General features: G+C 34.9%; 10 protein-coding genes, 1 long non-coding RNA gene and 4 pseudogenes across 19 annotated transcripts; 9 read left to right on the top strand and 6 right to left on the bottom strand.

Annotated features, from left to right (window-relative positions):
- Nucleotides 1-14,495: 14,495 nt before the first annotated feature.
- LOC109018823 (L-type lectin-domain containing receptor kinase IX.1-like) lies at nt 14,496-16,792 on the top strand. Its single transcript, XM_019001009.2, has one exon. The coding sequence runs from the start codon at nt 14,636-14,638 to the stop codon at nt 16,676-16,678; it is 2,043 nt and encodes a 680-aa protein (XP_018856554.2). The 5' UTR covers nt 14,496-14,635; the 3' UTR covers nt 16,679-16,792.
- A 1,979-nt stretch (nt 16,793-18,771) lies between these two features.
- Nucleotides 18,772-19,257, bottom strand: LOC108996767 (pollen receptor-like kinase 5). Its single transcript, XM_018972782.1, has one exon. The coding sequence runs from the start codon at nt 19,255-19,257 to the stop codon at nt 18,772-18,774; it is 486 nt and encodes a 161-aa protein (XP_018828327.1).
- Nucleotides 19,258-27,357: 8,100 nt separating this feature from the next.
- LOC108981104 lies at nt 27,358-29,429 on the top strand (annotated as a pseudogene).
- A 10,038-nt stretch (nt 29,430-39,467) lies between these two features.
- LOC108983024 (MADS-box transcription factor ANR1-like) lies at nt 39,468-47,399 on the top strand. 4 transcript variants are annotated; one of them, XM_018954535.2, is made up of 9 exons: nt 39,468-39,580; nt 39,790-40,026; nt 43,910-43,988; nt 44,621-44,682; nt 45,634-45,733; nt 45,835-45,876; nt 45,969-46,049; nt 46,251-46,405; nt 46,502-47,399. In XM_018954535.2, exons 2-9 carry the CDS (start codon nt 39,845-39,847, stop codon nt 46,515-46,517), a joined length of 717 nt encoding a protein of 238 aa, XP_018810080.1. In that variant the 5' UTR covers nt 39,468-39,580; nt 39,790-39,844; the 3' UTR covers nt 46,518-47,399. The 4 variants fall into 4 exon arrangements, with proteins under 4 accessions (XP_018810080.1, XP_018810079.1, XP_018810081.1 ...); XM_018954534.2 differs by having other exon boundaries at nt 46,251-47,399; XM_018954536.2 differs by lacking the exons at nt 46,251-46,405; nt 46,502-47,399 and having other exon boundaries at nt 45,835-46,048.
- An 8,260-nt stretch (nt 47,400-55,659) lies between these two features.
- Nucleotides 55,660-56,685, bottom strand: LOC108983027. Its single transcript, XR_004798004.1, has 2 exons — nt 56,481-56,685; nt 55,660-56,176 (listed from the first exon to the last, which is right to left on the bottom strand). It is a non-coding gene; the product is annotated as an uncharacterized LOC108983027 (long non-coding RNA).
- An 8,522-nt stretch (nt 56,686-65,207) lies between these two features.
- LOC108983026 lies at nt 65,208-71,226 on the top strand (annotated as a pseudogene).
- A 12,938-nt stretch (nt 71,227-84,164) lies between these two features.
- LOC108983023 lies at nt 84,165-90,609 on the top strand (annotated as a pseudogene).
- On the bottom strand, nt 88,796-97,240 carry LOC108983021 (oligopeptide transporter 4-like). Its single transcript, XM_018954533.2, has 6 exons — nt 96,635-97,240; nt 94,388-94,485; nt 91,271-91,849; nt 90,495-90,747; nt 89,910-90,092; nt 88,796-89,598 (listed from the first exon to the last, which is right to left on the bottom strand). The coding sequence occupies exons 1-6, from the start codon at nt 97,166-97,168 to the stop codon at nt 88,984-88,986; spliced, it is 2,262 nt and encodes a 753-aa protein (XP_018810078.2). The 5' UTR covers nt 97,169-97,240; the 3' UTR covers nt 88,796-88,983.
- A 3,588-nt stretch (nt 97,241-100,828) lies between these two features.
- LOC109019154 lies at nt 100,829-102,274 on the top strand (annotated as a pseudogene).
- A 2,103-nt stretch (nt 102,275-104,377) lies between these two features.
- LOC109019156 lies at nt 104,378-110,417 on the top strand. Of its 5 annotated transcripts, none has more exons than XR_002000711.2 (10): nt 104,379-104,730; nt 105,256-105,357; nt 105,526-105,685; nt 105,796-105,975; nt 106,813-106,947; nt 107,179-107,261; nt 107,642-107,735; nt 107,851-107,949; nt 109,007-109,052; nt 110,022-110,417. XR_002000711.2 is itself a non-coding variant. In XM_019001390.2 (9 exons), the coding sequence occupies exons 1-8, from the start codon at nt 104,486-104,488 to the stop codon at nt 107,926-107,928; spliced, it is 1,077 nt and encodes a 358-aa protein (XP_018856935.1). In that variant the 5' UTR covers nt 104,380-104,485; the 3' UTR covers nt 107,929-107,949; nt 110,019-110,417. The 5 variants fall into 5 exon arrangements, 2 of the variants coding, with proteins under 2 accessions (XP_018856935.1, XP_018856934.1); XR_002000710.2 differs by having other exon boundaries at nt 110,019-110,417; XM_019001390.2 differs by lacking the exon at nt 109,007-109,052 and having other exon boundaries at nt 104,380-104,730; nt 110,019-110,417.
- An 805-nt stretch (nt 110,418-111,222) lies between these two features.
- Nucleotides 111,223-117,864, bottom strand: LOC109010033 (oligopeptide transporter 4-like). Its single transcript, XM_035684516.1, has 6 exons — nt 117,225-117,864; nt 116,603-116,700; nt 113,704-114,267; nt 112,929-113,181; nt 112,346-112,528; nt 111,223-112,034 (listed from the first exon to the last, which is right to left on the bottom strand). The coding sequence occupies exons 1-6, from the start codon at nt 117,756-117,758 to the stop codon at nt 111,420-111,422; spliced, it is 2,247 nt and encodes a 748-aa protein (XP_035540409.1). The 5' UTR covers nt 117,759-117,864; the 3' UTR covers nt 111,223-111,419.
- A 7,093-nt stretch (nt 117,865-124,957) lies between these two features.
- Nucleotides 124,958-129,480, top strand: LOC109010034 (zinc transport protein ZntB-like). 2 transcript variants are annotated; one of them, XM_018990737.2, is made up of 5 exons: nt 124,958-125,244; nt 125,683-126,526; nt 128,074-128,153; nt 128,623-128,887; nt 129,006-129,480. In XM_018990737.2, exons 2-5 carry the CDS (start codon nt 125,773-125,775, stop codon nt 129,272-129,274), a joined length of 1,368 nt encoding a protein of 455 aa, XP_018846282.1. In that variant the 5' UTR covers nt 124,958-125,244; nt 125,683-125,772; the 3' UTR covers nt 129,275-129,480. The 2 variants fall into 2 exon arrangements, with proteins under 2 accessions (XP_018846282.1, XP_035540408.1); XM_035684515.1 differs by having other exon boundaries at nt 124,958-126,526.
- Nucleotides 129,481-130,032: 552 nt separating this feature from the next.
- LOC109010035 (heat shock 70 kDa protein, mitochondrial-like) lies at nt 130,033-134,338 on the top strand. Its single transcript, XM_018990738.2, has 6 exons — nt 130,033-130,255; nt 131,014-131,090; nt 131,182-131,260; nt 131,395-131,961; nt 132,056-132,676; nt 133,365-134,338. Exons 1-6 carry the CDS (start codon nt 130,178-130,180, stop codon nt 133,989-133,991), a joined length of 2,049 nt encoding a protein of 682 aa, XP_018846283.1. The 5' UTR covers nt 130,033-130,177; the 3' UTR covers nt 133,992-134,338.
- Nucleotides 134,339-135,471: 1,133 nt separating this feature from the next.
- On the bottom strand, nt 135,472-138,076 carry LOC109010036 (transcription factor GTE2-like). Its single transcript, XM_018990740.2, has 4 exons — nt 136,464-138,076; nt 136,140-136,356; nt 135,878-136,055; nt 135,472-135,794 (listed from the first exon to the last, which is right to left on the bottom strand). The coding sequence occupies exons 1-3, from the start codon at nt 137,850-137,852 to the stop codon at nt 135,997-135,999; spliced, it is 1,665 nt and encodes a 554-aa protein (XP_018846285.1). The 5' UTR covers nt 137,853-138,076; the 3' UTR covers nt 135,472-135,794; nt 135,878-135,996.
- Nucleotides 138,077-142,948: 4,872 nt separating this feature from the next.
- Nucleotides 142,949-143,741, bottom strand: LOC109010038 (cysteine-rich and transmembrane domain-containing protein WIH1-like). Its single transcript, XM_018990743.2, has 3 exons — nt 143,577-143,741; nt 143,353-143,443; nt 142,949-143,241 (listed from the first exon to the last, which is right to left on the bottom strand). Exons 1-3 carry the CDS (start codon nt 143,695-143,697, stop codon nt 143,169-143,171), a joined length of 285 nt encoding a protein of 94 aa, XP_018846288.1. The 5' UTR covers nt 143,698-143,741; the 3' UTR covers nt 142,949-143,168.
- Nucleotides 143,742-144,179: the final 438 nt, after the last annotated feature.

The following is a 144,179-nucleotide window of genomic DNA, read 5'->3' as shown; positions in this document are numbered from 1 at the left end:
CAGTTTCAACTGAGCCCAGCCTTCAGCAGGTCCTTGAGTACCTTGCTCGCCTTGAAGCTCGGTTTGATAGCCTTGATACTAAAGTTGAGAGCCTGCAGCAGCTTGTGACTCAACGCTTCAACGATATAAAAGAGCGTCTCGATGAAGATGATGATGGTGGTAGTCAGAGTGATGTCGATACTTGAGACCCTTGGCTTGTCGTGACAAAAATGGAGAGTAGTATATATTTAGGGGGAGTGGCATAGATGTAGGGGGAGTAGCAAGAAAGCTGTAGGGGCAACTTTTATTAGTAACACATTGTTTTTGTAGGGGAGCAGCTTTTGTTTTTGTATCACATGCTGCTCGTGTTGCTATTGTTTGTCTTATTTGAACTCAATGTCTAACTAATTTCTTAATAAAAAATATATTATGAAAACTGTGCTACAAACATTTTTTTCTATCCTTATGAGATGATTTCTTACATATGTTTGTTGGTACGTTTAACCGTTTGCTAAGTGTTTGCAAATATATCTCAACGTGTTCAAGATTATACCTGAATCATGGGAATCCTAATTGGGGTGTGTTAGGATTAGGTCATTTGTATAGGTCAGAGGTTTTGTCACAGAAATGCCAAAAGGGGAGATTATTGAGGGAAAATTTAGTTGATTGGCATATTCTTGTGAAAACCTATGTAAATTTGAGTTGTAACAAGGGTTGAAGCTGTGTAACATGAAAAAGATTGAAGTGTGCTCAACTCAGCGCTCGAGCGGAACCATACAGAGAGGTTCGCTCGAAGTGCGCTCGACGTAGCGCTCGAGCAGAACTCTTCCAGAGAGGTTCGCTCGATATGCGCTTGACTCAGCGCTCGAGCGGAATCCATACAGATTGGTTTGCTCGAAGTGGGCTCGACGTGGCGCTCGAGCAGAACTCTTCCAGAGAGGTTCGCTCGACTTGCGCTCGACACCTCGTTCGAGTTAATGTTCAAGACTTCATAAAATTCAGGGTTTTGAGCGTCGTGATTTGTAAGGACTATAAATAGAACAGCTTATTTCTGTTCTTTGGTGTGGAAAAACAGAGCATAAACCCTGGTTCCTTCAAGAGCCAAAGAGAGAAACCTTTCCTCACCTTGTGAATCTCTCTTGGACAAACACATATCCACCACACCACACTCAAGATCAAATCTTATTTAAAGTCCATTGAAGTGGACGTGTTGACTGTCTGGAAGGTTTCCGGAGCTGCTGTTGATGCAGAGATCGAGAGGTTCTTGTGGGAAGCTATAGAAGGTCGGAGTTCCGAAACTACATGCGTGTAGAGGTCGAGTGGGTCACTCGTGGTGTTACAAGCCAAGTTTAGGAACTACAAAGGTTTTGTGAGTGTCTCTATATTGGTTGTAACAAACTTTTTCTATAGTAGATTTTAGGTGGTGGCTTACACCCGCAGTGGTTTTAGAATTTGAAGAAGTTCTTCAAATGAGCTTTCACTTCGTGACCAAATCTCTGTGTTGATTATTTGCATAATTTGGTTCATCTTTTAATTGCTTATTTGTCTTATATTTTATTAGACCAGAAAATTGAACTGCACCTACTCACCCCCCTCTTATATTTATTTTCATTTATTTTTATTATTTTTTCTTACCAAATATTTAGTATATAAATAATAAGTAAAATAATTCAATTAGTTTAAAAAAAAGAGTAAAACAAAAAAAAAAATATTTAAAATAAATAAAATAAGTATAATGTGTGATGTATGTGAATGATTAATAGCAAAGCTTCTATGCTTCTATTGTTTGGGGTTCGAAATATGAGTAGTGCTAGTATGCTTCTTCAATTTGTCTACTTGGTGTGTCCCTAGTAAAAATTATATATATATTTTTTTATATTTTTATTTCAAACATTTTTAAAGATATTTAAATATTTTAAAAAAATAAAAAAATATCAATATACTAATAGTCATTTTCTTAACTATTGTAAAAAAATAAATAAATACATAAACAGTCAAAATAAATAAGAAAATTAAAGAGACATAATAACATTATTCTTGAAATATATCATGTGATCTAACCCCAATACATGGAACTGGCTAGTTTTTTAACCGCCCGGAGAAGATAGCATGCATGGATCCGGATCCTCAACTCATCCAGCTCGTACGTGGCTGGAGCATTCTGGCTGGGTGATCATGAGCAAAAGATTGCCACAAAAACTCCAACCAAAGGTCGGTGCAATACAGACCAGAGAAATGAGTTAAAATTAAGAAAAATTATATTTATTACCTTTACACTCCATATTAATGTAATTTATTATTTTTATTATTCTATTTAAATACTCATGTAATAAATAATATTTCTCTAAATTTAATAATTAGGGCGTTCCCTGAGAGAAAAAAATAGTACTAATTTGTACATCATGATGATCATCAAATTAAACGTCTATTGAGATGGTGAGTACTAATCCGTCGTCGCCGTTGGACGTACCTAACGGGCAAAAGTTAATGCTCTTATCCAGACTTCCAGTTCCAGTCGTGGCTCGCTGCATGCCTAGATTAATACTGACACTATATACAATTTTTTTAGTGGATATATATGGAAATAAATCACTGTCAGATCAAGACTTATATTGTTTGGAGAATTAATGTAGGACATTAAAGAAGCGCGCATGGGATATACGATGCATACATCTACGATCTTAGTTTACTAATTTGACGTTTCAACATTACTCTATATATATCCTGCACCCCCCAGTATATAAAAATAAGAAAAAAAAAATCTATTTACTAAATAATAATAATTTTTTAATCATCTAATATTATATTATTAATTAGACGATTACAGGAGAATGATGATAATTAAAAATATATATGAGCAAGCTGCTAGCTAGACTTCTGATCTCAATATTTTATATATATATATATATATATATTTATATATACTAGTAAAGGGCAAACACGTGCATTGCAGGTGTGCCCAATTGTGAAAATATAAAAAATATTTTTAAAAATAACATTTATGAAATCTAAAAATATGTAATAATAAAAGATAGGTTAATATATATAATTATAAAATGTAATAGTTTTGTCTATATTTTAAGATTCTCATTGATTATAAAAATAATCACATATAAAAAAATAAACTTACCTAAAGATTTACTTATTTTTAAACGTGACTTATAAAATAAACGTAACTTATTTTTACTACAGGTGCATTTATATAAATTAAACAAAATTGAATAACAATATCTATTTGTATAAATAATAATAAAACGTACTTGGAGATAGGGGCAAATAAAAGATAAGTGGAAATAGAGCTAAACAACGAACAGGAAGACAGGCACAAATGACAAAACCAAAACACCTATTATAAAGAAATATATTATACAAGATCATGTAATCATTTCAATAACATGTCATTTCATTTCAATAATTATTTCAAGAGGGTAGCTAAAAGAACAATGAGAATAGGAGAAATTGACAATATGATATTGAACTATTTACAATTAAAAATCTTAATAGAGATACAACATATATTGAGCAATTCTAATTAATAATCACAATTGCATATATTTGCAAGATGCCTTGTAGAAATAAATGCATTAAAAATTGTAAAATATAAATAACGACATCTATTTGTATAAATAATAATAATAATACATACCTGGAGATAGGGACAAATAAAAGATCAGTGGAATTAGAGCCAAACAGCAAACAGGAAGACAAGCACAAAGTGACAAAACCAAAACGCCTGTTATAAAGAAATATATTATATAAGATCATATGATTATTCTAATAATACATTGTCGTTTGTTAAATAAAGCTACACTAACATATTAAAATATAATTCGTTAATATTTTTTATTTAAATTAAATCATAATAACTAGTTATCTAACTGTCAGAAACAAAAATAACTACATAATAAGAATAAAATTTGTGAGATTGCAAATAAAAGTTGCGTAATATCCTAATTTTTGTTTTTGTTTCTATATATATATATATATTTTTCTATAGTTTTCAATCGTATGACAATAATTGTTAAATAAGTGTTAAATAATTTAATTATATAATTATTTAACACATGAAAACATATGAAAAATTGATTAGTTGCCAATCCACAATAAACAACAAAACGATAGTTTAGATTTATCAAATTTCTTTATTTTAAATATTAATGGATAGAGTTTCATCTATATTTTAAGTTTTTATTTTTTATCATAAAAAAATCACATTTGTTATGTGCAAAATATTGATAACCATAACATAGAAATCTTAATTACAAATAGAGTACATATTTATGTCTATGTTTTTAGAATTTATTTTCTGGTTTACAATACATATTATACACATGATTTGCATAATGTTTATAATTATAATATAACAGTAATAAAGAACAATAAATGAAGAACAGGAACAGCAAACCTGCAAAGCTCATCTCATATCATCTTAATTCATCTCAACTCATCTCACTACTATTCATTACTATTTAACAACTTTAACTCACAAATCTCACTATTATTCACAACTCATCTCATTACTATTCATAATCTATTTTAACTCATCTCAAATCATCTTCAAATTCAAATGTCTCCATCTTATATCGGCGGATCAATTAGATAAAAGATAATGGGTGCACTTTTATTTAAAAAGTATATTCCATTCGGCCCATCCATCTCAAAGCTGAGGCCGCGTAATTTACATATTTAATTTATTGAATTATTATATTTTCTAGTTAGTCTGTAGAGTACATCATGATTCATCTATATTATTTAAATGATAAGATTTGATTTTACTTATTTTTCAAATCAAATTATATCTTATAAATACTTTATTAAACGATTCTATACACAAATTTGAGAATATAATTATTTAGTTATTAGTATCATCAAATATAATTGTCCAAACTGAGGTAGTGGTATCTACATTCTAATACAAAAGCGATGCCATCATTTGATCAGTCCTCCAAAATATTGCAAACAATATGTAAATTTTTTTTTTCTAATATGGAATATTTCCAATAAAAAATAAATTGTCGACGTCGGATAACTCAAGATCATTATGCTTTCTAAGTGGATTTGGATCAAGTCAAAATAATAATTAATGTTGTCCGTATAAATATTTCAGAAAATTAGATTTAATACTTATTTCTATCTTTCTCCCACTCGAATCTCTCTAAAAATCGAGGACCCAATTCACTGGCTTTTCCTTTTCATATCTCGACGTGTACAGTTTCTTTCAGCCCCATACTACTTGCCGAGCCCAAGAAAATTCTTATTACTTTCAGCCCATAATAGTTAATTCTCGACACCTGAAAGTGGCTCTTTACGTAATTAGGTGGTGTTTTCGTACCAATTAAAAAGATATATTCTCACATCAATTACCAATAAATTTGGGCTTAGATACTCAACTTGATTCTGGAGTGTTGATGTAAAAAATGAGCACCAACAATCCAGATGGAAGAAAGAGTCATCTCCGACTCACGAGGGTGGCCCGATGGTCATTGGTGGGTTGGCATACTTGAGTTCGTCCATAAAAATAATAATAAATAAAATGCAAATAAGAAAGAGATATAAGTTTACATAGTTCGACACAGAATTTAGATTTACAGAGTGTTCCAAAATAAATTCATTATAATTGATGATTTTACAGTTTTTCATATTTTCTAGTATCTCACACTACAATAAGGTTGGAGACCCTTTTTTTCCCAAAGGAAGCAATATTCCTGGAGTCTCTTGGATTGAGGATGAAGAAGAATGGTCCTGCCAAAGTCACCTACTCCATTTTTTTCCTCTTCCTCTATATTTGGTAGCCCCTCCCCCCCGGGGCGCATTATTGAGGCATTGCAAGTGGTTGGTGGGGCGTGTCTGCTTTATGTCACTTATTCGTTCCTCATTAAGTGCTTGACTATACTTCCTCCCTCCGCTCTTGTCTTGTCTTGCCCTCCCTTTATTTTTCCTCGTCAAATTACTGATGATTTTATGGTGGACTGGGCTTGATATTTTTTTCCCCTAACACGGAGCATTCTCCGTCGTGCTGTTTTAAAGGCTCATAGCATAAATACAGCATATTAGGAACCACTATACAACTTTTTCTAATAATTACATATTCAGTTGCACGAACGCATTGCATTAATTGCATATGGAAAATTATATACATATAATCTATTTAGATAATCTTGTTTTAAATGAGTGATATTTTTATAAAATAACTAATTTGATATAAATACTTTCAATTTAAAAATATGGGTTATATAAAGGGTTGTGTACTGTGTGTATCATTTTTCATAAAATAAATGTAATATTATCGTCAAGCATATATATATATATATATATATATATATATATGTAAGTTCTTGATACATATAGTTTGAGAGACTGATTGTGAAAAATGATAATTTGGAGAATAATTGCAAATTGAGTGGTACTGTTTTTTCCAAAATAATAATTAGTTCCATCCTTACTACTCTTGTCGCTACAATGTAAATAATACAAGAAGTGTAATGCACGCATGTGAGCATTTTTAACATTTCGTTCTTTTGTTTTCTATTTTTTTCACCAATAGATATTTGAGAGACTTTTTATGCTTATATTTAGGCAAGAGCATATCTCATCTCATATCAATATTCAAATACTATAAATGTAAATATTTTTAATTTTTAATTTTTAATTTTTCCATCTAATCATTACCTACTCATTACATGAGTTTTTCCAAACTTCAAAATGAAACATAAAAAATATTTCAAAATTTTTAAATCTAAAAAAAAAAATTATATTCTAACAATATTTAAATTTTATAATATTTTTATTCAATTTTTTATCTCTTATATTTCAAAATTTCATAAACATCTTAATTCAAACTATTTTACTATTCACAAATAATTTTACAGATTATATCATCTCATATTACTATCCAGACCATGTGCATACCTTAGATTTACAATGTTTTAATTTTCTACATCTTATTAATTTTTTTTACGAATGAACTATCCGCTTCTTTTCTCTTCCAACTAATTGCAATATTAATTTGCAGCGAGTTGTACGTACGGTCGTCCAAATATTGCGGCATGGCGGGATAGCATTAAGTATTTTCGTACAAGTGGGGCGCAGCAATGCGGAACCCGTCGTCGTCGGTCTTTGCCTTAATATTAGTCATCACGTACCTAACGGGCAAAAGTTAATGCTCTTCCAGTTGTGGCCAGCTGCATGCCTAGATTATTGACACTATATACAATTTTCTTTAGTGGAAATAAATCACTGTCAGATCAAGACTTATATTATTTGGAGAATTAATGTGAGACATTAAAGAAGCATGGGATTCATACATCCATGATCTTAATGTTAAGTTTGAGAAGAAGACATGAATCAAGCTTGAAAATGAAACTCGAGATAGAGCAGAGGGACTTGGAAATGAGAAAAATGCTTTTATGAAATTGACTGAATGAATTAATTACAAAAGATGGCTCTATATTTATATACAAGTACCAGAAGAAAATAAACTAACTAACTCTCTTCCTTTTTCATTTTAACACGTGCTGCTTTAGACTTCAATTCCACTTGTTCAATCTTGGATGCTATGCTCCAACACCCCCCTCATCAAGATGAACATGTATATTAATGATGTACATCTTGCATAAAATATGGTGAAATGGGAGAGAACCAAGAGGTTTCGTTAGTATATCTGCCAGCTGCAATCTTGAAGGACTGTGAAATAACTCGATGAATTTTTGCTGTAATTTTTCTCTGATGAGATGACAGTCTATTTCTATGTGTTTTGTCCTTTCATGCTGAACAGGGTTACTTGTTGCTATTAATAAGGCTGCTTTGTTGTCTATATAAAGCATAGTTGGATGTTGGTGATTAATGCCTAAGTCTTGCAAGGCATAAAGAAGCCATTGGACTTCACATGTTGTTGATGCAATGGCCATGTACTCTGCTTATGCAGATGACCTGCTTATTGTGGCTTGCTTCTTACTTTTCCTTGAAACCAATGAGTTGCCTAGGAAAATAGAAAACCTTGTTACACTTTTTCGAGTGTCAATGCACCCTGCCCAATCACTATCTAAAAAGGCCTTCAATTGCAATTCTGATGATGAGGGGAAAACAAATCCCTATCCTGGTGTTGCCTTTAGATATTTAAGAACTTGAGTGGTTGCTTGATAATGACTAACTGCTGGCTTGGCAAGGAATTGACTTAAAACCTGAACTTAATAGGCAAGGTCAGGTCTGGTGATGGTTAAGTATAGCAATCTTCCAATCATTCTTCTATAAGCTGATGGTTCATCATACAAGGCAGAATCTGTTCCAGTGAGCTTAAGGTTGGATTCCATAGAAAATGCAGCAGGCTTGGCAGCAAGTATCTCAGTATCTTGAAGTATATCAAGATCATATTTCCTTTGACATATTGAGATTCCATTCTTAGACCTTGTCACTTCCAATCCGAGGAAATATTTGAGTTCTCCCAAGTCTTTAATTGTGAACTTGTCATGTAAAAAATCCTTGAGCAATTGAATTTCTATCAAACTGTCACTAGCCAATAGAACATCATCTACATAAACCAGTATAGCTATGAAAGATGATTCAGACCTCTTGATGAATAAAGAAGAATCTGAACTGCCTTGGACAAAACCATATTGAAGCAAGGCCTTTGACAGTTTTTCAAACCATTGTCGACTTGCTTGTTTTAAGCCATAAAGACTCTTAAGAAGTTTGCAAACTTTGTTTTCTCCCTTTTCAGCCATACCAATAGGTAATTCCCTATAAACTTCTTCATGTAAGTCACCATGTAAAAAGACATTATTTACATCTAGTTGGTCAATATGCCAATTTCTGATAGCAACTATGGCTAGGATCAACTATATGGAAGTAACCTTTGCTATTGGAAAAAAAGTGTAAAAAAAATTCAATCCCTCTTGTTGAGTGTAGCCTTTAGCTACCAACCAAGCCTTGTGTCTCTCTATAGTTCAATCTGCTTTATATGTAATTTGAAATACCCACTTGGAGCCTACGATCTGTTTGTGTTTAGAGAGAGTAACAAGTTCCCAAGTCTTATTTAACTCTAAGGCATTTATTTCATTTTGCATAGCAACTTGCCATTCAGGTATTTGGACAGCTTGTTTAAAGGTTTTGGGTTCTTGAGAGGCAGAAATTGATGCTAAAAAGGCTCTATGAGATGAAGACAGTCTACTTGCATATATAAAGTCAGAGATGAGATAGAGAATTCCTTTGTTATGAGGATAACAGAATGAGGAGATGAAGAGTTTGCATTTGTAATATTTTGGACAGAGCCACAAAAATAATCCTGCAAGTATATAGGTGTTTATTTAATTCTTGATGACCTTCTGAGCTGCTGAGAATGATCAATATTTTGAGGATGTTGATCACCAGATGATTCAGTATTTAAGATTGATTCAATGGAAGAATTGTTTGGTTCTGGCATAGCATTTCGAACATTTGGTTCAATTTGTGTTTCAGTGTTTGTCATTTGTTCAATCTGTGGATTTGATTCACTGGAAGATGGATTTGAAAGATTTTCAGAAAAATGAAAGAGAATTCTAAGCAGAAGTATATGGTGGAAATAAAAAGGAATTACCTTCATAAGTAGATGGGAGAGCTTTAAAAGGAAAATTGCTTTCATAGAATATTACATTTCTTGAAATGAATATTCTGTTTGTGTTTAGATCTAGCAATTTATATTCTTTGATATCAGGGGGATAACCTAAGAACAAGCACTTTGAAGCTCTTGAATCAAATTTATGTCTGTGATTTTAAAAGTGTTGATGCAAAGTAAAGACATCCGAATACTTTTAGATGAGAAATATTATGAGCTTTATGGAAGAGCATTTTGAAAGGTGTTTTATTTTTAAGGAGATGAGTAGATATTTTGTTTATGATGTGTGCTGCTGTCAATGCCCAATCACTCCAAAAAGTTAAAGAGATGTTTGCTTGAAACATTAGGACTCTAGCAATGTTTAGTAGGTGTTAATGTTTCCTCTCCACAACACCATTTTGTTGTGGAGTTTCCACACAACTCCTCTGGTGTATTATGCCATTATCATGATAGAATTGAGTAAGAAGAAATTCAGACCCATTGTCTGACCTTATAATTTTGACAGAAACACTAAATTGTGTTTCCACCATTTTACAGAACATGTTTAATATGGAGGAAACTTCGACTTTGCTTTGAGCATATATACCCAAACACAATGTGTGAAATAATCAACTATTGTAAGGAAAAATCTAAAGCCAGAATAAGAGACAACACCAAAAGGGCCCTATATGTCACAATGTATCAAATCAAACATATTATTTGAATTTGTCTGGGAAACAGGAAAAGAAAGTTTTCTTTGCTTTGCAAAGTGACATGTATCACAAACATTATTTGAATCAAGAGATATGGAAAGTTCTAATTGTCTAAGAAAAGGTCATCTTGGAGCAGAAACATGACCTAGTCTGTTAAGCTAGATATCTAAATGACTTTGTGTAATAACTAAAGCAAAAGGTAAAGAATTAAACTGATTCTTGTTGCAGGTGGTAGCTTGTTTGAAGTGGTAAAGTCCATGTTTTTCATTAGCAATCCCAATCATCCTCTTTGCTGATTGATCCTGTAAAGGCAATAAGAGTAAAAAAAAGAAACAAAGATATTAGTATCTTTGGTTAGTTTTGAAACATAAAGCAAATTGAAAGAAAATGTAGGAACACATAACCCATTATTCAAAGATAATGTGTCAGAAAGACAAATGGTACCAATGTAATTGGCAGAAACTAAATAATCGTTAGGTAGGTTAATGAGAGTATTAATAGGTTTAGGTGTAAAGGAATACAAAAGAGGTGAATAGATCATATGAACTGTTGCATCAGTATCTAGTATCCATGAAATTTCATGCTCTAAGACTGAAGAAACAAAAAAAAGGAAGAGTTTGGAAGTTTACCAAAGAGTGAGAAGTGGCAAGATTCACAGCTGGTGTGGGATTTGTTTGAGTTGGTGTAGTATTCGAATTAGCAAGTGCTATACGTTTGCTAAATTCATCATGAGTTAAAGAAAACTTTTGGTTCTTGTTATTGTTGGAAGTGTAGACCACTTCATTAGAAATGGTTGCATTTGCAGTAGGTGGATGGCGCTTTCGTTTAGGTCCAGTCCAACCAGGGGGATAGCCACGCAATTGGAAACATTTCTTCACAGTGTGTTCGTTGTATCCACAGTGAGTGCAGTACAAAGAGGATTACTTCTACTTGTCTTTCGAGAATTTAGGCTGTTGATTAGTTTGCTTGACCAACAAAGCATGAGTTACAGAGTTATGCAATTGTCTTTGACTTTCTTCTTGAATCAGCAAGGAAATTACTTTTGCCATGCTTGGCAATGGAGAACACAGAAGTAATTGACTCCTAATTGCAGCATAAGAGTCGTTTAAACCAACCAAGAACTTTAAGACATCATACTATTGTCTCATTAGCAAAAAATCAAACAGGTTGCAGGTATATGAGGCCATCTTCCCGCAGCTACAAGTTGGAAATGGTCTGTAATTGAAATATTCATCCCATAGTGTCTTGAACGAATTGAAATACTCAGTGATCATCAAAGAACCTTGAGTAATGGAACCTAGAGATTTTTCAAGATGAAAAACTCTAGGACCATCACTTTTCAAATATCTGGTTTTCAATTCATTCCATAGATGGACAGTAGAAGCAACATAAAGCAAGCTATTTCTTATTTATTTGGATTTCTTTCGATATAGAATTCATTAGCCAAGAAAGTACCAAATTATTGGCTCGCAACCAAGCATTGTAAAGAACACGTTAATCAGCAAGAGGAGCAAGAATCGACCATCAATGAATGCGACTTTGCTCTTGATGGTTAACACAATGGTAATCAATTGACTCCTCACGGTTTAATTATCACCAGCAAATATTTTCGAAACAAGTAGCACACCAAGATTATCACTTCGATGCAAATAGTATGGACTAGAAGAATTGTCCGAAGGATTTCGACAAGAATTAGAAGAGTGAACAAAGAGATTATCATCAAAGGAACTCATTTTTGGAAATTTTCAAGAAATGTAAGAGAAATTTCTGGAGATTACAAAGATTTCGGAGCAAAAACTTTACAATCGTAGCAAGAATGTAAAGTTGCTGAAACAGAGAATGTTCTCAATATGAAACAATGTTAAGTTTAAGATGAATACATGAATCAAGCTTGAAAATGGAACTCGATATGGAGCAGAGAGACTTGAAAATAGAGAAAAATGCTTTTATGAAATTGAAAATGAATTAATTATAAAATTGGTCTCTGTATTTATATACAAGTACAAGAAGAAAATGAACTAACTAACTGACTAACGTACTCTCTTTTTCTTTTATTTTAACGGGTGCTGCTTTAGACTTCAATTTCATTTGTTAATCTTGGATGCTATGCTCCAACACTTAATTAGTTTACTTTGACGTTTCAACATGACTATACATATCCTGCACCCCCCAGTATATAAAAATAAGAAAAAATTACTAAATAATAGATAATAATTAAATTTTTAATCATCTAATATTATATTATTAATTAGACGATTACAGGAGAATGATGCTAAAAAATATATATAAGCAAGCTAGACTTCTCTCAATATTTTATATGTATATATATATATGTGTATATATACACACACACGTCTTTGTACAAAGTCAGTTCGGGTCAGAGATACTGGGTTTTCCCCTTACGTGTGGAAATCATCTGTGCATACATGAGGGGGAAAAAATAAGTAAATTACAAAATAGGGACAGAGAAGCAAACGCAGTGGAATAATTGAATAGCAAAGTCAGCTTCGAGTACTGAATTTATATAGATTTTTAATCCGAGTGTGATTGACCGATTCTAATGGTATGTGTGTGTATATATATACAAAATTTTTTTACAACATTTTAACACTCCACATTATTTTTATTTTTTATTATTTTTTTTATCAAATATTTATTATATAAATAATAAATAGAAAATTTGAAATAATTTAAAAAGAATAAACTCAAAAAAAATTTAAAAAAAATATTAAAAATTTAAATAATTTAAAAAAATATAAAATATAGAGTGTAGTGAAGATTATATAGCAAAACTCATATATATATATATATATATATATATATATGTATATGTATGTAAAGGTTTGAGCTAATCGTGTAATTTAAACCCAAACCGAGGCAAACCATTGGCATGATCCTATGCTTTTTTGAAAAAAAAAAAAAAAAACAAAACTATGAATGGATCATGATACGGCGTAGATCATCAACAAGCAAATTATAATTAACAGCATTCACAGAATAATTTAGTCCCGTTTAAATTTAAAGTGTTTCATCTCATATTATTATTATATAAAAATTTTAAAACTTTTATACAAAACATAATAATAATTTAATTTTTCTAAAATTTAAAAATAATAAAAATATTTAAAAATAATATTTTAAACATTCATTCTTCATCTCAAATCGATTCAAATAATTAAATCCAAATTTATTACTCTGCAGGCAGGCAGTTATCAGCTGGCCGTATCTATATAGTCCGGTCAATATATAGACCAATATAATAATTAGGGTGCGGCTACTCTGCCGCCCCATCTTCACCGCTGCGTTTATCATCCAGCGTAAAGTAATTTTTTTTTTTTTTTTATATTTTTTTAATATATTTAAATATATTTAAAAAATAAAAAAATATATCAATATATTTAAAATCTTTTTTTTAATCGCTAAGTAAAAAATAATAATAATAAAAAAATAAAAAAAATAAATGATAAAATAGAAATGTCAAATAAAATGAATATAGTAGTATTTTCCTAATAATTAATAAAGAAGCAGTGGTGAGTTTTCCAAAAACGGAATTAACTCCCAGAGTCCCAGACTCCCAAGTACGTACTCCCTTTGACGTTTCAAAGATTTTAAGAGGCGGAGAACCCGTCAAGAGGTGACAGGTCGTAAATCAAAAGCGCGTTTATATTTGGTGTACTTTGCCAACTCATGAAGGTTAGACCATTACGTACCTTGAAAATCTTCCAAATATATATATATATAGGTGGCTAATTATATCCCAGTTGATGATAACAATATATGCATGGTCATTTAAATTATTGAAATTCGGTCTAGCTAGCTAGGTTTGGAATTTAAACTAGTTCATTTGCTAGCTAGGCAAACCAGCTTATATATATATACGTTCGTTAATTGGGGCTTAATTAGCTCGATTGAAGTCGTTGTAAATGTTTGATTAAAAAATGCTTTCCCCGGCTACAAGTTCAATTAATAGGACCCTCAGACTCACATGAAGGATAACGGGTGTGACAAGCAATTAATTAATGGATAATCTAATTATTCTCATGCATATTGTACCTCCCTCAAATAGTCGTACTGCTGTGATCATCACAAAATAAATAAATCCATATATATATTTATATATATACACACACGCACTCGTACACATGACACACATATTATATGCAAGTACGTGCACGATTCGGACAAGTCCATGCTTGAAGGACAGGAATATAAGAAGAAGAAGAGTCAGTCGAAGCTCCATTTGACATATTCAAAAGCAGGAAAATTAGGATACAAAGAAGCACACAAGAAATATCCTTCGCCGAATGAGTAGCAACTACTTTAAATAATAAGCTCGTCTTTGTCTTCCCATACCTGCACAATTGCTTATTTTCGAATGCCTCTTTTTCCTCCTAAACTGTCATTGCATAATTCGCTTCCCAATATGCATCTCAGCGGCAATCTTAGTACTCTTTGTTTCTATCACTGGGTTTTTGTCAGTTACTTAGCTCTGTTCCATCTTCCTTTGCATTATGCTCTATCGTTCAACTTCCCTTCTTTTACAAATGAAAGCAGGCTGGAGTTAAATGGCACTGCCTCCATCCAAAATGGAGTTCTATCACTCACCAGTGACCCCAATAGCGATTCCTCAGCCGGCAGAGCTGTATATTTTGAAGATATGCAACTTTTTGATCCGAGTACGGGTAAATTCACAGACTTCACTACTCATTTCTCATTTCAAATATCAACGGTTAAACAACCAGGCCAAGATGGGCTTGCCTTTTTCCTTGCACCCAAAGGTTCTCTGCTCCCGGTTGGTGCTCAGGGAGGATGCCTTGGACTTTTTAGCAGATGTCACGATTTCACCGTACCAAGAAAAGATGATCAGTTAGTTGCTGTTGAGTTCGACACCTATCCCAATCCTGATTGGGATGCAATCGATGGTGAGCATGTCGGTATCAACATCAATTCCATCCGATCAGTACAAAGCAAGGATTCGGGCCGGAGTTTGAAAAATGCATCAAGAGTTGATGCTAGTATCCGTTATAATTCTAAGGCAAACGAATTAAGCGTATCATGGACCTTCCCAGACGATCCACTTGTTGGTGGGAATACAAGCCTTTCACATCGTATTAACCTAACGACAGATCTGCCTGAATGGGTGTCTATTGGCTTTTCTGCTGGATCTGCCCACTACTTTGAGACACATGAAATCCTTTCATGGGAGTTTGAAACAATATTTATGGAATCATCACCGGACAGCTTTAGTGTCGGATTGATTGTTGCTTGTGTGATTGGTGGGTTAATTTCAGCTTGTGGTGTTGTTTCAGTGTCGGTGTTTGCATGGAGGAAGAGGACTAGAGGAAAAGGAAAAAGGGGTACTGTAGAGAATTCTGAGTCCATGGAACGAGAAATGGAAAACGGTACAGGACCAAAGAGGTTCCCTTATATTGAACTTGTTCAAGCCACGAACAACTTTGCAGAAGAAGGCAAACTTGGTGAAGGAGGGTTTGGTGGGGTTTATAAAGGATTCTTGAGCGAATCGGATCAGTTTGTTGCAGTCAAAAAGGTTTCTAGACGCTCCGTTCAGGGAAAGAAAGCATACATATCAGAGGTAAAAATCATTAGCAGATTGAGACATAAAAATCTGGTCCAACTCCTCGGTTGGTGCCATGAAAATGGCGATCTTCTTCTCGTCTACGAGTTCATGGCGAACAGTAGCCTTGATTTTCACCTTTTCGGAGGCAGAACAATCATTCCATGGGCAGTGAGGTATAACATAACACTTGGTCTTGCCTCTGCACTGCTTTATCTGCACGAAGAATCAGGGCAATATGTGGTGCATAGAGATATTAAATCGAGCAACATAATGCTGGATTCAGATTTCAATGCGAAGCTTGGGGACTTTGGGCTAGCAAGGCTGATGGATGAACAGCTAGGCGTCAGGACGACTGGAGTGGCCGGAACTTGGGGTTATATGGCACCAGAATACGTAAGAACAGGAAAGGCAACTAAAGGAACAGATGTCTTTAGCTTTGGGGTGGTGGCGCTGGAAATAGCATGTGGAAGAAGATCAACAGAACCCGCGGAATACGAGGGGCCTCACGTTCCCCTGGTTGCTTTGGTCTGGGAGTCGTATGGAAATGAAAGGCTTCGTGACGTGGCTGACAAGGAATTGGGCATGGAGTTTGAGACGAAAGAGATGGAGCGTTTGATGACGGTTGGACTTTGGTGCGCTCACCCAGATCAAAGTCGGAGGCCGTCCATAAAGCAAGCCATGCAGGTTCTCAATTTCGAGGCACCGTTGCCAAATCTTCCAAACAACGTACCAGTTCCCAGCTACGATGTCCCTGCAGACATCCCACGCTTAACCCCAGCGTTAACCAGTACGGGTGTTGCGCCCTCGATCTCTTATTCGTCGATCAATATCGGCCGTTAATTAGATATATCATGTGATTTCTTTCACGGTGCTATAATATGTTACGAACATATAATATATATATGCATGCGATGCTATATATAATTCATTAATTGTTTGCCAGATCGTACGTGATATATGTTTTCCTGCAATAATGATTGTGAAGAATGAAGAATTTCTATTTTTTATTTTTTTGTCTTGAGCAATGCATGCCAATATACATGCTGATATATTTTAAATAAAATTTTTCGATTATATTAATTAATGTAATATTATTATTTTCTCAATGAATATTGTTTCCTTCAAGCGAATGCATGCAAAGAGTACTAATTAGGACAGCTGGACCCCGGCCCACAGAGTACTAGCTAGGTAGCTAGCAGCCTAGCCCTATCTATCTATCTATGATCTATGTATATACATGTGGGTGTATGTGTGTGCATTCGAGTGGTACTATAACCAGCTAGAATATATATATATATATATATATATGTTAGAAATTAAACAAAGAAATTATAAATAATGATTTTCTGAAGTTAGTACATGCAAGTACAGTTTCCTTATTGCAAGCTAGATCAATATTAAGGAGTACGTGCTAGTACTGGTTGGCCTCTCATATGTTGTCGCACATTAATTAGCAAGTACGACGCACGTTCTCAAGTACATGATCAATCTAGTACGTCGCGGTCTATATATTATAATTAGTTATAACTAGCCCTCCCAGAATCACTACAAGAAATATGATTTTTTATGGTGATTTTACGTCTGTTAGAAATAAAATCGTCACAAAAAACCTTTAATTACGGCGATTTCTACATCATCATAATATTTTTTCATCAAGTTTATAAAATGGTCTTTTGCAACGATATTTTTATTTTTTGTGACGAAAAAATTTCGCCGCAAATAATAAATTGATCTTTTGCAGCATTTTTTTTTTTTTGCAAAGGAATTATTTGCTGCAATAAGTAAAAAAAATTTTGCGGCAGTTTAAAATCGCTGCAAAAAATTTACGGCGACTTTAAATCACCGTAAAAGGAAATATTTAAAATTAAAAGGAATTAAGCCTGCGGCCTCGATCCTTCATTTTTCTCTCCCGCCCAATATCTCCCTCTCTCATTTCCCCCTGTTTCCCAAACCCCCCCCCCCCGACGGCTTTCTTCCTCTCCGGTCTCTCTCTCTCTCTCTCTCTCTCTCTCTCTCTCTCTCTCACGATGTCCGCATCTTTCCCTCTCTCTGTTTCTCTCTCTAAAGTCTCCGTGTGAGTACACAACGCCGACGGGCTGGAGTTGTTCTGCGCCGCTCATCCTCTACGCCTCCTCGGTCCTGCTTCACCACCACAACCACTATGCTCTTCTTCCTGGTCAGTAGGTCATCTCTCCTCCACTGTCTCTCTCTCTCTCTCTCATCTCTCTATTTTGTGCTGCAAGAGTGCGTAATAAACAAGATTATTGTGTCTTTGATGTCTGTGTTGGCGGCTTAGAGTTGTGAGGTGCTTTGTGATGGAGGTAATTCTTTAATGGATTTGGTTTATGAACATGAAGTTAGGATTTTGTTTCAATTTTTGTGTGAATGATGTTGGTGTTATATTGGCAGCTCTAGGGTTTTATTTGCTTTTGGATTTTTTTTTGGGTTTGACAAGATTTTATTTTGCAATTGTCCTATTCATCAGTTTTTTCTTTAGTTTAGCGTATTGGGTTTGGAAAATTTGCATATTGTTTTAATTTAACAGCAGCTTGCATTAATTATCCCCAAAAGTTATTATCAAAAAAAAAAAAAAAACCATGGAGTTTTGTTCTTATAAAAACCACATCATTCTCTCTTAACTCATAAATTTTATGCTGTGATAATCTTAATGATTTTATACATATAGACGTAGTCCAACTACAATTAGTTCTATGTATTTTGTTCGAGTTATGCACACAAAGTTGAACAGAAAAGGGAAAATAGATCATAAACTAGGAATGAAGAAAATCTTTGGTGCAAAACGAATTAGTGATGAAGTTCTTTGCTTAACATGAAAACCTTATAACCAAAAAAGAGAAAAAAGAGTCCCTAACAAGACTGTCAATTCCATCTAAAAACCCTTTTTGCTAATAACTATCACTTGTTCAAAGAACTTAAATCAATAGCTTCTCATCTTTCCTATAATAATATGCCACAAGAGGCAGCAAGTTGGGATGACTCAGTTTTCCTAGCCTTCTCATATGCTCATCTAACTCCTCCCTTCCCACATTGTTCATATGCTTGTACCTGTTTACCACCATGGATTTCCCACCCCTTATCATGGCCCTGTATGAAGATCCAAATGTCGCACTCCCCAAAACTTCAGCTGAGGATCTGAGCAAGTCTTCCATACCAAACTTCTCTCTGTCCTTTCTCAAGAATGACAACTTCCCATATTCGGCTTTCCTCGTATTCCCACTCTTCTCTGGCAATTTCTGTTCCACTCCTATGTCTGTATTGGAAGCAACATTCACCTTGTTTTTGTCTTTCAACTTTAATGATCCATCTGCTGGTGGTGATTTCTTTTTCAAGTGGAATATGAAGAAAAGTGCAGCAATTATTGCTATGAGAAGTCCTACAATTATCCCAATAAGGGCCATTTTTAGAACTGGTAGTCTCTTACGGTAGGAGTCGCATGATTCTAGAGGTGGGCCGCATAGATATTCATTGCCTGCATTTTAGTTTAAATATGAATAAGATTCCGCAATCCTTGGAAGAAAAACTTGAATTATATACATTATTCCAAAGAAAAGTTCATGTCCTCTACAGGTTCTATTCTGTTGAACCTTTGAGAATAGAACCTGCTATAAAACAATTATAAACTAATCTCACTTGATGTGTTGAAGTCAATTCAGATATTTTGTTCATATAAAACTAATAGAATCTCTAAGGAAGATGAAATGATCAAAGGGAAAAAAGATATTTAGTAGAACTTCCCCAAAGTTATTTATCATAGTTTAATGTTTGACAAATGAGCAGCTGATTTTTTCATCTTCCATTCATTTATCATCCTCTCATTATTCCATAGGGTGATATTAAATGTTTGAGAAATGTTTTTGTTATTTTCCACTTGTTAATCAATCATCTAATACCATATAATGATGAGTGGGTATGATGATAAATTATGGTTTATTACATAAGGGGAAAATATCTTATTTTCCAAAATATACACATTTCCTAATCAATAAGTTTTTCATCAAGTTGACAATGCTTAATCACCTGATGAGTTTCACACCCAGGATCGTGTTCTATTTTAGTCAAGTTTTAGGATCAAAACTATGAATGAGTTTCATATATCTAAGTGGTGATATATGGCTCAAACGGAGTAAAATATTCTCAAACATATTAGTATGTTTGCACGAACATGCATAGCTAATACATACATCAGAGTCAACTGTGTTGTGCGTGCGCAGACACAAAGACAACCATCGAACCAAATTGATTTGAAACTCATCAGTAACATGATCAGTAACATGTTACTGATCAGTACCTTGAGGTTAGTGTACACTAACCTCAAGGTACTTATATGACAACGATAATTTAAAATCGCGGCAAAAAATAATTATTTGCGGCGATATTTTAATTTTTGTGACGACTAATATCGCCGCAAATAAATTTTTTCAGCGATTTTAATGACAAATGAGAATATCATTTCTGTCGATTTTTTAACATTTGCGACAAAAAAATTGCCGCAAATAGTAGTTTTTTTGACGATTTTTTAAAATCACCGAAATTGATCAAAAATGACTTTAGGATTTCGACGAACCTGCAGCGATTTATAAATCGCTGAAAATGATCAAATGCAGCGATTGTTATATGTATTTGCAACGATTTTGAGCGCTGGAAAATGTCTTATTTCTTGTAGTGAATGAAGATGAATTTGATCTACGTACGAGCGAGCAGAGGTTGTTCCAATATCTACATGCAGCGTCATGTGATCGATGTCGATGAATATTAAGTTGAATGAAAATTATATATCATGCAAAAGAAAAGAAAAAGACTCGCGTGAAAATCAATTTATTTTCTAGAGATTAATTATTAGATCGCTTTAGATTTTCCTTGTTTAATTATTTTGAGCATATATATTATAATATATATCAATGGTTTTGATATTATTAACTACTCACACATGGACGTCCAAATCTTGCAGTTCACTTGGACAAAACCTTCAAACAAGTCCTGATTATTGGGAAAACTGCTTTACAGTTCTTATTTCGATCTTTGGCTTGCTTCTGTTTTTATACTTTATCGGAAATCTGCAGGTTGGTGTTTATTAATTATTTCCATTATTATATATGTGTGTATATGAATATGTTAGAATTTGAAGTATGATCTTCATGACCTATCTATTGGTATCAGGCTATCATTAGCTCAAACATTTTTTTGAGACAATGGTGATTTAACTACTAGCTGATTAGAGGTCTTTGATATTTAATGTGAATCCTTACTTGAAATCTCACTCTCATTTAATTGAATAATATTTATCTATATGTTAGGCCTACTTACTAAAGTAGTCTGCTCACATCATGTGAAGGTATAAATTAAATGATTAGATTCCCATATTTATCTTAAACGTCGCAGTCTTTTTCTTTTCTTTTTCCCAGCATATTTCTCTTCTTTGCGCCGTTTCCTCTTCCTCTTCGTGCGACGCTTCCCTCTTTTCTCTCCGTGTGGTTTTCACTAGATTTCTCTCAAGAAATCCTTTCTTATCACGGTAAGTCTCTCATCTTTGCTTCTTCTCAATCATTTTCGGTTTTTATTTTCTATTTCATCATGCATTTCCATAAACATGCATTTCGGTAATTAGGGCTTTTGATTTGGGGATTTCGAAATGGAGGGATTATTTGAGCTGGTTGTTGATTGTTAATTGGGTATAGAGAATGTTTCTCTCACCATTGTATTTAGGAGGTTCATGGAACTCTCAAGGGGTTTTTCACTTGGTTTTTGCTCGGATGCACTCCAAGTGCTCGGTGAAATGCCACAATAATATTTGGTTTCTCATTTTCATCATGCATTGGCATTGTATTGTTCCCTTGTTCATTTCATGTCTATCCTAGAGTTGGGAGGGTGTTTGCCATGAAATTGATTTGTGTTTAAAGATGGTTTGTGTTTAGGAGGGCCATGGGACTTTCATTGTGTTTAAAATCAACCTTGGCATTGTTCTTTGACATGTGCATTGGATCATGCATTGGGCATTTTGCATTTTGGACATGCATACATTGGGTCTTAAATACCTTTGGCCATTGTCTAACGGTCACTGATTCTGTCCATAGCAAAAGTCATGTCTCGACGTGTTTGTCCTCGCCAAGATCCTTTTGCCCCCGCTCAAGCATATTTCCACAATCCTCAGGCAAGATAGCTTTACACTCAAAACTTCTTTAACCGTTCGCTTATTGTTGAGCGTGCAGTCTCCCTTGGTGAGCTTACTGAGACTTTTATTCCTCTCATTTCTTAGTCTCGCCAATGGCAGGCGTTGACCACTGGTCATCTCACTCCTTCTGAGGAGATGGTTCGGGAGTTTTACTCCAATATTTATGTCATTTCTGATGATGGCTCTTTTGATGTTAGTCTCCAGAATATCGTCTTCCGGGTGACTCCGGGGATGTTAGCTGATTTGCTAAATGCCCCGCGTGTGTCAAATCCTGTGTATCCCTATACACGGACTTCTCCTTCCAGTCCAGCTGTCATTGCTCAATGTCTTTATGGTATGCCTTCTAGTTGTGATGGTAAGTCACCACTTCTCACTGTGAGATTTCCACCTAAATATCTCATTCTAAGTAGGATTGTCCTTACAAATTTATATTCTACTGGTCATCAGAGTGATGTGGGTCTTGATCGCGCCACTCTTTTGTATGCACTGATCAACAATGTCTCCATGGATCTGGGGAGTCATCTGTGCCGGGTTTGCCTTTAGGCTTTTAATTCTCCTAAAACACAGACTGGTTTGCCTTTTGCATGTCTCATCACTCGGTTAGCCATCTCCCAGTCAGTTGCATTTCTTCCTCATGAGCCTAGAGTCTCTCTTAAGGCTCCTATAGGTCATCGGACCATGCTGCTTAGACGTGCTCACATTACACCTCACCCTTTGAATGTTGAGCATCCTCCAGCACCCTCCTCTCAGCCTTCGAGCTCTCGGCCATCTAGCTCACAACCTCATAGCTCGGCACCCTCCACATCGACACCAGTTTCGACTGAGCCCAGCCTTCAGCAGGTCCTTGAGTACCTTGCTCGCCTTGAAGCTCGGTTTGATAGCCTTGACACTAAAGTTGAGAGCCTGCAGCAGCTTGTGACTCAACGCTTCAACGATATAAAAGAGCATCTCGATGAAGATGATGATGGTAGTAGTCAGAGTGATGTCGATACTTGAGACCCTTGGCTTGCCGTGACAAAAAGGGAGAGTAGTATATATTTAGGGGGAGTGGCATAGATGTAGGGGGAGTAGCAAGAAAGCTGTAGTGGCAAATTTTATTAGTAACACATTGTTTTTGTAGGGGAGCAGCTTTTATTTTTGTATCACATGCTGCTCGTACTGCTATTGTTTGTCTTATTTGAACTCAATGTCTGACTAATTTCTTAATAAAAAATATATTATGAAAACTGTGCTACAAACATTTTTTTCTATCCTTATGAGATTATTTCTTACATATGTTTGGAGTGTGTTAGGATTAGGTCATTTGTATAGGTCAGAGGTTTTGTCACAGAAATGACAAAGGGGGAGATTGTTGAGGAAAAATTTAGTTGATTGGCTTATTCTTGTGAAAACCTATGTAAATTTGAGTTGTAACAAGGGTTGAAGCGGTGTAACATGAAAAAGATTGAAGTGTGCTCAACTCAGCGCTCGAGCGGAACCATACAGAGAGGTTCGCTTGAAGTGCGCTCGACATAGCGCGCGAGCAGAACTCTTCCAGAGAGGTTCGCTCGACTTGCGCTCAACACCTCGCTCGAGCTAATGTTTAAGACTTCATAAAATTCAGGGTTTTGAGCACCGTAATTTGTAGGGACTATAAATAGAACAGCTTATTTCTGTTCTTTGGTGTGGAAAAACAGAGCATAAACCCTAGTTCCTTCAAGAGCCAAAAAGAGAAACCTTTCCTCACCTTGTGAATCTCTCTTGGACAAACACATATTCGCCACACCACACTCAAGATCAAATCTTATTTAAAGTCCATTGAAGTGGACGTGTTGACTGTCTGGAAGGTTTCCGGAGCTGCTGTTGATGCAGAGATCGAGAGGTTCTTGTGGGAAGCTATAGAAGGTCGGAGTTCCGACACTACATGCGTGTAGAGGTCGAGTGGGTCACTCGTGGTGTTACAAGCCAAGTTTAGGAACTACAAAGGTTTTGTGAGTGTCTCTATATTGGTTGTAACAAACTTTTTCTATAGTAGATTTTAGGTGGTGGCTTACACCCGGAGTGGTTTTAAAATTTGAAAACGTTCTTCAAATGAGTTTTCACTTCGTGACCAAATCTCTGTGTTGATTATTTGCATAATTTGATTCATCTTTTAATTGCTTATTTGTCTTATATTTTATTAGACCAGAAAATTGAACTGCACCTATTCACCCCCTCTAGGTTTAGTGATTGGTAGAACCACTGTTTTTTCACTTTCCTTCAATGTAAACGATAAACAATTTTAGTAATATAAGACTATTTGTATCTTGAGGATGAAATTCCATTGATTCTGCTATTTGTTAAGTGGGGGGCAATATTTTTCTAAGAAATAGAACTTCTTTCTTGCATTTAATGCTAATGTTCTATTTAGAACATGTATCATAAGGCGCAATTGTAGGGAAGAGTAAATAATAAATAGGTAGTGAGCTTTTATCATTTTCCTGCAAAATCTCTCATTTCATTTATATATATATGTGTGTGTGTGTGTGTGTGTGTGAGCGCGCGCGCGCACACATGTATTGTATTAAAACAACAATGTGAGGGATTGTTGCACTATTTAGGTGAATAACTTTGGATCTTTTTTGAGTATGTAAAAAGAATATTAGTGCAGTCCATAATGTAAGGTAAAATTATGAAGCATGCAAAACTTATATGTGAATAATATTTTTTCTGTAGTCTGTTTTGTACATTTTTTTTTTAATTCTCTGAAACACCCTTTTCCGGCGAGTAAAATTTGCCAGAAATAAATTTTTAATAGCATAAACATATATGCGGCGACATAAACTCGCCCCATATTTGAAATTGCCGGAAATACTTAATGACGATGATAATTTGAAATCGCTGGAATAATGATTAGTATTTGTAGTGATTTATTAACTTTTTTGCGACGAGATGTTTCGTCGGAAATAACTTTTCTCAACGATTTTAATAGTAAACAGGAAGGTCATTTCCGTCCATTTTTAGGACATTTGCGACAAACTAAAATCGTCGGAAATAGTAGTTTTTTGTGACGATTTTTGTCTATCGCTGAAATTGATAAGAAATGGCACTTTAATTTGGTCGAATATGCAGCGATTTCAAAATTGCCGAAAATGATTAAATGCAGCAATTATTTGGAATATTTATGAAGATTTTGAGTGTTGAAAAAGACCTAATTTCTTGTAGTGCATGTGCATGCCTTAGATTTACAATGTTTTAATTTTCTACATCTTATTAATTTTTGAGTAATTCTACATACAACCGTGAAGTGCGTAACCACCGCGTAATCGCTTTGAAAAATAGTAGGGTCCACTATTAAAAATTTAATTTTTTTCATGTGGGTCCCATACTTTATTCATTTTTTTCAAAACGATTACGCAATTCACGGTTGTAAGTATCTTTTCTCTTAATTTTTTTTTTTTTTACGAATGAACTATCCGCTTCTTTTCTCTTCCAACTAATTGCAATATTAATTTGCAGCGAGTTGTACGTACGGTTGTCCAAATATTGGTGCTTGGCCGGATAGCATTAGCATTTACGTACAGGCGGGGCGCAGCTGCGGAACCCGTCGTCGCTGTTGGTCTTTGCCTAAATTAATATTAGTCATCACGTACCTAACGGGCAAAAGTTAATGCTCTTCCAGACTTCCAGTTCCAGTAGTGGCCAGCTGCATGCCTAGATTAATACTGACACTATATACAATTTTCTTTAGTGGATATATATGGAAATAAATCACTGTCAGATCAAGACTTATATTGTTTGGAGAATTAATGTAGGACATTAAAGAAGCGCGCATGGGATATACGATGCATACATCCACGATCTTAGCTAGTTTACTTTGACGTTTCAACATTACTCTATATTATATATCCTGCAACCCCCACTATATAAAAATGAGAAAAAAAAATCTAGTTACTAAATAATAGATAACAAATAATTTTTTAATCATCTAATATTATATTATTAATTAGACGATTACAGGAGAATGATGATAAAAAAAAATATATGTGCAAGCTGCTAGACTTCTCTCAATATTTATATATATATAAATATATATATATATATATATATATATACACACATGTCTTTGTACAAAGTCAGTTCGGGTCAGAGATACTGCGTTTTCCCGGCCCTTACGTGTGTGGAAATCATCTGCATACACGAGGCGGCCGGGGAAAGAATAAGTAAATTACAAAATAGGGACAGATCGAGAAGCAAAACGCAGTGGAATTGAAATAGGAAAGTCAGCGTCGAGTACTGAATTTATATAGATTTTTAATCCGAGTGTGATTGACCGTTTCTAATGGTATATATATATATATATATATATATATATATATATATATATATATATATATATATATATATATTTATATGTAAAGATTTGAGCTGATCATGTAATTTGAACCCAAACCGAGGCAAACCATTGGCATGATCCTATGTTTTTAAAAAAAAAAACAAAAAAAACAAAACAAAACAAAACTGTGAATGGATCATATATGGCTAATTATATCCCAGCTGACAACAATATATGCATGGTCATTTAAATTATTGAAATTCGGTCTAGCTAGCTAGGTTTGGAATTTAAACTAGTTCATTTGCTAGCTAGGCAAACCAGCTTATATATATACGTTCGTTAATTGGGGCTTAATTAGCTCGATTGAAGTTATTGTAAATGCTTGATTAAAAAATAGTAATGTTACATACAGTCGTGTAGTGTGCAAGTGTCGTACAGTCAATTTAAAAAATAGTAGGTCTATTATTAAAATATTAATTTCTTTTCATGTGAATCTCGTATTTATTTTTTTCAAAATGATTGCAAGACACTACAACTATCATTTCTCTTCAAAAATGCTTTCCCCAGCCACAAGTTTAATTAATAAGACCCTCAGCCTCACATGAAGGATAACGGGTGTGACAAGCAATTAATTAATCGATAATCTAATGGAAAATTCTATACGCCATACTATTATTTTACTTTCATCTAACTAAATATAATGTGACACATTTATTCTTATGCATATTGTACGTCCTTGAAATAGTCATACGGCTGTGATGACAATAAATAAATCCTTATATATATATATATATATATATGTGTGTATATACACACACATGCGAGTACGTGCATGATGATCATACGATTCGGACAAGCCACTTGGACTGGGACAAGAAGAAGAAGAAGATCGAGTCAGTAGTCTAGGTTCCATTTGACATATTCAAAAGCAGGAAAATTAGGATACAAAGAATTAAGCACACAAGAAATATCCTTCGCCGAATGAGTAGCAACTACTTTAAATAATAAGCTCGTCTTTGTCTTCCCTTACCTGCACAATTGCTTATTTTCGAATGCCTCTTTTTCCTCCTAAACTGTCATTGCATAATTCGCTTCCCAATATGCATCTCAGCGGCAATCTTAGTACTCTTTGTTTCTATCACTGGGTTTTTGTCAGTTACTTAGCTCTGTTCCATCTTCCTTTGCATTATGCTCTATCGTTCAACTTCCCTTATTTTACAAATGAAGGCAGGCTGGAGTTAAATGGCACTGCTTCCATCCTAAATGGAGTTCTATCACTCACCAGTGACCCCAATAACAATACCTCAGCCGGCAGAGCCGTATATTTTGAAGATATGCAACTTTTTGATCCGAGTACGGGTAAATTCACAGACTTCACTACTCATTTCTCATTTAAAATATCAACGGTTACTCAACCAGGCCAAGATGGGCTTGCCTTTTTCCTTGCACCCAAAGGTTCTCTGCTCCCGGTTGATGCTCAGGGAGGATGCCTTGCACTTTTTAGCAGATGTCATGTTTTCACCGTACCAAGAAAAGATGATCAGTTAGTTGCTGTTGAGTTCGACACCTTCAAAAATGATTGGGATGCAATCGATGGTGAACATGTCGGTATCAATATCAATTCCATCCGATCAGTAAAAAGCAAGGATTCGGGCCGGCCGGAGTTTGAAAAATGCATCAACAGTTGATGCTAGTATCCGTTATAATTCTAAGGCAAACGAATTAAGCGTATCTTGGACTTTCCCAGACGATCCACTTGTTGGTGGGAATACAAGCTGCCTTTCACATCGTATTAACCTAACGACAGTTCTGCCTGAATGGGTGTCTATTGGCTTTTCTGCTGGATCTGCTTACTACTTTGAGACACATGAAATCCTTTCATGGGAGTTTGAAACAATATTTATGGAATCATCACCGGACAGCTTTAGTGTCGGATTGATTGTTGCTTGTGTGATTGGTGGGTTAATTTCAGCTTGTGGTGTTGTTTCAGACTTTCATGTCGGTGTTTGCATGGAGGAAGAGGACTAGAGGAAAAGGAAAAAGGGGTACTGTAGAGAATTCTGAGTCCATGGAACGAGAAATGGAAAACGGTACAGGACCAAAGAGGTTCCCTTATATTGAACTTGTTCAAGCCACGAACAACTTTGCAGAAGAAGGCAAACTTGGTGAAGGAGGGTTTGGTGGGGTTTATAAAGGATTCTTGAGCGACTCGGATCAGTTTGTTGCAGTCAAAAAGATTTCTAGACGCTCCGTTCAGGGAAAGAAGGCATACATATCAGAGGTAAAAATCATTAGCAGATTGAGACATAAAAATCTGGTCCAACTCCTCGGTTGGTGCCATGAAAATGGCGATCTTCTTCTCGTCTACGAGTTCATGGCGAACAGTAGCCTTGATTTTCACCTTTTCGGAGGTAGAACAATGATTCCATGGGCAGTGAGGTATAACATAACACTTGGTCTTGCCTCTGCATTGCTTTATCTGCACGAAGAATCAGGGCAATATGTGGTGCATAGAGATATTAAATCGAGCAACATAATGCTGGATTCAGATTTCAATGCGAAGCTTGGGGACTTTGGGCTAGCAAGGCTGGTGGATGAAAAGCTAGGCGTCAGGACAACTGGAGTGGCCGGAACTTGGGGTTATATGGCACCAGAATACGTAAGAACAGGAAAGGCAACTAAAGGAACAGATGTCTTTAGCTTTGGGGTGGTGGCGCTGGAAATAGCATGTGGAAGAAGATCAACACAACCCGAATACGAGGGGCCTCACGTTCCCCTGGTTGCTTTGGTTTGGGAGTCGTATGGAAATGAAAGGCTTTGTGATGTGGCTGACAAGGAATTGGGCATAGAGTTTGAGAGGAAAGAGATGGAGTGTTTGATGACGGTTGGACTTTGGTGCGCTCACCCAGATCAAAGTCGGAGGCCGTCCATATATAAAGCAAGCCATGCAGGTACTCAATTTCGAGGCACCTTTGCCAAATCTTCCAAACAAGATACCAGTTCCCAGATACGATGTCCCTGTTGACATCCCACGCTTAACCCCAGCGTTAACCAGTACGGGTGCTGGGCCCTCGATCTCTTATTCGTCGATTAATATCGGCCGTTAATTAGATATATCATGTGATTTCTTTCACGGTGCTATATAATATGTTACGAACATATAATATATATGCATGCGATGCTATATATAATTAATTAATTGTTTGCCAGATCCGTGGTATATGTTTTCCTGCAATAATGATTGTGATTCTGTGAAGAATGAAGAATTTCTATTTTTTATTTTTTTGTCTTGAGCAATGCATGCCATACATGCTGATATATTTTAAATAATTTTTTTCGGGTATATTAATTAATGTAATATTATTATTTTCTCAATGATATTGTTTCCTTCAAGCGAACGCATGCAAAGGGTACTAATTAGGACAGCTGGACCCCGGCCCACAGAGTACTAGCTAGGTAGCTAGCAGCCTAGCCCTATCTATCTATCTATGATCTATGTATATACATGGGGGTGTATGTGTGTGCATTCGAGTGCATCACAAGGGGTACTATAACCAGCTAGAATATATATATGTTAGAAATTAAACAAAGAACTTATAAATAATGATTTTCTAAAGTTACTACATCATGCAACAGTTTCCTTAATGTAAGCCCGACAATATTAAGGAGTACGTGCTAGTACTGGTTGGCCTCTCATATGTTGTCGTGCATTAATTAGCAAGTACGACGCACGTTCTCAAGTACATGATCAATCTAGTACGTCGCGGTCTCTTATATATTATAATTAGTTATAGCTAGCCCTCCCAGAATGAAGATCAGTTTGATCTACGAGCGAGCGGAGGTTGTTCCAATATCTACATGCAGCGTCATGTGATCGATGTCGATGAATACATGAGCTTATAAGTTTACGATCGAACTTGAATTAGTGATGGATTAAGATATAATATATAATACGTAAAGCTGGGACGTCCAAGATTATTCTTATTTCTACGTCCTCGTAATCCCGATCGATCAATTGTCCCAATAATTTATTAATTTAATTTGTATAATAGGCTTCATTTAATTCTATAAAGAAAGTTACACTATAATTTAACAGTACTGAATTGAACTTATAAATCATAATCAAGCAGTAGTCAAGCTTCTAACAGTTCTAACAATTATATATCGATCATTACAAAATAAATAAGTATTTATGATAAGTTATTTGTGACTAAAATAACTAACTAGCTTAAGCTACTCGAGGATCAGCTACGACTCGGCTGCATTGTAGCTACTGCATGTAGCACCATTGCTAGCTGCATGCATGTGACGCCAGTATCCACCATTCGAAATAATATATAATAATAAATATCATGTGAGTAATTAGCAGAAAGTTTTACATGATCGATGCTCTAATCGTACGACGTTTTACCCCAAAAATACATCATGAATATCATGCACTAACGCACCCAACTAATTAAAGTAACACACTAAATTCGTGAGTTAAACATGATTTCGAAAATTTTATTTAAAACGTGTCACATCCATGCATTTATTGATGTGGATGGAAGATGTCAAAGTCTAAAATAATAATACTAATTATATATATAAATCCATGCTATATATGGTAATTTATAAGCTGCTTTGTTGAGATAATTAATTTTAGGGAGTCGACTCCCTGTGGCTGTCTAGATCGTCTGCATCGAGTTAATTAGCACGCGGTATATACATATTCATATATATATATATATTAAAATATGTTGAAGTTTGTAGCATTTTAGAATAAAAATAGTACTGGCCGGTGATATCATGCTGCTAACCTAAGCGCATTAAACTAATTAATTAGCAAAATCTCCAAGTGGTTTGCTATATTTACAGGTCCAAGGTCAGCTAGCGAGCATGCCGTTTAATTTCAACCCCCACAACACTCAATGAAGCACCCAACGCACGCTATTTTTTTTTATGTTATCCTTTCTCTTTGTGGTATTTATAAATGAGTAAGCATGATCGTGCTGTATTTTTTATTTACGTCATCCCTTTTGATAAAGTTTTGGGCCTTCGGCAATTCAGGTGCCTAATAAATGTCCTCATTAAATATCTACATTAGTATAAATAAAAAACTAAAAAATTTACTAATTAATAATTACTTTTTTAATTATTAAAAAAATAAAAATATATAAAAGACATATTTAATAATCATAATATCGTTTTCTTGTATAATATATATATATAGGGGTGCCAAGTGTCCTTCATCGAGAAATCTTAGGATATTTCTATCAGTTCATAACATTGACAGTCATAGGCTGGTCTAGCACTCGAGCTTAGTGCGTCAGAAATGGTACTTTTTCTTAAATAATTTAAGCCCCTAAGTGTTTTTTATTTATTTAACCTACATGTTATTATAATGAATAATTTTTTACAATTTCTTATTTATATTTTAAATAAACTTTATTTTTATATAATAATTTATAAAAATTACATTATTTTATAAAATACTTTCATCTTAAGATATTATTGTAAAACATGTCACGAAAGATGATGTACAGGTATTATTATTCTATTATAATATGATCTAACGTCAGGCTAGTAGCCTATTATATTATAAAAAAGTTCATGCCTAGTAACGCGATTTATGCATGTCTTTTAAAAAATCATATTCATCATTTTTATACTATATGTATCATATTTATTTTTATTCTTTTTTCTTATCAAATATTTAGTATATAAATAATAAGTAAAATAATTCAATTAGTTTAAGATCAAGAGTAAAATAAAAAAAAAATTATTTAAAATAAATAAAATAAGTATAGTGTGTGATGTATGTGAAAGATCATTAATAGCAAAGCTACTATGCTTCTATTGTTTGGGCTTCGAAATATGAGTAGTGCTAGTATGCTTCTTCAATTTGTCTACTCGGTGTGTCCCTAGTAAAAATTATATATATATTTTTTTATATTTTTATTTCAAACATTTTTAAAGATATTTAAACATTTTTTAAAAATAAAAAAATATCAATATACTAATAGTCACTTCCTTAACTATTGTAAAAAAAAAAATTAAATATATAAACAGTCAAAATAAATAAGTAAATTAAATAGACATAATAATATTATTCTTGAAATATATCATGTGATCTAACCCCAATACATGGAACTGGCTAGTTTTTTAACCGCCCAGAGAAGATAGCATGCATGGATCCGGATCCTCAACTCATCCAGCTCGTACGTGGCTGGAGCATTCTGGCTGGGTGATCATGAGCAAAAGATTGCCACAAAAACTCCAACCAAAGGTCGGTGCAATACAGACTAGGGTTGGGCTCCGACTCCGACAGAGTCGGAGTTGTCATTTCCGACCTCCGACTCCGACAAAAGTCGGAGCCAAAGTTCCCCTCCGACTCCGACTCCGAACGTAGTCGGAGTCCGATTCCGATCGGAGGTCGGAGCTCCGACCTCCAATCGAAACTCCGACTGGAGTTCGGAGGGAGTTCCGAATGGAGGTCGGAGCTCCGACTCCGAACTCAATTTCAGATTTTTTTTTTTATTATTTAAATTTTGTTATTCAATTTCGTTTCAGATAGTGGGCAACATATATATATTTTTTTAAAAGTGAACCATCTACAAATATTTGGTTTATTCAAGAGTTTTCAATAATTTAAATATTCGTTCTGATTTTGTTATTGAATTTTAATTATATCTTTAATTTGTTTTATGTCCGCTTGAAATTTAGCATTAAAAGTGCTCATGACTCATGAGTTGAAAATTACACAAATTTAAAATTTTATAGAAAAGAATGATGGTACGAATTTGTATAATTCGATTAATTTCAGTTGGATAATAAATTATAAACTTTTGAGAGATGATGGATAAGTACTAATAGAAATTATAGAATAAAGAGTACTTATCCCACGTATTTGCTCGGGATATAAGTACATAAATATAACTATATAAATAGTTTAAAAAGTAAATAACATGTATGATGCAGCCATAAGTTATAACAGTCTCATTTATAACGTAATAACAATATGACTCAGTCTTGAAATATAACTACATAAAAATTAAACACGGGTTTCACTCAAACCCCAATGTTCCATTGGTCACGCCTGAAATGAAGATAGAAAGTAGCAATCAATAGATGAAAAAAAATTGATAATAAAAAATTATATACGGTAAAAGAATAATTTGATTCTTACCAAGAAAGGAGGTTCTCTCAACTCCATCCCAACTCTCAAGTAGCGTCCGTTCCAAACTCTCAATCATCGGTAATTATGTTAGGGTTCACAATTAGATCTATAAAATCATAAAAAGTAGAAGTTAGAAATATTAAAAATAATTAAATCATCATTTAAAAGCATATAAACTTACCCGATTCAAGCCTATAACTCTCGGCATCAACGCCAACGGTATCTAGTCCAATGGGCGTTTCACTTATCCAATTCTGTGTGCAAACGAGGGCCTCCACTGTTGACGGTGACAATGAACTCCGATAAGCATCCAACACGCGACCTCCAGTGCTAAATGCCGACTCTGAGGCAACCGTAGTGACAGGAATGGCTAGCACATCTCGGGCCACACGGGAAATGACTGGATACTTGGTGGAATTAACTTTCCACCAAGTTAATAACTGAAATACATCACTAGGTGCCTCGACAGCTTCCATAAAATATCGTTCAACCTCAGATGTACAATGCATAATATTCCTTGTTGACATGAGTTGATGATACTGCCGTATGACACGATTGCCTCTAACCCCTACAGATGGGTCAGTATCACCTGAGGGAACTGTCGATCCTGTCGGCCTCGAATGTGAGGAGCTACCAACTGCGGATGAAGGCTGAGCACTAGTACTGTAGTGATGATATAAGTCATCAACATCACTTTTTAGCAATCTAATAAACTCTCCAGCCTTCACTGCCCCGAGGACGGAATTTATCCAAAATTATAGAACGGCCAACTTAACTCGGGGGTCAATGATCACAGCCACAAATAGCAATCTATTTATCTTCTCAATATTCCCCCAATATTTATCATATTTGATCTTCATCCTCGTAGTCATATCAGATAACAATCCAGCAGAGTCAGTACAACTATTTTTCAACTGGAAGTGAAGCTCCGAGAGCTCACTGAAAAATGAGTTCGCAGTCGTATATTTGGATCCAGATAGTCGCATGGTTATCTCATAAAAAGTTCTTAAAAATTCAACAAAATAATTCAAACTGGTCCAATCATGTGCGTCTGGCGCACCGAGCCCCTGTCCTGCTGGCTCCAACAAAGCATACCTCAGGCCCTCATCCTCGACCTCCATCCGCTCGAATGCTTTTTGGTACTTCTGTGCCACATCCAACATCATGTATGTAGAATTCCATCGAGTCGGAACGTCCAAGCACATCATACTAGAACATTCAATCTTCAAATCTTCTGCTATTGCCTTAAACTTGGCAAGCCTTTGAGGGGAACCCCTCACATATCGTACAATGTTGCGGACTCGGGTTATGGAATCATGAACCTCTTTTAATCCCTCAACAACTATGAGGTTAATGATATGAGCACAGCATCGAACGTGAATAAACTCGTGGGCCCGAATGACATCATCTCTCACCGTCGTGTTCCGCTTAAACCAATCAATTGCTGTTTCATTCGCACTGGCATTGTCAACTGTAATACACAGCACTTTTCGAATTCCCAGTCCTTTAAACAATCATCCATCTTCGCCCCAATGGATGCACCTTTATGATCCACAATTTCTTTAAAACCAATAATTTTTTTATGCAAAATCCACTCACTGTCAATGTAGTGTGCTGTGATACACATGTAGCAGACGTTCTGTATGGAAGTCCATGTGTCAGTCGTAAAAGACACTCTCTGGCCAGTGGTAATAAACATCTTCCTCATCTCCTCCTTGTCCTTCGCATGCCTCTTCATACAATCTCGCATCACTGTATACCGTGATGGAATGGGAAATCGTGGCTCAACAAAATTTAGAAACTTTCGAAAGCCTCTTTTCTCGACTGTGGTAAATGGCATCTCATCAGTAATTATCATCTCTGCAAGCATGTCCCTCAACATCTTCTCACTGTATTGAGGGATGACCAATTTCTTAGTCTGTGTACCATCAGTGGCTGTAGAAGTTTGGTAACTGAGGTTGGTCTGATCAGTGGCTTGCAATCCCTTCGCTATCTTATATCGTTGGCAACCATTTAGATGTGCTATTAACACACTGGTACCTTGCTTCTTCGAATGGCATCCACAAAGTGATCCACAGTAATGGCATCTTGCCACTGGGTTCGCAATTTCACCAGGAATTTTGGTGAAATGCTCCCATGTCTACGACCTCTTTTTAGAAAGTCGTGGTGGTTGATCTTTCTCAATGGGCATCTCCTCTTCCTCGTTGAACATATCTTCATCTTCTATATCAATTGGGAGTGGGAGTCGACTACTCGCACAAGATGTAGCTGCTCTAGATGTAGCTGCCCTAGATGTAGCTGCCCTAGATGTGGCTCTTGGGGTGGAAGTACCCACCGGTGTAGGAGTTGTAGCATTGGCATCCGCCACATCCCCTTGTGGACGATCATCTCCACTATGTCTAGGATCCATATCAAAATCAATGAAGCTGAAAAAATTAAATTAGAAGCAAAAAATTAGTTTAAAAATAAACTAGGCTATTGTATTATACAATAGGACATGTATTATTGTATCATAATAATACATGTATCGATGTATTATTACATTGAGATTCGGTTGATGTGCGCTTGACTCAGACGAACCCATCCAGATGGGTTTGCTTGACGTGCGCTCGACGTGCGCTCGAGCAGAAGCCATACAGAGAGGTTCGCTCGACGTGCGCTCGACATAGCGCTCGAGCAGAACCCATCCAGAAAGGTTCACTCGATGTGCGCTCGAAGTGGCGCTCGAGCAGAACTCATACAGAGAGGTTCGCTCGATGTGCGCTCGACGTGGAGCTCGAGCAGAATCCATCCAGAGAGGTTCGCTCGACATGCGCTCAATGTGGCGCTCGAGCATAATCCATACAGAGAGGATCGCTCGACCTGCGCTCGATGTCGCGCTCGAGCAGAATCCATACAGAGAGTTTCGCTCGATGAGCGCTCGACGTAGCGCTCGAGCAGAACTCTTCCAGAGAGGTTCGCTCGATGAGCGCTCGACGTAGCGCTCGAGCAGAACTCTTTCAGAGAGGTTTGCTTGACTTCCGCTTGACATATCGCTCGAGCCAATGTTCAATACAACGTGCGCTCGACTTGCCCTCGACACCTTGCTCGAGCGCAAGTCTTCAAAACAATGTAAAATTCATGTTTTTGAGCGCCGTGTTGGGGACTATATTGAATATTCAATACACAAGAATTACAAGAATCACAACTGCTGGCTCCAATTCATAAGAGACGTGCTTGAATTAAATTTAGGGCTCATAAATTTAGGGCTCACCGTAGGTGGAAGGCTGGAAGCTGAACAGAGGGACGGCGGCAGGGAGGAGCAACGACGAACGGTGTTCTGAACTTCACTGGTTCAGTCACTGGGACGGGAAACGCGAGAGAGAAGTGAAGGAGGAAGAAGAAGTGAAGAAGGAAGAATGAAGAAGAAGAAGTGAAAAGGAAGAGGAAGTGAGGAACGAGCGAGCGACGTTCTGAAACGTGAAGAAGAAGCCCCTTCAAGAAGGAACTTCCGAACGACGCCGTTCCATATTAAGTGGAACGGTGTCGTTCAATAATTTTTTTTTTTAAACCCAACTCCAAAACGACGTCGTTTTGGAGCTGGGTTTAAAAAAAATTTCGGAGTCGGAATAATTATTCGGAGCTACTCCGAATTCCAACAACTCCGACTCTGTCGGAGTCGGCATCGGAGCGGAGGTCGGACGGAGTCGAAATTCTCAGAATTCTGCACACCCCTAATACAGACCAGAGAAATGAATTAAAATTAAGAAAAATTATATTTATTACCTTTACACTCCATATTAATGTAATTTATCATTTTTATTATTTTATTTAAATACTCATGTAATAAATAATATTTCTCTAAATTTAATAATTAGGGCGTTCCCTGAGAGAAAAAAATAGTACTAATTTGTACATCATGATGATCATCAAATTAAACGTCTATTGAGATGGTGACACGTACGTGAATCTCACGCATAATATATTCGTGACAGCTGGTGGTGATAGTTACGCCAAACAATAGCTAGGGATCATAGCATGATCATCACAAATTAACCATCTTTCTAATTATTATTATTATTATATTAATCACCGTTAAAGTTAGCTAATATGGATTATATATTTGGTTGTATAACAAACGCTAATATCTAGTAGTGATCTCTCTTGGTAACAATATAACATGTTATTAATTATAAGCATTGAAATTCCATAGTGTTCTTTGTCCAAATTTCATCCGAGTACTTTAGAGATCAGAGCCCTTCAATATTTAATCATGATGATCTTATCTATATATAAGAAAATATTAGTATGCCGCTTGAGTTTGTCCTCTCACTTTGACCACTCATATATTTTATTTTATTTTTATTTAATGATTAAAAAAGTAACTTTTAATATATTATGAATAACTTATACCTTGTAACGGTAAGGATTGCCACTTGGATCATAAGCAAGGAATAGATGAAGATTCTACTTTTATTTTGCAAGCAAATTAAGTTATTTATTTAAGTCTTGGATCTAAATTTGATCATTCATTTCACTAATATTATTGCAATAGGAGATAATTGTAAGCATGCATCTATATATACACAAATAAACTCGAGCTAATTAATTTCAAACCTTACTTGACTAATTTGAGTCCACGAATGAATTCAGTAAATTTAAATAATAAAAGTAAAAAAAAAAAACGTTACACATTCAAATTTTGTTGACAATCATTAACATAATTTTATTTTAAATCGGGAACATATTTATAAAATAACTTATAAAAATAATATTGTTATATACAGAGACCATTAATTTAAAATACTATTATATATATATATATATAAAAGAGTTATACACGTATCATTATTCTAAAAATAAATTAAGAAGACGAATATATATGATATTCAAACATGGTAGTCAAGCTAAATATATCTGGATTCACACTGAAGCCAAAATTAAAACGAAATTAATCACATTAGGAGATGTTTGGATTCAAAACCTACATCAACTCATCTCAACTCATCTCATCTCATCATTACAATTTTTTTAAATTTCTACACAAAATATAATAAACAATTCAACTTTTTCAAATCTCAAAATAACTTTATCAAATTTTCACATTAAATATAATAAATAATTCAACTTTTATTCTACTATTTACAAACCATCCCAACTCATCTTTAAATTCAAACCTCTTCATTAGACCCAGCTAGCTGAGGTAATTAAGTAACTTAGAGATTGGTGCAGTTTGAATAATAAGATGAGATGAGATATTTTAGATAAAAATAAAATAAATATTATTTTTTAATAATATTATTATTTTAAATTTTGAAAAAATAAAACTATTTATTATATTTTATAAAAAAAATTTAAAAAAATTATAATAATAAAATAAAATGAAATAAGGTATCCAAAGGACACAGTGTACACACACCCTGACCGATCATTTGGAACCATCTGCAAAGAAAAGTAGTTTTCGTGTGGGCGTTGTGCTTTTTACGAGAAAATACATATATTATATAGACACAAGAAATTAAGAACAGCTAGAAACCTTCCCCAGAGGCAGAGCCTTTGATCTCAAAAATATTAAAAAAATAAAACCTTCCCCAGTGTTTTTATTATTATTATTATCTTTTTAATCGCTGAGCGTATTTTGCTTTTTCCACGAGCCCAATAATCATGGGGCTCTCAAGGTACGAGGAATCCCCATTGCCTCCATACTCGCTTGGATTAAAGTTTTTTTATACTCGCCATATGGTATCGACGCCTGTCCATAGCAATCTGTCTCTGGCACCTCCCAACTCTCCCCTGATACTGTCACAGTGCTTCACACCCTTCGATAGATACTTTGCCAAGTTGTCCTCAAAAAGAAGCGAGTACAATTCTTTTAAGCACCCGGGCGAGTATAAGATCAACCGATACAATTTGAAACTACTTGGTGGTTTTGGGTGCGCAGAGACGATTATTGTCACCTTAAATAAAGACCGAAGAGGTTTACTCCCGTTGGATCATCTTTCCATATAAAGCATAAGATTTGCACATCTCAGGCGCTTCAGGTGAATTCGAGCGACCGACGATTCTTCCTCTTCTCTCTTCTGATCTAGTGCCCTACTCCTCCATTAACGATCGAAACAAGTAAGCTCAAGTTCTAGTACTTTTGTTTTTTCCTTTTTATTTGCTAATATTGGATCTTCATATTCTTTTCATTTTTGATTTTGAGCTTGCTGATAAGCTCAAGCTCAACCTTCTTGATATTCGCAGATTACTAGTAGGAAAAAACAATCTGTTTTACCCCTGTTGATTCTGATGGTATCCAGCAATCTATAAACTCTTTTGTACTGCAGATCTAAGAGGAGCGAGAAAAACCCTAGCTAGGCTTATCGGAGGAAAAAGAGATCGATGAGGAGAGGTAAGCTAGTGATCCGGAGGATTGATAATTCCACGAGCAGGCAAGTGACTTTTTCAAAGCGTAGAAATGGATTGCTTAAGAAGGCCAAGGAGCTCTCGATCCTTTGCGATGCAGAAGTTGGGGTGATTATTTTCTCCAGCACCAACAAGCTATACGATTATGCCAGCACAAGGTTTCATTCTCCTTCTCCTTCTCTCTCTCTCTCCAGATAAAGTTCTACATATTTTTCATTGATTCAAGTGTGGTTAAATTCTTTTACCAGCATTTATTTGCTCCATCCCTTTGTTGTTGTTGTTGTTTTTTTTCTTTTTTCTTTTTTTTTTTTTTTATCTGTTTGCTTTTTTAGTTCTTTGTATATAGCTAAAGTATAATATTCCAAATAAAAAGAATTTTGGCTTGAGATTTATATATTGGAATTCATGGATACATACGGTTGGTAACAATAATGAGGTGGATTAATTGTTCAACCGATCGAAGAAATACTGATCAGGTAGATTTCGCTAACATAGATTATGCATGCTTTCCTCTCGAAGGTCCTTTGAAGATGGACATGCATCTACTTCAAGAAAGCAAGAAACTAAATCTGTAAGCTAAAATATTCCCTTAAATCATCGGTGACGTTGTTTCGGCAAGGAAATCAACATTTTCCAACTTTCAAGATATATAGTTCTGTTCAAGTTCATAATTGAGAGATTTTGCTAGAACGTCGGTTTGTTTTTTTTAGAAAAAAAAAAAAACGAAGTTTAATTAGCTGGCTAAAACAGTGGATCGTTTAGGTTTGGTTTTGAAATTCATGGCTTCTTCTGCTTTGGTTTTGAAATTCATGGCTTGGTTAGACAACGGATGAATCGTTTAATTGAGTACAGCGGATCGAGAACTTAATTATAAAGACGGTATATAGTACCAGCTCTGATGGGAACTAAGGTGGGCCTAGTCTTAAAGATATGTTGCAAGTACCAGATGGGCCAAATACAAGTTCAAAGATTTTAATATAATCTAGGTTCTTGAAACGAGTTCTCATCGGGTCTAGATTCTCCATCCATAGACTTGATTTTGGCTTTCTTGGAAAGTTTTCAAATTGACTGTGGGTTCAAGGGATTCCTTTCCCGCGGGTTCATATCAAGCTCTCTAGCTATATCTAGTTTCTTTTAGTTCCTTCAGTCTTTTCTTTTTGGGATCGAGTTGTCTCTTGCATTTTTGTTGATATAACATTGAGGAAAAAGTATACAGTGCGGTGGCATGACCCCCTTCCCGCCCCACGCCTCACACCATGCAGGATAGGGTTTTCCAACCCTATCCCCCGCCCTGCTATCAGAGGTGGGGTTGAAACAGCACCTTGCCCCGTCTCGCCCCTGCTCAACAAACTTTTTTTGGGTTTAAGATTTTTTTAGATCCAAATTATAATATAATATAAATTAAAAATTAAAAATATATATAAACTCATTAGACTTTTATTTTGGATTGTCTTAGCCTCCTAAGCCAACCTTTATATAAGAAGCCAAGTCAATACAATAGTCATACTTAAGTAATGTGAGATTTAGAGTCCAAGACAATATAATAATCATACTTAAGCAATGTGAGACAGACCAATGCAATACAATAGTCATAATTAAGCAATGTGAAATTTAGAGGTCAAGACAATATAATAATCATACTTAAGCAATGTGAGACAGACTAATGTAATACAATAGTCATATTTAAGTAATGTGGAACTTAGAGGCCAAGACAATTTATTAACTTGAATTTTAACTTCAAGCTTTTAACAAATTTTATATATTTATATACAATATATTTATATAAATTATTTATATAAATATTTAAAATATTATTTTTTTAATTAAATAAAGAAAGGGTGCAGAGCGGAAGGCAGGGTGGGGCCTGCTGGGGTCAACCCGTCCCTTGCCCCCCGCTAGGCGATTGAGGGTTAGAGTTCTTCTGTATTATATCTTGTTCTATCTCCAACAATGCATGACTCTAATGACAACAATCACCTTGTTACTAATCATGTAAGAGTTGATTTGGATTCAGAAATGAAATGATTTTATATGAAAGATGAAAATTAAAAAAATATTAGTAGAATATTATTTTTTAATATTATTATTATTTTAAAATTTAAAAAAATTAAATTATTTATTATATTTTATATAAAATTTTAAAAAATTATAATAATATGATAAAATAAATCATTTTCCATATTCAAACCAACTCATTAACTTGTCAAATCAATATTGATTCTTTACTAGTACTTAGAAATAGGGCGCATGAAATAACATAGCTAGCTAGCATTAACTTGTCAAATCAAAAGACATTTCAAAATAAATGGCCGGGATACAGCCAAATGGGAATTTTCTGGTAAGTTCCACTAGCATGAGCCAGCGATATTATATGCATGCACCAGTATCCTTTCGAACAGTTTACCATTTCGTTTTCCTTTTTTCCTCTGAAGCAGTTTACATCTTTCGATATTAATATGCATTTTTGAAGTCTTTTTGAGTAGAAAATGTCAAAGTGCACTCAAAGGCTATGGTACTTCTAGATATATAAGACATGTACCTATTTATATATACCCTGTTAATGGAAGGGAAGAGAATCGGTACCTGAACCATCTGTCACTTGACAATTAGAATTGCAGGCTATTAATAAAAAATAATCCACGCATTAGAAGCATCAAGGATTTATTAATTTCCAATACTGTTTATTTATTTGCAAAATTATTTCAACCTTAATTATCTAGGGTGGAATATTATTGTAGAATGCCAAGCGCATGAAATAATAAGCTTACGTAATCCTCATATTAATTATGGCTGCATATATATATATATATAAGCTATGTAAGAAATTTTTTTAGATCTTTCACAAAATTGCCTAGGAAATATCCTGCGAAAAAAAGAACCAAAAGATAAAAGATAAAAAGAAAACCTATGGCAATTAGTGAGAGGTTATTCTCAATGAAAATTTACATTCACCGTCTGGCCGTCATCATTTTAATCACCATCCCTTCAAATAATAAGTAGTGAATGATAAATAGTTTTTCTATCACTTTATATGCATCAACTACAATTCACTCTCACACCTTGCATCTATAATTTTTTCATAAAATATGAGTGTTTTTCATAGAGTGTGGAGGTGTTTTTCTTAGGATGTGGGGTGTGGAGTGATAAATAGTAACTGATGAGAAGAATTTTTCTATTAATAATGCTAGGTACAAATCCCAAATAGACAAGTCTCTTGTAAGCATTTTATAAAAAACTGAGTCCCGCTAATAAAAAAATAGTTTTTTATAACACTTTATCAATGTGAGATCCACTTTTTTACAAATGTTTGAGTGAGACTTGTCTATTTGAGACTTGTATATATATACATATATATACATACATACATATATGTATGTATACACACACATCAGGTGCAAACTCACCATTGTTAACAATGATGTCAAAGATCCAAAGAAAATGTGAGGAGAAAATGTAGTTTGCGCCATGTAGCTATTAAGAGTTTTATGTTTTGGACACAGATTATCAAACTAACAACGTTGTACTATCCCTTTATAGAAACTGCGAATATGCGACATGCATAACGCAATCTTCATAGTAGATCTTTTACTCATAGCATACATTATAGTTTTTGATAGTTTAAGGGATACAATATGTCAATTTTATAGCTTAACATTTAAAGTATAAAACTCTTAGTAGTTTAAGGGCAAAATGTTTTCTTATTTTTACTAAATTGATAAACATAAGGTTAATAATACATTTCAAAACGTTAAGCTGGCTGCGCGAATTTTTCTCAGTTTTTTGGAAGAGGATATGAATAGTTGTTTAGCCTGGCCAGGGGAATACCGAGGAAATAAATTTAGATCCAAAGCATGACGAGGCCCATCAACTATGACCAATGAATGTGCTTCATATTCTACTTTTCGTTTATGTTTTATTAATTTTTACTGCATTCAACTGTGATAATCTCGTTAGTCCCATGGCAATGACAAATGTGATAATTCTTTGCAAACTTGATGGCCCATTTTGAGTATTAACGATGATATTGCCCATATTTATCAGCATGAGATCTGTTGTTGGGCGTTACAACAAAGCAAAAGAGGAAGAACACCAGCAGAACAATCCTGCTTCGGAAGTCAAGGTAATTTATTGATGAACCAATCATCACTTTCCTCCAACGAATTTCTAGCATCTGTATATTGTCATATTTCACTCCCAACAGTGCACAAAAGCATCAAGACCACCCAACATTTAGCTCGTTTGGTTCTCAACTAGTTCAAATTTAGATCTCTTTTAATATCCAAACACTTAACTTTCAAATCATTAAACTCATCTAAATTCAAAACCTCTTTACATGCGAGACTCACAATATTTTTCAACTCAACACCTCTTTACACGTGAGACTCACAACCTTTTACAATTTCACATAAATACATATAAATTCATCAAAACATTCAAACACATCTAAACTTATCTTACGTGAGCCTTACAGAATCCACTACCATTCATAAAGAACTCAACTCAGCTCAACATCTAAATACAACCTTAAAGAATATCTTGCAAGGCAGGCATCTGCAATGTATTGTTTTATGCCTTTTTGTAAACTCTCTTTCCGGCCATTTTACGCAGAATAGTTCAGAAGTAACAGATCAGCATCTGCTAAAAAATATATATTTTTCATACTGTTATACAGTTCCAAGTCTTTAAGTGATCTAAGCATGCAGTCCCACATGAATATATTCCACGGGCTAATACTTGGTTTCTACTTGCTAGTTTTGGCAAATGGAGGCAGCAGTCTTGAGGCAACAATTGCAGTACTTGCAAGAGTGTCACAGGTGGTACAATCATTTGATGATGGTCAATAAAACAATAAAAAATTAAAAAAGACCCTATTCCAATGAGCATTTTGCACATGCATTGCAATTACAGAAGCAGTACTGCTATTGCTATTTGCTATACCTAGCTGCAAGAGGCTTTTAGGCATACAAAGAATATATATATATATATATATATATATATAAATATATTTATATATATTCAGGGTGTAAATGAGAAGACTAGAACACAACATATTTAGATTTAGGTGGGTATGGGGAAAGTATGCATCAACTAATGTTCCAAGAGTCGAGTTACACTCATAGCTCACTTCAATTACTACCCTTCTTCCAGCTGAACATACCAGGCCTCGAATGTCATTTCTTTCATTCTCCACCGTCTATGGTCATGTAGACGGGGTTAAGCTGCATGCCATGGGTGTGTTAATCTAAATATTATTCCAAAATGTTAATATAGGATGGCCTGAATCATCTTCAAAGCCAATCATGGTGCAGTCTGAAGATCATTTTTAACATCACCGAAGTAAAAAGAATCAATTTTCATACATCAGATTCAATGTCATGACAACATCGATTAAGCACAGGCTGTGGAGACCATAGCTCGTTTGCCAATGAGTCCTTAAGGGCCTGAGGCTGGGAAATAAAAATAAAACTCTTAACACAGCTAGGAACCCCCCATCCCAAAAGTCCGGGACCTGAATTGCAAGACTAGAATGGGTTTCGGGCTAGGGCTACTGACAGTCTGGTTCAGCACCTAAATATAACTTCAAATATATCTCGGGGCCGGTCCTTTGTGCTCCTGACAATAGCTTTTTGCCCCCGACATTGCTACGAGAATACTCTTTAGTATATCACTTGAAATAATAAGTTGAACATTGAATAGAAATATTTCCGGAAGGGCATAGGCCCATAACCTCTGTAAACATACAATATCCTTCATGGTATGCACAGGAAATTGATGGGCGAAGAACTTTCTAGTCTGAATGCCAAAGATCTACAAAACCTGGAAAATCAGTTGGAAATGAGCTTGAAGGGTGTCCGACAAAAGAAGGTATGAGAGTATTAGCCTTATTTACAATTTAATCCAGCAATTCTGGATTTTATCTATAAATAGCACAGACTTGAGCCTTTCCATATCTATTCTTTTTGCAGGAACAAATATTTACTGATCAAATAGAAGGACTAAACCAGAAGGTTTTGCGGGAGAAAACAACTAAATTTCTCCTAAGTTTATGTTTAGGTGTTAATTTCCCCTCATCTGCTTTCTTTCTTCTGTCTTACTCTAGGTAAATCTCATTCATCAAGAAAAACTAGAACTCAACAAGAAGCTAGACCTCATCCGTAAAGAAAATGAAGAATTGACAAGGGTATGATCTAAATAACAGCATATATACATCTTTTTTTTTACCTTTCAATAGCTGAGCATATACAAGAGCCTTCAGTGGGGGTAAGAAAGAACCAAATTGAATGCCAATAAGCTAGATATTGGGCCTAGGTATTTATCTTGAAACAAGAGAAGGTGAAGGTAATTCTTGCCCCCAAGCTTAAAACAAGTTTATGCATCTTAGGTTCATAGGGAAAGGGATGTGAATGAGGCAAGCAGAAGTTTTCTTGTTCCATACACCATCAGCACTGGATACGATCTGAACGCACCCATCCAGCTTCAGCTAAGCTGGCCACAGCCTCAGAATAATGAAGTAGCAGAAAAAACAATGAAACCGGGGTATCTCCTCAACAAACTCACTTGCTATGCACCATTTAAGTCTATCATAGCAATTACTTCTTATATTAATCCAATGACTCCTCAAAATTGCAACAGGTTACAACTAGATTAGCAAATCCATTTTGGCAACCGTGGATGGTCATCTGTCATTATCCCATCAACAATTTGCCCATTGTGGAAAGTCAAGCTTCCAACAGTGAGATTCCATAATTCATCTATTAGACTCAATACAATAAGCAGGAGCATAAAATTTGGTGTGAATGTTCTATGAAGCTTGCCATAACACTAAAATCCAGACCAGATACCTATGTAAATTTACACAATAATGGGAAAGCACTAGAAATGGCATGGATTGCTCTAGCTGTCTAAAAACTTGATGTGGTCAAACAAATGGACTATTGATGACAATTGCGGTAGATGTGCTATTCCATTGTTTAGTCAAATTAATGAGCATCTTAAAAAACCACATCACTAAAACTTATGGAGCAACCGAAAAAATGTTAAAAAAACAATATGGTTTCTGACTTCACCATGCTTCATTAATAAAGCTGTAACCCCACCAGTGTAATTGTAAAGAATTTAAAAGCATGCAGGGATAGCCAACCCATTCAGATGCAGGCATGTGCCTATTGCAACAGGAAAACGGTAAGCATTCCAACTATTTGTCATGTATCAATAAAACATTCTGAGCTTCGAACAATCGGTAATTATATTTATTTTATTCAAGAGTTCCAAATTCAAAAGTTCCCTCTAAAGAAATTACTTTCTTGATGGGTAAAATAAGAGTTTATTGATCAAATAAATAGGCAAAGCCAGAGTAGAAGTATACATGGATACCACCTAGTTACAACAGCATGCATTCATCATAACTTATGCAGCCATACAAGATGGATAACACAATAGCATGTATTCATCATAAATGATGCAACAGATCCTGTGCCAAGAGTAACACTACTGGGACAAAGGGATAAGAAGAGGAAAAGAGAAAAAGAGAGAGAAATCCAACTTGTAAAGCCGGAAACTAGTACTAGTAAGGTGCGTTACACTTAATATTATAGCATTGAACATCATCCAAGTAACCTCATGCAACCTGCCACTGCAAATGACTTAACCACAAACTTATCAGCGCCCCAATACTATAAACGGAAGATAAACATTAGTTCAGTCGACTAATACTGAAACTGACTACCAAAGAAGCGGAGGTTTCCCTATGATTATATCATATGTGATTTCCAATAGCCAGGTATAGCAAAGACTAGTGCATCTTTATGTTTCATGCAACTTAGGAACTACAAGGCATGCGATATGAACAAATGTCAGCCTTTCTAACTTTGGTACCCTGAAAAGATTCTTTCAGAGCACCCACATGACTTGTATTGGCAGACATCCCTTGATTTATGTGTTAAATAAAGGCTCTAATTAATGTTTCTGGCATCATTTTAAGATTTTTTTACCATCCCCTCCACTGCTAAGGTCCATTGAAAAAGTCACAGGTTTTACTGTCTGCCAATAGAAATTTCAGATGTCTATCATTTTCATAAAAAAATTCTTGTTCACCAGTTTTTTTTTTCCTTAAAACATCAGATGTCCGGAGTGAAAAAAGTTGGACTTTCGAAAGCTCATATGCATACTCAGATGGGAAACTACAATTCTAACAAATTAAAAGAAGAAAACGAATAAAAAGCATGAACCTGTAACTGAAAGCCCAAAAATCCGAATATAAAAAGGAAAAAAGAAAAAACCTTGGAGAAGCAATTTTCAGCATTGCAAGTCAAATTAAAAAAGGCATACGGTCATAATGTGCATTATATCTGTAATGCAATCACACAGGCATGATGCAGGTGTGGAGAGGATATGGCAATGAGTAAACATGTTATTTGGACATTTTACCCCTCTTTAGCTAGGAATATGTTAAATGGACACAGTGGCTCAATCAACATAACCAAGACGTACTACTTGGTTTGAGCTATAACAAACCGATTTGAACTGCTAGTTTCTTCGCCGTATCAAAAGGAATTTAAGTGCCAAGGGTCGATGACTTGAATGGTCAATCTTTAATAAAGCATGTCATAAACTTTTAAGACAGGTCAAGAAAAGGAAGCTCTTAATCGAAGTAAACAATATTGGTTAGCAAAAGAGAGATGAATATACTATTATTTTCTATCTGGTGCAATGTGTTAAGAAGAAGTGTCAGTTCTCAAGGAGGTTGGAGTTGAGATGCTCTGCTGACAGCACTCAGCATTTAATGATAATATTACTTCATTATGGCAATGGCATCTTGTGGACCTTGTGCAAGCACTTTGGGGAAGCATATTCTGAAAAGTTTTCTTGCCCAAGAAGATGGCAGTGGCTCAATGTAACGCCCCAATGGAAAGACCAACCACATGGCCTATACTCCAAAAGGACTAGTCAACGATACAATTGGAGCTCTTGTTACGGAGATAATTTAGGGATTTGATTTGTACTATTTTAGGGATGTTTTCCTTGATATCTAGATTGTACAAAGCAGAGAATTAAGCTGTAAATAGGTTGGAAATATTTACCATGTATAGAATTTAGGCGCTGGAAATCTGGCATTCATTGTGTAAATCTCTTCTATATAATGAAAGGAAACCCTATGGAAAGGGCATTCAGACCAATTTGACAGCTCCATTGGAACCTTATAAAGAGCATTAACTTTTCATTCTCAAGTAATGTGAGATCTCATACACCACCTACCCTTATTCTTATCATATGGGGTATCACACTCAAGTACACAAATGAAGATTCTCAAGGAGTTGAAAGATAGCGTCCCTATCCAAATCTAAACCTAATACAGCTGCTAAGGAGAAAGTTCTATGGCTTCCTAACACCAAGGATTTCTCTCATCAGAATCTACTGGAATTTCTCTACCAAAGTCAAGAAACTGGGTGTTTATACTTTCTTTTCAGGTCAAGAATCTGAAGTGGATCAAGGAACTGTTGGAGTGGACAATGCTCGATGTAATTGGGGAATGGCAGTCCAAATGAGGTGTTTCAGTTTGGGACATTTATTTTCTCCAAAGCATTTTGGTTGTCGAGAGGGTTTCCTGGAGTCTTCTATGTTGGGCTTGAACAGTTGAAGACATGTTTCCTTTGGTTTTAATAGATGTACTTACCTACAAACCGATTAACAAAAGGTGTATCAAATTTCTGTTTACGAGACATGGTACCATTGGGAAAAGCTTCAAGAATCTATACATGTTATTCACCTCAAGTCGCAACATCTAATATTTGTTTTATAGGAGAGCTGCAATATCTCATTATTGGGAAACCATCAATCTCAAAAGCATACGCTATCAAGAAGTGGGCCAAAAATGCATATTAAGTGCACACTTAAAGTATCATTCAACTAATCTCAACCAATTCAGTAAGGTTGCAATTTGCAGGCAGAGCACACTAACATCCTTATTCCCTTGAGGACAGTGGTCAGAGTCAATCTACTAAAGCTAGAACTTACTTTATTATTTTTTTATAAGTAAATTAATTTTTTCATCAACATGGTAGGATAATTCAATTGAAATCAAGCATTTGTCAAAGAAATGATTCATCAACCTCAAAACTCACCATTCATACATAAAAAGACAATGTGTGTAATAACCCAGCCCAGCACAAACCCAAAGCCCAGCCCCTTTCTTTTTTTCTTTCTTTCTTTTTCTTCCCCCCACCTCTTGCCTTCCCTTCCAATAACTCCCCAAAACTCTCTCTCTCTCTCCGATTCTTTCTCTCAACCCCCATCTCGTCTCACTCTCTCAATTCCCCCCACCCCAACTGCACATATACTCTCTCTCAATTTCCCCTCCCCATATATCTCTCTCTCAAATTTTCCTCCCCACCCGTACATACTCTCTCTCTCTAACCTCCACCCACAACCACTATTCCTTCTTGTTTTATTCAACGACAATATTAGGTAAATTCTCATCCCTCATAAATAATAGATTTAATGAATTTTTGAGTATAAAATTTGTAAATATTTGTTGAGAATTGTTGAGAATATACCTAACTGATTACGTTGTTAGGGTGTATTGAAGATGAATTTAATATTCAAGTGTTAGTGATGAGTATTAGCTAGAATTAATCTATTTTTATGGCAATGTTATATGGTTGAATGTAGACATTATTTACATTGAATTAATAAAGGGATAGAGGCTGGTGTACGTGTTGTCCGGTAGAGTATTTGCAACCTAGAAATTTGGAGTTTATCAATTTTGGAATATAATCTTTTAGAACAAGTGTAAATTCATATTATTAAGTCCTGGGTCTCGGCGATACCGTTGCGGGCTGTCCAACGTAGGTCCCTGCTCCGGCGACCTGCCTTTTTGTTTCTGCAAGACTATTTCTCGGAGTTATTTCTCACAGCTAGCTCCTAGCTCGCGGCTTTGATCACCAGCGAGTTATTTCTCACCATTGGACCAGACAGGTGAGACGGGCTCCGGCGACTCTTTCGAGGTCGACCTGAGCCTTTGCTAGGGCACATCAATTTTTTTTTTGGTTTAAGAAGATGAAGCTAGGGCAATAGGGAGCAGTGGGCACATATTTACAATGGGATTTGACGATGACGACGCGGGTTGTGGATTCATCTCAGTTGGAAGGTGAGAGGTGGTTGGAAGTGGAATAAAAACTTTCGTTTTTACGAAAGAGGGAGGAAATAATTTTCGTATATCTGAACGTAGCAAAATGATAGCTAAGTTCATGTATCTAGGGGGGACAACAGCTTCGTGGGTGGCTAAGGGGATTGAGGCTTGTGTAGAACTTATCTGTCGTGAAGGTTTCTTCAGAGAGCTAAGGATGGGTAATAGAGTTTTTATCATTCAACACCATGTTAACGCAAGGGGCAGCTTTCTACAACTATCAAACTTCTGGAATGGAAGGAGGAAAGGTTTGTTAGTGATTCCGAAGGGCGCTAATGGCATTGGATGGAAAGGCTTTCTGCAGTCTATTCGAAGTGTTACTAGGGAGTTTGTTGATGGATAAACAATGGGAAGGTCGTCCTCAGTCAAAGGTGCTTCTTATGCTATAGTGTTGAGGTCACCGGCAAGTAGTTCGACCGAGATCAACTCAGCGGCAGAAGGAAAGTAAGGCACTGGTAGGAGACAAAGGCCATCATGTGACATTAGGAGAGGTGGAAGAGGTCTTGTGGAATGTCAAAGCTCAATTGAAGGGAGTTATGGAGTATGTGAGAGATTTGATAACTAAAGTGGATAAGGGGTTGGACTTAGTCGCAGGTTTTGGTGGTGGGGTGAGCATGGACGAGGGAGGGCCGGGGCTAGATCTTTAGGTTTAAAGGTCACAAGTGTGCCAGCAAAGGGAGTGTCAACGCCACCACAGATAGGGTCGTTGAACGCTGACATCTTTGTCCATGCCAATGTCACTATGCCCCCTGAGGGAGCTGTAGGGCCTCAGGCACCAGATGCAGATGGGGTTGGTACTTCTGTCCAGGATTTAGTTGAAGACGGGAGACCCTCCAGGGTCTCGAGTACTTTGGAAGAAACAATCGAGCATCTTTTGGAAGATGCAAATGGGGTTTCAGAAGGTAGTGCTTCCCCTACCTTTGCTATGGAGGGAGAGCAGTAGGGTCAGACCATGTGAAGTACTGGGGCAATGTTGATGGAGGAGAGGAAGCTGAAATGGTGACAGAATCAATGGACAACAACCATAAAGCTGTCAAGCAACAATATATCGGGAAGGAAACTAGCGGTTTGCCATTGGTGCCTATTGTGGGGGAAGGTTTAGAATCGGGAGTGCAGTTGGGTACTGTGGTTGGGGATAATGTCGTTCCCTTGATTTCTTTTCCTTCGTTAAACGATATAGCGGGTTCACCATTAGATTGGATTTTGAATAAAGTTAACAAGCTTTAGCAAATCCTGGGGCTTTCATATGGAGAACATGGAGAATATGAAGACCAATTTAAAGCTTTACTTACTGCGATTAAGGCGGGTCACGTACTTGAAACCAAATCACATTTTAAGAAAAGCAGGGAGTTAAAGCGTCTTTTATGTGCAATCAATTACGATGTTAAGGGAGGTAGCTCAAGTCGAGGGAAGAATAAAGGGAGGGCATTGTGAATTTTGGGTAAAGGATTAGTTTTATGGAAACAAGGGGCTGGGGTTGGGGAGGTGTGTTACATTCCAATTCGAGTTTGGTGTATTTTGGGTAGGTTTCATGGGATTTTTAGGTCATTAGGGGCTCTCTTGTATGGGCAAGGTGTTTTCTTGTATACATCCAGTGTACTTGATTACTCCTATTAATATATATATAATATTATTACTTATAAAAAAAAAATCATGGTATTAAGTATTGTGTAAAATTTTAGACTTATGTGAGATCATTTTTAGTGTAAAAGTTGACGAATTATAATGGCTTTGAAATAGGTTCTGAGTGACAGTTGGCGTAGGAATATCGTGACTATTTTTAATAAAAGAACTGTTAGTTTTGTTTGAAATGGTGCACTGGGGTATAATATTTCAAACTTGTGTAAACTTTGAATTTGTGTACATTCTTATGTTATTTTGGCTCTAATTGTGGGATTTGTGCAAATTTTGTAATGGTTGGAATGTTTGAAAAATGTCATGTGGCTTATTAAATTTGAAAGTTAAATGTGAGCGTGTTAATTATTCTTGAACCCATGATATGAATGTCTTTGTGACATGTTTGACGTCCCTCGCGACGTGATGTCTTCGTGGCATGATATCTTCGTGCTATATTGGTGATTTTCCTATTATCATGTGGCCTTGAATATGATATTTGGTTGAATATGTTGGTTGAAATAAAATTGTATTGCTCGCATTATTTTATTGAGAATTTATTCTCTTATAGTCAAGAAAATTGTCAACTCCCACACCCCCATTAAATTGTTAATTACTGAGCATGTAGCAGCTCACCACTTCATTTCACATATTTTTCTGAGTTGTAGAAAGTTTCTTCCTTTTAAGTGATAGCTTTTGAGCCAAAGATTTCAGAGTGGACTTGGTTTAGTCACTTGAGGTTGGAAGTTTTGGGACTTGATGATTTTGTTGCTTGAAGATGGCTTTGGTTGTACAAAGAGTTTTCTTATGGTCATATTTTAGTTATTTTACAGTTTTTGTTGGAGTATCTGTATTTGTAATTATTTCGAGTTTAATGGCTCTAAGCAAACTTGTGAATGGGTTTTTGAGGATCATTGTATTATAGTTGTAAATACTTTGGAGGTTATGTATACAATATATGTTGTAAACACGGAGAATGTTTTGAAAATATAGAAGGAACTATGTCAGTTTATAGTTTTGGGTTTGGGGCATTACAATGTGTACGAATGGATAAATGCCATGGATCAAAAATGGTGAACCGGCCACATTGAAAAACAAATGGGTCAATGCTAGGGCCCATTCCGCCTAGTCAGTTGTATTTACCATCTGAACACAAGAAAGAAAATTGTTACGAGGACGTGTAAAAATGAATGCTTTTCATGAAAGCCAGTGAAGTAATTCCATAAAAATAAAATCAGCTTTAGAAATATCAGCTATTTTCTATCTCTGAATACACCGTGAATCCAAAACCATAAAAAATATACCTTTTCAAATAGCCTAGATACATGATACATGTGATGGAAAAAAGGGTCTATAACGCTAGCATCTCAGACTATTCAATTGAGCATTCCTACAATGCCACTAGCAAATTCACTAGCCATCCCAACATGTCTTGAAATCAATAAGGAAGGACATGACCATGTCCATATATATAGATATATATATATATAATCCCTGTTTCATATGCTGAGGGCTTTTTTAAAACCTTATCTTTACTTAAAAGGGTAAATCTCAGAGATTTTAATCTTCTCTGGTTGCAACCATACAAGTCATCATAGACTAATAACTCATGGATTTTATTTGGTTCTTTTCATTTCCTTAACAAAGCATACTATGGGCCCACAAAAACTCCAGCTTTCTTATAGTCAACATCAGCCACTCTAGACAATTATTATTGCTATTTTAATGTTGAGATGGTAAGAACTAAATGCTAGCATTTATCAATCCACTAGATTTATAGAAAATTAATACACCACAACATTCCAAACAAAAAAGAGCTATAAACAAGATGAAAAGAAAATGAGAGGTAGAATTTTTATATAAAATTTTGATAACTACTTCACCTTCACATAACCACAAATAAAAGAACTTCCAGTTCTTGCACAAATTCCACCTCGTGCGGTTATCAATTACTAGAGCATATTAGAAATGGAGGAACCCATTTTGGAATTCCAAACTAAAGCCATGCGGCCCAAAGTGTGTGGATAATTTCTTCTATTAATTTTACTCTCAAGTCTTTCATTTGCCATTGCTTTTACATGATGGTTTTCGTTTGATGGCCATCAAGCTAGTGTAGCAAGAGTGTGTTATTGTTCACATGAGTGCTATACTTCACACAATGAATACCCTAGCAGCTTATTCAACGAGCTTCTGTAGCAGCTCATTAGTAAAGGTGTTTTGCACCTTCACTTTGCCTTATTACAATTTCCCATAAATGGCTGGGATTAAATGGTAGTAGTTTTTGTCAGTGAAAGGAGACTTGTAATATAACTTCTTCTTCTTCTTTTAATGAATTTTGATCGAGATTGCAGCTTAAGTTTTGTTTGAAGGGACATGTTTGCCAAGGGATATCAGCCTTCTACTTTGTCATTCTTTCTGTTCTAGTTGTTATTGCTTTTAAAAGGCCAAACCAGCTATATTATTCTTAGAAGGCCTCAAAACATTTCAAGAAATTCATGAAACCTCTGAGTTTGTCTCTAATGCTCCTCTCTACCAAGCCCTGATCAGGCCTAACTTTTTAACAATAAAAAAACTAAATCCAAATTTCAGGGCTATAACGTGTAGAACTCAAGCCTAATCATGTGAAAAGAAGACAAACCGTTAGTCAAAAGAGAAACTACCAACTCCAACGCTCAAAGCTTTGCAAATTTTGAATATAACAAAACATGAAACTAATTTCAAAGAAACTTCCCACAGCAATCACCATGCCAGAAAGCAAATGCTCACACCTGACTTGGAATGCAATAAACACAGAATATATCCCAGTCTCAATCTATCAAAATCCATGCCTAAAGCTGAGAGGGTGAAAAAAACACCCCACAAACAAGCCAGCAAAAGCCAGAACTTTTCGTACTAACCATAAAAGAACAACTCAAAACTTTTCCCATATTCACTATTCACCTGTAAGCTAGAACTCCTTGAAAACAGCACACTTCCGAAATAATGATCAATATTTACTCAGAAAATCATAGAATAAGTTGCAAATTAATACCTTATGCGATACATGATACACGACACACCTTATACTATAGCTTAGAAGTTAACAGGCATGTCAATATATCTCCATTCAGCGGTTTCACAATCAACAAACTATGCAACGAAATCACCAATACCTAAAAGAAGACAATGTAAAAGATTTATACCCTAAGTCATCTCAAGTTGCTGAAAAGGCCAAGTGGACGGTTTAATAAGGTTTGAAAATCCGATAACAGATATTGCATGAAAAGATGCACTTCCTAAAATTGTCTCCAAACCCAAGGATCAAAAGATACAAAATGAAATTTCCAAACTGACATGTTCAAATACTTTCTCCATTCGTCTTACAGACTATGAATGGAACTCCAATGTCAGCCAACTATTCAAGCACTTATTTATGCTATTACCTTCAGACCCCAATGTCTCCAGTTTTTTATCTTCACTCGTGCATTTTAGAAGCTAATTAACCACCCAAAGGAATCACTTAAGTTTCCCTATAAATAAAGAAGTATTAAACATTTTCTAAAGAGTCTTCACCTCAAAATAACAACATCCTAATCCAAATAAGCAATGGAGGAAAATAACTAGTCATATGGTTGAATAAACAAGGGATGCAAATTATTTTTGAAGCATTTACAACGAAGGAAATATTTTGACCCAAATTTGATTTGGAAATGTAATGAAAAGAGAATTATAGAGTTATCACGCCTTCTTAAATGCTGACAAAATATAAGACAGCTATAGAGAGAGACTATCATGGAAAGAAGATGAAAAAACAAAGCATCCGCTTTACCTCACCTCATCGACTTCGGAAGCGCCTTAGGTTGTTCGCCATAGTTAATAGCAATCGTTCTTTTCAAGACATCAGAGTGACGGAAATACACCAAGCGCTGCATACAATTCATAACTGCATAAGCCAATGCAGCGACATGAAAGTTGCGCGCGCGCAGAGAGAGAGAAAGACTAGAGAGAGAGAGAGATTGATGCGGAAAGAAATAGTAATAAAATGTGGTATCGTAGAGAGAGAAGAAAATATCTGAGGGCCAGTAATCATCTGCAGTAAGCCTTATGTACTCATCCGTGCACTCGGGTTTAATCACCGTTTGACGTGCAAAAACTATTGGAAATCAGATCCATCATATTTATAACGGAGTGTTGCTACGGTGTTATAACGAGCTTCGTATATAATCCGTAGATAATCATATCCCATCTATATGCAATCAAGTGTTGAGCAAATTGGAACTTCAACGTCTTTAAATTGTTGTTCATAATATATAATATATAATTTAATAATGCTATACATAATTTGCTATCCATTCCCGCATTTTATATTTATAATTTTTTTATAAAATATGATATGATAAATAGTTATTATTGAAAATAATTTTTCTAATCAAAATAATTATTCTAATCTTTATATAACAACGTAATACTCACACAATTATTACATAATAACTACTATAAATATAAAAAAACATATAAAAATAAATTAATAAATTAACATAAAATCATGACATTTGTTAAAGGGCGGTGCTACTCTGATCACTGGAAGCCCCTCTTCCTACTAGTAGTTTTGGATTTTTTTGTATTTTTTTAAGTATTTAAATATTTTTAAAAAATAAAAATATTTATAATATTATTAAAATATATTTATTTAATTATTAAATAAAAAAATAAAAAATAAAAAAATTCATAATAATAAAAAATAACGATAGAAATAAATAATAAGAATAGTATTTTCTTTTGTTAAATGGTACTTTTCGACCAAAAGAAAAAACAGAAAAGAGAAAAGCCTGATGGGCTTGTGTCTTGACCTTTGTACTAGTTTCGGCGCGGGTAAGAAATCTTGGCCCATATAAAACCTAATCCAATTACAAGCCCAAGATTGTTGTCCTCAAAACATCGAGTGTCTCAGCTATTTGGGCCCAATGACGCTAGTTGGACCTTGTCTTGACATTGACGGGGGCCTAACCTCTCTACCTTACGTTTCCCTTTTAATGGTGTTAAGTGTATTTACTCTAAAAAATGGTGATCGAGAACTTTTTGATAACTTGCAAAATACAGTAATTGTCAGTAAAATAGAATTTATTTTTTTCAGTAACAATAATAGTACCTTAAAATAAAATAAGCTTTTGAAAATGACTTTTTAACAATTTTTCAGGGAAATTAGTACCTTAAAAATAGATATTGAAATTAGATATTGTTTCACATGAATCATTGATGCTAACTTGATTCTATCATCTTTAGTGTGGTTTGATATAGTAATTTATACTTGATTCAATATTAAATGTACCCTCTTATGAATAATTATTAAAATTTTATAACCATTCGTCTTGTAATTATTAAAATTAAGGATTACACAGATGATCTCGTTTGAATTCAAAACTCACATCAACTCATCTCATCATTACAACTTTCTTAAATTCTCATACAAAATATAACAAATAATTCAACTTTTTCAAATCTCAAAACAACTTTTCTAAATTCTCATACAAAATATAATAAATAATTTAACTTTTATTCTACTATTTATAAATCATCTCAACTCATCTCTGAATCCAAATCACCGGACATAAATGATTCTATCACATTTTTTTTTCTGTAGTCCACTCTTCTATTTTAAAAAGAGAATATATGATGGACTATCATGTACCAAACAATTTAAAATATATATAAAGTCAGGTATCAATTAACCATGCAGCATGCATATAAATATATATATATATATATAATATCAATCATGCAAAGTACGTACGTAGTTGTTGATGATAATTACTAGAAACATAAATTAGAATAATCCCTCCGGCCTGGAGATCGAATTGTTGGCAATTAAGGAGGCACGATTAAGAATACTGACCACGCAAATAATTAATTAATATTAAAGATTCATTGATTTGGGGCTCAATGTACATGGTGTTCTGTTGCATGCATGATGCATATATCCATGCACATTAAATAGTACATGAGTTTTGTTGAGTATCAGCGCCCTCCCTCCCCGCCTGCGTCATTAATTATAATATGCATGCATGCAACTCTTCGATCTATCAATAACTTAATTTTATCTTCTCAATGACAGCAGCTCAATCGGGACCAATTAAGCATATACATATATATATATATATATATATATATATATATATACACACACACACACACACACATCTGAGCCAAGAAAATCAAGATAGCCAGATCACAGTACTCAAAAAGTACTGGTCCCAGGCCACAATTTACTTTCAACAAAAAAGAAAAAAAGAATTAAAAAAAAATCGCAAGATTTTATCCTTCCTTTTTAAAAAACTGATCAGCATGCAATGAATTTCTGAAGATCCAATTAGCTGTGGCTGGGAGCCTCTGATTATTCAAATTTGATCAAGTCGGAAACCCAATAGTAAACCGTGTGGCAGACACAATCAAAAGTGCCATTTTCTCCAAGTTCAATGCTGCAATTATATATATAGATCAACATGTTTATGGTCGATTTGTTAACACAAACATGCATGCTCTTGATCAGCTGCTTTTTCTTCCATTTACTCGGCAAACAATTGGGCCGTCCATTAACATGATCTTCGTTAATGCACAAGTTGAGAATACCTTCTAACCGGTTGTTCTAATAAAGGGCTGAGAACATCTACCAATAATATTATACCACGTAGCCCACCCATTAGACTAGGAATGAAACGCCCCATTCCGAAACCTACATCACTCACCTCCCTCGAAACCCACATCCCTCCCTCACTCTCGTCTCTCTCTCATCAAATCCCTCGCCCCTCAACGCCGTCGATGCCGATGCCATGAACTTCATCGGCATATGCTTGGATTGCTTCTCCTACCTCGTGTGTCATCTCCTTTGCCTCATTTTTTGCCTTGTGCAGCATCTCCTTCGTCTTGTCAATAGCCTCGTGTGCCGTATTTCAAAGTAAGACTGCTAGCATTGGGGTTGCTTTGGTGGGGCTCTTGTTGGGAAATACGAGTTTGTTCCCAAGCAAAGCTGAAATGTTTTAGAGATATTTCCTACGACTGGCCTCACTTTTGAGTCATTGTTCCTGGCAATTGTCAAATCCTTAAAAGATGAGTTTATGCTCAAGATTTGTTTGCTAGAAATTAATCTCAGGAATTAATTTCACAGTCTAGAATTCCTATCCATGAGAGAATTAATTAGTCACCCAACCGTCGGATCTAACAAATAAGCCTTAAATATAAATATTTTCTCACTTCCATTTCTTTCTTTCTGTTGTAAATTACATGTCATGTTTGAGAGGATGAAGATGGAGAAGGAAGAGGAACAAAAGAATTAATTGCTGAACCTAGCTGGCCCTCCCAGCTACAACAAGATGTCCACCCTGCAGTTTCAAACACAACTAGTGCTTCTGCTGTTTTAGTAGCGGGTGGTGGTGGCGACTGGTGGAAAATATTAAAGGGGCACAGTCGTAGTGTCTGGTGGGTGGGAATCGTGCAACTACTGGAGTGAAAATAGGTTTTAGGATATTTTAGATAAAAATCTGACGTAGTGATTCTCGTGGATATTTTTTGTGTAATGCTGATGTGTCAGTTGGCTAGTGGGTGCTGCTTTTAGCTCCAAAACAGACATATCGAAACCAGATATTCTACTGTACTAGCTAGATTCCATAATACTTTCCCGTATAAATTAATAATATTATACCCATCTTAATTTATATAAATGCGTGCCAGATTCTACGTACATGTCATTTTTTCTTTTTCTTTTTTTTTGGGGGGGTGGGGGGATATTTATTTGGTATATATATATATATATATTGTCCGATGCAAATTACAAATTCATCAACTAGCTAGACTGAATCGTGTCTATAAAACTTCACACTACTGCAGGAACAATTAATATATATAAGTTATTATAATAGCTTCAAATGAGGAATAGATCATTCACTTCCAGTCAGATTCAACAAGAGATTATACCCGATTAATGTGAAAATAGGGGGCGATCATGGGTTACACGCGCGGCCTGAACAAAATAACTGTGGATTGAAAATGAATACTACGTACGTACATGTACGTGTGTGTGTTTATATATACGAAGATTATAGCCAACGTACCGTCGATTATGAGTAAACCAATTTGAAAATCTTATCACACGCAAACCTGCATGCATATCGATCGATCAAAGAATCGAAACTGGGTTTTAAGAAACATGAAAAAGGCTTTTAAGTAATTTCCATAACGTTGAATCATAGGTACTATGGTTTTGTATAATATTAATATAATTTAGATTAATTTTGTAAGTATTTATGATCACATCATGATCTTTCTTGCATGCGTCATCCATTTTATCCATCCAATATTCTCTAATTAATCGAGCTTAAAGATGTTATCTAATGTATTTTCGTAAGTATTCCTTCTATTATATATTGAACTCATGATAGGATTCCATGGCTAGGTTGAGGCTTCTAGAGATGCCACCTGCATATATTATATCATGTTAATTTATAAACATTCATCTTTATCTGACCGTCACCTCTTTTTTCTATGGTCCACTCTCTCCCTCTACCCTACTTTGGGTTAAAGATATCTTTTAATGTATTATCATGTGTTATTTTATAAACATTCATCTCTTGACATGATTCCATCATCTTCTTTTTTATAGTCTATTCCTGCTATCTTTCCGCTCTCGAGATTAAAGATGTCATCTAATGTATTATATGTCATTTTATAATCATTCATCTCGATATGATTATATCAATACCTTTAATTTAATTTTATGGTCCACATACAATATTCTATTTCTTTTTTCTTCTAAGATTAAAGGTGTCACTACAAGAAAAAGCCGTTTATGTGGCTAAAGAAAATTGCGGCGAGCAACAATTGGACAGCAGAAGTCATTTTTTACTGTAGTTGTGTTTTTCTTTTGGAGAGTGAGAAAATCACTGCTAAAAAGGCTATTTGCAGCGATAATATGTCGCCGAAAAAAGAATTGCCATATACAGCCTCGACATAGCATGTTATGGGTCTTTAACGATAATGTTTTCACTATATTTGAAACGATTGTTAACTGCCGTAAAATGTCATGATAAAATCCTATGCGAATTCCCCCTTCTTTCTTTTCATTCTCCCCATTTTTTTCTTTTCCCCCAGTTCGATACTCTCTCTCTATTCTCTGTGAGTTTGCTGCCGCCCTTCCTAAGCCGTGCCTGCTGCCGTGCCATCGCCACCGTCTATTTCTTTCTTTATCTTTTGTTCTATGTGTGCGCCTCTCTCTCTCTCTCTCTCAATTCCATCGTCGTATGTGGGGGATCTCGACCGGAGCATGGACGAGGGGCTGTTGCTCAAGGAATGGGTCTGTGTTTTTCAAAATTTTCCCTCCTGTTTTAGGTATATGTATTGTAAGCATTTCATCTGAGCATAGTGCTATTGCCTTCATCTATGTTTGTTTTGATTTCATAGATTTGGAGTTTCTGTGTACTGTTTAGGTAAGTTCACTTTTTTTTAGATATTCTCCATAATTGATTGTGAGTCTGTTACGAATTGATTGTGAATCTGTTACGAATTGCAGTGTTTTATCTACATTAGAGACTTTTTTATGTTGAAGGATGGGTTTGGATCAATTTTCAAACACTAATTTAGAATTGATTTGGGGTTTTGGGAGCTTTGTCGAATGTTATTTTGGGTGATATACATCCGAGAGTTCATGAAAGTGGATTTTATCTGGTTTTAGTTAATATGGGGTTTTATCTGATTTTAGTTCATGAAAGTGGGTTTTATCTGATTTAACCCTCAAAATTTTCTCAAATGAAACATTTGAAAATATAATATTTTTACATCTTCTATGAAAGTAATTCCAATAAATAACAAGGACATGAAGTGGATACTAAAGAACATGAGAAGCTACTGCATGCATCTGTTAAATATTTAATATAATTTCCTTCTCTATGGATTTTGGGATTGTTCTAGCTCTCGCTGCTGTGAAATATTGAATTCACATCTATTTAAATAAATGCACGCTGAGGAGGGTAGTAATCTCTAGAAACTAAGGCTGCTGCCCATTACTACACTTGATCAGGCTCATGTGCAGGAATGTAATTTCCAGCAAGCATGCACTTGGGTTCTCGGTGACTTCTAGGACCCTCTAATCCGTGGTTTGCGTGCACTGATCTTTGTAGAGTTTAATGTCACTTTAGAGCCTTAACCCTAGCTAATTAGTTTAATAATTAGGGCAGTGATCTGATCTCATGACGACCCAATTTTATTGTTCTCAGCGAATCAAATATTAGATATATATTGAGAATTAATGCCGATCACAACTCTTTAAATTTCAAGAGTACGAAGATCATGATAATAATAATGATATCATCCAACATATATATATATATATATATATATATTGATGCGAATCCTATAATTAATTAAATAATTAGCACTTCTAATATTTTACAGTACCTGCACGTACGTACGGCTTATAACTACTTTACCAGGCATCTAGATCTCATGACTGTTTATGTAATTTGCTGGACATTAGCAATTAATTAGAAACTCTAAAATATCCCCAACCATGCATATATCAACAATAACATGACAAATTATATAATACCCAACATTAATGCGAATGCAAAGTAAATGCTAATTATGTAATGCAACCTAGCTAGAATATAATGAAGCTATAGCTCTAGAGACTTTTTTTCAGAGAACGATCGATCGAACAACATTATGCGTATCTTGAAGTGCTTATTAATTATAATTTAGTAGTACTATCACAAATTATAACCTTTTCTTTTGTAACCTTTTCTTTCCGTTGTGGTCCCCATTTGTATAATTTTGCAACTTCCTTTTTTATTTTTATTTTTATTTTTTAAAAAAGAGTTTAAACACTTGTAAGAGCATTCTCATTGACTTGGATAAATGCATCTTCAAAATTTAGCCAATATCACATTTTTTTATATTTACCTATTCCATTTAAATTCAATCCCCACATTAAATTAGCCATTCACATTCTATATAATACTAAAATATTATTATTTTAATAATTAATTAATTAAATTTATTTTTATCACATTTTATAGTTCTACGAATTAAATGTTAATAATAATTATATTCTAGTTAAATTAATATTAAAAAAAGTATTATTAAATGTTAATAATAATTATATTCTAATTAAATTAATATTAAAAAATGTTTTATTAAATGTTAATAATAATTACATTCTAATTAAATTAATATTAAAAAAAGTTTTATTAAATGTTAATAATAATTATATTTTAATTAAATTAATATCAAAAAAGTTTTATTAAATGTTAATAATAATTATATTTTAATTAAATTAATATTAAAAAAGTATTATCAAATATTAATAATAATTATATTCTAAATGTTAAATGTTAATTATATTTTAATTAATTTAATTTGTTTGCTTGGAGTGAGAAATTAGTATTTTAATATTTGAAGAACCAATTATGGTTCTTTATATTTGGCCAATAACTGTAGTAAAAATGTAAATTATTTTAAAGATGGCCAATCTAATGTAGAGTTTTTTTATATAAATTATCTAAATTTTAAATAATTTTTTCATTTGATCAAACTAATGAGAATGCTCTAAGAAAGACAAAGAACACCTAATGAACCGGTTGGTCCGACAAAGGTCGGATATATATTGGCTCATAGATGTGGGCTCACATGGTAGCCCTAATCAAAGACCACCCACCTCCCCCCCCCCCCCCCCCCCGGGAGACTTTCACGAACCGTCCCCGAGCGTACGATGAAACCAATCTCCAATCTCAACCGCTCGCTCAAGTTTTCTGAGATGATCATTCGCTGCGGGGCGAGAGTAGCTTGTTCCCTTCGTACTCTAGCAAGTGGATCCCACCATGTACACAAGAAGTAGGCCGGGGAAAAGTAAAACCACTCCCAATTGGTTGTTCTTAGCGGCTAGGGTAGGTTCGGTGCTTTGGTTAAGTGAGCAGATATCGATCCATGAAAGGTCTTAAATAGGAGGCATTACCTGTCTTAGATGGAAACATCCCTGAGATTTCCATTTCCATCCAACATCTTGAAGAGTTAGCAACCCAGAAAACTACAAATAAAAATAAAAATCACCGGCCAAAACGGGAAGATCTCAACCCTATAGTCTCCTATCTAGCATTCCTCAAACAAGTAAGCTTTACAGTGCTCTACCTCGAATTAATGTCATGACTTTGCTAATTCTCATGTCTCTGCATGCTTATTTATACACACGCGTCAATGTATGTACAAGTGTATATAAGTACCCATCTTTGGATCATTATCTTTCTAAGTAATTTCAATTTGTTCTTTTATTTCGAAGTTGCTAGCTAGCTTGAAAATGATGGAAAAAGGTTTTTCCGTATATGTTATTTTTTTTTTTTTTACGATTGAGAGATCATCTTATTATTATTTATAAATTTTAACTTATAAATCTCATTAATATTTATAAAATATCTTATCTTATCTTATCTTTAATCTAAATTATGCCGAAGAGTTTAATTTGCAAAAAGTAGCTGTGCTTGTCGATCTAGGTGAGAAAGTAAATTCCAAAAGAGACAACAAATGGGGAGAGGAAAGATTGTCATGATCAAAAGGATTGACAATTCGACGAGCAGGCAAGTGACTTTCTCAAAGAGAAGAAATGGGTTGCTGAAGAAGGCCAGGGAGCTTTCCATCCTTTGCGATGCACAAGTTGGACTCATCATCTTCTCCGGCACCGGCAGGCTCTATGATTATGCGAGCAATAGGTACTTTTTCGACTCTCTCTCTCTCACACACACACAAAGGAATCATGATCAGTACTACATCCAAAATTTTACATTTTTGTTTGTGTTTGTTATATATATATATATATATATTTGCTGTACGTGTTTCCGAGACTTTTATTAGTTGAATAACTTTTATATTCTGTATTGCACTATAATATTGACGATCTTAAGGTGGAAAACCAAAGAAATTATTCTACATGCATGTCTAGCTAGCTAAGAGCAGTACTAGTAGTGGCCTCAATAAACTTTGGCCAAAATTTGATTAAGAAATTCACTTTTATAAATTTAACTAGTAACTTTTTAACAACACCAAATAATAGACTTAACAAATATTCTATCACTATTTTATTAAAATATTGATTTTGAACTTTTCATTTATTTTAATTTTAATTATAATTTGAATATTTATTTGTTATTAAAAAATTACACATTAATTTTCTAACGTTAATAATCAAAAACTATTTTTTCCTTAAAATAAAAATGAAAAAAAAAAAGTCAGCACATGAAATTCACCCAATTGCATAATCAATAACTACATTAATACATATTCAAATGCTACATCACCAAGCTTTCCAGGACTTCCTATCTTTTTCTAATTGTATATATATTGTGTATTGTTAGAATATAGTCAAACCGAGTTTCAGAAAATGCAGCATTCCCTAACATATGTCTCTGTATCATGTGCGTCGCTTGTGTGCGTGAGAGAGAACCAGCAAGTAGTAGCGTGGGAGTAGAGGTAGCGGGAAGGAATTTTTTAGTCACAAAATAATATTTAGCCAGCCTCAAATTTAGCCAGTGAATTAATCTTTGGCTATACTTGTTGAGTCTATTACAGTGCATTAATTGTGCACCTTAGCTATTCATCGACTAAAATTTAACTTTGTTAAGTTCATTACTAGTGCTCGATGACAATTTTTGAAAAATAAATGCATCTTCCAATAAACTGCATAGGTATATATGATCGATCGAATTTGTTAGAAAGCCTAGCTAGCTAGCTAGCTACCAGTATTAATTGTAGGTCTTTTGATCATGCATATCTTTAATTAATTTGTTCGAACACAAAAGATAGATATACAAAAATTAAACTGAAAGGAAGAAAATGAGAAACAGATAGATAACGTAAAAAATTATTGTACAAACAAACGAGCAAGCTATGAAGCCCAAACTAGGGTATTTAGTTGGGTGGATTTGCAGGTGGGCTGTCCATGGAGAAACATGAACTAGGGGGAGAATGGTGTGGAAAAATGGGACTTTGAAAAAGGGAAACTAAGGTAAACGGAGGAGTTGACGCAATGAAGCCTTCAAGTGGCATTCTATCTATCGCAAACAGGAGTGACCATTGAGCATTGCAGGTGGAAGCACAAGGAACGTTTTGGTGAAGTGGGTTTCGTCGAAGTGGAGAAGGACATGTAGTGTTTGGGGGGGGGAGGGGAAATAAAGGCCGATTTTGCTTTTGGCGCCCCACAATGTAAGCCCGACATAAATTACAGCGTCGCAACAAGTTAAAACATTTTCCAATGCACGGATCGCCACTAATACTGAATAAATCGCTGCAAAAAACAACTTAAGTGAGGTCCAGTATGGATTTCGAAGTTTGGTGTTAAAAGTGTGCGACGAGTTGAAAATCGTTGCAGTTTATTTACAGAGATTCTAAAACCGTCAAAAAAGACAGTTTTTCTTGTAGTGTTCATATAATATTATAGCTATTTAAAGGTTGATTTAGGCCGGAGAACGTATGTCCTTCCTGCGTACTGATCTTCTTCATTTGTCGTTTTACTGACTTTTGATTCGGAAAACACGAGCTGCAGTCATTTTTCTGACGAGCTCAATCCTTCGACCCTCTTGATCAACAACTCTCTAGCCTAATCACCAGTCATTATTCGACTCTGCCAGAATTTTTTGGGGCCATGGTATATATTATAGAAGCATGGCCTAGGTGAAAATTATATATACATGTAGATCGAATAATAAAGAATTAAGCCTGGCCTAAGAACACTCTCATTGGATTAGCCAAAGTTAAAGGATAGTTTTAATGAATGTAAAATAAATTTGACTTTTGACTATTCTATTCACATAAATTTTCACATTAGAATAGCTATTTTTTCATAAAATAATAATAAAATAATATAACATAAATTTTATTTTGGTTATTCACATTAAATCTCTACATTAGATTATACATTTAATTATTATATGGTAATGAATAACTAATAATTTCAAAAATATTTAATTTTTTAATTATTAATTTATTTAATTTCATCATATTTTACTATTCTACTTTATTATATGTTAATTAATAATCATGTTCTTATTAAATTAATATATCACTAAGTCAAATTAATATATTAATTGTGATAAAATATGTGATAAAAAGAAGAAAAATTCTAAACATAAGCCTCACACCCTGCACACCCACTTAAAAACATGTGATTTTACTTTTTTATCCTCATATTTCATATTGAATTCAATATGAAATATGAGGATAAAAAAATAAAATCACATGTTTTTAAGTGGGTGTGCAGGGTGTGAGGCTTCTGTGTAGTACAACTCTAAAAAGAAAGGGAGAGATAAATAATTAATAAAATATGCATTTAATGTATGTACAGTAACCTTCAAATTTGAAAAAACTTTTGAAAATCACTGTAGCTAAATTCTAAATATTTAGAATTTGACTAATCCAATGTGAGTATATTTTACTTTTTAATAACTAAATATTCATTAGATTTAGCTTTTAACTAATCCAATGAAAATGCTCTAATACACATACACACACACACATACATATATATATATATATATATATATATATGCAGCTTTTTAGGTCCCCCAAAGCTTAACCTATATAGCTTTTGTTTCATGAAATTATAATTAATTATGTGCAAATGTCATTTTCTACAAAATAGACGGTTGGATAAGAAGATAATTTATTTAGAAGCTAAGTAATTAATCTTCGTTGCGTGGGTTACTAATAAGTATCTCATGCATGTTACAGATCATGATCAGTTACGGCGCCAGCCCATCTCATATTTGTACTCATGTTTAAAACCAATTTTGTTTTTCCTTGCAGGGTTAACTGTTGGGTGCACAGTACTTTTGTATCAAGATAATGAAAAAAATAATTATTTATAATTCTGTTTATTGACACGCAAAACACATCATTGATATAGAAGTCTACTCATATAGCAATTAGCATAAATAGAAAAGATATTTACAACCATAAATTATGTAACGTACTGCTATATAATTATTTTGAAAAAAGTGAATAAATTAAACATGAGATCCACATGAAAAAAAGAAATTTTTTAATAATAAATCTTACTCTTTTTCAAAACGATTATACAGTGTTTATGTGATTTTATTTGTGCATAATTGCCAATTTTCTTTAGGGATCTTACTGCATCTTTCGTTGGAATGTTACAGTGAAAAGCTTTCTTTATTTCCGGCGTTCGCTCTTTTCTTCTGTTACATATCGTAAGTAGTACTAGTACTACTATATATTGACCAATCCAAATCACCTTTATGTTGAATATGGATCTTGTAGTCAAAGTTTGAACTGTGATTGTGAAGATCTAGCGTAGAAAACCTCTCTCTCACGATATATTGGGTTAAGGGAATTAGAAAGGAACGAGTTCGGTACTGCAGCTAGCTAATTCCTTAATTACTAGACAGTACTACTGATTATGAATTGTGATGTGCACCGATCAATGGGGCTCTAGCTAGGATCAGCTAAAAAAGATGATCATTTTTGGCATTTTTACCTTGCTGGCTAGCTTGACCTTGTGACCTTGTCTCCATGCATGTAGCCTTTCTCATGCCAAGTCAAGGCTTCACTGACTTAATTACTGAAACTTTGGAATTATTGTCAGAAGTGTACTGCAAGTGACACTAGAACATGCATGCATGCATGGATATTCGTCCATAATATTAACCAAATTTTTTCCCCGTCCAAGTTTAGATACGGACGGTGGTCAAAGCGGGCGGCACCTACGGATCGAACATGCATGCATGTAGAATCGTTTATTTTTCATTTATTACTTTGTTCATGTTAACATATATATGATTAATAAACATATATTACTACTCATTTGTGATAATTGATTGATCGTAGTACTAATGCAATATTGTTGGCACTTTAGTTTGTACGTGCACCCATACTTCAAAGAGGTTCCATGCAATTATAAAAAATTAAGCATATCCAAGTTATTTTTTCCACTTATATTAAAAGTACTCATGCCAAAACGGTTAACCCTAGCTAGCTCATTGCCGATTATCATGATCAATTATTTCCAAGTTAAACGGGCGGCTGAGATTTTGTGGCGTTGGTGATCTTTAATTAATTATCATTTCTCAAAGTTTTAAAATTGAAAGTGGAAATGCATGGAAACCAAGGAGAACACATGATGACGAGCTGATTAATTGTAATGCCGCATAGTTAATATATATATATATATATATATATATATACTGTACGTCAAGTTAATAATCATAAGATCTTTTTCTTTCTTTCTTTTTTCAGCATGAAATCTGTTATTGAACGATACAACAAGCTAAAAGAGGAACATCATGATCAGCAGCTGCTTATAAATCCTGCTTCGGAAGTAAAGGTAAACATTCTAAACACTAGCTAGCTACTAGGTACGACAGGTCCATATTCTCCGCAAGTTTTCCAGCTAGCGTCAATATAATATAGAGCTGACATCAGACATGCAAATGCAAATATTGTTTTATTTACTCTAAGACGACTGATCACCTATGGATTAATATCGACATTATTTGTGATGCATGGCAACTTATGTGTAATTGCACTTTAATGACGTTCCAACTCACTGAAGAGGGGTCATGAATAGTACTAGTACTGTATGTATGCATGGATGATCATTGTAAGCATACTATGTATAAGTTCTAAATAGATAAATCTCATATAAATTTTTTGTAAAAAAGTATATTGATCCCACTAATAAATAATAGGTTTTTTTACACTTTTTGAAGGAAATCTATTTTTTAACAAAGAGATTGTGCAGAATTTGTCTATTTAGAGCTTGTACAAATTATTTCTCATTATAAATTGTGTCTCCTCCGATACCCCCTGGGTACTAGGCTGATCACTTCAAAGTTCGAGTACGTCTAAGGATTATTTTGCAAGCTTATGTCGTACTAATAATATTAGTTATAATATGAGCCATGCATGTAATTCAATCTAGCATCAGTACTACTCCTGCAATATTGTTATATATATATACACACACACTATAATATGGCATCCTTTTATTTATTTATTTTATCCTTTCTACCTCCTAGTTTGGGCAAAAGGAGGCAACAAGCTTGAGGCAAGAACTGCTGTAAGTGCAAGAATGCAACAGGTAATTAAGCCTGAAACTTATTATATAATTAATGAATCGTCTGAAACTAATTATTATAGATACTAAAGCCGATGATTCTACGTGCATGCGTACGTAACACGCATGCATGTGGCTTATTATAGTCGGGCCATATTATATCGATATATACATATATATATATATAATATGCACACACATGACACATATGCCATGCATGGTGTCTATGCAGGTTCAATTTTCAACTCCCCTTATAAAAAGCCTGACAAGATCAACCACTTAAGAACATTAATTATCTATATATATTTGGTTCAAATCTAAAAGCCTCTATGACTTGCCACACTATACTTGAATTGGTGTGATATATGCAGGCAATTAATGGGCCAAGAACTTTCTGGCTTGAACCTCAAAGATCTACAAAATCTGGAGAACACGCTGGAAATGAGTTTAAAGGGTATCCGATTGAAAAAGGTATGAAATCCTTATCCCTATATACGAACATGAAATTTGAGCCAAATTAATACAATCCAGATCCCATGCACCTAATGATAATTAATAGTTTATACTTCGTTCTCTTGCAGGAGCAAATCTTCACTGAAGAAATAAAAGAACTAAACCGGAAGGTTTAAATAGAGGATTTCATCATTTTCTCTGGGTTTCCATGATATTCCTGCATGCATGTGTACTTTATCATGATCACCCTAACTGTCATCGATTCAATTGCAGGGAAATATGGTTCATCAAGAAAACGTTGAACTGTATAAGAAGGTCAACCACTTCCGGAAAGAAAATGAAGAGTTACAGAAGAAGGTATTCGTGGACTAGTCATCTTGTTTGTCAGTATATGTCGGCTTTCCATGCTTGAAGCCTAAACCAGTGCCTGTGTTTAAAATATAGAGCAGTGCTTGCATCCACCGAGATGTAGCACGAGACCGTCCCGATAAGAATAAAACTTGTTTTTTATTTTTTTTTTCATTCATTTTTTTTATATTCTTAAACATTTAAAAAAAAAATCAGAACATCACTAAAAAATTACTTCATTAATCACTAAAAGAAAAAATGAAAAAATTTGTCAGGAACCAATCAGGACCAACGACATTCGGTGGATGTAGCATTTTTTTAAAAATATAATATAAAGAATATTCTTTCTCCGGCTAAGACAAGCTATATAAAAGTTGGTTAATTCTCAGGTTTACATGAGAGCAGAGGATGATCAAGAAACAAATGTAGCTAACAAATTAAAGTACATCTCATCCTCCTGATCACAACGTTATTCTTAGCAACGGAAATTACATAATCAATTCAGCTATTGATATCCAGCTGAGCTCACCTCATGATGAGCCTCCAAGCAATGGAGCACAGCGAAAGCAATGAATATTATGAAACTCGATCGGGTACGTATGTCGACATAGCATATACGGCTTTACGATCGATATTAACAGCATTATTCCAAATAGCCTCAGCAGTGTTTGCATGAGCGATGCTTGCTCTATGTTCAAATCCAACGGAGTGTTGAATCCAAGCAATCACCATTTCATTGCAACGTTCCCAAGCAGTATAGAGAGGATCTGAAGCATTGGCAGGTTTGAGAATCTTGCCATCAATGAATCCCAATTTGTTTTTGATTATTCAAGGTACGGTGCATGGTCCTTGCCCAAGTTACATAGTTTTCAATGGTTAGAAGATCAGGAACCAATGGGGAAGAAGCTCCTTCACCGGGTTGGATGTAATAGGGACTAGCTGGGTGGTGTCGGTTGTTCTCAGGATTGGAGAACATATTTTTATTGTTGGGTGGAGGTGTTTCTGTCATGGCTCTGATACCATATTAACAGTAGCACAGAGAATGAAAAATAGGAAAGCAGAGCATGAGGAAGAGGAAGGCAACAGAAAGCTGAAAATGGAATAACTGAATTGTAATCGAATATTTCTTTTTGTCTGTACTAGCTATGTGCTGCTATTTATAGATTACAAAATTGAATGAAATAATAAATGAACAAAGAATAATTGACAGCTCATAATGTATAACAAAATCGCCTCATGTAATCGCTGCATCTTTATCAGGTGGAACCGTGGGCATCGTATGTTCAATTGCATCCTTTAATCTCAATAATTGAGTTTCTTATATACATACATACATACATACATACATACATATAGGGGTGATATCCGTCTAGTCCGGTCTTGGGCGGTTTTGTGGACCAGACCGGACCTATTTGGTCCAAAGATTTTCCACCCTGGACCGAACCGAGTATATATAGGACCTGTTTGGTCAGGTCCATTTCGGTCTGGTCCAGGGTCGGTCCATTCGGTCTGGACATGTCCCAAATGGGCTATTCAGCCCATCTAAGTCTTTTTTTTTTTTTTTTTTTGCCCAATTTCAATTATTTTCTACTCACTTCAAATTTTGTACATTTTTTTAGCTAAAAATACTAAAAAAAAAACTTGATCTTGAAAAATATAATGATAAGAAAAAACTAATCTATATAAAAAACTAGAAAAACTAAATAATAATAATAATAATACAAAAGTTATTACAAATTATAATCCAAAACTTAATATTCGTAACATATAATGGGTAATTTCTAAACTTCTAAGGGCTGACAGATATTCTTCCAGTTGCATTCATGATATACTATACCATTATACATGCATTATGCTATAATCCTATAACTCTCATGATATATTAATATATACTAATACTATATATTATACTTTTATAGACTATAGTGTTACTGTTACTGTTACTACTACATATAGACTTATAGTGTGTGTATATATATATTATAATGATATAGTGATATTAATACTATGTATTATATAATAATACATTGATATAAATTATTACTAATACTATTATTACTATATACTGTATTAATAATTTAATAATGATATTAATACTATATAATAATATATGATCATAGTCTCATAGTGATATGGTCATTAGTCATAGACTCATAGTGATATTAATAATTTAATACTATATATAGACAATAGACTTATAAACTTATAGTGATTTAGTTATAATTTATAATTATAGTTATAGACTATAGTGATTTAATTTAGTTATAATTATATTGACAATGTTAATTATTACTTTATTACTAACTTAAAGTATGTTAATAACTTAATGCATAATGAGCCATTGAATTTGAGCCATATACAACTTTTAACATTTTGTATATGAAGCAATAAGCATAAATAATTTAATTATCCATACATATTACATCCATAATTGAGAAAAATACATACTTAACATACTATTATAAATAAGCATAAAATATTTAATTATACATACTATTATAAATTTATAAATTATACATATATTATAATTTATACCATAACTCTTAATACTTAATAGTATTAGTAATACATTAAAGAATATATTAATACATTGATACTAAATAGTAAATATATATAGTTATAGACTTATAGTGATTAGTTATTATGAATCATGATTAGTATAACTATATAATAGTATTAGTATAAAGTATTAGACTATAGTATAGCTATATATTAGTAATATTAGTATAAGTATAACTGTATAACTATAGTCTATACTTTTTTTTTATTAGTGTATACTATAGTCTATACTTAATTTATAATTATAATATAGTATAATTATATATTAGTTAGTGATAAGATTAGGTTAGATGAAAATTATATAATTAATTATATATATAAATTATAAAATATATATTTTATTTACATTCGGTCCGGTCCGGTTCGGTCCGAAAAACTCCTGGACTGTGGACCAGACCAAATGAACTCGGTCCTATAAAATTTGGACCGGACCGGACTGGGACCAATCTCGGTCCGGTTCGGTCTGGTCCGGACTGAATTGGCCGATCCGGTCGATTTTTCCGATCCAGACCGCCCGATGCTCACCCCTACATACATACATCGATATCTAACGCCTGTGAGAATTCATTATAAGAAAAACAAACATTTGTGACAATGACTATTTGCAACAAATACATACTCATTTCAATAAAAAAAAATAGTCATTTTTGCAAGAAATAGCTAGTCATAAATAAACAGTTTTCTTACGGTAAAAGTTTTGCTTTATTCTATATAATTATAGGTTAAATATTATATTAATTCATGAGAATTTTGAAACGTTGATTTATATATAATGTTGTCTATTGAGTTATATATTGAATTCATCTATTGTCTATTTATAACCATGACATCTTTACAGGAGAGACGTACTGCATAATGCATATAGCTTAATTAGAGCGTGTCTAAGACCAGACTTAACAGACACGGGAGCAAATTAAGTATGTCTGATCATCATGAGCTGATCAGAAATTTCAGGAGATCAATTATAAGTGTCAGTAAATATTAATTTATGTCATTAAGGAGATTATGGATATTAATATTAATTAATTCTGGAAGATTAATTTATGACCCGACGATATATAATATTAGTTTTATCAAATTTTATTTTATTTTTATTAGGGTTATATATTCATTATATATATTTTTTTAATCTAGCTTGAGAATAACGATCGATCTATCTATGAAGATCAAAGAACATGATCAAGGCGAATCCAAAACTAACAACTAGAAAGGCTGGAAGAACATGATCACGTACGCGTACGTACTTCAAATTAAGCAAATCCATGGAGTATAATTAGCCAGATCAGTAACCTGCAAGTCATGTATATATATATAGGACCTGAAAATTATCATGTGATCTATATAGGATTCAGAATGCTGATAATTCGCTAAGTTCTAGTATACATACTCACGCATAATTGTGGACCACCATGTTAAGAATAAAATATAAATAATTAAATTTATATTTTTTTATTAGTTTAAATTTTTATGATAAGTGATGATTTTACATAGTATCAGAATAGATTTTCTAAGTTCGAACTGTAATTCTATATTTTTATCTCATTTAATTAAATATTTCATTTTATTTATTTAAATTTTTAAGACAAATAATGATCTCACACGCAAGATGTATACACAGCTGAAGTATTCTACAAGACATGCATGTCAATCTATATATGCACTTAATTTTGGCTTTCATGGAACAGGCAATTATCTACCTACGTGTAACGTGACTTGGCACACGCCTACTTGTTAGGAACATCCGTAATACTGTTTTATCTGTACTTGCTTTGACGGAAGTGATGAATTTAAAATATTCTCATTTATTTTTAAAGATATTAACAGTAATCTATTTTTTTGTACTAAATAATTTTTTTTCAGTTATTGAGAAATGGTTTAGATTTTTTCCTTTTTTTTTTTTTTTTTTAAGAGAGTTAGAACGACTTTGAAAATAATTTTAAAAAATTGAAATTTATGTTTTGTATATGTGAAATGGTTTTCCCTCATGTTGTTTTGTATCAGTGAAATGCCAGTGATGGTCCATGGCATTGGCAGGTGGGTGTAGTTACTTATTTCAGCAATTGCCATTCGTACAATTTCTGAATCAAACTTATGTGCATTTGCCGAGTTATTAACATCACTATCTCCAATTCCCTCAAGAGCCCCCTCACGACTCATAATCTGTTGATCCGTAAGTCTAATTCTATGAGGATGTTACTTATAAGTACTAAGATGTTGTAGCATACTTGATGTACCATGTTTTTTGGGATGACAAGAGTAAATCTTGTGACAATAATTACACTTCGTTTTTGGATCATTTAAAGGGCATCCATCTATTTTAGTGAAATGATCTCACACTGCTGAGGGGTCCTTATTTGCCCTCCTTTCAAGGAGGGACTGAGAGACTTGTGTCACTAGACAAGTTAATATTTGAAGCCATTTGTGATCGATTTTCTAAAGGAGTATCAGTCTCATTATCTCTTAAATTTGTACGAGTGTCACTTTCGAAGCAATCCATATAAGAGCTGACATATAATATAACATATAAAAATCAATATATTAGGATATGAATTGAAAATTACTCTATTTTTGTGAAATTACAATCTAAATTATGCATATCATATTTAATAAGTTCTCATGAAGGCCAAGGGGCATGTGAAGAGGGTATTCTGCAATTTCTCTACTTGGTTGAAGTTTTTTAGTTATCTTAAATAGCAGATTGTCGACATCAATGGAATTTATCCATAAAAAAAGACAGTTTGAAAATGAACGAACAAATATATTAATAAACTAATATGTAAGACTGACAAATGTATGAAGTGAGCACCTAGATATCATCAGTGAAGTGGAAATTTTCTTATGGAAAACAACAAAGTCTTAAGTTCAGAAGACTGGTTTGTCATTAACAATATTTAGATTGTTATTAGCGTTATTTGCAACTTATTATATGTGAAGAATAGACTCTTCTCTAACCTCTCATATAATCTCCTTACCTAAGCCATCAGCATCTTCATTCTGTTACACCTGCAATTATTTCTTTCCTTCCTGATGGCAGACACCATAGTAGCCAAATTTCATTTCTTACAATTGCTACTAAAAATCTTTCCTTGGCCCACTAATAGCCCCTGGTCAACTCACCATCCGAATGCCCACCCATTATTCTCAAGACTAATCTTCATTTTGTATATGCAGCATTTTTTTCGCTTAATAGTATTCTTTGCAGATCAAAATTCGGATGTTACTTCGATTTTCACTAAGATTAGTCTTTCAGTACCATCAAAAGTAAAAGATTCCATAATCATTGTTGAGTGCTGATGATTAAAAAGTGCAACTAGCAGTCTTATACATACCTGTTAGAACAGAACATCTCATTAAGAAAGTACAAAATCATAAGAATGCTCTATTCTGAAATTTGTTTTCAGCAGCATTTATGTAATTGCCATATTCGACTCTCTCTCAGCATCTTAAGTATTATATTTGCACTGAGTTTGGAAATGGTGTGTATGAATTGGACGGAGGTTGGTGTATGAATTGGACTGGAACAACTAGACAGTTTTGTATTAGCTTAGCATGCTCATCATGGTTGCTGAAACATAAATTAGTTTGGAAATGTTGCTGAATGAACTGCTCTGTATAGATGTTTTGTTTTTATTAATTGTTTTGCTGAAGATGGTGCAAACTGGTATAAACTTGAAAATATCATATTTTGGTTGTCATGTTTTTTTTCGAATCATGTCTTTATATATGTTTTGGTTGTTAATTATTCCTTTTTCGCTTGCTTAGTTGATTGTTGGTTAGATTTGTTCCTTGAGAGAGTGGTTTTGTTACTGCATTTTGAAATATTAGGCAGTATTATTACTCTGTTTTCAATGGATCATTTTTGTTTTACTTTAAGATGGTATTTGTCTACATTAATGGTCTTATTCTAATTTCTTAGGTATGTTTGCACATGTGAATGGGTTATTTTACTTCTCTGAATCCACTGTTATTTGCATATTTTCGTGATGTGGCTGGACTTTGTGACCTACTTACATCACCATGGTTATCTGTCCTTAGCTGGTTTTTTATCATTAGTTGATAAAAATATACATAGAAATTAATTGGAGAAGGAATCTTAGATGCTAAACGATGTGCATGCTTTCAATCTACTAATGTCCAGGCATCAGAATCATCAATCCGCTTGCCTCTTGGAAGGGATTCCATCACATTAAGCTTCACTTAAAAGCCTAATCTATTAGTGCTCATGAACCACTACCACAGTGATCATGATCATCAGACAATTTCAATTTCTAAATGCTATAACTGTTATGAACCCAGTTATAGAATTGCAGCAGAATTGTGAAACAAGAGAAACAAGAAAGAATAGGATGCAAGATGATAGTAAGAAAGAATATAACTCTGGTTTTCGAGGAACCAGTGCCTCCAAGAATGCAGAAATTGCATAAACTCTTCAATGACCCTTTCATTACTTCCGTATGCTTTTTATACACGTAAAAGTAAACTAATTCTGTTAACTCTGGTATTTCTGTTACAATAAGGGCATCACAGTAATTTCTCACTTAATGACCACGTGCTCCTCACATGTACAATTAAAACCTCTTACGCTACTTCAACTTCCCACTCCTTTCTTCATTCTGCTTCAACACCCTTTACATACCCTTATCCTTCAAAAGACCTTGCCCACAAGGTCAGGGTATAGACATCTCAATTGCTCCACAGGGACCCATGATGAATCCTCCTCTGGTGCACCCTTCCATTTAACAAGCAATTCAATATGAGGTTTGTTATTCAATGCACGCATCCTCCTTTGCAAAATTAACTCAGGCTTAGTTCTGAATCCTCCATGGGAATCTAACATGGGCAATGCAGATGATAACACAGCTGTTGATCCCACATGTTTCTTCAAGGAAGATACATGAAATACTGGGTGGACTGAAGCACTTGAAGGCAATTCTAACTTGTTTGCTACATCACCAATACGCTGTAAAACTTTAAATGGACCAAAAAATCTTGGTGCCAACTTGTAATTAACAGGATGAGCCACACTATGTTGCTTGTATTTCTGAAGCCTCAAATAAACCATATCACCAACTTGAAATTCTCGGGGTGTATGTTTTTTATCATACTGTTGCTTCATCACTCCTTGTGCTGCCAACAAATTTTTCCTCAACAAATTAATGATCTCTTCTCGAGACCTCAACTGAAAATCCACTTCAGCATTCTGAGTAGTACCAGTGACATACTGAAGTAATGTTGGTGGAGGTACACTATACAAAGCCTCAAATGGTGTCATTTTAGTAGAAGAATGGACACTTGTATTTTACCACCACTCAGCCCACGGCAACCACTTCACCCATTCCTTTGGCCTCTGATTCACAAAACATCTGAGATACTGCTGCACACACTTATTCACAATCTCAGTTTGACCATCTGACTGTGGATGGTATGCTGAGGTGAAATTCAGTTTGGTACCATGCATTCTAAACAATTCCTTCCAAAAGGAACTTGTGAAGACAACATCTCTATCAGTGACTATAGAGGCAGGCATCCCATGCAGTTTAAAGACTTGATTAATGAACAATTTAGCCACTGATGCTGCAGTATAAGGATGAGAAAGAGGGAGGAAATGTGCATATTTCGTAAGACGATCTACTACTACAAACAGCACTGTATAACCTTGTGAATTGGGTAAGGCTTCAATAAAGTCCATGGAAATATCAGTCCATGACTTAGTAGGGATAGGTAGTGGCTGTAATAACCCAGCTGGATGTACATTCTCTGCCTTACATTGCTGACAAATGGAACATTGCTTAATAAACTCCTTAATTTCCTTCTTCATACCAGACAAACAAAAATCAGATTTAGCTCGATGTAGAGATTTCTGATATCCAGAATGCCCTCCCACTGCACTGCTATGGATAAAATCCAATACCTGCTGCTTAAAAGGAGAAAGTTTGGACAAGAATAACTTTCCCTTTTTAAACAACAATCCATTTTTTACTTCATACCCCTTTCCATCTAGCTTCCCTTGCTGAATTTTTTTACAAATATCAGCAACTTCTACATCTTGTGGATAAGAACTTCTGAGTTGCTCAAGCCAGATGGGATCTAAAACTGTAATAGCACTGCATATAGGGCCCTTTTGAGTCACTTCAAGCTTCCTTGACAAAGCATCTGCAGCCACATTCTCCTTCCCTTTTTTATACTCAATTATAAAATCATAACCAAGTAATTTACTAATCCATTTCTGCTGTGAAGGTGTCTCAATCTTTTGCTCAAGTAAGAACTTAAGACTTTGATGATCAGTCTTAATAACAAAAGTTACTCCCAACAAGTAAGGTCTCCATTTCTTAACAGCATAGACAAGAGCAAGCAACTCCTTTTCATAAGTGGACAGATCCAAAGCTTTTCCCTTCAAGGCTTGACTTAAGTAAGCCAAGAGTCTCCCCCCTTGCATCAAAACTGCACCCACTCCCATACCAGATGCATCACATTCAATTAAAAATGGCCTCTCAAAATCTGGTAAGGCCAATACTGGTGGAGTACTCATAGCTTTCTTCAATGCTTCAAAAGCTACAGAAGCTGCCATATTCCAGCAAAAAGAATCTTTTCTCAATAAGGCAGTTAAGGGTGCAGCAATAAGTCCATAACTCTTTATGAACTTTCTGTAATACCCTGTTAACCCAAGAAACCCCCTCAAGGATTTAATAGACTTGGGTAGTGGCCAATCAACCATGGCTTTTAGCTTAGAAGGATCTGCTTTAACACCTTCTGCAGACACCAAATGACCAAGATAGTCTATCTCAGCACATGCAAATCTACACTTACTCCTCTTAGCAAACAAGGAATGTTTAGCTAAGGTGTCCAACACCACAGAAAGGTGTTCCAAATGCTCATCTTTTGTCTTGCTATACACGAGTATATCATCAAAAAAGACAATAACAAACTTTCTCAAAAAAGGCTGAAAAACCTCATTCATAAGAGCTTGAAATGTGGCAGGGGCATTTGTCAAACCAAAAGGCATTACTAAAAATTCATAACGCCCTTGGTGAGTTCTAAATGCTGTTTTTTCAATATCTTTTTCTCTTACTCTAATCTGGTGATACCCAGATCTTAAATCCAGTTTTGAAAAAATAGTGGCTCCAAACAATTCATCCAAAAGTTCATCAATCACAGGAATTGGAAACTTATCTTTGATGGTGTCTCGGTTTAGGGCTCTATAATCAATGCACATACGCCATGTGCCATCAGCTTTCCTTACAAGTAACACAGGAGAAGAGAAAGGAGATTGACTGCTTCTAATCACCCCAGCTTCAAGTAACTCCTTCACAATCTTCTCAATTTCTGATTTCTGAAAAAAATGGATATCTATATGGCCTTACAGAAATAGGAATTGCCCCTTCCTTCAAATTAATCTGATGATCTCTACTTCTGTTTGGAGGAAGCCCTTTTGGTTCTTCAAAGACTTTAGTATATTGCTGTAACACAGTTTCCACCTTTTGATCAATGTCTTCCACTGATTCATCATTTTTATTTTGCACAATCTGCAAGAACATGCCCTTTCTCTCCACCGTTGTTAACTGGCAGATTTGAACATCTTGAACAATCTCAGAACCACTAGGATTCAAACCTTTTAAATTTACTGACTTATCACCATCTTTAAAGGACATAGTAAGGAAATTAAAATCCCACAATACAGGCCCCAAAATCCTCAACCACTGCATACCGAGTACAACATCACAACCACCCAATGGCAACAAGAAAAAATCTGTCACAAATTGATTTCCTTGCACCTTAAGATCCAGCCCTTCCACCATTCCTTCGCTACTCATTCTATCGCCATTAGCCACACGAACTTCAATCAACTGATCTTTACCAATCTTCAAGCCTGCCCTCTTGGCTATTAGAGGATCAAGGAAGTTATGAGTACTTCCTGTATCCACTAATATCACCACAGAACAACCATGTGCCAATTCGCTCAACCTCATGGTCCTTGGACTTAGAGCTCCTGCCATTGCATGTAAAGAAATCTCAGGAATTTCCTCATTCTTATTCCCACAATCTTCACTTACTAACATTTCTTGAGTCAATTCTTCCACTTCATACTCACTGTTATTAAACAGATCCATCCCCTCCAAAAGATAAATTTTAGTTTTCCAATGGTGATTAGGATTCCACTTTTCATCACAAAAGTAGCACAACCCTTTTTCTCTTCTCTCTTTCATCTCTAAGGGACTAACTCTTTTAATAGGAAAAGAGCTTTTGAAGTTATTGCCTTTGTAATTCTGGGTAGCAGCTTGTCCAATAACTTGTTTATTGACATTAACAGCAGTATTGGAACCTCCTGGTGAAAAAGGCACAAATGGAATATGATCATCCCTTCCTCCACTATTGCCACGGAGACTTGTGACATATTCCTCCTGAATCTTGGCCAAGCCAAATGCTGAACTCAAACTATTAGGATGCAACATACGAATTGACAACCTAATCTCATCCTTAAGTCCACTAAGAAAGCAACTCAATTTATAACTTTCAGACAGCCCTCTCAATTTATTTGACAGCACTTCAAATTGAGACTTATAGGCTAAAACTGTGGAAGTTTGCCTCAATCTAGTAATTGCCTCCATAGGATCATCATAAGAGGAACTACCAAATCGAATTTGTAAAGCTTCTGTGAAAGAATCCCAAGAACGAAAAATACCTGTTTCTTCAGCATCTTGAAACCATACCAAAGCACTCACTTCCATATAAAACGAAGCCATCCAAATCTTCTGTGCTTCTGGCATAGGATTCAAAGCAAAATAGTGATTTGCTTTATAAATCCAACCCGTTGGATTTTCCCCATCAAACCTAGGGAAATCCAGTTTAATCGACCTGAACTGCATTCCCCCATTGAGAACAGAGTTGTCATTACAATCTTCATGGCCTTTCACATGACCATTTCGAGATCCACTTCTGCCTCCTTTTACTGCCTCCAGCAGCAAATCCATCTTTGAACTCAACTCATCCAACACTTCTTGATGATCTTCCACCTTTTTTTCCTGTTGTTCTTGGTTTTGCTTCAACCCAAGAATCATCTTTTCTAAATCTTTAAAACATGTGCCTTCCGCCATATCCCAAAAAAAGAACTGCTCTGATGCCACTTTGTTATGAACCCAGTTATAGAATTGCAGTAGAATTGTGAAACAAGAGAAACAAGAAAGAATAGGATGCAAGATGATAGTAAGAAAGAATATAACTCTGGTTTTCGAGGAACCAGTGCCTCCAAGAATGCAGAAATTGTATAAACTCTTCAATGACCCTTTCATTACTTTTGTATGCTTTTTATACACGTAAAAGTAAACTAATTCTGTTAATTCTGGTATTTCTGTTACAATAAGGGCATCACAGTAATTTCCCACTTAATGACCACGTGCTCCTCACATGTACAATTAAAACCTCTTACCCTACTTCAATTTCCCACTCCTTTCTTCATTCTGCTTCAACACCCTTTACAATAACCCATACAATTTTTAATCACAACAAAATCTAAAATATACGTAAATTGACAAAAAAAAACAAAACAAAACAAAATCAGTGGATTTACTACGGAGATCCAAACCAAAATCGAAGACAAAAGGGAGGAATCGAAGACAAAATCAATGGAAAACGAAAGCCAAATGGCGTAATGGGTTGTTCACAAGAGAGAGAGAGAGAGAGAGAACACACCTCAGCAATGACCTCTGCGACCAGCGACGGCGAAGGAGAATGGCAATAGTGACTAGGGTTCTGCAGTGGAGAGAAGAAGAGATTAACTTCGGATTCGACGGGTTCGACGGTTTATTTTTCCTAAAACCCGTCTGCCGCTTTTGACCCGATGAACCCGCCTTTCACGGGTTGGAAATGTCGGATCCTTCGGACGGATCGGGCTGAAGGCCCATTATGCACAGCCCTAGTGTAGTAAATATCATATTCAGTGGCACTGGGAAAGCCCAAAGGATAACTCCAAAACCCTGAGCAAGTTTGGGCTGGGCTGGACTGTGTTGGAGAATAAAGCCCTTAAAATTAAGGGGTTGCCGTTGGCCGAATAGCTGGTACTGGGCAATTTCCCTTCTTCTCCATCGGTCCTGTCGAAGGAATTTCGGAATATCCATGACTCACGCCCTTCTCCGAAGATGGGGGCCTCTCTCTGCGTTGAGAGCTGGAGCTCGGAGCTTCCGGTCAGACGCTGCACTGGAGGCCCTATCCAAAGCTTCGGAAGACAAAGTCCCCAACTTAGTGCTTTACAACTACCCCTCTTTCTCCGGAGCTTTCTCGGCTCTCTTCGCCCACTTCTTCCACTCTCGCCTCAATCTCCCTTGCCTCATTTTGCCTTTCTCTTCCGTTGAGCCTCTCTGGTGCACTCTCTCTCTCTCTCTACCCGCACGGATATTTGGACGTGTAGAAAGAAAAGGCTTTGAGTACACTCCTTGCTTTTGAAATTCTTGGTTTACGTTTTGTGCTTATTGGGGGCTTGCTTTGGATGTCGAGAATGTGCAAGAAACGAAATGGAAAGAAAATAAATGAAAGTAAAAGGAAATTTTATTCATCTAACAGACCGATCGTATTCGGTATAATATGCTTTTCTAGCTTGCATTTGCTCGCCCCTGTTCATATTCAAACACTCTATGCCTCACACTGAAGCTTTGTATGTCGTTTTGGATTCTATAGTTAAGTTTGTGAGAGATTGATTGCTCCGCTAAGACTCATTTCTTGCATTGGGCTCGGCTGAGATCAACCTTTAACTTAGTTGGGATACAAAGAAGGTTACAATATTAAATTTTTGTAGTCCTTTGGATTTTCAGGTTCTTCGAGGAACCAAACAGATCCTTAAATTAGTGATTTAATAATTTTTTTTTCTATTTTAGGGTTGAAGATTTATACATAGAAGGGCTTAAGAGATGCTATCTGCTTGACTTTCTTGGTCCAAAAGGATTTGCTATGAAACTTGCACAGCTGTCATCATGCGAGTAAGCTAAGTTGATATGTCCGGTCGTCAGTTTATTTTCAAGTATCTGTTTATTTAAAAAATTATCTTCAAGTATTCATCCTAACTGGCCATTGGTTTTGTTTTATTTTCTTTTTCAACTGGGTCGACTATGCAAGGTGTAACTTATTTTTTTTTGTTGATCCAATTAGGATCATAGGTTTTGATCACCGAAAATCAGTACTTGCGCAGATTCCCCCTGCCGAAGATCATCTTGATAACCTCACATTTCATATAGATTTTGAGAAGAGTAGCTCTCGTGCTGTGTATGATTACTTTTCTGATAAACTTACAGATATGATATTTACTAATGTAAGTAGAAATCAGATTATTATCCTCTGTTCTTTAGTTCCTAGCACCTTACGTTCAGGATAACTGAAACATGAAGGTATTCTTCTTTTTTCTTTTATTTTTTCATTCCTTTTTGAAATAAGGGGTTGGTTGCAAGTTTGTTAGACCCAAAAGACCAAGATCGCATGGAAATAATTCTCAAGTTTATTGAGGATGGAGATCTTCGCCGATGGAGCTTAGCAGATATTAGGGCATTTAATATTGGACTTAGGAATGGCGCTCAAGGTTGAACTGCATCACTAATCCATACGTGTATGAACAGGTTTGGAATTTCAAAGTTTGATGCTTTTTCTTTTATTTCTAAAATTATATTTCTATATTATTTTTCACACTCCCTAGTTCAAGTTAATTTTTTTATTTGGTACTTTCTGTTAGTGTTTGCTGCTTCTTGTATGCTGACTTCAGCTTCTGCTGGAATCCAGAGTAAATGTCTAATAGAAAAAAAAAATATTTGAATCCTATATATACGTACACATGTACTCATGCATGTTTGTGTAAACCCCTAGGGGTTGGCTCAAGTGGCAAAGGCCTTGGTATTGGAGGTATGCTCCCTCTAGGTCTAAGGTTCAAATCCCATTGGTTGCAAATAATCTCTAGGGGCCATCAGACTAGGGGATTTTTCCCTTGAATTACCCGATGTGCACTTGCGGGAAACTCCTTGCCGAGGGCCTGTGCACCACCGAGATTAGTTTGGATGTTATTCCTAGACATTCAGTGCCAATAAAAAAAATGTCTGTGTAAGCATTTTTTTTTTTTTTTTGATAAGTAATCGATAATATTATAAATAGAGATAGGCAAAAACCCAAGTACACAAGGTGGATACAGGAGATAAAATCTATCTAGGTCAACGAAAGGGAAGCTAAAAAGTCATGTACATTCAAGCCATTAAAATCTAACGTCTGTGTAAGCATTTTATTTAAGTAAAAGTACATTTAAGTTCACCTAAATTGAAATGCATTTGTAGGCACATAGCGATGGTTTAAAAGTGATTGTTTACCTGATAAATAATCAGATGGACATCTATTCAAATTAGTATTGATGCATCATCTCTAGATTCAAATTGCTCAAAGTGATGTTTTCCAAATTTTGACCTTGAACAGCTATTAGTTTGGGCTATTCTATTACTACTGCGTATAGTGTATTTTGAAATTAGAACCTGTTCTTGGTTTGCCCCTTCATTTCTTTTTTTGACATCTCATTTTGGTTTCATAGTTTAAGCCTCTTTAACCTGGTTTGGATCATTTCTGTGGCAGTTACTGGAGTTAAGTTCCAATGATCTAATTACTAAGGGAAATTCCTATATTTCCTCTCTCCACACTGGTGCACATAAATCGCTGGGTAATGTTTTCAAAGTTCGATTGGGCAGGGGATTATACGGAGTGTGTCTGGTAATGATAACTCACAGCAGATTCTCATTCTATAATATAAGTCCTACTTTTATTTGGTCTGCTCCTACTCCAATATGGTTGGCTTTAGATATGGGAGTTCAAGGCCATTTTCTCAACCATTGTATCATGGAGCAATTTTTTGAATCATTGTAATTTCATATGAAACACTTAAGATGTGGTACTGTTCCCCATAGTATCTTAAGTGAGTTTTGATTTCCTCATTATACTTTTAGGGAGTTAAAGTGGATCAGAATTCCAACTTAATTGATGAAATTGGCTAGCAACTTAGCGTAAAAAGTGTTGCAGCTGGTCTAAGTTAATTTGTCTAAGAAAAGGTGTAACTCAATTTTCATATTCTTGTAGATTCGTATCACTGAAAAGTTCTTGTTCATGCCATCAATTGCATAGCTAGGGGGTTTGGGGCGAAGATAATATTTTCCTAAGGAAATAGTAAAAAAGTCCAATTTTCAATGAAATAATTTTAGTTTAGTCATTTCTAAACTAATAGTTTTAGTTTAATATAAAAAAATTATTTTATATATTAAATTTTATCTCATTTCTAAACTACTATTTTTTCCATTGTGGTATTAGAATCATGAAGTCATTGATAGTTGATTGTAATTTGTGTTAGTCTTCCACTGTTGATGGTGTCAGGCCTATAGGAGCTGTTGTTTACATGCAACGAAAGAATCTTAAGATGTGCTTGAGGAGTACTGACGATGCCATTGATACCTCTGAAGTTGCAAAGGTTTGCATTAGTTTCATTATTAACTAAACCGTATTTTTAATATCTTGTATTACTTTCTTAAGTAGGAATTTTGTGGGCTAAATTATTGAGTCCACATCTTGGGACATGAAGGCATATGGTGGAGGAGGTTCCCCAAGTTCTAGCTCCTTCATTATTCGGATGGATGAGTATAACCAGTGGCTTTCGTGAACTCATCATGAGCATATCAAGGTGTGAAAAACTATCCTTCTAATCTGTACTCCAATTTTCAATTTAAAAGTATCGAATTTAGGACCAGTATTCTGAATTATCAGATCACGATCTTTTTTTTTTTTTGGTGTGTGAATGCAATCGAGAACAATTAAAACAGATTACACCGGTCACCATTGACCCAGTTCTATGATATACGAAGCACCTCTACACTGTAAGAATTCAATGATAGTCCAAAAAAAGTTCTGATATAGAGAATTTCAGTTCATCGTCACACAGAAAAGCATGCTTAGAAAGCAGTTTTTTATGTCAAGGAATGCACTGGTGTCTGGGCTCTTCATTTCGTCAATGTACATCATGATTACGAGTCTGTGGAAAAAGTTTTAACAGGGAATTGTTTGAATTTGTAGCTCTTAATATGTGATTACTTGCACCTCTGATATGACATGCATATTCGCGACCAAAAGAAAAGAAAGGAAATGGCTATCCTGACCTGTGCCTTATTTTATACCGTATCTCCCCAGCACTTAGCTTGTAATTAGGAGTTGTTCTCTTGTATACTTCCTATATACTTGGGCTATGCCTAATTATGTGGATTAATAAATTCTTCTTATAAAAAAATTTATATAATATATCTCCCATTGTATAAGAAAAGTTCTTCATAACAAGGATGCTTTATTTTTCCAATATTTTCATTGTATATATGATGTTAATCTAGCCATACTTGCACTTGTTTTTAATGATACTCCACATACTTTTGCAAAATCTAATTTATACTCATTGCAACCATCCCCATGATGATGGGTGGGGTCATGTACTTGGGATTTTACTCATGGGGTGGGTCCGAAGAACCTTGCCTTGATGAGCTTCCACATCATCAGAAAAAATATAATAATGCAATGTTAATGATGGGAATTCCTCTATAGAGATTTTGAATCATTACTATGTTGCTTGGATGCAGTTTCAGTTGAGTCAGGTTTATTGCTGCTAAGGTATAAAAAAAAAAGGTTTATTCTTGCTAAGGGCTAAATCAAAACAACAATATGCACTCAAACTTAAAGGTTAATTTGCACAAAATATTATGACTTCTATAATGCATAACATCCCCACCATTTATCTAGTCCAAATTTAAAATCCCACCATTATAGTAATTCCTACTTGTATATGTTGCACAACATTAGAAGCGAAAATCTTGTATGACAGAAGCATTCAAGTTAGTTCACTGGACAACCATCAACAGCTATGCCCTTGGCTGTTGGACATGTTGCTAATGGACAATGTTCACCATCGGTACCCCACCAGGTCAAACCTTTCTCTTCCATGCCCACTGAAAAGTACAATAGCACTCCCATGAAAGCCACGCCAGCATCCAATGCTGCTGAAAGAATGTAATTGTACCTCTGCCACCACTGCTTTCTGTAACGGAAGATGAAAAAGCTGAAAATTGTTCCGACAAGAATCCATGCATTGTAGTTCAATGGTGTTGCTGGTGGCATCGTTCCAGTTGCTCCAAGAAGGACTGGAAGGTTAATGAGAGGAATCCAATTTTGCTTGGGAAATGCCTTGTGCAACAGCCAAACAATAAATGGCCCTATTGCACCTCCAAGGAAGAACCAATTCAGCATCCCATAGTTTCCAAGTGTCCCAAAGATCCGTTTTGGTCCTAACAGACCCCATATAACAGATGCATCAAAGAAGACTCGGTAGTCAGGGCATGTCCAGGGACTGTCAGCGGGAAGAAGATCATCCTGGCATATGTTCTTTATGGAGTCTAGCAACCACATTGCCACCGCAAGGTTGATGGTTCCAGCCAGAATTGTTCCTATGAACTAGGAATAGACATGCACCAATGCAGCAGTGGAAAAACTTATCAATAATTTTGTAGAAAAAATGAGAAAAAAAATAGCTTAAAGAAATTGGGAAGTTTAAGGATAATTTAAATTGTCGTTCTAAGGGCATGAAATTAGGTGAAAAACTGTCCCATACAAATCTAATATGCTCTGCTTCTCCATGCGAATTATCAAGCAATTTGTACCTTACTCAAGTGTTACGAAGATCTACTGTCTGAACAATGGTAAATCAATGTCGTAACTTATGTTCGTTTCTTTTGATTTGTTGATTGTAGATAAGAAAATTGCACCTGAACTAAGAACATTGATCTTGGAGGAATCTTCATATAGTGTCCCAGCTTAAAATCACTGAGGAAAGAGACAGCCTGAGCCATGCTCATGTATCCATAGGTTTTGAAGCAAACATTGGCTATTGGTCTTCCGGGGTATATTAGACCCATTGCATACTCCGTGATAACGTTTAGCCCTGGTGTCTGTATATCGAACAGTAGATTGTTAATTGAAAAATAGCAACTTTTATGCAGTTATGGAAATGAAAACTGTGCTTATATTAATGTCTGAATTAGAGAAAATTATGATGAAACAAGCTAAAATCATTAATTATAGTGATGTGATCTGGTAGTTCTATCTGAGTGGAGCTGATTTAATATAATAGCAAGTTTCTTTGAAGCTATGTTAAATTGTATCCTTATATTATTAAACCTAGTAGAGGTTCATGAGTCTTATGTGATGTATGAAAAAGTAAGTTTGGCATGACACAGCTTGCATGACACAGTTGAGATAACCCATTAATGGTAATTTCGATTACTCAAGATATATAGATCTCTTGCCGCAAGATGAGCAAAAGAAGTAGAAAAATGTATTCTCCCAATAACCTGGTTTGTTGTGGCAGTTATGATGCTGATTGGAAGAGTGAAAATAAAGGCCATGAGTGCAGCAAAGAGGAGTCCCCACCATGGCATCTGAACCTGGTTGTTTAAAAATATGCAGAGTACTAAGGAAACTGCAAGTGTCACACCAAGCAGAATGTAGAACCACCAGGTAGGTATGTCCTTGTATCTCCTCATCAATTTGGTATGGATGTCCTCCTTGCCCTTGTAAGAAGCATGATACCGCTCAAAAATTTCCCTGTACATATTTTGTTTTATACGACATGAGACTTCACAAATATAATTAGAAAAAATTCAGAACCTTACAAGGGAGAGAAGGGTGTTTGTGTTCTTGATTCCTTTGAAAGGGTCTTATCTATCTGGATTATGTGAATCTTTATATGTATCTATACATACATACAGACATTTATACACATGCATACAGAAAGGGCACTCCCGAGAATAGGATAAACAGGAATTTTTTAGAAGTTGTGAGTATTGTTTAACATCTTGGCTCATTTTTCAAAGAACGTATAGTGTTCAAATTTTAAAGCCACATTGAGAAAGAATAAACCTTGTTGTGATGAGGAATAAATCTGGCACATTGAAGGCAAAATACTTTCAAATCTTGTAGGTATTCTGTTTTGTGGCATCTTGGTAAATTAATGATACAGACAGACCACAGAATTATTTCTTCAACTTAACAAGTACAAATCTTATTGTTGCTTGAAACAATGAAAGGATCTCACATCTAACCACCTGAGAATTGATTGGGAATATACCTGCCATAGAAAAATGCCACATGTGTGAGGGTGGATGCGATTGTGGCAAATCCAAAGCCATAGGTGAGAGCAAAAAACATGCTCAAGTGAATCCGTCCTTGCTCCTGATACTTTGCTAGATCTAGCTCAAACTTGTCATTTACAATACCTGATATGTTGTATATTTGACCTTGGGCTGTAAACAATTGTGACGAGAAAATAGGAAATCTACTCGCATTGTACATGTCAAATGCCCAGTATGCTGTTGGGATTGCAGTGTAAACTATCAATATGTAAACTATCAATACGTAGCCTGCAAAAATGTTGACGATGGAGAAGAAAGGGCTGATGAGGGGGCTGAACAAGAAAGATGCCACAGCAGACCAGTCAAGTGTCAGAGCTCCAAGTCCAAGTCCTCGCATGCCAGAACCGAGCTGCTGGGCTGTAACTGACTTGGAGAATACCCAGCAGACCCATGATATGTTTGTGAGTGTTGAGAAGAGGTACCCTGGGACCAGGTACCATGAGAAACTGCAGATTAATGCAATCACGAAGAACTTTGCCCGTGACATGCGCTCATTCTCATGTTCATGCAAAGCCCTGCAAATGTATAGGTCAGAATTTTATGCAGATGAAGTTTATATCAAGGATTAAAAGAGTTATTTTTTTTTTTATGCCTAGAGATCTTTGCCCATATGTGCATCTTTAGGTTCTAATGACACTACCTCACTAGAGTCTCACACTTTTTGGCATGCTACTCTACTCGAGAATTAACCTGTGAAATGGATACAACATGCAAGTCTACAGCTGACAGTTGACATTGTTACTGATCATCCTTCTTTTGCTGCTGCTATTATAGCATCATTAACAGCAATTTTTACAATTTGACCGTTTAACTAGAGTACTGCTTGTACAAGTCATCCCCCCGGGCAATTGACAATCATGTTGACCTCTAGCCTTATACAGCAGACAAGTTGCACGTTATTTCACATGCACAGATTGGCATCTACTTGAGTCATTGACACGCTGCATTTAGTAACTTGAACTTTGACATTCCCATTCCTTTCAGCAGCAGCATCAGCTTTTAGATTCTGAACACAGCACATGGCCCATATCACAGAAGTCGCCTTGTTTGTTTAGGAAGTCTTTTGAGTTGCCTTGACAATAAGGTATTAGGGTCTCTTTCACTTTCGTTTTCATGTTATCAGCGAGACTGTCGAGAATCTTCGCAAAAAATAAACACGGTTTTGGAATTTATTTCCTTCCAACAGTGATGGTTCCAACGGTATGTAGCATTATTCTATGAAATGACCGTACGAAAGAAGACTTTCTTGTGTGGTTGTTGAAATAGCACCACATGGTTATAGTGTTGGGTCCCACTACACGAGATGGGTGCAACATCTTTTTAGTTGGAAAATACAATTCTCTTAACCATGGAAAAATACTAGAACGCACGAACGGGAGAGGCACGAAAAGCACGAATCCTTATCCCATGTCAGCAGTCTGAAATCTCTCGTTACCTTTGCATAAAACAACAATATTCTATTTTGCCATTTTACCCATGTCAGCCTTAATAACTCATTAGAAAAACTGTCTTTTATAATTTTTAGCTAATCACGTCTTAGAGAAATTTGGAACCCTCGCCCGTAGAATAGCAAATGTAATCACGTTCCTGTGTAAAGGTATGTTACTCAACAGTCTCATTATTTTTTTAATTATCATAAATATTTTTTTAAAAAAAATAAAAAATATTCACAATATTATTAAAAAATATTTTCTTAATTATTAAATAAAAAATATAAAAAATAGTGTCGGGAGAAATGCTCTAGTCAACCAAAAATACTCCTCCTCACTACTCTAGTTATTTATTTCATACAATTAGATAACCAACAATCTGTATAGCACTAATTCCTAAGGTTTTATATCAACATATGTTTTCCTGTATGGATTTGTTTCTAGGTCTCTAACTATTCAAGTGAAGAAAAAGTGAGATTAACCAACGATACAGAGAGAGAGAAAGGCAAAGGAGAGGGAGAGAGCAAAAAGTGTAGAAGCATCCGTGCCTTTTTAATTGTTTTGTTTTATTTTTTTATTTGTTTTCCTGCACTTATCCACCTTGGAACATTCGTGCATTTCGTGGAGGCTTCCCTGTAGCAGCTCTCCAATTGGAATTGCTAGAGAAAAATAATTAGTTCTTCCCTTAATTTAAAGAGAAGAGAGCAATAAATATATGTTTCATAGCCAAAAATTAAGATATAACTTTCTGCAGTCAATGAATTAATATCTTTATAAACTAATATTTCAATAAAAATCTTTTCTACTCTTAAAAATAAATTCAATAAATATAATTGCTTAGAAATGAGTGGGACAGTGAGGTGGGATGATCACATCCACCAGTGAATCCACAATTGGGTACCACCTAATTTACAACTTTTAAATTGTTCACTTCCTCTCAAGTCTTAAGTTGTATTTGGATGTTGAAGTGAGTTGAGTTGAGTTGAGTTTATATTATAAAATATTGTTAAAATATTATTTTTTAATATTATTATTATTTTGAGACTTGAAAAAGTTGAATTGTTTATTATATTTTATATTGGGATTTGAAAAAATTGTAATAATGAGTTGAAATGAGTTGAGAGATGTTTAGTAACCAAACGAAGCCTTAATTTTTTTTGGAGGCATATATATGGGAAATGGAAAAAGCTGTTTTGCCGCCTCAAGCTTACTGCTCTAGGTGACCCGCTTGAGAAAAAAAAAATTTAATTTTTTTATTTTACTTAATAATTGAGAAAGTGATTTTAAATATATTAATATTTTTTTTATTTTTTAAAAATATTTAAATATATTTAAAAAATATGAATAAAAAAATAAAAAAAATTACAAAACACACTATCGATAAGATTGAGCGGTGCTACTCAAGCGGGAAAGAAATATATTGAATGGCGACGTGATAAATAATTGCACAAGATTACTCCGTTTGGTTCCTCAACTAAGCTAAGTGCAGTTTACTTTTAAATCTTTTTTACTATCTAAATAATAATTTGAGTTGCATTCGAGTTGAGTTACGTGAGTTTATAGTGTAGATTGATTATAATATGAATCTGAAATCTTTTTATTTATTTATTTAATTTAACTTACCGGAAAAGTGAAACCTGAACGAGGGTGTCGGGCCACCACATATGTGCCGGCTCCACCACATACTTCCTCAATAGCCCTGCCCAGCCGTATCCCAACACCTGCAGGCAACCATCCTCCAAGTTACTATCCATGATCTTATTATGGTACGTTTGGGTAGTGAGAAGTGTTGAAAATATTTGTGAATAGTAGTAAAAAAGTAATGAAAAAGTAATAATAAAATATTGAATAGTAATAAAAAGTAGGTAAAAAATAATGAATAGTAGAAAAGTAGATAAAAAGTAATAATAAAGTAAAGAATAGTAGTGAGAGTACTTGAGGTACTCTCACTTACCAAACATATCCGACTTTCAACTGAAAAATTGATGAGAATCTTCCTCCAAAACAAAAAAGAAGAGAAAAGAAAAGAAAAATAATTGACGGTTTGAAGTTTCTTTTTCCAGTCTAAGATTGTATTAAAATCAACCAAACAAGATGCATGAGAGTTTGGAAACCTAACAATCACCCATGCATGTAATCAATACAGGCCGATTCAATGGCTTCCAGACATACAAGTACTTAAGAAAAGGGCTGCAAGCTGCGAGCAATCAAAGATATTCATTACCAAGCCTTTTTCACACTGTCCTTTCTTACTTCTTTTATTTATATATATATATATATATATATATATATATATACACTAGCAGTAGGATAACGTCCGAAAAAAATTATTTAATTAAGAATATTATTATATTTAAATTATGTTAAAATTCTAATGATTTATATAATTTTATTTTTTTAAATTATTTAACAAAATTTTATCATTTATCTAATAATAAAAGATTAATATTTTATAAATTAAATTTGATAATTTATTTATGATATTTATATGTTAATTATCTATTTTAAAATAATTTAAATCAGTATTAAAATTTTTACTATTGAATCAAATTTAGAGACTTATGATGAATGGTTGAATTTAAATCTCAAAAACTTTAATATTTTATAAATTAAATTTGATAATTTATTTATGATATAATATTTATATGTTAATTATTTATTTTAAATTAATTTAAATCAACATTTAAATTTTCATCATTAGATCAAATTTAGAGACTGGTGAATGGTTGGATTTAAAACTCAAAAACTTCCTTTTCCCCTCATTTCTCTCCCTCTCTCTCCTTCCGCTCAGTCGCGTCTTCCCTCTCTCTCACGCGATCTCCTCCCTCAAGCAGCCGTGCGCCACCGTGTGGTGTCACCGGCTTCCCCTCACGCCGATGACCAAACCCTACTGTCGAAGTCTGTTGGTAGCTCCTTCCTTCGCCGCGCGTCTTCCCTCTCTCTCTCTCTCTCTCTCTCTCTCTCTCTCTCTCTCTCTCTCACCTGATCTCCTCCCTCAAGCAGCCCGACGCCGCCGTGCGCCACCCTGCGGTATAACCGATCACCTCACTGGCTTCCCCTCATCACGCTGGCGAGCAAACTCCACCACCGAAGCCCTTTGGCAGGTCTTCCCTCAACCGCACGCAAGCAACCCGAAATGGGTCACGACGCACGAGTTTCTCCTTGTAGCGCCGCCATTAGCCACCCCTACGCCACCGCACCACCACCACTAGCCTCGTCCTTCGCCAACGACCCCTCCTCTTCTTCCTTTCCTCCAGCCAAAGCCTTAGTTCCTGTCTTTCACTCTTCACGGAATTTGTTGATTTGTGATTTGCATAGAAATTTGTTTGGTAATTTTGTGATTTGTGTGGTGAATTTGTTGTGAGGATGCCGAGAGGGACATAAGGGGAAGTGGTGATTTTGTTGTGAGGTAGAGAGGGACGTGAGCTAAGGAAGAAAACGTAGAATAAGTTACTGCTCAGTATTGTTGATCTTACTGTTCATCGGGAGATATAGGCTTTTAGAGGTAGAGAGGAACGTAAGCGGAGGAATAAAACGTAAAATAAGTTACTATTCATTATTATTGATCTTACTGTTCATCGGGAGATATAGGCTTTTAGAAATAGAGAGGGACATGAGCAGAGGAAGAAAACGTAAAATAAGTTACTGTTTATTACTGGATCTTACTGTTTATATGGGGATAGAGGTTTTTAAGTATGATGATGATATATATATATATATATATATTTATATACATGACAAAAAGAACAAAACTTTGGCTTATAAAATGTAACGGAATTATTTGTTTCTAATAATTTCAGAGCCTCGGACTGTGTATTCGCAGCAATAATACAAACAAAAATATTGAAAGTTCAGTCATCCGAATCTCACCTGCGTAGTGGTAATAAGAAGCCAACCAGCAACAAGCGAGATGTTGCTGTGGTAGAAGGCTTTGATTATGGTAACAATACCAACAGCGTATGCAGACCCAGATCCAAATGCACTCCCAGCATTAGCAAAGATTGAAATGAGGACGTGCTCCTTCATGTTGAACGGACCTGGGTTGACCGAGAACGTCCGGGATCCGAAGCCGGGTATCCGGAACTTGGTCTTCGGGAGGACGGAAGCCATGAAACGACCGATGGGGAGAGTGGCCACTTGGACGGTGATCTGGGTTATGACGAGGGGCTGGGTCCGGTAAGCGAAGAATTGGTTGAGGAAGGAAAGGAGGGCACACGAGAGTAAGCCCAGGAACCACATCCGGAAGGTCCATATGGGGAGGGTAGGGTCGTCGGTGTTGGCTACGGTTAGCCGGACTTCTTCGATGGGAGAGAGCTCCTCCTCGTCAGCATATTCACCACCTGAGGGGATGTGCTTTTCTGGGTCCGTGGACTTGGAGGGCGTTTGTATATCCAGTGTGCCCATTGAATGCTACAGAGCAAAGAGGAAGGGAGGATGAGGGTGAGGATGAAGGTGTATGTGGATGTGGGGAGTACTAGTTTTAGCGGGAAGGGTATGTCTGGCGGCTGGCCTTTATAAAAGTAATAATATAAATATATTGTAGGTAGGGAGGAGTTTGTATTTTATTTCAAGAGCAGAGTATTTTTTTTTTTTTTTTATGTGAAATAGATTGTATTTATTTATGAAAGTGAAATTATAATTATTTTATATTATAAGTCAATTACTCATAGTTTGAGCTCCATCAATATACAAATTTTGTTATGATTAATATAATCTTAATTTATAGAACTCTCTACAGGTAAACTGTTTTGAGAGACTATATTCTGCTTAAAATAAAGATTTTAAACCCATCCTCTAGAGGAGCATAGTACTGTTGAATATTGAATTGGACAAACTTGGTAACTGGATTAGCTTTACTTTGCTAAATTTTCCAATGTTGTTTGTATTTTGATTCTGAAAATGACTATTTGATTTTATTAAATATGGAATCTTTTTTAGAATATTTAAAGCCTTGTCATTCGTACACTACAGTAAGTCCCACGTAATGCATTATTTTCCAAGCCGTGTGGACCCAAACGACTGGAAAAAATGGTATGATAATAATTGGGAAGGAATCGTATATAGAGGATGTGGACGTGGACGTGGACGACCGACGTGGGGAGTGTTTTAGTAAGAATGGTATGGGTCTGACCTTTATAAAAATGGATAACATTACTCTTGCCACTCTATTTTATTGCCCTATTCTATCGTTTTAATTTTTTAATTTTTTTTATTTGATAATTAAAGAAATATTTTTGAATAATATTTTTATTTTTTTTATTTTTTAAAAAATATTTAAAAATGTTAAAAAATACATATGTAAAAAAGCAAAAAAAAAAAAAATCTTATAACTAACGGTAGCTCACAGCAATAGCTATAGTATGGTCCTATAAAAATAGTTATAGTCAGTGTAGAGTGTTTTTTATGCATTTTATTGATATGATTGGTCAAAATAATTATTTTATATTAAAAAAAATAATATAACTAATCACATTAGTGAAATGTATAAAGAATTCACAAGAGTGACTATTTATAGAGTTTTTCTTATAAAAATAATATAAATATAAATATATGGCATGTGTGGAGGAGTTTGTATTTTACTTCAAGAACAGAGTACTGTTGAATATTGAATTGGATAAAGTTGGCAAGTGGATTTGCTTTGCTTTGCTATCCTAATTTTTCCAATATTCTTTGCATCTTGATTCTAGAAATGAGTACTTGATATGGGATCTTTTTTGGAATATTCAAAGTCTTGTCATTTGTGCATAGGGGTGTAAACTCAAACTGAAAAATCGGTCCGAATCGGACCAGTTTTACTGATTTTGAACCGGTTCAGTCTGGAACCAGTTTTTAAAATGGCCATACTACAGTCTCATTGGAGGCTCCGGTTGGGCTTAACATGTATTTTTCTATGTGTATTTTTTTAATTTATTTTTTATATTAATTTTTTTACACTTTTAAATATTTTTAAAAAATAAAATAAATTTAAAATATCATTAAAAAACACTTCCTTAATCAGAAAGTAAAAAAGAAATCATTAAAAAATACTTCTTTAATCACGAAGTAGAATAAATATTATTTTTTATTCTATTTTATGATTAAGAAAATATTTTTAAATAATATTATAATTTTTATTTTATTTTTTAAAATATTTTAAATCATTAAAAATATCTATATAAAAAAAATTAAATAAATTAAATAAAAAAAATGCTACAGGCCCAGCGGGCGGAGCAAGTAGCATTTTCCTATGCTTTATTTTCCAAGTCGCGTGGACCCAAATGACTGGAAAAACAACAAAAAAAAAATGTTGACATGTTCTGGCTACAACGTCCCATGACCTGAATCTTTTTATTTTGAGTGTTGCTAATCTTTCGGCTGAGTTACGAGTAGCACCTATCGCTAGTTTATTTTTAACTTTTTTTTTTAATTTTTAATTTCATATTTTTTTAATATATTTTAATATTTAAAAAAATATATTAATACATTTAAAATCACTTTCTTAATCATTAAATAAAAAAAAAATTTAAAATGACAAGCAGTACACTTGGACGGTAGACTTCGGACGGCAAAGTAGTATTTCTCTTTTATTTTTTTGGGATGAGTCATTATTCCAAAGTTGAGAGTTGATTTGTCATCCTAATGGTTTTGGCTCATCTTTACATATAAGAATTATCTGCATTTTAATAATGAGAAATATAAAAATAATCATATAAAATACGAGTCTTTTAAATTATTGATTCGATAAAATTAAGGCCATTGCATAAGGTGATTTTATGGAGGGGTATAATAATTGGAAAGGAATTGTATATAGAGGATTAATGCGTGTCTCAAAGAATTGGTAAGTTTTTGTTGCCTAATTAAATTGTAACTTGTTCATATGAAAGGTCACAATTCTACGCATAATTGCTAAGGTTAAAAGTTCAGAATGTTATATTATTATTTATTATTTTTATTATTATTTATCATATATTTTTTACTAATATTTATTATTATTTAATATTTTATTATTATTTTTTATAAATAATATTGTACACCACACTCTTATTCTATTTTGATCATACTAAATAATATGTGGCACATTCATTATCATTAGATTATAAAGAAATATACAATAAATGATCATTTAATGGTGATAAATATAATACATCATACTTAATGAGATGATAGTATGATATATAGAATTTTTTTTTATTATTTATAAAATATTTAAGATCACTTGGGTATAACATAAGAGACACACATGCACACAAATTTCAGAGGGGATTGAAGTGGAAGCCAATGGCCCTTATTAAAAAGCATAATTTTTCTTGATCATTGTTATTCTCATTAAAGTCTTGTATAATGTGATGCGCTTTGTGATTAAATATTGGTGTTCTAGACTTGAATGTGAGTATAATAGTTATCAAACAACATAGTTTGTTTGATTCAATATATGCAGGTAAAAATATCTTGAATGTGGCAATCTCTTATGGTTTTAACTTATTTTTTTCCGTATTCAAATCTGGATCCTAACAAAGAGCCACAGTTGAAATACAAGAATACAAATTTCTGATGGAAGAACATGCTACTGATTTATAATTCATTTATTGTAATTTTTTATTTTGTAATGTAATGTAATGTATAAATACCAAATAATGTAATATGTAGTAAATTGCATTGTGTTGCATGCATTTTAACTATTATATTTCTTTTTCTTAGATGCATTTAGGTAATTAGTTGTTTTTAACTTTAGTAATTTTTTACATAAAATTTAGCTTTCCATTTTCATATATTTTTATTATTGTGGACAATGTTAACATACTTATTGAAAACATTTATTTTATAAAATTAAACAAATTGAGTTTGAATGCTATATCAACACATTTATTTTATGAAAAAATGTTCAAAACAAGTAGGCCTTTATATATATATATATATATATATATATATATATTAAAAAAAAGGTTTAACCCAGAACTCGGAATTCGAGTTTTTGGGTTCCGGCCCAGGAACCCGGGTCTTCCCAGGTTCCCGAGCCGGAACCCTGATGAACAGTCTTATATGTAATTGCACTTTAATGACGTTCCAACTCACTGAAGAGGGGTCATGAGTAGTATTCCTGTATGTATGCATGGACGTCGTCGTAAGCATGCAATTACTTGCATATTATGATGAATGAGTAAAGTTAGGTATAAGTTCTAAACACACACACTATAATATGGCATCCTTTTATTTATTTATTTTATCCTTTCTACCTCCTAGTTTGGGCAAAAGGAGGCAACAAGCTTGAGGCAAGAACTGCTGTAAGTGCAAGAATGCAACAGGTAATTAAGCCTGAAACTTATTATATAATTAATGAATCGTCTGAAACTAATTATTATAGATACTAAAGCCGATGATTCTACGTGCATGCGTACGTAACACGCATGCATGTGGCTTATTATAGTCGGGCCATATTATATCGATATATACATATATATATATATAATATGCACACACATGACACATATGCCATGCATGGTGTCTATGCAGGTTCAATTTTCAACTCCCCTTATAAAAAGCCTGACAAGATCAACCACTTAAGAACATTAATTATCTATATATATTTGGTTCAAATCTAAAAGCCTCTATGACTTGCCACACTATACTTGAATTGGTGTGATATATGCAGGCAATTAATGGGCCAAGAACTTTCTGGCTTGAACCTCAAAGATCTACAAAATCTGGAGAACACGCTGGAAATGAGTTTAAAGGGTATCCGATTGAAAAAGGTATGAAATCCTTATCCCTATATACGAACATGAAATTTGAGCCAAATTAATACAATCCAGATCCCATGCACCTAATGATAATTAATAGTTTATACTTCGTTCTCTTGCAGGAGCAAATCTTCACTGAAGAAATAAAAGAACTAAACCGGAAGGTTTAAATAGAGGATTTCATCATTTTCTCTGGGTTTCCATGATATTCCTGCATGCATGTGTACTTTATCATGATCACCCTAACTGTCATCGATTCAATTGCAGGGAAATATGGTTCATCAAGAAAACGTTGAACTGTATAAGAAGGTCAACCACTTCCGGAAAGAAAATGAAGAGTTACAGAAGAAGGTATTCGTGGACTAGTCATCTTGTTTGTCAGTATATGTCGGCTTTCCATGCTTGAAGCCTAAACCAGTGCCTGTGTTTAAAATATAGAGCAGTGCTTGCATCCATGCACCGAGGATGTAGCACGTACGAGACCGTCCCGATAAGAATAAAACTTGTTTTTTATTATTTTTTTCATTCATTTTTTTTATATTCTTAAACAATTTAGAAAAAATTCACAACATCACTGAAAAATACTTCATTAATCACTTAAAAAAAACATGAAAAAAATTGTCAAGACCACCAACGTCGACACATTCGGTGGATGTAGCATTTAAAAAAAAATATAATATGAAGAATATTCTTTCTTCGGCTAAGACAAGCTATATAAAATTTGGTTAATTCTCAGGTTTACATGAGAGTAGAAGATGATCGAGAAACAAATGTTGCTAACAAAAGTACATGATCTCATCCTCCTGATCACAACATTATTCTTAGCAACGGAAATTACATAATCCATTCAGGTATCGATCTCCAGCTGAGCTCACCTCATGATGAGCCTCCAAGCAATGGAGCACAGCGAAAGCAATGAATATTATGAAACTTGATCGGCACTATAAGAAAAATGGGCTTTTGTGGCCCTTTAATTACAGTGAAAAGGTTATTTGTGACTAAAACATACTCATTTTAATTATAAATAGTCATTTCGCCAGAATTAAATGACCATAAATAAACAGTTTTCTTGTAGTACGGGTACGTATGTCGACATAGCATATACGGCTAGCTTTATGATCGAGTTACTTGTATAAATATATATATATATATAATGCCTGTGTGAGAATTCACTACAAGAAAAATAAATATTTGTGACGATAATAACTGTTTGCAACAAAAACAGACTCATTCCAATAAAAATAGTCATTTTTACAATAAATAACTAGTCATAATTATATATAATGTTGTCTATTGAGTTATATATTGAATTCATTTGTTGTCTATTTATAAGAGCATTGGCATTAGATTAGTCAAATAATTTTTCATCTTCAAATTTAATAAATATCATCTATATTTGTTCCATATTGAATTAGCTAAATTATTTTCATCAAAACTATAAGTTACAGTAAATCTATTATTCTTTTCAAATATGAAAAGAACTATAGCAAGTCTAAAAGTATTTTTTGAGATGATTATATTATAGATTGTTGGATTGTAAAAATAAAAAATAAATATGATTTGTTGGAGGTTATTAAAGATTATGAAATTAAAATAAAAATTAATTAAAAAATATAAAAAATAAAAAATAATAATATTTTATTATTATAGAGAGTGTGATGACTAATCCAATGTAGACTTTAAATTTTGAATGATTAGCTAAAGGTAAAAAAGTTACATATTAATTAAAATTTAAAGAATAAGATAATCAATTCAATACTAATGTGATATCTTTACAGGAGAGACATAGTACTGCTTATAGCTTAATTAGAGCGTGTCTAAGACCAGACTTAACAGGCACGGGAGCGAATTTAGTACGCCTGATCATCATGAGCTGATTAGAAATTTCTAGAGATCATCAATTATAAGTGTCCGTAAATATTAATTTATGTCATTAAGGAGATTATGGATATTAATATTAATTAATTGAGGAAGATTAATTTATGACCCGACCACATATATTAGTTTTATGAAATTTTATTTTATTTTTATTAGGGTTATGTATTCATTATATATTTTTTCTTAATTTACCTTGAGAATAACGATCGATCTATCTATGAAGATCAAAGAACATGATCAAGGCGAATCCAAAACTAACAACTAGAAAGGCTGGAAGAACATGATCACGTACGCGTACGTACTTCAAATTAAGCAAATCCATGGAGTATAATTAGCCAGATCAGTAACCTGCAAGTTATGTATATATATATAGGACCTGAAAATTAAGCAAATCCATGGAATTAATATAACCAGCGTATATAACCTGCAAATTAATAAGCAAATCCAGCCACATGATAGACAGCGATTACTATAACCAGAGTAACCAGCTGCAACTTATCATGTGATCTATATAGGACTCATAATGCCTGATAATTAGCTAAGTACTACGTACTCACGCGTAATTGTGACCACCATGTTAAGAATAAAATATAAATAATAAAATTTACATCTTTTTATCAGTTTAAATTTTTAAGATAAATGAAGATTTTACATGGTATCTGAGCCGAGATCTTGAGTTTGAACCTTGATTTTACATTTTTATCTCATTTAATTAAATATTTCACTTTATCAATTTAAATTTTTAAGATAAATTGTGATCTATAAGTTTTTTTCAGTTCTTGAGAAATGGTTTAGATTTTTTCCTTTTTATTTTTTTTCAGAGAGTTAGAAAGACTTTGAAAATAATTTTAAAAAATTGAAATTTATGTTTTGTATATGTGAAACGGTTTTCGCTCCTGTTGTTTTGTATCAGTGAAATGCCAGTGATGGGCCATGGCATTGGCAGGTGGGTGTAGTAAATATCATTTACAATTCTACGTATTCACTCGCACTGGGGAGGCCCAGAGGATAACTCGCACTGTGTTGGAGAATAAAGCCCTTAAAATTAAGGGGTTGACGTTGGCCGAGTAGCTGGTACCGGGCAATTTCTCTTCTTCTCCATCGGTTGTGTCGAAGGAATTTCTCCATGACTCACGCCCTTCTCCGAAGATGGAGGCCTCTCTCTGCGTTGAGAGCTGGAGCTCGGAGCTTCCGGTCAGACGCTGCACTGGAGGCCCTATCCAAAGCTTCGGAAGACAAAGTCCCCAACTTAGTGCTATACAACTACCCCTCTTTCTCTGGAGCTTTCTCGGCTCTCTTCGCCCACCTCTTCCACTGTCGCCTCAATCTCCCTTGCCTCATTTTGCCTTTCTCTTCCGTTGAGCCTCTCTGGTGCACTCTCTCTCTCTCTCTCTCTCTCTCTCTCTACCCGCACGGATATTTGGACGTGTAGAAAGAAAAGGCTTTGAGTGCACTCCTAGCTATTGAAATTCTTGGTTTACGTTTTGTGCTTATTGGGGGCTTGCTTTGGATGTCGAGAATGTCCGAGAAACGAAATGGAAAGAAAATAAATGAAAGTAAAAGGAAATTGTATTCATCTAACAGACCGATCGTATTCGGTATAATATGCTTTTCTTGCTTGCATTTGCTCGCCCCTATTCATATTCAAACACTCTATGCCTCAAAATGAAGCTTTGTATGTAGTTTTGGATTCTATAGTTAAGTTTGTGAGAGATTGATTGCTCAGCTAAGACTCGTTTCTTGCATTGGGCTCGGCTGAGATCAACCTTTAACTTAGTTGGGATAAAAAGAAGATTACAATATTAAATTTTTGTAGTCCTTTGGTTTTTCAGTTTCTTCAAGGAACCAAACAGATCCTTAAATTAGTGATTTAATATTTTTTTTTTTCTATTTTAGGGTTGAAGATTTATACATAGAGGGGCTTAAGAGATGCTATCTGCTTGACTTTCTTGGGCCAAAAGGATTTGCCATGAAACTTGCACAGCGGTCATCATGCGAGTAAGCTAAGTTTGTATGTCCGGTCGTCAGTTTATTTTCAAGTATCTGTTTATTTAAAAAATTATCTTCAAGTATTCATCTTAACTGGCCAATGGTTTTGTTTTATTTTCTTTTCAACTTGGTCGACTATGCAAGGTGTAACTTTTTTTTTTTTGTTGATCCAATTAGGATCATAGGTTTTGATCACCGAAAATCAGTACTTGCGCAGATTCCCCCTGCTGAAGATCATCCTGATAACCTCACATTTCATATAGATTTTGAGAAGAGTAGCTCTCGTGCTGTGTATGATTACTTTTCTGATAAACTTACAGATATGAGATTTACTAATGTAAGTAGAAATGAGATTATTATCCTCTGTTCTTTAGTTCCTAGCACCTTACGTTCAGGATAACTGAAACATGAAGGTATTCTTCTTTTTTCATTCCTTTTTGGAATAAGGGGTTGGTTGCAAGTTTGTTAGACCCAAAAGACCAGGATCGCGTGGAAATAATTCTCAAGCTTATTGAGGATGGAGATCTTCGCCGATGGAGCTTAGCAGATATTAGGGCATTTAATATTGGACTTAGGGAATGGCGCTCAAGGTTGAACTGCATCACTAATCCATACGTGTATGAACAGGTTTGGAATTTCAAAGTCTGATGCTTTTTCTTTTATTTCTGAAATTCTATTTCTATATTATTTCTCACACTCCCTAGTTCAAGTTAATTTTTTTATTTGGCACTTTCTGTTAGTGTTTGCTGCTTCTTGTATGCTGAATTCAGCTTCTGCTGGAATCCAGAGTAAATGTCTAATGGAAAAAAAATATATATATATTTGAATCCTATATATACGAACCATGTACTCATTCATGTTTGTATGTCTGTGTAAACCCCTAGGGGTTGGCTCAAGTGGCAAAGGCCTTGGTCTTGGAGGTATACTCTCTCCAGGTCTAAGGTTTGAATCCCATTGGGTGCAAACAATCTCTAGGGGCTATCGGACTGCGGGATTTTTTCTTTGAATTATTCGATGTACACTTGTGGAAAACTTCTTGCCGAGGGCCTGGGCACCCTCGAGATTAGTCCGGATGTTATTCCCAGACATTCGGTGCCAATAAAAAAATGTCTGTGTAAGCATTTTATTTAAGTAAAAGTACATTTAAGTTCACCTGAATCGAAATGTGTTTGTAGGCACATAGCGACGGTTTAAAAGTGATTGTTTACCTGATAAATAGTCAGATGGACATCTATTCAAATTAGTATTGATGCATCATCTCTAGATTCAAATTGCTCAAAGTGATATTTTCCAAATTTTGACCTTGAACAGCTATGAGTTTGGCCTATTCTATTACTACTGGGTTTAGTGTGTTTTGAAGTTGGAACCCGTTCTTTGTTTGCCCCTTCATTTCTATTTTTGACATCTCATTTTGGTTTCATAGTTTAAGCCTCTTTAACCTGGTTTGGATCATTTCTGTGGCAGTTACTGGAGTTAAGTTCCAATGATCTAATTACTAAGGGAAATTCCTATATTTCCTCTCTCCACACCGCTGCACATAAATCGCTGGCTAATATTTTCAAAGTTCGATTGGGCAGGGGATTATACGGAGTGTGTCTGGTAATGATAACTCAACAGATTCTCATTCTATAATATATGTCCTACTTTTATTTGGTCTGCTCCTACTCCTATATGGTAGGCTTTATTTCTGGTATGGGAGTTTCAAGGCCATTTTCTCGACCATATTGTCATGGAACAATTTTTTGAATCATTGTAATTTTGTATGAAAAGATGTGGTACTTTTCCCCATAGCATCTTAAGTGAGCTTTTATTTCCTCATTGTACTTTTAGGGAGTTAAAGTGGATCAGAATTCGAACTTAATTGATGAAATTGGCAAGCAACTTAGCGTAAAAAGTGCTGCAGCTGGTCTAAGGTAATTTTTTTAAGAGAAGGTGTAACTCAATTTCCGTATTCTTGTAGATTCGTATCACTGAAAAGTCCTTGTTCATGCCATCAATCACATAGCTAGGGAGTTTGGGGCTAAGATAATATTTTCCTATGAATTATATGCTGGTCAGGAAATGGTAAAAAAGTCCAGTTTTCATTGAAATAATTTTAGTTTAGTCATTTCTAAACTAATAGTTTTAGTTTAGTCAATTCTAAATAGTTTTAGTTTAATATAAAAAAATTATTTTATATATTAAATTTTATCTCATTTCTAAACTACTATTTTTTCCATTGTGGTATTAGAATCATGAAGTCATTGATAGTTGATTGTAATTTGTCTTGGTCTTCCACTGTTGATGGTGTCAGGCCTATAGGAGCTGTTGTTTACATGCAACGAAAGAATCTTAAGATGTGCTTGAGGAGTACTGACAATGACATTGATACCTCTGAAGTTGCAAAGGTTTGCATCAGTTTGCATCATTGTTAACTAAACCGTATTTTTAATATCTTGTATTACTTTCTTAAGTAGAAATTTTTTGGGCTAAATTATTGAGTCCACATCTTGGGACATGAAGGCATACGGTGGAGGAGGTTCCCCAAGTTCTAGCTCCTTCATTATTCGGATGGATGAGTATAACCAGTGGCTTTCGTGAACTCGTCATGAGCATATCAAGGTGTGAAAAACTATCCTTCTAATCTGTACTCCAATTTTCAATTTAAAAGTATCGAATTTAGGACCAGTACTCTGAACCAAAAAAATTATCGGATCGCAAACATTTTTTTTGGTGTGCGAATGCAATCGAGAACATTAAAACAGTTATCATGCTTTGCCTAATTCTTTGATCAATAAAGTTGTTTCTTAAAAAAAAAACAATTAAAACAGATTACACCGGTCACAATTGACCCAGTTCTATGATATACGAAACACCTCTACACTGTAAGAATTCAATGATAGTCCAATAAAAAGTTCTAATATAGAGAATTTCAGTTCATCGTCACACAGAAAAGCATGCTTAGAAAGCAGTTTTTTATGTCAAGGAATCCACTGGTGTCTGGGCTCTTCATTTCGTCAATGTGCATCATGATTATGAGTCTCTGGAAAAAGTTTTAACAGGGAATGGTTTGAATTTGTAGCTCATAATGTGTGATCACTTGCACCTCTGATATGACATGCATATTCATGACCAAAAGAAAAGAAAGGAAATTGCTATCTTGAGAGCATCCTCATCGGCTTCTTCAAACAACATTTCATCTTCAAATTTAACTAATTTTATCAATAGTTGGCCCACATTGGTTTAGCCAAACCCTTTTCATTTAAAACTTTATCTACAGTAATTTCATCCTTTTTTTTCAAAGATGAAAAGTACTGTATGAAGTCTAAATGTATCGTTTATTAATTTCGGCTCCTCTCTCCCGCGATTTCTTTCTCTCTTCTTCTTCCCTCTTTCTCTCCTGCGTCTCTTCTTTCTTCTCTTCTTCCATCCTTCTCTCTCGCGTCTCTTCCTTCTTTGGATTCTTCTAGTTTTTTTTTTCTCTTCTTCTTCCCTTTCCCGCCATCTCTTCCTGATTTTCTCTTCTTCTAGTTTTTTTTTTCCTCTTATTTATCTTCTTCCCTCTCCCGCATCTCTTCCTTCTTTCTCTTCTTCTAGTTTTTTTTCTCTTCTTCTTCCCTCTTTCTCTCCTGCGGCTAAAAAAGCTTCCATCTTTCTCTCCCGCGACTATTCTCTCCAGCACGGCACCGCGGCAGCTTCTTTCCAGCACAACAAGCAATAACACGGTAAAATTCGAAACCCTAGCCTTGATTTTACTCTTGATTTTATTGTTTGGGTTTGATTTTGTTGATGTTGTTTGGGTTTGATTTTGTTTTCAGCAAGAGTTTTTCAATTTTTAGTTTTGATTTTAACACGATAGGGCTCAATTTCATTTATGTTTCCTAGTTTTGCTGCTTGTATACAAGTTATTAAAATTTCATTGGCTTCTGTAAACTGCTGTTAGTGTTGGTGTTTGCTCTGGAAACTGCTGTAAATTTCATTTTCGTGTGTTAGTTTGTATAACTTGAAGAATGCTCTGTAAATTGGAGATGGTGCATCATTCCTCATTACTCTGAAAAGTAGAAGAAAAAAGTTGGGGGAAAAAGTGCTTTTGGATTGCATATTACAGATATTGCATATTTGTATAACTTGAAGAAGTTCAGATTACCATCAGCCATGTAATTAGAGGTTACCATGATTTGGATTGCAAGCAGACTCCAATTGAAGGATAAAAGCTAATCCTACTCTTTGAATAAAAATAACTCGACTATATTTAATTTTTTTGGTGAACAATACCTACTTTTAAATCTAAATAAACAGAATTGTGTGAATACTGCTTCTGGTAACAAAGTTTCAAGACATGCCATTCTGGTAACAAAGTTTCAAGAATTGTTTAAATCTATATAGTTAGGAGCAAGAAGTTTTCCTTTAATTTTTTGGGTTATTCTCAATAGGTAAGAATTTAAAAGCATAATGAAAACATTCAGATATGCTCCTGTAATATTCATGGTGAAACATGAACTATTCTCATGATGTGAAATAGGTAGCACTTGTAATGTTGGGTAACTTTTTCAGATATGCTCCATTCATCTCAATACAAAATGAAATTTTTTGAAGGAAGTATTGTCTTTAAGCAATGCAATATTAGATCTGCTTGCATGAGATTATGTGTGAATATGTGTGAATACTTGAGATTGTGGCTGTTGTTTCAGTAGCACTGTTATGATACGGAGAAAATGAAGATCGATATGGAGATAATGAAGATGGATCTTGCTGGCATGAATGGAATGCAGCAAGAGTATTTCTTGAATCTTCAAAAAGAGGTTTTCGAGAAATCAAGGAAGCGATTTTCATCTCCATCTCTATCTCAACCTTTTGAAGATGTGTAGTCTTTTGTTGGTGTAATGATTTGGGGTTGTTTTTATTTTGTGGTTGATTTGTTTTGGGGTTGGAGCCTATGCTATTTTGTGGTTTTTTGTTATTTTGGGTCACAAATATGAGTGTTTGTGAATGTGGGCAGTAACTATATATGAATGTTGTATAGTGGACAGTGATGAAACTTTTATATTTGGATATTGATATAGTATAAATTGTTCTTCATATTGTTCTCATTTTTCCTTAAAGCATTTCATGTATATAATAATATTCCTTTGTTTATTGGATTGTGAAAATGAAAATGAATATGATTGTTGGAGGTTACGAAAAAAAATATTAAAAAATTAAAAAATAATAAATAATAATATTTTATTATTATAGAGTATGATGACTAATTCAATGTAGCTTTCAAGTTTTGAATGATTAGCTAAGAGTGAAAAAGTTACATATTAGTCAAAATTTGAAGAATGGGATGGTCAATCCAATATGCTAATGCTCTGACATGTGCTGTATTTTATACTGTATCTCCCCAGCACTTAGCTTGTAATTAGGAGTTGTTCTCTTGTATACTTCATATGTACTTGGATTATGCCTAATTATGTGGATTAATAAATTCTTCTTATAAAAAAATGTATATATCATATCTCCCATTGTATAAGAAAAGTTCTTCATAACAAGGATGCTTTATTTTTCCAATATTTTCATTGTATATATGATGTTAATCTAGCCATACTTGCACTTGTTTATAGTGATACTCCACATACTTTTGCAAAATCTCATTTATAGTCATTGCAACCATCCCCATGATGATGGGTGGGGTCATCTACTTGGGATTTTACTCATGGGGTGGGTCCAAAGAACCTTTGCCTGGATGAGCTTCCACATCATCAGAAAAAATATAATAATGCAATGTTAATGATGGGAATTCCTCTATAGAGATTTTGAATCATGACTATGTTGCTTGGATGCAGTTTCTGTTGAGTCAGGTTTATTGCTGCTAAGGTATTAAAAAAAAAAAAAGGGTTTATTGCTGCTAAGGGCTAAATCAAAAGATACACACATCAATATGCACATAAACTCAAAAGGTTAATTTGCACAAAATATTATGACTTCTATAATGCATAACATCGCCACCATTTATCTAGTCCAAATTTAAAATCCCACGATCATAGTAATTCCTACTTGTATATGTTGCACAACATTAGAAGCGAAAATCTTGTATGACAGAAGCATTCAAGTTAGTTCACTGGACAACCATCAACAGCTATGCCCTTGGCTGTTGGACATGTTGCTAATGGACAATGTTCACCATCAGTACCCCACCAGGTCAAACCTTTCTCTTCCATGCCCACTGAAAAGTACAATAGCACTCCCATGAAAGCCACGCCAGCATCCAATGCTGCTGAAAGAATGTAATTGTACCTCTGCCACCACTGCTTTCTGTAACGGAAGATGAAAAAGTTGAAAATTGTTCCGACAAGAATCCATGCATTGTAGTTCAATGGTGTTGCTGGTGGCATCATTCCAGTTGCTCCAAGAAGGACTGGAAGGTTAATGAGAGGAATCCAATTTTGCTTGGGAAATGCCTTGTGCAACAGCCAAACAATAAATGGCCCTATTGCACCTCCAAGGAAGAACCAATTCATCATCCCATAGTTTCCAAGTGTCCCGAAGATCCGCTTTGGTCCTACCAGACCCCATATTACGGATGCATCAAAGAAGACTCGGTCTCCAGGGCATGTCCAGGGACTGTCAGCGGGAAGAAGATCATCCTGGCATATGTTCTTTATGGAGTCTAGCAACCACATTGCCACCGCAAGGTTGATGGTTCCAGCCAGAATTGTTCCTATGAACTAGTAATAGACATGCATCAATGCAGCAGTGGAAAAACTTATCAATAATGTTGTAGAAAAAATGAGAAAAAAAATAGCTTGAAGAAATTGGGAAGTTTAAAGATAATTTAAATTGTCGTTCTAAGGGCATGAAATTAGGTGAAAAACTTTCCTATACAAATCTAATATGCTTTGCTTCTCCATGCGAATTATCAAGCAATTTGTACCTTACTCAAGTATTAAGAAGATCTACTGTCTGAACAATGGTAAATCAATGTCGTAACTTATGTTCGTTTCTTTTGATTTGTTGATTGTAGGAAAGAAAATTGTACCTGAACTAAGAACATTGATCTTGGAGGAATCTTCATGTAGTGTCCCAGCTTAAAATCACTGAGGAAAGAGACAGCCTGAGCCATGCTCATGTATCCATAGGTTTTGAAGCAAACATTGGCTATTGGTCTTCCGGGGTATATTAGACCCATTGCATACTCCGTGATAATGTTTAGCCCTGGTGTCTGTATATCGAACATTAGATTGTTAATTGAAAAATAGCAACTTTTATACAATTATGGAAATGAAAAATGTGCTTATATTAATGTCTGAATTAGAGAAAATGATGATGAAACAAGCAAAATCATTAATTATAGTGATGTGATATGGTAGTTCTATCTGAGTGGAGCTGATTTAATATAATAGCTAGTTTCTTTGAAGTATGTTAAATTGTATCCTTATATTATTAAACCTAGTAGAGGTTCATGAGTCTTATGTGATGTATGAAAAAGTAAGTTTGGCATGACACAGCTTGCATGACACAGTTGAGATAACCCATTAATGGTAATTTCGATTACTTAAGATATATAGATCTCTTGCCGCAAGATGAGCAAAAGAAGTAGAAAAATGTATTCTCCCAATAACCTGGTTTGTTGTGGCAGTTATGATGCTGATTGGAAGAGTGAAAATAAAGGCCATGACTGCAGCAAAGAGGAGTCCCCACCATGGCATCTGAACCTGATTGTTTAAAAATATGCAGAGTAATAAGGAAACTGCAAGTGTCACACCAAGCAGAATGTAGAACCACCAGGTAGGTATGTCCTTGTATCTCCTCATCAATTTGGTATGGATGTCCTCCTTGCCCTTGTAAGAAGCATGATACCGCTCATAAATTTCCCTGTACATATTTTGTTTTATACAACATGAGACTTCACAAATATAATTATACAAAATTCATAACCTTACAAGCTTTTTGGGAGAGAAGGGTGTTTGTGTTCTTGATTCCTTTGAAAAGGGTCTTATCTATCTGGATTATGTGAATCTTTAAGTGTATCTATACATACATACAGACATTTATACACATGCATACAGAAAGGGCACTCCCGAGAATAGGATAAACAGGAATTTTTTAGAAGTTGTGAGTATTGTTTAACGTCTTGGCTCATTTTCCAAAGAACGTATAGTGTTCAAATTTTAAAGCCACGTTGAGAAAGAATAAACCTTGTTGTGATGAGGAATAAATCTGGCACATTGAAGGCAAAATACTTTCAAATCTTGTAGGTATTCTGTTTTTGGTAAATTAATGATACAGACAGACCACAGAATTATTTCTTCAACTTAACAAGTACAATTCTTACTGTTTCTTGAAACAATGAAAAGATCTCACATCTAACCACCTGAGAATTGATTGGGAATATACCTGCCATAGAAAAATGCCACATGTGTGAGGGTGGATGCGATTGTGGCAAATCCAAAGCCATAGGTGAGAGCAAAAAACATGCTCAAGTGAATCCGTCCTTGCTCCTGATACTTTGCTAGATCTAGCTCAAACTTGTCATTTACAATACCTGATATGTTGTATTTTTGACCTTGGGCTGTAAACAAGTGTGACGAGAAAATAGGAAATCTACTTGCATTGTACATGTCAAATGCCCAGTATGCTGTTGGGATTGCAATGTAAACTATCAATACGTAGCCTGCAAAAATGTTGACGATGGAGAAAAAAGGGCTGATGAGGGGGCTGAACAAGAAAGATGCCACAGCAGACCAGTCAAGTGTCAGAGCTCCAAGTCCAAGTCCTCGCATGCCAGAACCGAGCTGCTGGGCTGTAACTGACTTGGAGAATACCCAGCAGACCCATGATATGTTTGTGAGTGTTGAGAAGAGGTACCCTGGGACCAGGTACCATGAGAAACTGCAGATTAATGCAATCACGAAGAACTTTGCCCGTGACATGCGCTCATTCTCATGTTCATGCAAAGCCCTGCAAATGTATAGGTCAGAATTTTATGCAGATGAAGTTTATATCAAGGATTAAAAGAGTTTTTTTTTTTTTTTTTTTTTTTATGCCTAGAGACCTTTGCCCATATGTGCATCTTTAGGTTTTAATGACACTGCCTCACTAGAGTCTCACACTTTTTGGCATGCTACACTACTCGAGAATTAACCTGTGAAATGGATACAACATGCAAGTCTACAGCTGACAGTTGACATTGTTACTGATCATCCTTCTTTTGCTGCTGCTACTATAGCATCATTATCAGCAAGTCCTAACATATTTTTTTGCAATTTGACGGTTTTACTAGAGTACTGCTTGTACAAGTCATCCCCCCGGGCAATTGACAATCATGTTGACCTCTAGCCTTCTACAGCAGACAAGTTGCACGTTATTTCACATGCACAGATTGGCATCTACTTGAGTCCTTGACACGCTGCATTTAGTAACTTGAACTTTGACATTCCCATTCCTTTCAGCAGCAGCATCAGCTTTTAGATTCTGAACACAGCACATGGCCCATATCACAGAAGTCGCCTTGTTTGTTTAGGAAGTCTTTTGAGTTGCCTTGACAATAAGTTATTCGGGTCTCTTTCACTTTCGTTTTCATGTTATCAGCGAGGCAGAGACATACTCACCGAAGTTTTTGTGGTCACCAACCTACTAACGTAGCTGCGAGAATCTTCGTAAAAAATAAACACGGTTTTGGAATTTATTTCCTTCCAACGGTGACGGTTTCATTAAATGAATAAATGATATTTACCATCGTAGATTATGGAGACGTTTGGATTCGCAAGTCATCTCAATTCATCTCACTATTATTTATTACTATTCAGTAACTTTAACTCACAAATCTCACTACTATTTACAATTCATCTCATTACTATTTACAATTCATCTTAACTCATCTCAAATCATCTCAAGTCATCTTCAAATCTAAACATCTCCTCTAAGCGTAACGTAATTTTAAAAAAAAAATACAGAATTTATATAAAAAAAATTAATAAGAAATTTTAAGTTATTTTTGAAATAATTATACAACGCTCTAAACTGTACGAAACATTATTCAATTAAATGACAGTACGAAAGAAGACTTTCTTGTGTGGTTGTTGAAATAGCACCACATGGTTATAGTGTTGGGTCCCACTACACGAGATGGGTGCGACATCTTTTTAGTTGGAAAATACAATTAACCATAATGAGTTGTAGACTAAGGGTACGTTTGAAATTAAAATTTCTCTCAACTCATCTCAACAACTTTTTCAAATCTCAATACAAAATATAATAAATAATTTAATTTTTTCAAATCTCAAAATAATAATAATAATAAATAATATTCTAACAATATTTTATTATCTCAACTCAACTCATTTCAACATCTAAACGCAACCTAAAACGATTAAAATAAGTTTAGAGAATAGTACAAATAGATAGTATCCAAGTCAATTGGAATTGCTAGAGAAAAGTACAAAATAGATAGTATCCAATTGAACAAAATAGATAGTATCCAAGTCAATTGGAATTGTTTGAGAAAAGTACAAAATAGATAGTTTCCAAGTCAATTGGAATTGCTAGAGAAAAATAATTAGTTCTCCCCTTAATTTTTGAAGGGAAGAGAGCAAATAAATGTATGGTTTATAGCCAAAAATTAAGATATTCAATGAATTTATATCTTTATAAACTCATATTTCAATAAAAATCTTTTCTACTCTTAAAGATAAATTCAATAAATAGAATTGCTTAGAAATGAGTGGCCCGGGACAGTGAGGTGGGATGATCACACCCACATCCACCAGTGAATCCACAATTGGGTCCCACCTAATTTACAACTCTTAAATTTTTCACTTCCTCTCAGGTCTTAATTATAGATTTCGTTTTAAATGTCAAAATGAATAGTTTTGAAACCCAGCCAAAAAGTGACACGTGTACTATATTATAACTAGTGCTTGCTTGCTTATGCAATTAGTGCTTGCTTTCTCTTTCAAAAAAAAAAATTAGTGCTTGCTTTCAGTTTCATCATCTTTTGGGCAGCGGAGACCAAAAACATAGAAAAGAATCTTGAGAATAAAGACCCAAAAAACAATTAAAAAAAAAACCAAAAAGAAAGAAAAATATTGAATGGCGACGTGATAAATAATTGTACAAGATTACTCCGTTTGGTTCCTCAACCAAGCTATAAGTGCAGTTTATTTTCCAATTTTTTTTTATTATCTAAATAACAATTTGAGCTGCATTCGAGTTGAGATAAGTGAGTTTATACCGTAGATCGATTATAATATGAATCTGAAATCCTTTTATTTATTTATTTATTAATTTAACTTACCGGAAAAGTGAAACCTGAACGAGGGTGCCGGGCCACCACATATGTGCCGGCTCCACCACATACTTCCTCAATAGCCCTGCCCAGCCGTATCCCAACACCTGCAGGCAACCATCCTCCAAGTTACTATCCATGATCTTAAATCTACAATACTCCTTTCACACCCATACCGACTTTCAACTGAAAAATTGATGGGAATCTTCCCCCAAAAAAAATAAGAGAAAAGAAAAGAAAAATAATTGACGGTTTGAAGTTTCTTTTTCCAATCTAAGATTGTATTAAAATCAACCAAACAAGATGCATGAGAGCTTGGAAACCTAACAATCACCCATGCATGTAATCAATACAGTCCGATTCAATGGCTTCCAGACATACAAGTACTTAAGAAAAGGGCTGCAAGCTGCGAGCAATCAAAGATATTCATTACCAAGCCTTTTTCACACTGTCGTTTCTTACTTCTTTTATTTATATATATATATATATATAAATGATACAAAGAACAAACAACTTTTGCTTCTAAAAAGTAACGGAATTGTTTGTTTCTAATAATTTCAGAGCCTCGGACTGTGTATTCCCAGCAATAATACAAACAAAAATATTGAAAGTTCCGTCATCTGAATCTCACCTGCGTAGTGGTAATAAGAAGCCAGCCAGCAACAAACGAGATGTTGCGGTGGTAGAAGGCTTTGATTATGGTAACAATACCAACAGCGTATGCAGACCCAGATCCAAATGCACTCCCAGCATTAGCAAAGATTGAAATGAGGACGTGCTCCTTCATGTTGAACGGACCCGGGTTGACCGAGAACGTCCGAGATCCGAAACCGGGTATCCGGAACTTGGTCTTCGGGAGGACGGAAGCCATGAAACGACCGATGGGGAGAGTGGCCACTTGGACGGTGATCTGGGTTATGATGAGGGGCTCGGTCCGGTAAGCGAAGAATTGATTGAGGAAGGAAAGGAGGGCACACGAGAGTAAGCCCAGGAACCACATCCGGAAGGTCCATATGGGGAGGGTAGGGTCGTCGGTGTTGGCCACGGTTAGCCGGACTTCTTCGATGGGAGAGAGCTCCTCCTCGTCGGCATGTTCACCACCTGAGGGGATGTGCTTTTCTGGGTCCGTGGATTTGGAGGGCGTTTGTATATCCAGTGTACCCATTGAATGCTACAGAGCAAAGAGGAAGGGAGGACGAGGGTGAAGGTGAATGTGGATGTGGGGAGTACTAGTTTTAGTGGGAAGGGTATGTCTGGCGGCTGGCCTTTATAAAAATAATAATATAAATATATTGTATGTAGGGTGGAGTTTGTATTTTACTTCAAGGGCAGAGTTTTTATTTTTATTTTTATTTTTTTAATGTGAAATAGATTGTATTTATTTATGAAAGAGAAATTATAACTATCACTAATACATGCAGAAAAAAATTTAAATTACAAGCTAATTATCTATCAATACATAAATTTCTTTGTAATTGATATAATCTTAATTTTTAAAACTCTCTAATTTTTCCAATGTTGTTTGTATTTTGATTCTAAAAATGACTATTTGATTTTATTAAATATGGAATCTTTTTTAGAATATTCAAAGCCTTGTCATTCGTACACTACAATACGTCCCACGTAATGCATTATTTTCCAAGTCGTGTGGACCCAAATGACTGGAAAAAAATAAAAAAACAAAAAAATGTTAACATGTTCTGCGACCACACGTTTGGATTCGTAGGACATCTCAGCTCATCTCAACTCATCTCACTACTATTCATTACTATTCAGCAACTTTAACTCACAAATCTCACTACTATTCACAACTCATCTCATTACTATTCACAATCCATCTCAACTCATCTCAAGTCATCTCAAGTCATCTTCGAATCCAAACATAAATCTTTTTATTTTTTTGGGATGAGCCATTATTCCAAAGTTGACAGTTGATTTGTCATCCAAATGATTTTTGGCTCATCTTTATAGATAAGAATTATCTGTATTTTAATAATGAAATAATCCTATAAAATATGAGTCTTTTTAATTATTGGTTCAATCAAATTAAGTCCATTGAATGAAGTGATTTTTTGGAAAGGAATTGTATATAGAGGATTAATGCCTGTCTCAAATAATTGGTCAGTTTTTGTTGCCTAATTAAATTGTAACTTGTTCATCTCAAAAGTCACAATTCTACGCATAATTGCTAGGGTTAAAAGTTCATAATGTTTTATTATTATTTATTATTATTTATCATATATTTTTTTACTAATATTTATTATTATTTAATATTTTATTATTATTTTTTATGAATAATATTATAGATTATTCATCATCATTAGATTATAAAGGGACACACATGCAGACAGATTTCACCCGCAATTTGATTAAGGAAAAGGTCAAAACGTTGATTTTTAAATCAGAACTGAATTTTGATTCGGCTGTACGAGATGATGTAGCCTTGTCTTGATCTCCACTTGTGTCGCCGCAATAAAGGAATTTCATCCGTTCACATTGAATATTTTCCCCAACAGCTGTGCTTTATCTTTTTCGTTAAAGAATCTCATGGATACTCCGTGAAAATTAGGGGAAAAAACAAAAGAAACATGTGATGAATATCAATCCGCAATGCATCATCTCCGATCACGACTAACTGAATTTTGCCAATCCATAGTACAGATGTTGAATCATCTTTACCAGAATGGTTATAAGATTATTTTCGTACCATAAACGTGTTTCAATTGGACGAGTTTTTTTTACTATATCTTTTATCTAAATACCTTTTACCATTCAAAAATAGATGCATCCAATATGTAGACTCCACTCTATCAAATATTGTATTAAATGTTGTATACGAGTAACATTAATTAAATAGAGTAATGTTAGATACCTAATATAATCATAGTGTGTAAGTTTTTTGTATTTTTTTTTTAAATTCGTCTATTAATAAAATATTTTTTTCATGTAAATTTTAAATTTATCCACTTCTTTTAAAAAAATTTATATGTAAAATTTATATACCATAAATATTATTTCTCGCTTAAATAAGTTTGAGTCTACCTACTCTATCATTTTCTATAATCTCCAAATTGTAATAAATGTCAATTATTAGTTAGAGTTGTCAAGATGCTCTTGCTAGCATGTTTAATTTTGCAAATTGGTGTTCTTTTAACCCTTTTGTTTTTTGAAAAAATTTAATTTTAAACGATTCTGCGTACTAATATGTATATTTATTTAATATGATTGGTCAGAAAGTAGATTTTATTAAAAATAGTATTAATTTGAATTTAAAATATAAAAACAATAATATTAATACATAGATTAGTCCACAAACAAACTTGCGTAGCAAAACTCTTATTTCTTTGGCGTCACTCCACTCTATCTTATTTAACTTTGAATGCTAATCGACACACTGCGACGGTTTTGAAATGCTGTTGCTATAGCAAATCAGTCACTGCTAAGGCGAATGTGTTTCAGGCCCATTAGCAGTGTGGTGAGCTTGATGGGCCTTTTGTACCACTTTCTCTTATAAAAAGGCTTGACCAGGATACTAACCCACGCCCATACAAAAAGGACTTTCCATTCTTTCCGGATAATCCCATTTAGCCATGAGTTCATTTGAGAAATAAAAATAGCCTATGATTTTTTTTTTTTTTAAGAGAACCTGTATCATTCATTAATAATAAGAGAAATTTATATCCATGATAAGATATATACAGAAATATTCTCGTATTAACCATTACCTCATAAATCAATTAATACATTTGGAATTCTACCAGTACACTATTTCTTTTTGTAACTGGTATGGTCTTTACTACTGCTGATACTCTTTATAAAAAAAGTTTTAAGAGACAGCACTCTATCTAAAAAGAGACTCAACCTCCATCATTCATAGAAATAGATGACTCAATCTCTATAGACAAACGTCCAAGAAACTGGTTTTTTTTCCTTTCTTTTTTTACTAAACAATAAGGAAAACAGGAAGATAGATGTGAAAAAAGACGGATTACAGTTTGGACCAACTTCGTTAGAGTTCAGAATATGTGATGGCGCGTGAAGGTAACACGATTGTCTCTTTTCAGCCACAAAAATCATATCTGAAAGATCTGATGGTGGCGAGTCTGGTGATCTGGCGAGTATGTAAAGAAAAGCTGCTAGAAGGGGTGACACGTGAAGACCACACGCTGTGATTTTCGTAAAATCGCCACTATCCTCCTAACAATTTACGGCCTGTGAGTCTTCTTGTGTTATGCTTGTCTCTTAAGAGTTGCCGAAAAACTATACATCTGTCTTTTTCGACTTTGAATGAAACAAAATAAACTAATAAAAGAGCACTATCTTGATAGACAAAGTGGATAGATGGAAAAATGAGGGAATGAGAGGGGGAAGGAGAAGGAAGCCGAGGTCGACGACGACGAAAATCAGATGTGGAGGTTTTTAGAGAGAGAGAGAGAGACTTCGCCTTTTTTCTATAGCTTTAGTATGTATCAATAGCTGATAGAATTTGTTTTCTTATAAGAGTAATTTTACATGCATTCACTTATTGTACAAATTTCGTGTATTTATTTTAGAAAATATTTGAGTCTATTATTGAAATGCGCGACATTTACATATTTTATGACTGTAAATATCATTTATTTTTCTTTAAATATTAATTTTTACATTTTAATTTTGAATTTATTTATCATTGTAATTTCAATCTTGTTCGAAGTCTATTAAATACACCACATAAACACCGATCATGGAGTGCCACGTCAAACATGCTTAGAAAATAAAAATCAAGAATCTAAGAAACTTGACCACCTAAGTCATGCTTGGAAACTTGGGTCGAACTCGATAGGGTTGAGCAAAAATTTAAAAATTTAACTTGACGGAGTCGGATTTCTTTTATCATATATACTAGTATAATTATATAGCTATATAACTAGAACCTATATAGTTAAATTTAATAATATACTAAAATGAGTTAATTATTATAAAATAATATTCTTATACTATAATATAAATAAACTAATGATAGTTTGGTATATATAAATATTATATTATTACTACCATACATAATCAAGTATAGAAATAAGTTAGACACTAGTATTTAAATAAGTCTAGTTTAATAAGTTAATAATACATATACTAATTTACTAAAGTATAATAACATGTAATTAGACACTATAGTATACGTCTTGTATAGAAATAAATTAGACACTAGTATAGAAATAACTAATAAATCTATTATAACAAGTTAATAACACATAATACCAATTTATCGAAGTATAATAATATGTAACTAGACATTATAAATAAGTTAGACATTAATATAATATAATAACATGCAATACTATAGTATAATAACATGTAATTAAAACTAGAAATAAGTATAGTGTAGAAATAAGTTATAAATAAGTTAGACACTAGTATAATATAATAGCATGTAATGTTATAGTATAATAACATTTAATTAAACACTAAAAATATAATATGTAATACTATAGTATGATAATATATAATTAGACATTATAGTATAAGTCTAGTATAAAAATAAGTTAGATATTAGTATAGAAGTAAATTAGCAGCGAATGATTTAGTTTTAGTTTTTAATTTTTTGAAAATTTTGAAATTTGAAAGCCCACAAAAATCCTTTTTTAAATGGGCTAATTATGCAACTAAAAAAAAGAAGCTCAAAGTTGAAAGCTTAAATCCAACTCCATTTCGACAAGATAGAGTCAGAATTGGATAGGAGCCTATATAAATCGGAGTCGAAGTCAGATTTAAGAGAATCCAACTCTAACTAAGTCGGTGCTCCCCCTAGGAAACGACGTCTAAGTTTTATATTGACAAAATATATAAATAAATAAATAAAAACAAAATATGAGAAATCTATTTGATCTCATTCATTGTTTACAAAGAAGACTCTCCTTTGATATCTTTCTTTCTCTCTGTTTGCATATTTGAAGTCAACAAAAACTCGAGTGAGCTAATCAATTTACTTTTTAGGTATACATTGTTAGTGTTGTTGAAGTTCTATAGTCAACTAACAATCACCATTTTCCTGACCAAAGCCCGAATCGTCCAAAATACTTCACCCATTAGTTGTTGAGACAATGGTGTTGAAGTTGAATCCATGTGCCAATAATTAAGATTTGCCTTCATTACACTAAAAGTAGTAGCACTATATGGTAAAAAGCTTAAGAGAAAAGTACATAAAGTGAAAAGGCTAAGTACTAAAACAATTATTGAGTTTTTTTTTTTTTTCAAAAAGTTGTACGGATATCTATGATATATCAAGTAAGTAGAATAGCTCTTATAAATATATCAATTAGATTGCTCAATTGTATAAATTAGGAAGATAAGTGCTGAGTTATAAAAAAAATTTATAAAAATAAATTTATAAATAGATATGATAGATATAATTTCATATGTTACGTTATATCTATTTACAATCTAATGTATCTGAAATAGATAAAATATATCAAGTCCAAAGTGGTTTTCTAAACCCAATCTAAAGTGGGAGGTCTCATCAGAAGAGAAGAAAGAAAAAAAGAAGGAGGGGACAAAGAGTTGAGGAATGAAAATTATATCAGGAGAAAAAGTGAGGATGTGACGTAAAGAAGATAAAATGGGACATAAAGCAAGAGAGGAGCAGAGGATAAATGAGACTGCCATATGACTTTCAGGGGGACTTCGAGCTCTTCGACTTCAACTTCTTGGATTTTTTCAATCTCTCGACAAGAACTCCAATGACTAGATCTCTATTATACAACGATGATGAGAAACTATAAGAGACTATAAAACAATCATATTATAGTAGATCATCTCATTTCCAAACTCCTATAAACGTAGGCATTACACCGAATCATGTAAATCTGTGTGTCATTGTCTCCTAATTTTTTTGTATTTATTCATTATTCACTACCATGTATGTATGCACTGACACTATACAGCAGCATCAGACCATCGCTAAGGGCTCCAAACAATACCGATCGAGACCTGAATAGTCTCAGCTGGCCGGGAATGAATATTTCTTCCATTCCGGCCTATTGCGCTATTTTTAGGAGTTAATAATATCATATCAAGTCATGTTAATTTATAAATTTATTTTTGTGAAATCTATTTTATGACTAAAACATTTATCAATCGAGAATAATCTTGATAAATGTGTGTTTTATTTTCTTGGTAATTTTTTTATTATTCTCACATACAAAAATGCATAATTGATGACCTTTACAAATATCAAAAATAAAATTAAAAAATTAGAAGAAAAACACGAAAATCTTATGTATGATATATTATATATATATATATGGTATATATATATATATAGAGAGATATGGCATATAGTACGTTGGAGTATCTAGCCTGATAGTCTGATGAAAATTTTGGATTCAAAATCCCACCCCTTGTATAAAAAAAAGATTTGAGTACCTAATTCAATAAAAATATAATATAGGTGAAGCTGGTATGAAAGTGGGTGGATCTTAGGTAGAAATTATTATATAAAGTCCTCGAGACAATAAATAAATAAATAAATAAAATAAATGCGATTAATAACTTAAAATCAAGTTCCATTATAATCTTAAATGGACCTACACTTCAGATCCTTCTCACAAAGTGTAAGCTTGGATTCATTTTTTTAATGGAATAAAAATAGATAGAAGTTATTATTAATAGTATTCATTTTGCACATATGATATGATATCATGTATACTACACATCTTTCTAAATAAGTGTTGAGAATAATCAACTAGAAGCAACCGTACATTAAATATAAATTATATATTACTATAATAATTTCTCTCAAACATTACTCTTTTTAATGAGATGAGATTGTAGAGATGAGAAGCATCACTGCCGGCTCCATTTATTTTTCAGATTTTTTTAGAAGCATCGCTCCAAAGGGAACAGTATCTGAGGAACACTTTTCGCAATTGCTCGCAATATTGATTAAATCATGAATTCACAATTATAATTGTTATTTGTGTCTATAATGCGATGATCTTTGCTTTTTTATCTTCGAAGCATTCAAAGGGAGTTATTAAATGACACAGCTCGACACCATAAAAAAAAAAACAAACAACAACAACAACCGAATTATTAAAAAAAAGGAAATTACTATAGAGGACTAGAGGAAGCTGCAAAAACGCCCAGATTAAATTCATTGAAACATCTTGCATTTTAAAAATAATTACGTGATTGGTCGTGATAGAAAAATTCATTTTTTATTATTATATAAATGAAAAAAAATCTGAAAGGTGCAAGACTGCAAGTTGGCGATGATTCTGATGAATGAGAGAAGTTGGGGAAGAAACTGCTTCTATTTGACATTTGTATGACTTGAATATATAAAAAAAAAAAAAAAGAAAGGAAAAGGAAGCTTCGTAGGAAATTGAGATCCATGCAACACGTTTCCCTTTTTTCTTTGTTTTTACGCCTGACATAATCCCGTTTTCAAAATATTCCATTAGTCGCAAATAAATATTTGTTTCCCAAAAAAAGTTTTTCTTTGAAGGTTTCAAACATTGTGGCGGTTGCTCTACGACCTTTATCAAGGCTGAGGAGACACTGGGGAATTTAGTTTTGTATATTTCTACTGCTTGGCGATTGGGTTAGCTGATTCCGACGTGGGTCTTCTTGTTTGGGCGATGGTCTGCTCGTTTGTAGCCTTTCAATATAAGGTATAGCATCTAATTATGAGTGTTAGTAAACATATACATGTTGCTGTTTCCATTATTTTTTCGGCTGTTTACGCATAATCGAGGATTGCATGTTGTAATGGGGTTTCTGGAGGTTCAGTGGGATTTGAAAGACTGAAGATTTGATGGGTTTCTTTGGCACCGATGGGCGTTGAATTTGGAGTCTTGGTGCTTCTGAAGTGTCCAGTGGGTTTGTAGCAAATTTGGTGAATGTATTGATTTGGGTTCGTTCTGGATCCGAGTGTTGCCTCTGTCTTGTTTTGAGGCAGTTTGGCTTGATTTGATGCCATCCTCTTCTTCGTGTATATGACTGATTTGGTTCTCAATAAATAGAAAACATGGCGTTTTGAGGTTGAAACATTGCAATTCACCGTGAAGTGCGGGGTTTTGAATGATATAATTTTTTTTTTTATTGGACAGGGAAGTTCATTCAGGTTTTTGTGGATTGGATTGGTTTGATAAACTTCCTTATTGTTATTGGATTGATTATTCCAAGGTAAGCTAAAAATCATGGACTTAGCTCATAAAGAACCAGCGGTTAATGGAGAGGCAGATGTAATGGACAGGGACCTCTTGGGAGACACTCCTCTCAGGGAGCCCCCTCTCTACTGGACCAATTTTCAGGGTATGGTGAGACAGAAAGCCTATATTTTTGATGGCCATGGGAACTTTTATAATAAGGAATGGGATCTTGCAGAGGGTGGAGGCAATGAGTTTTGTTGGTACCATGTGGAGCTTCCAAGAGTAAATGAAAAACTGTCACAATCTGCACAATACCTCATTGGTGTTCTTTGTCCACCTTTGAAACTCCAAGACATTCTTTCGCTCGTCAGCAATGGACCCTTTTGTGGGCATGTTGATGGGGCTCTTGTCTTCAGAATTAATTCACCTGGCCCTCCCTCGAGCGATTTTACATTTAGAATTGCTGCTAGAGTTACTGAGAATTCAGTCATCACAGTATCTTTAGGTCGTGTTCCTAGATTGGGATTCTCGCGGATGGCTCAGTCTCTTCTCTCAGAGATTCCTAGAGTGGAGAGTTCATATCTTAGGGGTGAACATAAGGAAGGGGGTGGAACTGTTATCAGGGAGCATGTTCTCGAGTTCTTGTTGACAATGAATCACTCTGAGGAGGCTGATAATCCCGTGCCAAAATCTATCTCTAATCTTGTTGTTCACATTCTTGACACACATGTGGATCACCTTCAAGATGTTGTGACTAAACTTGAGATAGAGCTGGATTCCGTGGAGCTTCAATTGGATAAAGGTAAAATCTGAAATGATGTAAATATAAGTTGTGCTACCCATAATTGAATCGTCCTTATATATAGTAACATCAAATTTTCAGGATTCATGCACGACTTCTGATTCAGAGCTGTATTAGACTGTTATGCCTTTTTTAGTCTTTTATATCAATAAGTCACTCAGAACCTAGTGAAAAAGGGGGTCAAATGATCATGCACACTAGAGTTGTGGAAACTCAGAGACCTTTAGGTAGCATTAATAAAGGCTGCATGCTTGAAAGTAAAAGACTGAAGCTGGATTAAAATATGAGTAGTGCTAGGCTGCCTCCCAGCAATGACCGCTGGGCGTGCTGCCTAGTACAAATTTGTCTTTTTATTTTTTTTATTTTCATATTTTTTTAACATATTTAAATATTTAAAAAAAAATAAAAAAAAATACACCAATACACTAAATTTCACTTTCTTAATCATTAAGTTAAAAAAGATTAAATAAATAAATGAGCAGTCAAAGTGAGGGAGCAAACTCAGGCGGCATAATAGCATTTCTCTTAAAATATTATCTGTGCAAGTTTTTAATCGTATTATCAATGTGCAGTACAAAATCTGTTGATGCAGTATCATTCTCTTATGGGATTGTGTATCATTCTTTAGTTATGTCCCAAACAATTTGTTGAGAGCCTGTTTTATTAAAATGCCGAGCAAGCTCGTGTCGATGAGCAATATGGAGCCTTTGCTTTTGTTGCTCACTTTTGGGTTTAACCTTCTTTTTTTCTTTTTGGGGGAGATTGGAATGATTCTGTACTGTTGAGATAGAGAGAGCAAAGCAAAATGAATTTGAACAAGGCTTGATTCTTACAATAATGATATTATAAGATAAATTGGACTAATTGCTTGAAATTAGACAAAGTAACCAGGATACAGATACACTGAGTAATACTTTTTCGTGTTGAATGGTGTAAAATGACATGAATTTTACCTTGTTTTTCTGGGCCCATCCATAAAAGTTCTAAATGTTCTTTACGGCTTAAATAGGATGTTGAAAACATTGGAGGATATGCATTTTCATGGTAAATTGTACTTTCCCATATCTATGGTGGAGACATTAAAAAAGATTTAATGACCTCTGCCAGTTATCAGTAACGTCTGAAAATATGGAATGAAGAGAACATTGTGTAAGACGGTCTATGCGAGTCTATGATTTGGGTGTGTCAAGGCCTTAGGATTTGTTTTGAAGTTCTGAACTTTATTTTAATTGTTCTGTACTTTATTATTTCACCTTATTGATTTATGAAAAGGCAGTTGACCTATCTGTGGTCTATAACGATACATTGAGAAAGCATGGTGAGGAGTTGCAGGATTTTCGTCTGGAAAGACCTGTTCTCCACTGGGGATGCATGCTCTTGTTTACTCAAAAATGACGTGGATATAATTCCAATTGAAATTCTTCCATCTCTTTCCAACTTTTGTTTGTGCTTACTAAGCTGCTATGAGTTCATACTGTTTTCTCCTTGGATTCATATGGTTTGATATAGGGTCGAAATTAAGGCATGGTTCTTCTGCTTCGTTGCAGGTGGTTTTGCTTTGAAGAAGCAAATGCTAGATGATAGAAGATTCCCCAAAATGCATCTTAATTTGCAGCGCCTTCTGCAGGTATCAGCCCCATTTAGTTTCTTTAATGGCCAAAAACAGAGTAGGAGAGAGATGAGAGTTATAAGTAACCTTATGTTCCATGTTGTTAGCCCGTCAAGTTTTATTTGGGTAACGACTCACAAATTAAAGTCTCTGGTAAGAAGCATGCTTTTGAAAGAAACGGCTAGCAATGAGACAGCTATGGAAGTTACTTCGATAAATGGATTTCAACCATTTCTGGGGTCTTGGCTCCTTCCATCCAACTTCATGAAATTAGAACATACTAGCTGCGTTGGTGGCCATAAGGGTTATGATGGCAAGTAAATAGTTAACCAATAAGTGTTTGGACAATCTTGTCTTGATCTGCCATAGGAAGGCCGTTGTCTAGAATAGTTACTCTACCATTTAATTTTAGTTTTGGCCTAATGAATTGAAAGAAAAAACTGTTAACTGGACCTTCACTTGGTTTTTGTATCTTCATTGAATTCAGGTGATAGCACATGGGGAGCAAGTATTTCCGCGGGTGAAAGAGAAATGTTCTTCAAAAAGTTGGTTTGGTAGTGAAGACATTAACTCCCTTGAAGAGTTGATCGGACGGTTAAGGAGGCTAAAAGACAATGTGGGGTTCATAGCAAATCGTGTCACAGCAATCCAAGCAGGACTTGATAGCTGGCAGGCCGAGCAAATAAACAGGAAACTATATTATCTTTCATTCCTTTCCATAATATTCCTTCCGCTGTCCATCATCACCGGGGGTAAAAGTTTCACCTTGCTGCAATCTTATTACATTCAGAAGAACTTTCTGGTGTACTTTTTTTTTTGTTATGATTTTGTTGAAGAGATTAGCAATTGACACCGATCACTTTGGAACAGTGTTTGGCATGAATGTGGGAGGAGTTCCATGGACAGGGCAAATGAACTCAAAGTCAAAAGATGGTTTCCGGAATGTCATGTTACTCTGCGTGGCAATGTTACTTATGGTACTGATGTGCTTCTGTTTCCCTGCTCTATATACCCATTTAGCTGCTTGGCAGCGGAGGAGGGTTATGAGAAGAAGCTGGTCTCTCAACAGGAAGTCAATCCTCATGAGAACCGCAGGAAATGGAGGAGCTCAAGAAAGAGGAGGTTACCTTCGGATTTGAATGGAACTGAAAATGTGTTTATTATTATCTTCCTGTATGTATCTCTTTTAGCAAACACTCTCCTCATCATGCCACTCTACTGTGATCAATAGTACCATTGACTCTATCCTGGAAATGGGGATTTCTCTCATATTTGCAATTTTTTTATTTTTTATTTTCCCCTTCTGATTGACTCTGAAGAGAAGGTTGGAATTCTTTTTTCCTTCTGATTTTTGTTTCTATAGTTTCTTCCATCTGTTGTTAATCTGTTAATATGTAGAATATTTCTTTTACTTTCCCCTTCCTTTGTAGCACTAATTGTGAGTGTATTCATGGAATTATATTAATGATATGTTTACGTACACTGCTTAAATTGCAAGGAATCTGTGACTCTCTCTACTCTCTCACTGAAGATTCTTCTATCTGTGCTTGCTGATGCAAATGATACACAAATTGCAGTGTTCTTGGTGCTATAATTGAAAGTCCTTCCTTTAAATAAATAATTAAGATGAAATATATATATATATATATATAAACATATATTTTTATTTAATTTATTAATTTATGAAAATATTTAAAATAACACATATAATTAAAAATAAAAAGGAGATGAAGTAAAAAAAAGTAATGCCTATGATGGACTGCATTTTGGAAAGGAAATTTTTTTGAGCTCGATCGAACGGTTGGTAGTGAATTGATTGATCACCTGGGGGTGAGGTGTTCAGTAAGGCGATCTAGAAGCTTCGACCAACCTCTTTTCGCCAGAACAATCTCAAAAAAGAAGGAAAAAAAAAAAAAAACCCAAGCTCTTTTCCTTCCCAGTCCCCACCGCAAAACCCCTAAACCCTCCAGTTTCCTCAACTATCTCTGTTTCTCTGTCTTTCACTTCTCGCTGTGTTCTGATCCTCCGAAGGCGATCCGTTCATGGCCGCCACCGCCGTCTTGCTTCGCACGCTACGACGCCGTGATGTCGCCTCCGCACCTCTCTCCTCCTTTCGATCCGTACGTCTTATTCTTCGTCATCGTCCTGCGAGATTTCTCTCTGCTTTGTTTTATTGAACCGTTTGTTTTTAGTCGTTTACTCTTTGTTTACGATTGTGCTATGTTTAGTTCCTGCGAAGGTTCAGAGAAATTGAATGAGTCTGCGGAATTTTCAGGCGAAATATTTGGTTTCAGTTGATTTTTTTGCTCTTTGTTTTTACCTATTGAACGAAAAATCTAGTCCGTTATTCGGTTTCTGTGCGTCTTTTCTCGGTTTTATTCATTACATCTGCGCTGAAGGTTTTGTGTAACGATATATATAAAAAAATTTCTGTAAGAGATTGGAACCGAGTCCGATGGATGTATAGGGCTCAGTTCCATTAGGGTTTTAGCTCTGGTTTCCGGAACAGAATTTTTTCTTCATATTATGTTGATGCTGAAGTTTTTTTTTGAAGGGGCTATTTGAGCCTATGACGGACACTTCCACTTTGTATTTTTGTTACTCCCTCTGTTTGTGAACGATCGAAAGTAAGACGTTTTATGACTGTCTAGATGTGTTCATGGAAATACTGTCTGCTATATGAGGTTATATTGAAGCTAGGTATAAGTTCAGCTTGGTAGATACGGGAAAATCATGGGTGAGAAATAACCTTTTTTTTTATTCGTAACGGTGAGAAATAAACTTTTTTTTATCAGTAAATAAGAATTTTATTGAAAATAGGTAAAGCCAAGTACACTGTGAGAAATAAACTTAGTGGTGCTTTCTAATGATCACGCAGTTAGCCAGCAATGTGAAGCCAGTGTGGGCTCCCTTGAAGCTGGGTTACAATTGGGCAAGTTTGACCAGGGCATTCAGGTATAATGGATTTTTGGCTATTTTTGGGAGTTTGTTGGAATTTTTTTCCAACTTTTTTCTTGCTGTAACATTTTTCCATTTTTCAATTCAGTTCAAAGCCTGCTGCGAGTGATGTTGTCGGCATCGACTTGGGAACGACCAACTCATGTGTTGCGGTTATGGAGGGAAAGGTATAGCATGAAACAGTGTTCTCATAATGACTCCAAATGCCATCCCATCTATTGATCAAGTATTGTGTTTTGTGTTATTTCTTATTCAGTTTAGTTTACCTCTGACTCATTAAAATTTCTAAGAGAATCTGTAGAATCCCAAAGTTATTGAAAATGCGGAGGGATCTCGAACAACACCATCAGTGGTTGCCTTCACCCCGAAAGGAGAACTACTTGTTGGTACTCCCGCAAAACGTCAGGCTGTAACTAACCCCACGAATACCATTTTTGGAACCAAGCGTCTGATTGGCAGACGATTTGATGATCCTATAACACAGAAAGAAATGAAGATGGTTCCATACAAGATAGTCAGGGGTCCAAATGGAGATGCATGGGTTGAAGCCAATGGGCAACAGTATTCCCCAAGCCAAATTGGGGCTTTTATCCTGATTAAGATGAAAGAAACGGCAGAGGCATATCTTGGAAAGTCGGTTACAAAGGCTGTGATCACTGTTCCAGCTTATTTCAATGACGCTCAGAGACAAGCAACAAAGGATGCTGGCAGAATTGCAGGACTTGATGTGCAGAGAATTATCAACGAGCCTACTGCTGCTGCACTGTCCTATGGAATGAACAATAAGGAGGGTCTCATAGCAGTTTTTGATCTTGGAGGTGGAACATTTGATGTTTCTATTTTAGAGATCTCTAATGGTGTTTTTGAGGTAGTCTCCCCCAACTCCCCCTTAAAAAAAAGCTGTTGGAGTTGTTTTTTCTTGTCGATTAGGCAAGTCCCACTAACTCCTCTCTCTTGTAAAGGTGAAAGCAACAAATGGAGACACATTCTTGGGAGGAGAGGATTTCGACAATGCACTGTTGGAGTACTTGGTGAGTGAATTCAAGAGAACTGAGGGGATTGATCTTTCCAAAGACAAGCTTGCCCTGCAGAGGCTTCGTGAAGCAGCTGAGAAAGCTAAGATAGAACTGTCGTCCACAACCCAAACTGAAATCAACCTGCCCTTCATCACAGCTGATGCATCTGGTGCAAAACATCTGAATATCACACTAACCAGATCGAAATTTGAAAGCTTGGTGAATCCCTTGATTGAGAGGACTAGGGGCCCATGTAAGAACTGTTTAAAGGATGCTGGAATAACTTCCAAGGAAGTAGATGAGGTACTTCTGGTTGGAGGGATGACACGCGTTCCCAAAGTACAAGAGGTCGTTGCAGAGATCTTCCAAAAGACCCCAAGCAAAGGAGTAAATCCTGACGAGGCAGTTGCTTTGGGAGCTGCTATCCAGGGTGGTATTCTACGTGGTGATGTCAAAGAATTGCTCCTCTTAGATGTCACTCCGTTGTCGCTTGGTATTGAGACATTGGGTGGTATCTTCACCAGGCTTATCAGCAGGAACACAACCATTCCAACAAAGAAGAGTCAGGTATGGACTCAAAGCCAAAATGCAATGATTTAGTTAGTTTTTTACTAAATCCATATGGGTACAAATGAAACATAGTATTTTACGGATTTTTTTATAATTTTTTGTGAACAAATATTTACTTGAAATTAGAGTAGTATATGGCTTGGTTTACTAGTTTTATGTTCAAATATTTTTTAACGTGACCAAGACTGTTGCACACTGGAGGATTGGTTTGATAAATTGATTGTGTTAGGAAGCATGTGCTTAGTGCATTAAGGGAAAAATTTCCATTTTGAGACAAGGAAGTTTGTGAAATTAAATACTTATAAAAAAAAGTTCATGAAATTAAATAGAATGTTTTAGTGGGATTATATGTGCTTTCTCCTTTGGCTTGTAGTGCTGCCTAATAAGATTACCCCATTTTAGAACATCCTTCATGTTCTCAGCGTTCCCAAATGATTTTGTGGTCGAAGAAAAGATATCAGTTTGCTACAAGAAATTTCCAAGTTACTCCTGTTCTAGAGACCCCATATGGAATCCATTTGTGTAAGCCTGGTTGGCTTGGTTAAGATAAGCTTTCAGTTTTGGCTGGCCTTCAATATGACTCAACTTTTTAATGTTGGAGATCGTCTTTAATGGCACTTTTACATTTTATAATTTCGTGGTATCGAGGATGCTAAGTTCCTGAATACAACTTACATTATTGCAGGTCTTTTCCACGGCAGCTGACAACCAAACTCAGGTGGGCATCAAGGTATTGCAAGGTGAGCGTGAGATGGCCTCTGACAACAAGCTTCTCGGAGAGTTTGAGCTTATGGGCATTCCACCTGCCCCCAGAGGCATGCCTCAGATTGAAGTCACATTTGACATTGATGCCAATGGCATTGTGACTGTTTCTGCCAAGGACAAGACCACTGGGAAGGAACAACAGATTACCATCCGTTCGTCAGGAGGGCTCTCAGAAGATGAAATTGAAAAGATGGTTAAGGAAGCGGAGTTGCATGCTCAGAGGGATCAAGAAAGAAAAGTATTGATTGATATCAGAAATAGTGCAGACACTACCATTTACAGCATTGAGAAAAGCTTGAGTGAGTACAAGGACAAAATTCCTGGTGAGGTTGCAAAAGAGATTGAGGATGCAATTGCAGATTTAAGAAAGGCAACAGCTGGGGACAACGTTGAGGAAATTAAGTCAAAGATTGATGCTGCAAACAAAGCTGTGTCAAAGATAGGACAGCACATGCAAGGTGGGTCTGATGGTGGTTCTTCCTCAGGAGGTGGTTCTCAGGGTGGCGACCAGGCTCCCGAGGCAGAATATGAAGAGGTCAAGAAGTGAGTGTTGAGATTGTTGCATGTGATGCTTTCTTTCTGGTGGCAATGTCGCAAACTCGGGTGGATATCTCTAGTTTCATTTGCTCTTTCGGCCATAGAAGTTTCTAGCGGTTTTTGTATCTAAATATGGGAGGTGGAATGTATTAGGAAAGTCTCTCTTTATAGGAGCGCAAGTCTATGCTCTTTTAATGAGTTGTCGACGAAGTTTTCGCAGCAGTGTTCTTCCAGGTTGTCGCTTGACAGTTTGAGAGAGATTTTGCTTGGGAGTCCCGGGTCATCAAAACCAAAAAACCTCTCCCAAGCCTCCATGATTCAACACATTTTCATCTTTCAGTCCAGAATTTACTCAAATCGAGGGCCACGCAGTGATGCATGTCTTTAGCCTGATATTATTTGATAATAGCTTAAAATTTGAACGGTTAATGGGGGGCGTAGGCATCATTAAAATTTGACTGGTGGAGGACGTTGAATATGGCTCGAGAATCGTCAGGACTTTGCCTAGCAACAACATGGTCAAGCAGCTTTAAAAGCTAATGGATTTGATGAATTCTTAGCGGTATAGGTTGGCAAATTCGATTTGTGTTTCTATTTGTGAAACCATGACTGTGACTAATTAGTAATTAGCATAGGAAATTCTTACAACGCCTCCACATCTCAGAGTCTCACCCACCCAATGAACAGAATGGGAGCAGCGAGTACAATAGAAGAATGCCCACTTGCTTCAAGCTGAAGCCTCCAATTATATGTATATATGTATATATATATATATAATGCTATTGCTATAGGTCACAGAGAGAGAGAGAGAGAGAGAGAGAGAGGATGCCGCGAGAAACTCCCGTGGAAAGTAACATCCCATCCCCATCAAAGATTGTACAAAATATGCCAAAATACCTAGAAGATGTTTTCTGTCGAAGGGGATGCTTTTCTGAGGTCACACGAACTTTCATTTCCTTTCGGTTATATACGTAGTTGGGTCCAAGGATAGACACACACACTCTGGGAAAAATATAAAAAGGGTACTCCATCACCAACCCCTACCGACCCACGTTGTTCCCAACAGTTTTTGAGCAAATTTCTCCCCACACCATGAAGAAGCACATGGATGGACTGAGACTCTCGAAGTCTTCAGAACTCCTTTTAGGGGAATCCAGGTTTCAAAGCCCGGCAACACCTGATATGCGGACCTTCTTATTATTTATATTTGATTAAACTTTATAGTTACTGAAAATTTCAATATATTTCTTCCCTCGTTGAATCTTGTGCACCGCCAACATGTCATCAGAGAGTTTCTTCCCCCCCTCAAAAAGTCTTTGGGCATCGACGGACCACTAGAATGATTCACAAGATAGAATGGTCACACTTTGGAATCTCTTGGCTACAAAGCAGGGAATGGCCTTCTGGAAGTCTCTCTCTCTCTCTCTCTCTCTCTGGTGCTATGCTGCTTAAGAGAACCAAACCCAAGAAGAAGATGGGGGATATATAAATTCAACCACAAAAGCTTCTGAGAAAAATCATGTATTAATGCGGGTAATGTGTACAATGGTATCTCTCAATCCTCTAATTCTCTCTCTCTCTCTCTCTACCTTCTTCTAATCCTTAACCATTTTTTTTTCACTCACTGAAGTTATCTACCATCTGACCTACAACTCCTTTTTTTTTTTTTTTGGGCCCAACTCGAGGGTTCCTTTTCACATATTCCTCATGCCACAGCCAAAATGCCCACTTACAGTTACAGACTTCCAGTTCCATCAATCTCTCCAAAGCTTGAAACAGAATATCACACTTCACCGAGTTCAACACCAATCCCCTGTATCAAAAGAGCTTCTTCGTAATTCAGCTCATACCAAAAAGTACAGACGAAATTTCAATTATAGCACAAGCTTTTTATACCTTGTCCAACAAGACAAAAATTTCCCAAAAATGGGAAAGCATTCAAAGAATGCATTTCTGATCCAACTCTCCACTTGATTCCACTCTTAGGAGGCCATTTCAATTAATTCAATGCAACCTCATGACTGCGCATTATCGGCATCCGAATCACTCCCGGAAGAACTCCCTGAATCTGAATCTGCATCCAACCCTCACTGTCAATCATTTCTGCAAACAAAAATTTCTCAAACCCACCAAGAAGAAATGAAACAATGGGTTATACCACTTGATGAGGAATCACTGTCTGAACTGCTGGAGCTGCTAGAACTACTACTACTCCCGTGTCCCCCAACATCTTTCTCGATCTCCACCGGTGGGAAATTACTCATCGGCATCTCGTCCCCGATGTCCACATCTTCCTCCCCAACCTCCCCTCCTTTCTTCGGTCTCTTCGCCTCACTAGCCACAGCTTCAATCTTCTCGCTGCTCACAGGTAACTCCTACACATACACAATCATTAGCAAGCGAAGTTAGTATAAAATGCCCAAAATTTTGGATCAAGATTAAACAAATGCCCGTATTTCTGGAATTTGTTGAATTTCTCTACCCCATTGTTTTTGGCGTAGTTTCCCATGAGAGCTTGGCGCTTGATCTTGCTAACCATCTTCTTCCAATTGGTGACGAGTCGATCGAGCTCCCAAAGTGTCTCGGTGTCCACGGCCTCAATATCGAGTTCTATCTCATCACCATCCTGCTTCAAATGCCCGTTTCTCTTCCTTATTATCTGCACCACTTGTTCCATCTTCTCCGGAGGCAAACTTTGCAACCCGATCCCCAGCTTGTGCTTCTCCTCCAGGCTCATCTCCCTCTTGTTCGGATCCTTTGCCTTCGGCTTCGGTTGCTTCAGCGGTTTCACTGGTGGCGTTCTCACCGGAGATTGCACCATCTGACGATTCGATGAGCTCGCGTGGAGCTTCTGCAACGGTTCAGAATGATCAGAAACCTTATCTTCGATATCTATCCGGTCCGATCTCTCCGCAATTAGCAACGAATTAGTATTATTATTATCGCTCGCTTGCAATTCTTCCTCCGCATCGAAGATCCGTTTTTCTCCCTCTTCTTCATCAATCCGATCGATTTTCTCGCTGAAGGGGCGAAACAACTCCTCGAATCTGGCCAGTAGCTGCTCGGCCATGGCGTGCACGGTGTGGCCCTTAGGGTTGTAGGTCAAGGCATTGGTGAAGGTCAGCCTCACATCAGCGGCGAAATCCAACGGAGACCGGTAGAGATTCCTAGCAAGCCTTGACTTAACGGTCCCCAAATCCATGGGCTGCTTGATTATGTCGTTGTAATCGTGAAGCCCCATGCCCACCACATCCACCGGCTCGTTAAATACCCACCCGCTCTTGTGCTTTCTCAGCTTCGTCAGTATATCCTTGCACGCCTTCATGGACATCAGGTTCATGCTCCTGTTCACGTTGTTCGCATTTGTCGAAATCAAATTCGGGCTCGGATTCTGGTTCTTCTGATTCGGATTGCCCGGCAAGGGACGCTTCTTGCCCGAAATTTTTTTCGATTTCTTCGAAGGTGGAGGCGCATGGGTGTGATTGGGTATTGAGTGGGACTCGACGCGGTGTTTGAGTTGGCGAATCTGGTCAAGCTCGGCAGCCAGACGGGCCTTAAGGTCGCCGAGCTGCTTCTTCGAACAGGATGCGACGTTGAAGCTCACGTATTGAAGGTTGTTAAATTCGGTACTGGTGGAGGTGTGTCTTCGGTGGTTGATTGACGAAGCATCGTCGGAGGCCGCCGATTGCGTCACGTCCGGGGATTCCTCAACGATGATTTTACCCCCAATTGGATGCGATTGCTGCTGTTGTTGCCGTTTTTTGGTGGTGAAATTAGGGTTAGGGTTTGAGAAAGGGACTTTGCCCATGAATCCTCCGCCTGCTCTGTTGTTGGTGGTGCTGGTGGTTCTGGCTAAGACGGCGGACGCCATGGACGTACCGAATTCGAAATCTTCAATTTCGGTGAGGTGGAAACCATGAATCGGGTGGAGCGTGACCTTCACGCGCAGATCAATAAACCTCACGCGCCGAAGGAAAGGCCTCCCAAATTCCCAAAAAATATTAAAAATAAAAATAATTGGGGAGAGAGAGAGAGAGAGGGAGGGAGGACGTGAAAGTTAGGGTTTGGGGATTTTGAACCCTAAATCTGAGCGAGGAAGGAAAGGAGGCTAGGGCCGGTTCTTAAAGGCGATGAGATCTGACCGAGGACGTATCGGGCAGGTTGTGAGGCACCGATGGGGATTTGATTTTTCATCCGAGGGTGAATCGAGATTCTCTTGGTGCCCGAAGAACTGACCGCGTGACCTGGCATGGACGGCGAGGATGTTAGGTTTGGTGCACGTGGCGGATTTTTGGAGGTCTTGGATTATTTGGGGGCGGGTTGAGAAAGGTTATTCGCGGGGGGTGGGTTTGAGTCTGGGATACATTTGCATTTGGATTGAATTTGTACTGCATGTAGGGTTTTTATTTATTTAATTATTTAACAAATTTCGACATTTAATGGGAAAGGTTTGGGGCCCACTGGCGTTGACGTGGAAGGAAGCGAACTGGATGGTCGTAGCGTGAGCCAGAAGGGAAGCTTGAAAAGTGGCTAAGAAAATGAAAGCGCGTGGAGTCCACTTCCCTGTATGTAAGGGTCATTTCGTAAATGCAGAAGACGTGCTTGCTGGGGTAATCAACGACCTACTGTTCTAGCTTCCATTCGGCCCTGCGGATAGTACATGGACAGATGGACTCGTTCTTGGAACATCTTATTTACCATGTTACCCGTGTATGGATTGGTCAGAATATCCTCAAAGGCATTGATTGCATAAAGAGATAAGTTTCTTCAGAAAATTAAATAAAATATTATATTTTAATAATATTATTATTTTAATATTTAAAAATATTATATTATTTATTATATTATATATAAAAATTTTAAAAATTATAATAATAAAATAAAATCATTTATGTATCTAAATGGATTAAATCTACCATAAAAGTAATGAAACTGGTATATAATTAATTTATATTCTATTTTCTAATTAATTAATGTAAAAATATCATTTTATCACGTATATTACAGTTTTCATTTGAATTTTTTATTTTACACTGTTGTCCTCGTTATAAAATAAATTATAAGAAAAATTATATTTGGATCATTTTTCACATAAATAACTTACATTCACGTCATGGTATTTAAATCATACTTTTTATCTCTCAAATTACCATTATTTTTCATGTAATAATTAAATTAATTAAATTATCACTCAATTTCTTAAAATAAGCAATAATTAAACTAATTAAATTATAGCTTAATTTCTTAAAATAAGTTATATGCTATATCTTACCTCATCTTTAGCGTCAATAAAAAAAATCTTAAAAAAAATAGTAAAATCAGAAAAAGAAAAATATGTATTGTTGAGAATAAAATAAATGATATTTTTTATTATAAGTTTTATAATTCGGTTATTTATAATATATTAAGAGTGAGCTTGGATATTAAACTGAATTAAGATGATAAAATATTATTATTTATTATTATTATTTTATAATTTAAAAAAATTAAATTATTTATTATATTTTCTATTAAAATTTAAAAGAATTATAATAAAGAATTTAAATAAATTTAGATTCTAAACGAAACTCAATAAACATAAAGAGAAGTTTAAAATTATAAGATAAAAGAATATTATCGACAGGAGATGTATTGAAAATACAGTGAAGTTAAATCAATCAAACGACAAGACAGCACCTGACATCTGTTCATATCTGAATTTATTTATATATTTATGTGTAGGTGTATATATAATATTTTTCTTTCTCCTTTTACATTCCCCTCGTTCTTGTTTTTTCCCCCTCCGTTCTTATTTTCTTCATTCTTCTTCCATCACGCTAATCTCAATAAAAACAAGCATATCATTCTGCAATGATGTCGTTCGTGAAAGAATTCACGGCTTACGACCGCGATCGACCGCCTTTTTCTCGGTAGATACAACCGGTAATTTTTCTGATACAATCTCGCTCACATTTCTCCCTTTGATCGTCAATTTTTTTTTTTTCTCTCTTCAAATTGGGGGTTATTTTAGCTCTTCCTCTCGCGTAGTCGTTGGATTCGGCTTCAGTGGCTCAGCCTGGGTTTCGTGAGGAGATGTTGACCTAAAGAAAAAGAAAAACTCTGTTACCTGTGGAGTGGGCATTTTCATTTTGGGAGTCTTTTCTTCCTTCTTTGGTTTTCGAAGCCGATGCCCAAAACTTCTTCATTTCGCAAGGTACATCAAAACTCTTCATCTCGCAAGGTACATCAAAACCAATTTAATACTGCAGAGTACGTCACCATTTTGATTTTGATTGGGGCTTTGTGCAAAACCGTGTGAGTTTGTGTAAGACATATGTCAAGTAATAAGAGATGTACGTTGGGAGTACGGAATATATTCAATAAAAGTTGATCCAATTCAGACTTTTCCTTCACCAAAAGAAAAATAGAAATTTTATTACCAAACTAATTAGATCTGTACTGGTCAGACATTAATGTCTTCCGATCAAATTAAGATTAATTTAAATAGGGAGATAAGACCCGATGATTTTAGAGAAATTAAATAAAATATTATTTTTAATATTATTATTATTTTAAAATTTTAAAAAATTAAATTATTTATTATATTTTATATAAAAATTTAAAAAAATTATAATAATAAGATAAAATAATTTATGTATCAGCGCTAACTCACGGCCGAAGGTTGTTGAAAAGTAAATAGAGGTTTGAATTCAAAGATGAGTTGAGATGGGTTGAGATAGTTTATAAATAGTAGAATAAAAGTTAAATTATTTATTATGTTTAATATGAGAATTTGGAAAATTTGTTTTGGAATTTGAAAAAGTTAAATTGTTTATTATATTTTATATAGAAATTTGAAAAAATTATAATGACTAGACGAGATGAATTGAGGTGAATTTTAAATATTTTTTAACAGTACAGCTAAATTTTTTCTCCAAAGATTGTTGTACGATTACCAAGCTGACTGTTTTGTTTTCCTTTTGGGTTTGTCTTGTTTCCTCAATTGAATGCTTTCATGCAAGGATATATTCTGCTATTATAAAAAACCAGTGGTAATCCGAGGATCTTCTTTGTTTCTTTTTCTGTTATTTTCTTCCCAAAAGGAGTAGAGATCTTCAAATAGTCATTGTCATGCGTCATGTACAAATTTGTTTGTCCACTTATTATAATAATCAATCTACTTTTTAATTTTTATTTTTGCATTTTACCCATGGAATATCTCAAAGCTCAAATGGGAGCTGAATCCATGTATTCGTGTAACCTAGAGGTAATTTTGCCATTGGGACAAAAACACAGCAAAAAACAAAGCCAACCGTCCAACTCCTTGAAGGTTTTTATACAATACAAAAAATATTTAGAATTTAGTCAAAATAAAATTGCAAAGACATGCACATACATGTAGCTTTTGAATTTTCTATCGTCCAGAACTTGTGTACTGCCCAAGGTTTTGAATGATAAGGCTGAAATATTTCGTTTTCGTGGCATAGTCTGTATAGAGAAGAGTATAATTCATAATTTCGGCTCGTACCAACCTATATTTCAATCTTTACTCTTTTTTTTAAACTATAAGTTTATTTTTTGATTTTTAATTTAGACTAAATTATTTATAATTTATATATAATTTATTTATATATAAATTATTATTTTAAAATATAATTTATATATATATATATAAAAACTATTCTAAATCAGTACCGATATCAAAATATCACATTTCAATATTTTGATCGAAATAGTCACCGATTAAGTATTTAAAACATTGGTACTGCTGCCTTTCATTGAATAGAAAAGGCCATTATTAGTGTTGGCTTTGTCGCTGTTTTTTCGAGTGTCATGAGCCACCGGTGGCATGTTTTGGAGGCCCACGAAACCATGCACAACAAGTCTATCTATAATGCATTTGGGCCCTTTTGGACCATTTCTAGAGCCACCTGGTTGTCATGTCTGGCATTCATTATCAGCACTTTAGCTTGGGCCGAAGATGTCCTTCGAGAAATTTTTATAGTTGCGTAGTTTGATGTGATGTTTCATGTTTATAAAAGTTACTTTTGAAACATGGAAGTAGCTGATTTTATTTAAATTGAGTTTAAATTTAACTATTTAAATTTAGTTTAATATCTAAATACACAATTTTCAAATCATTAAATATTATTCAATTCAATACATATTTCTTTGTAAAACTTATAATATTTTTTAACTCAAGACTTCTTTACACTCGAGACCCCAACTTTTTTCAATTTCACATAAACAAATTTAAACTCATCTTAACATTTAAATACATCTAAACTCAAGGAATAAACTTGTCAAGGATTGGAGGATTTAGGCCCATTTGGTTTCATAGATAGTCTCAACTCATCTAATCTCTTTTCAACATTTAAATACCATTCAAACATAAATACTTTTCAATTTTCAATTTCAAGTTTTTAATTTTTTCATCTAATTATTACCTAATTATTACAACTTTTTTAAACTTCCAAACAAAACATAAAAATAATTCAATTTTCTCAAATTTTAAAATAAAAATTATATTAAAAAATTATATTCTAACAATATTTTAATTTTATAATATTTTTATTCAATTTTTTTCATTTCTCAAGATTCTATAAAACATCTTAAATCAAATCATTTCATTATTATTAATAAATTATCTCACTATTATTCAACGATATCTCATCTCAAACCAACTTGTATGTTGAGGGCTGGGGTTTTCCGTTTTTAGTTCTTTCTCACGGTTAGAAAAAGCCATCTCATACCATTTTCGAAATGCACAAAAAACAAAAGCAAAAAATAAAAAAAGAAAAAAGAAAAAAGGTAACAATCCCCTCTATCTATTCATTAAATTATTAGGCTTCTTTAAATAATTAGCTCTACTATTTCGCATAATATATCCTACTCTTTTGTCACATGCATAGATGCACAAAAAGTAGTTGCTTGAAATCATTTATGCTATTGCCTCTGTTTCCTTTTCTTCCCTCAAATTTAAAAATGACTTGGATCAGTTCACCTATAAAGTGTACTCTTGGAAACATTTGTAGCAGAAGTGCCATCACAATGAAAGAAGAACAAAACAAAAAAAAAAAAAAAAAAATCAGATGGAAAACATCAAGGATATTGAAGATGACCAGAATGTGTACATGTATAATTCGACTACATCTTTAAGGAATACAAAGAACTCCTCATTTTCTGTGTATCAAGTACAGCAATAGTTTTAGGGGATAAATATAATGGAGGGGTCGCAGCAACACTCATCCAAGAGGCAACAGCAACACAAAGCTGCAAGGCTGCATAATCACACAAAATCTGTCAAGACTGGAATATCCCATATATATATATATATATATATGTATGTATAGAATCAATTATTAGATACAAAACTAGTTTATAATACATACCATCCCTCAAGAAAACCCGTTTGTCTTGGAGGTGGTGCTGGAACCGCGGCATACTGAGGAGGAGCCATCACAGGAGGTCCTTGATAAGCACCTGTGCCAAATTATGCCTTTTTCAATAAACTATTCCATCTTTTCAACAAACTAGTTTAAGATAAATGAGAGTAGATTTCCTATATGAAAGAATACAGAGAGGAACTCGTCAGGAGAAAGGAGGCTGAAGGTACCTTGAGCAGGATAGGGATAGGCATATAATTTGGGGTCATAATTCATCTCTGAAATGCAAAGCAACACTCCAAAACAATAGAGATGCTTAGAGCTTGTTGGAAGGCAAGATTTATGTAGCATTTGAGGTGGTGGGCATTTATTATATACTTGGACGTGAAGGTTGGAGTTGGAGAATAAAAGTGTGTAAGGAATAAGAAAAGAGTCCAGAAGCACAGTTCAAAGTGAAATATGAACTTGTGCAGTCATGATGACATTTCTTTCGGCTCCCTTAATTCTAAGACAGCTGTATCCCCAGTAGGCCCTTCTAAAAGATTAACCCAAAGTTAAATAACCAATGCCAGATTCTTTAATAGCAGGCGGGTTCTAAGATAGATCAAGACTGACTAAATCATCTTACAAGTTTGGAGTATGCTCTGTTTCATCACGCGGACAGATTGCAAAGGGAATACCTTTTATTTTATTTGCAACTTTGATTTGTTTCCAAGTTTTATTGCGAGGGGTTGATGTCGGAACACCTGGGGTCCATGTGAGTCTCAGGCTTTTGGTGTCAAGCTCACATTAAAAAGTTGGGTTGCAAGCAGCCCTAGTAGATAATTGTTCCT

The sequence above is a fragment of the Juglans regia genome, chromosome 13 (assembly GCF_001411555.2).
Source record: "Juglans regia cultivar Chandler chromosome 13, Walnut 2.0, whole genome shotgun sequence".
In the NCBI taxonomy this organism is placed as follows: Eukaryota; Viridiplantae; Streptophyta; class Magnoliopsida; order Fagales; family Juglandaceae; genus Juglans; species Juglans regia.
The sequence above is the reverse complement of the archived record's forward strand: the minus strand, read 5'-3'. Positions and strand labels throughout refer to the sequence as shown.

Excerpts from the sequence above, each read along its gene's own strand:
- LOC108983024 (XM_018954534.2), top strand. The coding sequence starts at position 39,845 with ATGAGGAGAGGTAAGCTAGTGATCCGGAGGATTGATAATTCCACGAGC. Across the intron at positions 45,734-45,834 it reads AGGGTGTCCGACAAAAGAAG|GAACAAATATTTACTGATCA; the intron begins GTATGAGAGTAT and ends TTCTTTTTGCAG. Across the intron at positions 45,877-45,968 it reads TAGAAGGACTAAACCAGAAG|GTAAATCTCATTCATCAAGA; the intron begins GTTTTGCGGGAG and ends GTCTTACTCTAG.
- LOC108983021 (XM_018954533.2), bottom strand. The coding sequence starts at position 97,168 with ATGGGCACACTGGATATACAAACGCCCTCCAAGTCCACGGACCCAGAA. Across the intron at positions 94,486-96,634 it reads TTCTTATTACCACTACGCAG|GTGTTGGGATACGGCTGGGC; the intron begins GTGAGATTCGGA and ends GGTTGCCTGCAG. Across the intron at positions 90,748-91,270 it reads GTGGCATTTTTCTATGGCAG|GGAAATTTTTGAGCGGTATC; the intron begins GTATATTCCCAA and ends AAATATGTACAG.
- LOC109010035 (XM_018990738.2), top strand. The coding sequence starts at position 130,178 with ATGGCCGCCACCGCCGTCTTGCTTCGCACGCTACGACGCCGTGATGTC. Across the intron at positions 130,256-131,013 it reads CTCTCTCCTCCTTTCGATCC|TTAGCCAGCAATGTGAAGCC; the intron begins GTACGTCTTATT and ends ATGATCACGCAG. Across the intron at positions 131,091-131,181 it reads AGTTTGACCAGGGCATTCAG|TTCAAAGCCTGCTGCGAGTG; the intron begins GTATAATGGATT and ends TTTTCAATTCAG.
- LOC109010033 (XM_035684516.1), bottom strand. The coding sequence starts at position 117,758 with ATGGGTACACTGGATATACAAACGCCCTCCAAATCCACGGACCCAGAA. Across the intron at positions 116,701-117,224 it reads TTCTTATTACCACTACGCAG|GTGTTGGGATACGGCTGGGC; the intron begins GTGAGATTCAGA and ends GGTTGCCTGCAG. Across the intron at positions 113,182-113,703 it reads GTGGCATTTTTCTATGGCAG|GGAAATTTATGAGCGGTATC; the intron begins GTATATTCCCAA and ends AAATATGTACAG.
- LOC109010036 (XM_018990740.2), bottom strand. The coding sequence starts at position 137,852 with ATGGCGTCCGCCGTCTTAGCCAGAACCACCAGCACCACCAACAACAGA. Across the intron at positions 136,357-136,463 it reads ACTACGCCAAAAACAATGGG|GAGTTACCTGTGAGCAGCGA; the intron begins GTAGAGAAATTC and ends GTGTATGTGTAG. Across the intron at positions 136,056-136,139 it reads CAGTGATTCCTCATCAAGTG|ATTCAGATTCAGGGAGTTCT; the intron begins GTATAACCCATT and ends GGTTGGATGCAG.
- LOC109010034 (XM_018990737.2), top strand. The coding sequence starts at position 125,773 with ATGGACTTAGCTCATAAAGAACCAGCGGTTAATGGAGAGGCAGATGTA. Across the intron at positions 126,527-128,073 it reads GGAGCTTCAATTGGATAAAG|GTGGTTTTGCTTTGAAGAAG; the intron begins GTAAAATCTGAA and ends GCTTCGTTGCAG. Across the intron at positions 128,888-129,005 it reads GCTGTCCATCATCACCGGGG|TGTTTGGCATGAATGTGGGA; the intron begins GTAAAAGTTTCA and ends ACTTTGGAACAG.
- LOC109010038 (XM_018990743.2), bottom strand. The coding sequence starts at position 143,697 with ATGCTACATAAATCTTGCCTTCCAACAAGCTCTAAGCATCTCTATTGT. Across the intron at positions 143,444-143,576 it reads CTATCCCTATCCTGCTCAAG|GTGCTTATCAAGGACCTCCT; the intron begins GTACCTTCAGCC and ends AATTTGGCACAG. Across the intron at positions 143,242-143,352 it reads ACGGGTTTTCTTGAGGGATG|CCTTGCAGCTTTGTGTTGCT; the intron begins GTATGTATTATA and ends GTGATTATGCAG.
- LOC108996767 (XM_018972782.1), bottom strand. The coding sequence starts at position 19,257 with ATGGCCCTTATTGGGATAATTGTAGGACTTCTCATAGCAATAATTGCT.
- LOC109018823 (XM_019001009.2), top strand. The coding sequence starts at position 14,636 with ATGCCTCTTTTTCCTCCTAAACTGTCATTGCATAATTCGCTTCCCAAT.
- LOC109019156 (XM_019001390.2), top strand. The coding sequence starts at position 104,486 with ATGACTCACGCCCTTCTCCGAAGATGGAGGCCTCTCTCTGCGTTGAGA. Across the intron at positions 105,358-105,525 it reads GCACAGCGGTCATCATGCGA|GATCATAGGTTTTGATCACC; the intron begins GTAAGCTAAGTT and ends TGATCCAATTAG. Across the intron at positions 105,686-105,795 it reads CAGATATGAGATTTACTAAT|GGGTTGGTTGCAAGTTTGTT; the intron begins GTAAGTAGAAAT and ends TTTTGGAATAAG.